Raw genomic sequence first — 141,017 nt, 5'->3', positions numbered from 1 at the left:
ATTTTTTGGATCAGAAGACAAGGGAAATTTTAACCGTACAATAAGAAATTCTTTGGATACAGTAATTCACGACAAGTCAAGAGGCCGATGAGGAGTTACAAACTACCTGCCGACTAGGATTATGTGATCGAATTTTCATAATGTCTTGTCTTCTCATTCAATTAGGATCCCAAATCTTAAACAATAATACAAATATACATGCATCAATGCATGCTGTCGTTAAATTATTCGGTTGGGTATTTAACAATGTGGACCTCAAATGCCAAGGTATCAGATATCCTTACCCAACAAACACAGATAGGGAACTGCCAATCTAGCAAATCAAGCCGAGTTTTATTATGCTCAAGCTCGGCTCGTTTATTAAGCGAGGTTCGAAATAAGTTCAAGCTTGGCTCATATATTAAATGAACGAGCCTGAGCCGAGCTTTTAGCGAACCTAGTCTGAGCTGAGCCCGAATAGTTTGGTTATTTTACACTGTAAAGATGCTATTTGAGTTTATCAAGCCGAGCTTCATTAAACTCGTTTGTAACATGAGCTATAATATAGGCTCAAGCTTGGCTCATTTACCTAAATGAACAATCTCGAGCTGAGCTTAAACGAGCCCAAGCCACTCGGCTCAAATTATTAGAATCTAAATTTTAAGGATGACGATGTGCGTATATTTGCTCTAGGTTCGCCGTAACAGCATAGATATATCAAATAAAATAAAGTCAAGTAGAACAGTATCGGAATACAGAAACAAAAAACATCCTCTATATTCTAAGATTTCATTGGTAGAACCGAGCAATACCATCTTCTGACATACTATTTTTCGGACATATTAAAGATACTGATACAAGACATCATAAGTCTTGCCTGTGTCTGTTGATATATATCATTAAAAATTCATCAGGTGTCTTCCGTTCGACCGTTCTATTCGCAATGAAATAATAAATTTTCGGATTGAAGTACTTCAAATGTTAATTGCCATATTATACAAAAAGTTATAAAGACCAAATAGGGAGTCCGCTGGTTTCCTGGAAATGAAAACCAACTTCCAGCATCTGCGCTGGGGTGCAGTTATCAGAACCAGTGGAATTGTGGATCATGTCATAATATGGATTCTATCGATGTAGTGAAACTCTGTAGTATGAATTTTATTTATTATTTCGGAAAAAAAGGAACACACTTGAGATTAGTTCATGCAAGGCCCTAATCTTATAATACCTCTCTATGTAGGGAAACAATTAAACAACAAAACATATCTTCATAATTTAGTAGTCAAGTACCAACAGAGCGCGTATGTTATATTTAAGGCATGGACTGCACAATTTCTATCGTATATAGCACAAGCAGCTCAATCCTTGTATTTCAGTTGATATTTTCTTTAACTTATCATTTTAATATTTATATTTATATTTCTTTTTTTGTTTCATCGCTAAATTTATATTCTATAATTTATATTGTTATAATATTATACAAACATAGAAAAAGTATCACGAGCTATCCTCTCTATTTTTTTTTTTAAAGTTTAGAGGTTATAGCCAACCTCAACTTGTATTAAGATAATCTTTGAAGTACATAGTTCTTTTCCTGTCCTCTCTATTATCGTAAAGTCCAGAAGAGGGGAGAAGGAAATAAGTTGATCAATTGATGATCTATACAACTTCGAAAGGTTGGTAGTCAACTGCCTGATTACCCTCTCTATACACATGCTTAAAAATACAATCCACGAAAAGAACTTTTAAGGGATATTATCTAGGCCACTATATTGATGCAGTACCATGGACTTCGAGCAAAGCCATTGATGATGTTGATAGCACCTAGAGAGTCCGAATTTATTCCAAGTTTTGCTATACTTAAGAATTGGGCTTGTTTAAGGCCCACATCAATAGCAAAGAGTTCTTGGAAGATGACAGAAGGCTTAGATAAACTTCCCGCACATCCCAAAAGAACATTCATACTTACAATAGAAACACCGAAAAAGAAAAAATTACAAAATATGTACAAAAATTCTGAAACACAAAGGCCTCGAGTCAAAATGTCTTCCTATCTACACACAAGTGCTAAAAATAAGAATGCTACTAGTTTCCTCATGAACTTTGGCCGAGAAGGATAAGAGGCCTTTTCATTTGCTACCACCCTAGTCAGTCGGCTACATAAAGCTTAGCTTAGTCCCAAAGCCCATGGGAAAATCTAATACATCCAAGGTACAAAGCACACCATATCACTGAGCAGACCAATCAAAGTAGACAAACATATACCACACAAAACTTCCAACCAGTGGCATAATAATCGAACAAAAACAGAATAGAGCAGACCATGAAATATGGGTTTAATCTACGGCGTGAAAACTAAATTAATTGATTTTAAAAATAAAGCGTATTCATGATATTTGGTGCAAGCGTGACTACTGGTAAACAAGACTCAAGAAGAACTTACCAATTTGAAGATACTGTTTCTTTCTCTTTTGCTCTTGAGAATAGTTCCAATTTGTAGAGAACCTCTGTGATGTTTTAGCTAGTGGAAATACATTCCAACATATGAATAGCATCAACCTGATTGGAGACTGTAACACACTGAAAATCTAACAGGAATCAAGAACACTAAACGCATCTCCAAAACATTAGCCACAAAACCATATAAATTTCAAGTTCACATAAAACCTAGCTGGGACAATAAATTACATATAAAAAAGACATCTGTTTCCATTGACATCACAAGGTAAAAGAGAAATTTGCCCAAAAAAAGGAAAATTAAGATCATAAGAAACATGAACTAGTATACAAAACAAGGAAATCAATAGTAAAAGTCTTTAACCTAGATTTTTGAGGAACTAAATGACCTACCCTAAATATAGCTCTGCATCCATTCACAACATCATGATTGAAAGGAAATATAAGATTAAAACCTCCACTAGTAGCCCCCTTGCAGCCGTGTGTTAAACTGAATGAGAGAGTACACATCAGCCATCTACCAAGTGGAACCGTGTCAATCCCTGAAAATGATTCATATGGTTTTTCCTTGCTCTAGATTTTGAAGGCAAAAGAATATCTACAGGATAAGAACAGTCTATCATCTTCATAATCTACTGTCATTAACTTGACATGTGCATCTAATGTTTGGAATAACTTTTTCTAAAGGATGTGCTCAACACTTAAGATACCTGAAATTCCCCACAATGAACTCTGCTTATGAGCTTATCTACTTGGTCAACCTCACTAACGGAAGGGGAAATCTGAAGTACCGTGTGCAAAAAGTTCACAAGTCAACAACATTTTTTGAAATTCTATGATATATATTACAAGCTCAGGGTACAATAATTGTACAAAAGGCATATAACATCGTGTGGAATAAGTCTTATATCCTGTTGATTATTCATAACTGGAAGGACTACCTCCGGATTCAAAGGGTAGATTGTCTAACCATGAATCGTCCAAAAGATAGGATGGAGATTCCAACTCTGTGGGCCATTCAGAACTAACATCTATATCATCAAAATTAACCGGTTTACATTTCCCATCAATACTTTGACTGACCGCCTGTAATCGGAGATTGCAATGCACATAAACCAAATCATTGAATTTTTCATTCTCCATTTTGTTGCGCTTCTTGGTATGTATGTTCTCAAAGGTTCTCCAGTTCCATCTACACCAATATGAACTACTAGGCTGGCTCAGTATTCTTATTGCAGCCCTCTGCAATGTAGGGATTTCATAACCATATGCTGCCCACCAGTCACCTATGCTTGCACAGTTATGAAATCAATAAGATAGAGAATTCCATCAAGTATATATATTATACAAGTAAGACTATTGATAGATTCGAAGTCAGAGATGGATTATGGAGAAGAGCCATCAGCCTGCACCTTCATAGTATGCAGAAAATTCAAGAAGGGTTATGAACCCTCAACTGATGGATTTCATCAAGGAGATCATCAACGTCCAAGGTGACCAACCAATTGAACAGATACAGCAATCACCATAAACTTCTTCAAAGAGCCACTAAGGGAAGGTGCTTTAGAAGAACTGAAGAAGACAGTATATCCTAATGTCAGCTAATATGTAAAATCTCGCCTTCGTACATCGTCAGACTATTTTTAGTACTAATAATGCCCTAGGCCAATAGATGATAAGCATCTGATTGCTTTGGTTGGTTGACTAGGACTTCATTTAAGGAATCAGGTTTGTGCATACTAAACCTGTTGTGCACTATCATGCCATCAGCAATGACTATGGCCTTTTCCCATGTGAACTCTCATAAACGTATATGAGGCAACACAGCAAATATGACAGAACTGGACAAATACATACATGTGCAAAACATACCTGGGGAGTTCAATGTCCTTCCCAAGATTGCAAACTCACTGCCAAGAGCACCATGGGCATTTATATACATGGGATGCTCCTTAGTGAACTCAATCTTATCCTTATCCTCTGTAACCATCTTCACCATGGCTTCTTGAAACCCATTCCTCATTTTCAAATCTATCTTATAGTTTTGGTTGTAGAAAATAGAAGGATTTAGAAAAGCTGCAGCAGCATGCAATGGTGACTGTAGTTGCAAGTTCCATCTCCTGTCAATTATATCCCATAATGGCATATATTTCCCTTCAACTCCTTTATAGTATGCCTTAATTTCAACTTTTGCCTTCTCGATGCCCTCATATATATAGCCCATGGCAGGCATGTCCCCATCTACCATACGCAAAACTTTAACAAGTGGCTCTGACACACTCACAGCTTCATGTGCCAACTTCCAGAACTTGTCCAAATATAACAAGGAATTGATCGCCTGGGCATCAGGACATCTACTATAAACAGAAGACAACCATTCTGTATGGGAAAACATGTGCTTCAAGTTTTCCTCTTGAATTATAATGGACCTCAAAGATAAGAAGCTAGTTACAAATCTTGTGATTTTGGGTCGAATAAATTCCCTTCCACCTGTGAACTTTCTCATCAGATTTACAATCCACGTGTTACTGTATATATACCTTGTGATGCTCTTTGCGTCCTCCAAGACCTCACTGACCCATTCCAGCTTACTAAAATCCTCCAACATTTTATCAATACAATATGAAGCACAAGGGGACCAAAATAATGAAGTGTATTTCGACATCAAGAGCCTTCCAGCATAAACATAACTAGCTGCACTATCTGTTATAACTTGAACAACATTTTCCACACCAACCTCTAATACAACTGACTCAAGCAACTCAAATAAATAATGAGCATCATCAGCATGAGTAGATACATCCACGGACTTCAGAAACAGAGTCCCTTTAAAAGAAGTAACAGAAAATACAACAAGTGATGTGGTCCTATTATCGGACCAGCAATCTGACAAAATAGTACAACCAGTCCCTTTCCATTCCTCTCTAAACCTCCTGTAGTTATCATTGATGTCTCCTTTTATCTTTTCCAGGAGAGAGGATCTTAACTTCTCATAACTTGGGGCTTTATAGCCTAGACCACACTCTGCTACTGCATCAAACATTTCCTGATAATATATGGACCTAGAAGCACTAAATGGTATGGGGTTGTGAAAGAAAAACAATGCAACCTTCTTATCAGCGTCATCATGCTTTTTCTTCTGAGCATCATCCACAATAGGTTGTGCGATAGGTGAAGGTGGTGGGAATAACAAAGCTTGGCATGTGCTACCATTTTGCCCACTGGATCCAGGATTCGGACGGAAGCCATCACTTGTAGAAGAGCTATGCTGGGGACCATTTGGTACCAGATCTAGCTTTGGTCTCTTAGGGTTCTTCTGCTTCTTGGGAGTAGTTAATATGCTTTGTATCCAGTCCCTCACCTCATTTGGAACCTCAGTGCAGGGAACTATATCTTTGTTCTTTATTTGCGCCAAATGAAATTTCATCCGGTAAACCCCTCCACTGAACTCTCTTTGGCAATAATTACACCTGACTTTCTGTTTCGTTGCATCAACTAGAACGCAGTGCTCCCAACAGGCATCTCTTCCTCTGACCATGGTCCTGTAATAAACAAAAAAAAATTATACAACCCAAGCATGGCCTACGAATTGCCTTCTCAGACAGGGCATTGCATACATGAGGATTACGCTGGCTCAAGACAAGATAATCAACAGAAAAGGCATATCATACTCCTGGAAGTAATACTCAACAAAACACTAGAAACTTCCTTTGGAACTATTGAAGCTTGAGTGGAACGAACCAAAGTGTAATGGTCATCATCAAAATTTATTGATGAGGAAATATTTTTGCATGCAGAGTAATGCTTGAGGAAAATGTAGCAGTATAGCAACTCCATAATCAAATGAAGTAGTAGATATTATTAGGAGGAAAGTTACAGGCATGAAAAAGGATTTAGTCCTCTTCAATTACTATCAACATTGTAACAACTGTTGTTATACATTGTCATAACCTTGACATTTTCATCTTATAACACCAAACAACTCACCAACCATTATTAAATCCAGTATCTCTATAGATTTAATAAGTGTAAATTTGTAGTTAAACATACTGTTCTACTGAATCATTTATCTTAATCCTTAAACCCTAGATGCATACAGAGTTCTGCTTACCTGCTTTAAAGAGGGATAATTATCTGCTGCTCTTCTTTTTAAAAAAACTCACTTTGTTCGAATCGGATGAGAGGTGGACGAGGAATTCATTTACAACGGCGATGCCGGTTTCTGATTTGCCGAGGATTTTAAACGTATAAATGTAGAACAATAAATCGTCCTCATCCAATCTGAACCCGGCCCGTAAAAAGGCCCAAGACTTTAAAAAACCCAGTCCACCACCCGAGACCCATTCCCTCTCCTCCACAAATTTATTTTCACTCGCACTCCCAAAACCATAAAATAAAAATATTGAGACCTCACAGTCCATGGAACGTCCTCTTAATTCCACTCCCCACCAATGGCACTTCTCATGCATTCTCACTTCAGTTTCACTTCCTTCCGTTCTAGAACACAACTACACCAACAACCTCTTCTTCTTAGAGCAAAATCAAAAAACAATGACGTGGCATTATTATGGTTCAAACATGATCTTAGAATCGATGATCACCCAGCCCTCGTGTCCACGGCTTCACACTACAAATCACTTCTCCCTCTCTACATCTTCGACCACCGTATCATTTCCCGTAAGTAACCAACCTTATAAATCTCAAAAATAAACTTTTCAGCAACTAAAACTTATTTTTAGTTTTTCAGGTTTCTCAGATGAAAAACTAGAGCTAGTTTTATTAGCTTTACAGGATTTGAAAACATGTTTACAAAATCAAGGCTCTAATCTTATGATTAGATTCGGTGCTGCCGAGAGTATTGTATCACAAATTGTTAGTGAAATTGTTGATAGTTGTGATAAATTTGGATTGGAAAATGTAGCAAGTATTAATGTATTTGCTGAAGAGGAAGTTGAGTATAATCTTCGTTCTATGATGGAGTCCGTAAAGGACTGTTTGCTTAATTTATCCTTGTCACAAGGAAGTGCTCAACTGGTACAGTGGTGGACCCCATTTTACGACATTAAGGTAATACTGATTTCTTATTATAATAACTTTTCATCCATTAGCACAATATGACTTTGTAATGTTGCATATAGGACTTGGAGAAGTTGCCTGCGTTTTACCCTGACTTCAAGAAATTGAAGTTATCACCGACTAGTCCCCTTGCATCCCCGGTGTTACCTCGTTTGGATATTGACTTAGACTGGGGTATGCTGTCAATGTCATTAAGGATTATTGTGTTTCCATATTCTTTATGGAGTTTATGGTTTGTACTGTAGATAGTTATTGTATTCTTCTCTATCAGGTAATGTGCCATCTTTTGATCAAGTACAGAGATATGTTTTGAGTGTCAATCCGTTGAAGTTAAATGACAAGTGGACTTCAGTCAAGAGAGTTTCTGCAAAGAGTGTTTTGAGTAATGGAAGCTTGAAAAAAGTTAAGGTGCCAAGTGATGTGGGCAAAGGTTCACAGATATTGTATTCCATTGAAGGGGACCAGAGTTACGTGAATTTGGAAGAAAGAAAGAAGGAAAAAGTTAAAAATTCAGTGTTTGTATCTACACAAGGAATTGTAGTGGGAGGTGGAACAAGTGTTGTCTTGAATGCACTGGCTGCATATTTGAGAGATTTGGAGGGCACACCCAGAGGCGACTGGCAAGAGTATGCATGCTTCTCTTTTTTGTTCTTGCATAACTTTGAATAATTAAAAGCGCATACTGGAAGTAACAATTTCCTAAGAATATATATGGGCATTTCTGTTCTATTTAAGTATGAAAGAAAGGTCCTTATGAACCTGAGCTAAAATGCTAATGTATTGAAATTTCTCATAACTCAATCACATAGTTATGTTACATGACAGGGTGCATGAGAAATTACGTAGTGCTGAAAGCAGGAATGGAGCTTCATTTGGTGCCCTGTTTAGTTCTGTCCTTTCTTTAGGTATCATATCCAGAAGAAAAGTATATTATGAGGCAATCAAGTACGAGAAGGAACGTAACGCTGGCTTTCTATCTCCTTTTGGGTACTCGGCAGCTACCGTTGCTGCTGCAGCTGACACAGTTTGCTTAATGGAGGTAAAGCAAACATTTACAGTGGTGGTCCTTTTACACTGGTACATCTCAGACTTAAACAACAGTGGTTCAGGGAACAATTTCAACTTCTAATTGTTGATCCATTATTGCCTTCAAATATTAACTAACATCATCATTCAATTTTGTCGCAGTGGTACTGGCTTTTGGGTTTAAAAAGCCAAACTTACAGTGAAGGAATACATTCTGTTCGAATATGGAGATGGAATGACTATTTAATCCAGGTCTTTACTGGAAACTTCTTAATGATATTGTGAACCGTTTCTCAACATTCTGCTCTATATATCCTAAAGAATGATCAGATTTCTCTTTTTTCTGAAATGGTCTCTGAGACGTCTCTTGTGCTTTTGTTTTCCCAAGTTTAACGTGTTCAGGAATTAGGTTTCTCCAGTTCTAGTCTTTCTATTTGTTACCTGAGTTAGCTCTTTTCACTATATACGATGAACCGTGCATCCTTTATAGTGAGGTACCTTTATTTTTATGTTAAGTGGAGGTATGCTACAAGCACGCTCTTATATATTTATGTTAAGTGGAGGTACCTTTATTTTGACTCTATTTATTGCTCGATTTTCTTTTGTTCCGTTTTTATCACACAGCTTAATATATACGTTATTCTTTCTCATCATGAAGGATATTCTCTGATTTCAGTACACAGTGCTTGGTGACGAAGGTCCAGCTAGTCTGCTTGTACATGGGTTTGGTGCTTTTTTGGAACACTACCGTGATAACGTGAATCCAATAGCTGATGCTGGGAATAGGGTTTGGGCACTTACGCTTTTAGGATTTGGAAAATCAGAAAAGCCAAACATTGTGTACACAGAACTCATGTGGGCAGAATTGATTAGAGATTTCATTGTTGATGTGGTGGGTGAACCAGTCCATCTTGTTGGCAACTCAATTGGTGGTATGCCCAAACTCCGATCTTGTCTATAAGACTATTAAGTTTTTCTTTTAAATTCTTCAGACTTACTTTCCCATGGCGCACCTGATGCTTTATATTTCTTTCATACTTTTATCCCAGGTTACTTTGCTGCTATTGTTGCTGGGCTTTGGCCTACCCTGGCCAAATCCGTTATCCTCATCAATGCAGCTGGTTCAGTCATTACAGGCAATCCTTCTTCTCCAGTCAATGAAGTAAGCAAAACTTTAGTTATACATTCCTCAGTCGGTTACATTCTTCATGATATGTCAAGCTGCTAGTATTCTTATTCCAAATTGAAAGTTGAAAGTATATCCTGATTTCGAATATGTTGTTTGCTTCCCTGTTATTCATAAATACAATCATCCATAACAAAGACTTCTTTTATGCAGATGTTTGTATATGTAAAACTAGGAAAATATCACTGTCTTTTGTTTCCGTATCATGTAAGCTTCATTAATCTTGTATTTAGGAAATGACAATGATCAATGCCTTGACATGGACTGTCAACATAGTTGGCTCTATGTTCCCTTCATTATTGCAATTTGATATCTGCAGAAGGTTTTCTTGTCGGTCACCAGGCTTTCTCTGTCGTGAGAATGGGTCTCTTCTTGTACATGAAGTGCAAAGATTGGTTTATCTGAAGGAGGATCCTTGGGGTTTGCTTTGCCAATTGCATGCTTATTTAGCAAATGAGTGCACCCTTATGGATTCCACTCCTCTACCAAGTAGTTGAATTTATTTATAAAAACGTAATCAAAATCTGACAGCCCTTGAGATGAGATTATATTGTGATTTGGTGGATAGCTTTCCGACTGAACTTTCTGAGGTAGGAAGAAAATTTCTTAGAAGACTAAACGAGTGAGACATTTGGCCTAAGCCGGATTGCAATGTATGGAAAACATGCAGACATTGGGATGAGCCTTTTTCTCCCTTAAAAACATAGTTTGATTGCAAGTTTCTGCGTCTTGGACCACTTGATTTGACTTGTATAAAATTTCAATTCCGTTCCCTATTGTTACTTTCACTTCTTTGATATGAGTCAGTCTGAAACTAATCTTAAATTGTTTGACAATTGATTAGGAAAGGCGGGTCTCTAGTGCTGCGTGGTTGGGGAGTCGAATCCTATTACTCTACTTGAGATCAAATGTGGGGAACATTGTTAAAAATTGCTACCCTACTGTAAGTTTGCTTCTAACTTTGCTGCCGTTTATTATCTTTGATGCTATACTGTATAGGGTTTTAATAGAAATTGTGTCTGTTTGCAGAACAGAGAACGAGCTGATGATTGGCTTATCAGTGAAATGCTTCGGGCAGTATCCTTACTTTTTGCTCCCTTGCCAAGGTCCTGATATTTCAAGATGGTGCCATAATATATCTGATGCTTAAACTTACTGGACTGATCCATTTCGTGTTGTTGTGTCCTGGTGACATAGCTGGTTTGGATTTATGTTTCACTCCAGTATGTGTCTGGTTACCATCTACACCTTTCTTCTTGTTCTTTTCTACTTCATGTCTTTTCCATAACAGCGTAAGTCGCAAGATCCTGGCGTGCTGATGGTTCTTGAAAGTGTCTTCAGCTTTGATCTCTCAATTCCTGTAAATTATCTATTTGAATCATTTGGAGGGAAGGTCTTAATTATACAGGTAAATTGTGACCCAAACATATTTTGGTATTATTTGACAGCCGTCAGCTCTTGATGCTTCTGTCTTGTTTATTGACAACTAGGGAATGAAAGATCCACTTTCAAATTCCGAGTCAAAACTGTCAGAACTTAGGGAGTGTTGCATTGGGATTGAGATCAGAGAATTGGACGCAGGTAATCTTGATGCTTACACTTAAACAATAAACCAGTTAATTACTACATCATTATGTCTCATTGTTACTAAACTAACCAGTAATTGTATCCCTACCACTTCTTCCGAAGATCTATTTACGATGACTGCTGTTTCCCCCTTCTGAGATCTCAATTTTCTTGTACAATCTGATAATTGCAGGTCATTGTCCACATGATGAAAGGCCAGAGGAAGTGAATTCCTTTATATGTGAATGGATTGTTAACATGGAAAGAAGCTTACTACCCTGTTGATTTTCCAGATCATTATATTGTCTTTGTGTACCATAGTTTACCGGTTTAAACTTTTTAGTAGTGTAATCACTATTGTATTCCTATGTTCATATTGAAGACCGACTTGAACAAAATGAAAGTTTCGTGTTAGGCTCCGTTATGAAGGCATTTTTGGTCCTTTTCTAGAATATAGTGATGTCTAATTTCAGTTGTTAACTAGAGTTTTCCAAACTTCTAATCTGTGTTGTAACAGTTAGTTTTAGATTAAGTAAAAAATTAACGAAGATACTCAAATATCAGCCATGTAATGTTCTCTTCCAGAATCAAGCATCAGAGGGGTTGTCAGGTGACTGTTTCAAGCATGGGGCATCTTAACTGTGCTGTTTGGATGTTATTCTTTAATTTCTGCATCTTTTGAAGAACCTCTGTGCTGTATCTACCTATTTTTCGTAATTTCTGTATTAACCAACCTAATGGTTCTACTGTATGTAGAGAGTATTGTGACGTTTCAAGAGAAACCATAATATATTTTGACTTTAGCCGAATTCTTTCTTTCCTTCAGGTATATCTAGATAAAGTTCTAGCCCAATCTGCCAATTAACAGTACAGTAGAAAAGAATAAGATGTCAGGGCTCCTTCGCTTGTATCAATGACCCCATGAGAGATTGTTACACTTCTTTTCCGATATTTAGCCATTTTCAACTAAGCATTCATCTAGGCATTTTTTTTTCCAGAGACTACCTATGGATGGTTTCGGTAGTTGTGAGACTTGTGAGTGAACTGCATAAAGCCAAATCTGAGCAATTGAACCTGTGATACAATTGGTTGATGCATCAACCAGCAACTGTCAGATCATGGCTTTTACATTACTGACAATACGAAATAACAATGAATCCTACTAAGAATGGTACTGACATTCTGCAGAGCTACAAGGAAAGGTTCAGTAATTTAAATTCATTATGACGCAGCAAAAGTAAGTACAATGGCCATCCAGAAAATCTGCTGTAAACCAAGGGAAATATCTGCAATAACCATTTCCAAGAAAACTATAAGTTCAACAGCCATTTGCAATGTGGTGAGAGAATACAACATGAATCCAGACCTGGCAAAAAGGAATAATGAATTTATTTTATTTTCGCAGCAAAAAATCTCAAGCAACTCTCAAGCCGAATACGTTGCACTCTAATACACAACTGTTCAAAATTACCAGCATATCTAGAGCGTCCAACAGCCAATTTATCAACTAAGTGAACTTGCCAACTGTCTAGCTTTACGAGCACAATCTGCAAAAGTTTTAACCACACTGGCACATTTCAGGGAGTCCTTAGCGTATTCCTTGTAACATTCCAAGCAAGCATTTCTTTCAGCTAAACAGGGAAAAGGCTTCTGGTACGGAAGCTTGAATTCCTTATCATGAAGTTGTTTTGCTTTCAGTGTCACTTCCTGTGCCATGTTTTCCTGATGCTTTTGCAACTTGTCCACAACCTTCTCGCTCTCTTGAAGGACAGATCGGATTGCATCCAACTCAGCATTTGAGACTTGAGCTGGGCTAGGGGATACTGGCAAGAGCATAGGAGCATGAATGGGCCAATCAGAAGGAGGCTTATGATGATCCACCTTCGTGGCCTGCGTCTCTTGAGGTTTCTTATGTACCTTTGGTTTGGTTTTCTTTGTCCTCTTTTTCAACTTGTCCCCATCTTCAGCAAGCCGATTGACAAGTTTTGTGGTGATTTGAACTGTAAATGAATCCCCCATATTGACGTTTTTACCTACAATATTTCTAATAAAGCTCTACTTATCAGCGAAAAACATAAGCAGCATTTCAAGAGAATGAAAACGATTCCATTTAATACGCACAATTCGATTACATACTATAAAGTTTTGAATGGATACAATAATAATAAATTGAAACTAACAAATCGACTACGAAATAAGGGTGAAAAGTACTTACACTGGGTGAGTTTTGCTATGGGCCAAACGGGGACTGAACTCGTTCGTTCAGCTAGAATAATCCAGTGACCAAAAATTTGTTTCTCCAATTTCTTCAGGTTTTCTCTTTTTGTAATTAGGGCTTGTTTGCCATTGTATTTCCCTTCATTTGAATTTTCTTTTGCTTTGACAGAAAGACATAAAGTGGTTTCTAGTTGGATCCAAGCCCAAGTCTAACCCAAGTTAAGTAATTTCCTCAACCAAAGCCCAAAACTGCTTATTTGGGTTAGGAGTTGGGCTTGGTTTACGTATGTTGGAGTGTTGGACTTAAATAGTAGGCCCACTTCTACACTCAAAAAAAGACGTTAAGATTATTTTTGTGGCGTCTTTTTTAAAATCTTTAAGGGCCTGTTTGTTAAATTTTAACTAATGGAAAATAAAGGAAATAAGTTGTCCACTGTGGAAAGGAAAGGAATGAAATCGAAACAGTTTTAAAATTATGTCTGTTTGGTAAACTGTAAAAAGGAAAGTAAATTGCGCCTATTTTTATTTTTTCCTTTCCTTTCCTTTCCCTAAAATTTTTAGGTCTGGACCATGGACTCAAAACCATTTCCATTTTCCTAGTTTTGTTTCCGTACGGAAAGCAGCCTTTCCTTTCTATGGGCAAACAAACAACAAAAAAACTATAAAAAAAGCGGACCACACATCTTTTCCTTTTCTTTTCCTAGCATTTCCTCCAGAACAAACAGACCCTAAAAAATTTTGTTGGGGACTCGGGTTTAGCAAACAAACACTATCTAATAAACTATAGTACCTCTTTCCAAGACCAGTCATTTTTCCTCCCTTCTCCTCCATAAAGATTAATATAATTTGATTTATTTGTGGTTCTCTTTCTTTGCTCTGTTTTCTCTCATTGAATTCCGACTATTAAGGTTTTTTTTCTATCGCAATTTTTGATAAATAATATATTAATTACAATTTAGATTTATTATTATTACTCCCCTCCTCCTCATTTTATTTACAAGGAGGATTAACAAGACTAGATGTTGCAACTGTTGGTTTAACTACGGAAGTTGCTCAACATCTCGATATTTTTGTATTATTATATTAACTGTTTGACATCAATATATACACGCTCATTTTCTTTGTGATTGCAAAATTAATGGAAGCATCTTCGTCTCTTTAATACTCTGCGTGTCTTATCTCATTTAGATGTATGTGTTGTTCTTCAAGTCGATCACTTTAGCTAGACTAGGCAAGGCTGCCTCAGGCCCTAATAGTTAAAGGCTCACACCTCAAGGATTTTATCAATACATGCACAAAAAAAAAAAAAAAAAATATGGCACTATGGGTTTTGAGTTGTTCAACTTTTCTTCTTTAGACGCATAACTGGATAAGTATACACTTGAAGGGCTGATACTGGGTTCTTACATTTATACTATATATATGCTTCTCTAATGGATAGTTTTCTGTCAACGTTTGGGTTCCACTTGACATGCTTGGGAAATTAGAGATAAGCTATGATAGTCGATCATTAAGCCAACAACAAATGGTGTTAGCTATTTTGCCAACTATATATGATTGCACTTTAGTGGTTTGAATTATTGTACTATTGTATTGGCCAGAAGGCTTATGATTTAGTTGGTGGGTCTACAATTTTATGACTATTACGTTATTACCGAAAATTAATATATATAGTAAAACCTCAATATCAAAATAATTTTGATGAATCATTTAAAACCTCAATATTAACATATATACCTAATGCGGATATTTATAATCATTGTCGTTTATTAATATAATTTTCTTCTTTCTTTAGATGATATTTTTTAAGTAGCAATTTTTTGTAAGGTTCTACGTCAGAATAATTAATGATTGTGCTTATAAGAAGTCTAAGAGGATGAAGTGGTGAAGAAGTCCTGAACCAAGCACCACAGCAAGTAAGTTTTTGGACATGATAACATGTCATGTTGGTTCATCACGTGTAGAGTTCTCTGTGAGATACGCTTTAAATTTTAAATCTTATAAAATATTAACTGTTAGCACAAGGTTATATATTTGATTCGAAAATTTTATATAGTATTAATCTCAAGTACGTTCTTCGTATGGTGTTGCATTTCCGGCCAACTTTTACGATTTTGCATTGTAGATGGTAAGATTATAGGATTATGCTTAAAAGATTTCATTTAATTCTATTGGGCCTGTTACCTTACATAAGTTTATTCTTGTTAGGAATATACAACTTAATTGTACTTACTCTTTACTAATTACCAAACTATACAAACTTTTTGTCTTGTAAGTGTCTTGTACTTCTTAGTTAAATCCGAGCCTAGTGTAGATACACTATGTCCTTAAGACATATTTTTTCCCTTACGGTGCTTGAAAGTTGATGGGAAACTGTCTCTCAAGATAGAACGGATTTCCTTCTATAAAAGTTAGCACTTCAATTCTATAGAATCGGCGAACACAACATAGTATTTGACTAAGAATAGAGAGAAGAGAAAGATTAGAACTCTGTGTGATCTGATGTGTTTTTCTCTCCAAATTCCTCCAATATTTATAGGTGAGTAATGCCTCTTTGAAACAACACAGTGACTCTTGGGAAAAAGTAAGCAACTCTTTGAAAAGTCACATATTTCGAAAAGACACACCATTTCGACATAAAACATTGTTTCGAACCAGTGCCTATTTCGAAAGGTCACACCTTTTCGCCATGATGCACTGTTTCGAACCAGTGCACATTTCGAAAGGTTGCACCTTTTTGACATAATGCATTGTTTCTAACCAATGCACCCTTTCGAAAAAGTTTATCTCACTTTATGTACTGTTTCAAGAGAAACCAATTTCATCAAAGTGGGGTAACTTGGAAAACAAATTACTCATTCATATCTCAATGGATTTGTGCAAATCCATTTTTCTAACAATTCTTTGGGGTAGCTAGCTTTCTCTGCCAATATATATATATATCAATTTTCCATACAATTTATGACCAATAATATGGAATGTTCTATCTTCTTAAATTAGGAACACAAAAATATATGAAATATTGAAACTGAAGTAAATGCTCTTAGATCGTCTCAAAGCTGCATATTTTACATAATGAGATTATGTCAATTTTGCATAACTCGTTGTACAAGAGATATCTTTGAATTTTTTTAATTTTTTTTAATTTAAACTATTTTTTGCAATTTCTAACTTCAAGTATTTCTAAATCATAGACTTGGTGGCAATGGTGAAAAAATGGCTTGGAGTTTCTTGGTAATTCAGAGGAAAGGAGGAGCTCACAGGTGAAGTGGATGATGTTGAACTGAGGCACACCAAGTTGGTACAAACCGTTTTTGCTATTTTTTTTTTATAAAGACGGTGAAACATTAAAGTCAAAAGAGTATTGGAGTGCTTAGGTTTAGCTAAAACATTTTCTTTTGCTTGAGGTAAATATAAGTGCACTATTGCTATGATAAATGATATGTTTTCTATATCTATTTTGAATGAGCTTTGTGTGTTAGAATGTTAGATTAAACTGTCAATTTGACTTTATATAAGCTTCATTGATTGATTTATTTGTATCACCAGGGGTTTATTAGATAAGAAAGGATGTTCAACATGCCGATGTGAGTTTTTTCAACCACCCATGAATTAAGACACCAGTCTACTAGCTTCTCTCAACACACTCAATCTCAAATTTAGACACAGACCATGATTCTTAGTGAGCATCAGAATCTGCCAATAGGACTCTCTTTTGGCCATTGAACTACTTATGAGCTTTTCCATGACACCGAGTTGGTTAACTGCTCCTGAATTTACGAAATTATTTAGTCCCTTATGCCCTTTCCAGATGCAAATATGGTGCATGACTAGCTTTTTTAGAATTTTGTTTATCATTGTATTTTTTGTTTGTTTTGGTAAAAAATAATTTTATACATTTTGATGCTAGCATTTTTTTTTCCCTATTGAAACAATAATATAAAATAAGTTCATGGGCAAGGTTGTAGGATCAAATTCACGACTGCAAGGATCCTTTTATTTGTTTATTTTGTTTAGTACCATCTATCCACAATCTCTGTTTTCCTGCTTTAGGGTCTCTAGTCGATTGGTTTGATCTGTTGTTAGTGGCTGCTTTTACAATGGTCCATGTTTGGTGTATGATAGGAAGATAGCTATATGATAGCCAAGATGTCGTTTTTTGTATTGCATTATTTGTAACACATTAGATTGTGTGGCTCACGACTCACCTAATTCCAGTCTACGTTTGGTATAACTTAACCTGTTACTTCATTTTGTTTCAATTATGTAGCCTTAGGAGCATGTTAGCCTTTTATATTTGTTGAGAACCCATCGTTTTATTGTGTACTCAATTTGTGCCATAGACAATGAGGTAGACTGATTGATGAATCCAATTATATATACCGCGAAGTTGTACGTGATTAATATGAAATAGAAGGCACCCCTATTAGTTTTTAAACATTATGAGTCTCCCTTATATAATTTATTAACGGGCTAGATTGTCAGGCCATGTCAAAGGTAGGTTCTAGTTGTTATGCTGCTCAATGATTTTAAAAGTATTTCTTACAGGTAGAACTACTTGACCATAAAAGGGGTGATGAGGATTTGTCTTAACAAGGGATATGAATTTAGACTCATTACAAAGCCGTCTAGGTTATAAACAAGAAATAAGATGGAGGTGCCAGGTACAATCAGAGATATATATAGAATGAACCAGTGGGCCTCATAATCATGTTGTGAATCTTTTATTCCACCACTTGATACAAGTTTCTTCTTTATTCAAAGGAAAGACAAAGAAATTGTAACATAACATACTATATATGTTTTACATAACATACTATATCCTCATTTACAAAATTCTGTAAAACATTATCTAAAGGAGGAATAAAATGTACTATAGAACAACTAATATCATGATCTAGACTAGTAAGATAGTCTGCTACTCTATTCACTTCTCGAAAACCATGAGAGAAAGAAATGAAATTGAATTCTGCCTTCTTCGATTCAATTGCAGTTAGCACTTCCAAGCAATACCAAAGTGGTTTCTCAATCTTATTGATTGTATTGATGGCTCTCATGGAATTAGATTCCACTTCAACTAGTTTGTATCCTTCATCGATGCATCGGCCAAGACAAATTATCTATGGCTTTAAGAGTTTAAGCTCTTGAAAAATCACTGATTGTAGACCCCCACATCCACTGAATCTAGTAAGTACCCGCCCTTCATCGTTTCTGATAACTCCTCCATGTCCTGGCCCCTTGTTTGCTTAGTGCACCATCTGTGTTGGCTTTGACTCTGCCGCACATTAGTGGACTCCAAACATATTGGTTTTGACTCTGCCGCACATGGGTGGACTCCAAACATAGTCAATGCAAACTTGTTGCTTGACTGAGTTTCGATATTAAGATGGAGAAAACAATTTCTGGCAGGGCCTGAGTCTTTCACCTTAGGCTTTAGTACCTACAAATAATTTTTTGTGTCTCTTACTAGTTTATTAAAAATCACCGACGCTGGTTTGGAAGTTTGTGGGAATCTGTGAGCATTTCGTTCCTTCCATATGCAATCCACAGAGGCACAGATAAAGACATTGAATATATCCCCCAAATTCTCTGTGTTACATAATCTAATGAGTGATGACCATTCCTTGTTTGCATTTTCAATTCCTAACACTCCTTTCACTCTAGATAATACATCTTTCGAGTAAACACACCCGAAAAATAGATGTTGAGAGTACTCTCTGCTGTTATTACACAAACAACAAGAGGATTGGTTAATAATTTTCTTATGCACTAGTCTTGCGTTGGAATGTTATTTGAGAAGAGTTGTCATGAGGTGAAGGAGTGACGTGGTCGAACCCATTTTCCCCAGACCATGCTATGCCAGTGTGTATGTGACCAGAACTAAGTTTAGGTGCAACTGTGCAAGTGATGTTGGTCTTGCCATTCAAAAGTTACATCATGTGTGGAAAATATTCAGCAAACTCAATCTTGACAATCCTATTAATATTAATAGTATGATGCTAAAGAACTTTTATATCATGTGTGAAAAGAAAATTATTATGTAAAGGCACCCGTTCTTAGGACAGGTTCGGAAGCTAGTTGAATTTCAACTGGTCTAATTCTTTATTCATCCTAAAATCTTCATTATGAGCAACCTTTTTAATCATTTTTATTCATCAGATGATTTTGATCCCTGACCGAGTAACAGAGCAGTACATAGGAATGTTGCCTTCTACAATATTTGTTGGCTGTGTCAATTGCCTTGGTGAAGACAACGTATATGGTATGTTGGAAGAGTACTACTGCTGGGTGTTCATTGACTTGTATATATGTTATTGTTTTCTTTGATGTTCCTTTTTAGGTGCCTGTTTTCTTTGGACCTCAAACTCTAGGAATAAATTGAGGATTTGAAGCTGTATATGGAATTCAATGTTGATTGCTTCAAAATTTAAATGGTTTGAAAATTTACTATTCATGTCCAACATTGTCAATGGCTCCAAAAGTTTTTACATTTGATTTATTGATGCAGTCAATTCAAAGGACTAGTTTCTCCAAGGAGTCATATATGAAGCAATGGTATGGTTTTAAGTTCAATTGTTATATATCTACTATCTATATACTAAAGTAGAGACCTCTAAGAGAGATTTTTTCTCTCTCCTAAGTGACACTATAATATGAAAGATATATTTTTCTCTCTCCTAGACGGCTCTCTAATATTAAAAAATTTGAATTCATTATGCCACGTGTAATTAAAGTTTTTGAGTCTAATTAAACTCTTCCTACTATTTGAGTGCAAGTGTGAGTAAGTGCGAGTTAAGTAGTTTCAATTCCTATTACAATTACGACTCAATTAGAAATAGTTTCCTCTATTATGATACCTCTATATAGTAAACATGTTATTGAATTCTAAGGCATACAAATAAAATATATTGAGTTCTTATTTTGGACAAATTAATGATCTTCTATAGAATGTTGTTTTGATAATTTTATTTCAGGGCATATTGCGTATAAATTAGGCATTACCTCAATACATATCTCTACTGCTGTAGTGTGAAGAAACTATGAATTTATCATCTTTGCCCACCTATAGATAGTAGAAACTAGATAGTTTAGAGTTAGAAAATATAGTCTGCCTTGGGATTTTCTTACAGATGCTCATTCAAATGGCTTTTGTTGTTATATGTTTTTCATATAAGCTTTATAGCTTTAAAGGCACAGGGTGCTTTGAGCTAGCTTTGACTCATGTTTTAGCTCTCCCGAAAAGCTTCAATTATAGTAATTTACTGTTCTACATTGATAGAAGATCAACTACAAAATTATTATTGTAGTTTTGGAGAAAAATTGATCTGGAGTGGATTTAAGGGAGTAGCGACCACGGGTCGTGTCGCCTGAGCATGGTAGGAAAGTGATTAACGAACAATTGTTCATGATGAGAGGTCATTTGAAGATTTTTGTTTAGATCGCTTAGACCAATTTGTTGAATTGAAGTGATAGGGATTCAAACCCAATGAAAAAATAGATGATTCAGAGTACGTGGAGCGGAAAAAAGTGTATCAAAAGATAAACAATGAGAAGTTTGTTGCTATATATTGATGTGTCCTAGAGGCGTATGCATGGTATTTAGGTATTGGGACGGGGAGGTTATTGATTTGGTGTATCCTCGATTGTCTAAACACTATGTTCTCTGTCTAGGTTCCATCTCTACATAGAATCATATCCATTAACTAATTTTCGTTTAATATGTTATTATTCTACCCAGTCTAATATTGCATGAATCAATCACATTATCAAAGTGATACTTGAGGATATATCACCCAAAGTGCTCTAGACAAAGAGATCATTCTGATGGAGCAAATGCTTCTTCATTTACAAACAATATAATTTTAAAAGATGGAAAAAAAAAAAAAAAAAAAAAAAAAAAAAAATTGTTATGCTATGAACTTACGCAAAGTGATGTTAGTAGAAGAGTTAGTAGATTTTCAAGTGATGTTAGTAAATTTAGTAGTGGTTCATTGGCCAGGTTAGTAGCTTATACTCAAAAGAGCCGTATAACTTACATCTTCTCCATGAAACCCCACAAAAATTGATTTATCCAAGTGATTAATTAGTAATGGTTTCTCAGCGACAAGACATGAGCTATAATCAAATTGGCTTGATTTGATTGATTTAATGAAAATGCAACAAGAATTTGATCTAGGTGAAGTGCTGGACCAAAACCTTAAGTGGAAATGGGGTTTTTGCTTGAACGACACCTGAACTTCAGAAGGGATTGGGAATGAGACGCATGGGAATATGGGGGATAGGCTGATAGATGATAAAGTACACAATCAAGTTGAATATTAAGGTAGAGTCAAAAGGAAATAGATTTAATGCTTCAAATTATATTGCTTGCTACAATTTGTGCTTTCATAGATTATTTGTGATGTAGTTGACGTGTTCATGTGTGGGTGTTCGGAATTTTGCTACCAAATGTGTATGTAGTTAAGACCTTTTGTACCTCCAAGGAAGGATTTTCTCTCTCATATGTGGCATCTTCTAATTGATTTGTGGTGACACGGATATCTACTTGATTGGCAAGCTCTAATGAGACTATGAGAGTCCATCAATTGCAAACGTCTATATTAACAACTTATGATACACAAAAATTGAATGAACAGGGGTCTTGAAAATATTGAAAGACAACAATAATATACGAGAAGTCACGACATTCCTGTGTGAAGTTCTCATAATAGGTTTGTGAAGTCGTGACATTATCAAAGCGATATACTGGAACACCCAAACAAGTGCTCTAAACATTGTGCAAGATGAACTTCTACTCTTAGGAGTATTACATGAAAGAGCCATATAACTTACATATTCTCCATCAAACCACACAAAAATTGATTTATCCAAGTGAGTAGTGTTGGTGTCTCAGCGTCAAGACATGAACTATAACCAAGTTGGTGTTATTTGATTGAATTAATGATCATTCACCAAGAATTCTATCATGTGAAAGTGCTAGCTTGAATGACAACTCAACTTCAAAAGTGCTTCGGAAGGGAACACGTGCTAGATTGCTAGAGTACGCATTGAAGCATAGAACACACTTGATCTTAATAAATACATAAATGCGTGGTTTTCTAATAGAAGAAAGTTCAATCTGCTCTGTGTTTCCCACGTGGCACATGAGAAGAAAACATGGTTTTGGAGTCTAACTATATAACTATAAGAGAAAACTTTATTTTTTTCAAAGAGTTGTACGTATATTGTTTTATTTAATAGAAGTATTATTTTAGTACATAAACAATGTTCGGATATTGGAATTTTAATATGCAAAATACCTAAAAGATCTCGGGCGTATGCCCGGGTCCAAAATCTAGTGCACTACTATTAAAAAAATTAAATCAGCAAATACTCTCTTTAGATATCATCCACTTTAGTACCCTTAGAGGTCTAGCTGGAGCCTGGAGGTTTAGCTTAATTTTGCCGCAGTCGGCAAACAGAGGAAAGCTAGCCAACTATGCTAAAAGGTTTACATACATATACACTAGCGAAACCTACTGCACCATTCAAAATGTCAGAAAGAACTCAGCTAAGAAGATGTATAATTATTTGATCGACATACATTCCTTTCAACTGTGACAGGTATAGTACTTACAAACGAACAAGTACTAATTAAATAGAATATAGATCTTCAGGCTAGTGCAGCCTTTGTCTATTTACTTAATGGATGTATACTTTAGGAAGCTGATTTGAGGAAATGGCAGATGCATCCACGTCGTCCCATCCATAGATGGAAGTGATCCCAGATTTAAATCTTTTGTGACACGGAATAGGGAATCTATATCTCATGGTACATTTGGCATTTGTTTCCTAAATTAACACCGACGACATTAACTGCAAAATTTTATCATTATTGCATGAGAGATAATATCAAGGCATGCAAAAAAGTTTCAGAGGTAGAGACTAGAATGCAATGTGGACATCTCTAAATGGTATTTCTGGATACAAAGGGAAGACAATTTGCAATTTTGTTAAGACAATAAATCTCTTAATTACCACCTCGTAATCACTATATCTAGCCTCTCTTCAATTCCCAGGTCCCTTCCTTCCTCAGAGTTAGCTGTGGTAGCAGATGGATGCTATAGAGTCTGTCCATGAGACACAGTCTTTGAATAGAAATGGAACGATGGTATAGGACATACGTCTCTCTATCTCACTCTCTCAGCAATTTCTTTTCAGTTTTCTTTTTTTCTTGATGCTTTTTAGCTCTAGAGACTTGAGATGCAGGTCTTTGATTGTCTGTGGCAGTTTCTTCCTCTCTTTCAACCCTTTTAGGAAGACTTGCAGAGGAAACCCAAGAACCTGGCCTACCCATTGCTTCCTTCCATGCAGATGTTCAAATCTAGTAGCTACCCTGCTGACTGACACAAAAATGAATCTGTGAAGTCATCAATCCAAAACTGAGGAGGAGGGGAGGTTATGATATATTGAATTAAATTGTTTCCATATCTTAGTGAACTGAGAGGACTAATTCCAATGAATGAAAATACAAAAATATCAAATTTCATATTAGATGAAGAAGTTTATTGTGAAGTAGTTTTGTTTACCTATTGAAAAAAAAAATGACTAGGTATAAAAACTTATACTTCCAGACTGGATGACTTAGATGAAAAATCCCTTTCTGTTTAGTCGATACATTGTGTTACTTCTTTTATTGCCTATTGTTTAATTTTTTTTTTCATTCAATTGAGATTTGAGAGCAATTAAGTACATATAAATAATTTCGTTGTTGCAGACTTACTATCCAGAAATTAAATTTCGCACCAAAATACCATAAAAGTGTGTTTGATCGATTGCTAGAAAATTTATTTGCTAGTAAAAATTTCTAGTAGCTGTATTTTTTCAGGAAAGAGCTCGGTCTTCCAACAAGAATCATCCCCCCCTCCCCCCCCTGCATAGAATGTATTTTCAGCATTTTTTTTTTTTTTTGCCATATTTTGGTAAACATTACTAAAATGATCTTAATAAGCTTGCAGTATGTGTAATACTATAGTTGCATGAAACTTGTTCAGTTAAAGGATGGAAATGAAAGAAACAACTCGGAGCACACAAAAGATGGTTCTACTGATTGTCTTGGAAGGCCTGCAGCTAGAGCAAAAACTGGAGGATGGACATCTGGGATGCTTTTACTAGGTATCTTTCGATGAGCTAATTTATGTATCCCCATTATCAAAGTTCTGTAGTGCATGCTTCTCTCCGCTAATGTCTTTTCCTTGTGTATTTGTGTGGGTGTGTAACTCTTGTAAGTTCCATGTATAGGTTATTAAGTCAATGACATTCTCTCATACTTTATGTAATGCATTTTTTTCCAAGGAAAAAAAACCCACAAACTAGTATCTAATTCCTTATTATCATCATCATCACATATATTTTTGCAGTGAATCAAGGATTAGGTGCTCTGGCATTTGTTGGAGTGGAGGTAAACTTGGTTCTTTTCTCAACAAGGGTATTAAAGCAAACCAATGCAGAGGCAGCAAACACCTTTAGTAGGTGGATGGGGACAGTTAGTTTATTCTCCCTGATAGGTGCCTTTCTTAGTGACTCTTACTTGGGGAGATACACGACTTGTGTTATATTCCAGGTCATCTTTTTATTGGTAAGCACTATATATATCACATTCTGATGCCTGGTACATTCATTTTAATCATAAACGAAATTAAAGCAGTTATAAGTTAACTTATTTATGTCTGTTACTGCGCACCCTTTTGAAAATGATGCTAATGTATGATTCCACTTGATGAAAAATGCATTCTGTAAATGATTCTTCCTTTAAAACCTACGTTAGGCGATGACTGTTGCATCCGTATTGGCATGCATATATGATTGTGTTACATCAGATTGTAAATATACATTTAATCTTGGTCATCCATGCATATTGTCGAGACTATATACTGATTAGAAGTTTCCGTTAGTTTACTCCTTCGCTCAGTTCTTTGATTCTAAATAGAAGGATAATTTTCTTCATTCTACATATTATTAGTACTAGACTCAATTAGATCACCTAATCTGATGTTCATAACCACAAATCTAAACCAAAAGCACAGCTCTTATACGCGAGTAATCACAGTATGATTGTTCAGTCAAATTTAGTAACATCATTATGTTGATTAAAGAATATCAGAGGAATGTAAATTGGTAGGATATTGTAGGGTGTTCATTTAAATGTATGTTGAGAACATGCCCTGTTTGATCTTTGCAGGGCATGGTATTGCTGACGGTGTCAACGCATTTCTCCCTACTAACACCACATGGTTGTGGGAAAGTAGATTTCGTGTGTGATTCGCAGTCATCATTAGATATGGCAGTATTCTATATGTCAATTTACTTGATCGCTCTAGGAAACGGAGGATATGAACCATCTCTAGCCACACTTGGAGCAGATCAATTTGACGAGGAGGATGAAACAGAGAAGAGATCTAAAGCTTCATTCTTCAGTTATTTTTATGTGGCACTGAATCTTGGTTCAATGTTTTCAGAGACAGCACTGGCATACTTTCAGAATTTAGGAAAATGGGTTATGGGGTTCTGGATATCTACAGGTTGTGGTCTTATTGGTCTTACTGTTTTTCTAAGTGGATCCTTGAGGTATAGGCACTTTAAGCCCTGTGGTAATCCTATCTCTAGGTTCTCTCAGGTGATGTGTGCTTGTTTTAGAAAACTGAAACTTGAGGTTCCTCCGGATGGAGAAGGACTCTATGAAGTACAAGGAAACATAGGTGCAGCCAGTGGTGCAAGGAAGATAAACCACACTAATGACTTCAGGTATGTATGTAACAATTCTCAGATATGATATTGCTACTGTGTTGCCTTATTTAATGTTTTTGAGGATTTCGATCTTCCTTTTCTTTATTTAATTTTATAAAGTTCTTGCCTACTATATATATATGGTTCAAGTGTACTGTATACACATTACGCAACAGTATACGATGTTTATCCATAGTTAGAATTACCTATGTTTCTTGTGGATTTATGTGTTTTTTCTTTATCCACTAATGAAAGAATGATCAAACTACAATCATTGTCACTTAATTATTACAACTCTTTGTGTTTTGGATATTGGTCGATTTTTTTTTATTATATAGTTATTATAACTCTTTTAAGCAGGTTCCTTGATCGGGCGGCTATTCTATCACCTAAAGACACGGTCGTGATGACAAATAGTACCAATATTTTCGATCCATGGTCGCTTTGCACAGTCACACAGGTTGAAGAAGTGAAATGCGTGCTGAGATTGATACCTATATGGATCTGTTCCATCTTCTACTTTCTGGGTTTCATACAAATGATTTCTCTCTTTGTTGAACAAGGAGCAGCAATGCATACAAGAATAAATTCCTTCCACATTCCTCCAGCTAGCATGACTGTCTTTGACATCGTTAGCATATCAACATTCATCGTTTTCTATGACCAGATCATTCGCCCATACTACAGGAAAGTAACCAGAAATAATAATCCCAAGGGACTAAGTGAGCTGCAGAGAATGGGGATTGGACTTGTGTTTGCAATTGTGGCTATGATAGCAGCAGGTGTAGTAGAGCAACAAAGGCGGAAATATGCTATTGAAGGTGGCGAAGAACTTAGTTCCCTCAGTATCTTTTGGCAAGTTCCTCAATATATAATTCTTGGAGTATCAGAAGCATTCATGTATGTTGCACAGTTAGAATTCTTTGCTGCACAAATACCAGATGCATTAAAAAGCTTGGGAGTTGGTTTGAGCATGTCATCAACCGCCATAGGGAGTTATCTGACAAGCATGCTTCTATCAGCGGTAATGGAGATCACGACCAAAAATGGGAGTCCAGGGTGGATACCTCCAAATCTAAATGATGGTTGCATGGAAAGGTTTTTCTTTCTCTTAGCTGGCATAATGGCGATTAATCTTTTGGCATTCACCTACTATGCTAAGCGTTTTAAGTCTACAACCTTCGAGAAGAGAGAGGATCATACCAAAGAAGCAGAGACAACATTGGCTTGATATTCATCTGAAGCTTTTAATTTAGTTATTTAGTATTCTGTTTTTTTTCTCTTTTAATTTCCATGAACTTAGATTCAGCTCACTTGTAGGAGACATCAATTGTACTGGTATAAATTAAATAAGCTACAGACATATGTCACGACACTCTAGTTAGTCGTCCATGAAAAGTTTTTTATCCCATACATCTCTTCGATCTTCTCTTTTTGTTTTTCAGTTTCGTTCAGATTTTACAGTAAGTTCTAGGTACACCTACATGTATATTCAGTGAAGTAATATATAAGAAGAGTATATAACCATCTTCTTCTTCTTCTAATTAGCATTTAAAAAAAAAAGAAAGATACTTTGATAAAGCAGTAATAAATATTACCTGCATCTGCATTAGCCATTTAGCCTACGCCAACTCCAGACCTCCAGTATGTTGATCGAAGACTTGAATCTGATATTTTTTTTCTGCCGCCTATGCATCAATATTTTTTCTCCATCATAGGCGGGTGCAAAATAAAAAAATATTGGTATAGAAATATATATCCATACGTAGGTTTATTTTGTTCCTAGTTTATCCCCATTTTGCCCACACTCATTTTGACACCTTATAAAAACAGTTAATTCACCTTGCGTGTCAACCAACCAACGCTCGAATTTCCCGCGAAAAACTTGACCATCTCATTCTCTCTTTCTTGACTCTGAATGGCAAGAAGAAGAAGAAAGACCAATTAAACACCACCATCCTCGTTTCTCATTTCAATGTCTTCACAAAACCCTATTTCTAATTCTAATCCCAACAACACAGATCACAATGCAAATCTCAACGGTCAAAACTCGAACTCACCCAAAAAACCACCTGATATTCCAAAAGCACCAACAAATAAATCCAAGCTCAGAAAAATCCCACCAATCCCACACCGTCGAACCAACACTGGAGAAGAAGGAGAATACGAAGACGAAGACGATGACGATGACGTGGACGAAGACGAAGAAGAAGAAGAAGAGTCTTCGATACTTGTGGCTTCGTCTCTTGGTCTTAATAATATCCGAACTAAAAACGGAGAATTTGCGCCAACCCGGTCGAGATTTTATACTCCTATTAATGCAGTTGTGGTTAAAGAGAATGATAAGATTGATGATCGGCCCAAACCAAGTCATAATCGCCCCGAACCAGAACGTAAGTCTTTCCTTAAATTTTAGATAACTTATTACTCTCGAGTATATTGATTTATGTGATATTCTATTTAGGGAAAAAGCATCAGTGGGCTCAAACGAAATCTTTAAGAACGTATTCTACACAAATTCCAGAGTTTCAGGTTTCATTTTATTTTATGTTTTGGCTTGTTATTGAGATTGATCAAGTTTTAAATCTTTGTTATGTTTTGTGTTTCTAGGGGCATAATTTAAATTTTGATCCTACAAAGGAAATGCAGTCACCACGTTTCCAAGCTATTTTACGGGTTACTAGTGGTAGAAGGAAGAGATCTCCAGCTGGTGTGAAGAGTTTCTCTCATGAATTGAATTCTAAAGGAGTTAAGCCTTTTCCATATTGGAAGTCTCGGGCATTAGGGCATCCGGGGGTATGTCTTTGTTTTCTTTGTTAGGTACATTAATGATTTGTAGTTTGTTATGGTTGATATTGTTCTTCAACACTTGAACCTTTTTAGGAAATTACGACAGCTATTAGGGAAAGATTTGAACGGTTAAAGGAAGACGTTAATTCGGATTTAACTACTTTTGCGGGGGATTTAGTGAGTATGCTGGAAAAGAGTGTAGAAGAACACCCCGATTGGAAAGAAACTTTGGAGGATTTGTTGGTTGTTTCTAGGCAGTGTGCTGTTATGTCACCTAGTGAGTTTTGGACAAAGTGTGAAGGCATTGTTCAGAATCTAGATGATCGTCGTCAAGAGCTTCCGACCGGAACACTAAAACAATCTCATACGCGGGTACTTTTTATCCTCACCCGCTGCACTCGTCTTCTGCAGTTTCAAAAGGAGGGTCTTTTTGAGGATGAGAACATACTTGGACATCATCAACTTAGTGACCTTGGGGTCTATAATGAACAAGTGTTGAAAGGTGCGCGTCTGAGTCTCAAAAACACGAGTGGGAAGGAACTGATTGAGAAGCACACTATTAAGCCTATTGTTGTGGGAAAAAGCAGTTCAGACCAAATTGACTTCCATGATCAATCTCCAAATAGCAGTTCTGAATCTGCGGATACTGGCACTGGAAAAAGTGCTGATTCAAGCAGGGATCGGATATCATCTTGGAAGAAACTCCCTCCTCCTGAAAAAAACCAGAAGAAAGACTCGGATGAGAATGACACCCCATCTAAAGAAAAATTGGATTCTTTGCGGCTTGAAGAAATGAATAGAGATAGCAAAGAGAATAACGAGGGACTTGTTGAAAGCTCAGATGCTCCCTCAAATGCAAAAAGAGTTACCTGGGGCTTCTGGGGAGATCAGCAAACTGTAAGCCATGAGGATTCAATGATATGTCGGATATGTGAGTTTGAAATACCGACGGTGCATATGGAAGATCACTCTAGAATCTGTACCATTGCTGATAGATGTGATTTGAAAGGGTTAACGGTAAACGAACGGCTAGAAAGAGTTTCTGAAACTCTAGTTAAGATATTGGAAGCTTGCACAACCAAAGGTTCATATACTCCAAAAGGAAGTCCCTTAGTTACTAGAGTATGTACTTCAAGTCTGACTGAAGATCCCGATCTATCTCCTATGCAAAATAGTTTATTTTGTGGATGTCTTCAAGACGTGGTCGGGGGTGTTCCAGAACCTGATAATGCTTCTATTATGGATGATCTAAAGAATTCAACCGACATATCATCCCATACTCATTCTGTTATGATGTCCGATCAAGGTTTGACAACGTCATCAGCTGGAAACTCAACCCAATCTCCACCTATGACCCCAAGGACCAGCAATATTGAGTTGTTACTAAATGGAAATAATACAATTTCAGAGCTTGAAAATACTCAACAGGTATGGTCCTATCTCAGAGCATTCTTCTGTTTTTCTATTCTTACAAAAACCTTTCATATGAACCTAAATATAATTCTTCAATCAAGCTTGGTTTAAACTTTTCATGGAAACACAAATATTTTAAGCCTGTCAATCTGTTTATTTCTATTGGATGGGTCTCATATCAGAAAGTTAGAGTTTTAGAACAATGAGGATCCGTAGGAAGCAGTCCAATGTAAGCCCCCTATCTTAACTTCACCATAATAGTACTCATTTACTCAATAATTTAATAAAAAAGGACTACCTCTTCTATTAAACTGACTAACTCAACAAGGTTTTTTATGTTAGTGAGGAATAAAGGAACACACACACAGGGGAGCGATAGAGTCACTCTCTTTAGTACACTCTACACCCCCATACAACAGTATTCCCCCTCTGCGCCCATTAATTCTCCAGTGTTGTTTGAGAATCTATCTTTTGCTGCAGTATGGTTTCTCACATTTTAAGCTGTTGATTCATACAAGGTCATAAGAGAGAAGATACGGAGAAAGGGTGTGGTGAGGCAACATTTCTAAATTTAAATAAAGAATATACACCTCAGTTTATTAGGATACTATAGTAGAATGAGAATTCTTATTTCTTATAGTTTTTTATATAACCGAATACAACTAGTCTTAGGGCTCAAGGAATGGAGCAGAAATCATGCAAACCACCTTTTATAGAAGTCTCAATTAATTAGCCTGAAGATTAACAAGAATCATAAGAATCCCTTTACAGGTCAACCTTTCTTATGCAGTGTCAACCGAAAAGAGGAGAAAATTCATTATAGTATCATTGATAATATAAGCATCTATTGTAAAAAGTTACAGTTGGTTCAAAGCAAGTGATACCAAAAGACATGAGTCAATGACAGTTTTGAATGAGGGAAACAAATTGTATAAGGAATGAAATCTGATACTTCTAAGAAGAAAAGGAATCACTACTAAATTCCTAAACTTTTATGCTTGTACTTGTCAAACTTCCTGTTTCCTCATTCAGTATTCTTGTCTAAATATAAATCTAGTTTCTCTTTCTTGTTTGGTTGCTTTCGTTTATAAGGTTTTGTAGGAAATTATTCTTCCATTTCAATGCTTTTCTTGTGCTTAAAGATTTGCATATTTACTTATTAGTTTGTCCTTTCTCTTATCTTGTACCTGCTTTCGCAATTTCTATGTGCTTTTTTCTTCTATTTATACTATCTTGGAGTCTGTTTTTTGATAGATTCTTTTAATGACAGATACAAAAATTAGTAGATATTGCACGTTGTGTTTCAAATATAAACACAAGTGATTACAGTACCTTGGAGCAATTGGTTGATCGTCTAGAAGACTTGAACAATGCTATCCAAGATAGGAAGCTGGACGCCCTTATTGTCGAGACATTTGGAAAACGGATAGAAAAATTATTGCAGTAAGTATAAAACTGAATCCTTAACCATTTTACCTTGACCATAAAACATTTGAATCATATTGGTTATATTCCCCGTGAAATCGTGAATCTGCTGAACAAGTGTCATTACTTGTTTTACCTAGACATGATTTTCAGTATGTCGAATACTTTTCTGCAACTTCTGTTTCAATTCTTGGGAGTCATTTTGTAAGTTCTTAAATGCTACAGGGAAAAATATGTACATCTCTGTGGGCAGATAGACGATGAAAAGTTAGATTCATCAAATTGCATGGTGGATGGTGATAGTTCGAATGAAGATGACACGGTTCGAAGCCTGCGAGCAAGTCCAATCAATGCTAATGGAAAGGACCGTACATCCATAGAAGACTTTGAAATAATAAAACCAATCAGCCGAGGAGCATTTGGACGTGTTTTCCTTGCAAGGAAAAGAGCAACTGGTGATCTATTTGCTATAAAGGTACGATCTGCATGCATTGAAGGTGATGGTATCTTACAAGTTGAAATTTACAAACTTTTGTGGCATTGATCTCATTACGGATTTTAGGCAAACGTGTGGGGATCTTAACCATCTTTAACCTGGTTACTAGTTCTTGCAACTTATGATCAAGTCCTTGTTTCTATGTTGTAGCTGAAATTTTACATCTACATCTTATGATTTTCTTGGTTTCACAACAAATTTCATATTTACATGATAATGGATTTTTTATATATTCTGTTATAAAAAAATTATTGGGAGTATCTTCTTGATCATTATAAGGATTAATGTCAAGGATGGAAACTTTTATAAATGAACACAAGAATGAATGAACAAGAGTGAAGAGATAATCATAAAATGAGTAGATAAAAAAACTCGCATGGAGTTTGTACAAGAAGGTCAGAATCATTACACTACATGGCAATGAGAACATTTGAGGTTCAGTCAATAAATACATGGTACATTATGCATGGAAACAATCAATTTCACATTGTATTATCTCTTTTAAGCTAAAATACAGTTCAAATGAATTGTGTTATGCGGCATTTATGCATCAGTATGTTATTGGTATATTATACTTTACATTTTTAGGTATGGATTTATTAGTGGTACGTCCCCTGAATAGAGACGAGTACTGCTTATTTGATTTTATGGTTAGAATACATATATTAATCCATATATGGTGTTGCATGGCTTTCCTCTTTGAGTATTAGTAGTGAACCTTTTGCTAACTAAATGTACAATATTGTGAAAAAGTGCAGGTTCTGAAAAAGGCTGACATGATTCGTAAAAATGCAGTTGAGAGCATTTTGGCTGAGCGAAACATTTTGATAACACTTCGAAATCCTTTTGTAGTGAGCAGGGCTCTCAACTTGTGTCTTTTTCCAGGACAGATCAGATGTGTAACTTCTGTCTAACGTTCTTCTGATTCCCACTTGAACAGGTCCGATTTTTCTACTCGTTCACATGCAGGGACAATCTTTATTTGGTTATGGAGTATTTAAATGGGGGAGATCTTTATTCCCTGTTGAGAAACTTAGGTTGCTTGGATGAAGATATGGCACGTGTATATATAGCAGAAGTTGTAAGGACATATTACTTCCCCATTTTAGCCTCAATAACTAAATGCTTGGTTCTATTAATGTTTTATAGATAAATATCAGCTAATATACATGTTTGTTGATTTTATTGTCAGGTTCTTGCTTTAGAATATTTACATTCCTTGAATGTGATTCATAGAGACCTAAAGCCAGACAACTTGTTGATTGCTCATAATGGTCATCTCAAGGTCAACTTCTTGCTAACCAGTACTAATATGCCTATTAATTTCCCTACTTTACTGCAGTCATAATTTTGGGAACAAACTGAAGTTGCTTCAGAGCTTCTTGTTACCTTTATTTTCTTTCTATTGATACTTATTATTTCAGTTTTTGGTGATGAGAGAAAGAAGGTCATTCTGCCATTGAAATTTTTAGTTGATGCACTAAGTTATTGTTTAATATGAACTTTTTTTGAACTTTTATGAGATAAATCTATGGTAGTAATGTAGTATCTCTACGTTTTCAAATATTTCTTGAACACTTGGAACTTCAACTTGTTCCAGACGCATGGAAAAATTTCTAATCCATCCAAACTTGGTTGTATTGAATTTTGATGTGTCTTATTCTTATATGCGTATGTTACATATGGTCTTCTTGCTCTCTGTTTTTTTCTGAGTTTTTCCAAATTATATGATTCCCAATATTTTAAATATCAAATATTCAGGCTAAAGAAAGAAGTATCCAGAAACTTTCAGCATCTAATGACAAGGTTTAACATGAGTATTAGAAAGTTCGTAACAGTAAAAAAATTATATATATTTATTTGAACAGAAACTCTGGAACAGAAATGCTTCACATGCCTCGGCACTTCAGAAATTCTGTACACCAGCTCCTTAAATTTGATGACCAGAAGTAGCGTGCTGCATGTACTAGTATACCGGACTCAATGATATATATAAAAAGATTTCCTAAGGAAATTCCTAGTCTTATTTCTTCGATACTGGTATAGAACTGTTTTGTAGTTTCTGATTCTTGTCTATAGTTGCTCATTTTTGTCACTGCTCACAATTTTTCTAATCCTTTTTGTTACAGTTGACAGATTTCGGGCTTTCAAAGGTGGGCCTCATTGACAGCACCGATGATCTATCGGGTCCATCAGTCAGCAGCACTGGTTTTGTAGGAGACGAAGGACTAAAAAATGCAGAACAACAAACACAGAAACGGGAACAGCGCCAGAAGCAATCAGCTGTTGGTACACCAGATTATTTGGCACCTGAGATACTTCTAGGAATGGGACACGGTATTTACTCATCAATGTTGATAGGAAATCACAAAGTTTTCTCATGTATTCTTTTCTTATAGACTCTTTCTGCTTCTTCTACTGTCCATTTTTGTAGGTGCAACTGCTGATTGGTGGTCTGTAGGTGTAATTCTTTTTGAGCTGCTTGTGGGTATTCCACCATTCAATGCAGAGCATCCACAGGCAGGTCATCTAATCCCACTTTTTATAGCAAAGGGACTTCTAGAGAACAACTTAAAATTTTACTTATTTTAGATTTCCACATTCACAGTTTACAGTTTACAGTTCAAATTATTTTCTTTTTTGTTTTTATTCGGTTTTTCGTTTCGTTTTTTGTTTTTCCGTGTTATGAGCCTTTTATATTGATCAATGAGATAATAACAATTGGTTCAAGGAAATAGATTCAAACTCTCAAAGTTATGGATATACGGCTCTGTACCATGTTGAGATTCCCATCGGTCTAAAAGCCGGAATTGATGGAGAGAGGCACAAATGCACAATAGTGTAGAATAAAGGGACTGTTGGTAAAAACACACAACACCACATATACAGGTGCAAACACACACCATAAAAATTGGATATACTTGTTGGCCAGCAATGACTAGTAACTGGGGTGTCCATTGTCCAAGCGTTTCCGCCGAGCGAGCTTGCTATTAAAGTTTTTCCATACAAGCTAGACACAAATGTGGAGCGGGCTAAGCTGATACGTTGACTTATATCTTTTGCTCCAATACTTACTTTTTTTGCTACATTTTCTTTCAAGGTCTGCATAGTATTGTTCTTGTTTTATTTGTTTGTCTGTTCATTTATTTATTTTTTAAAACACCTAACTGGGAGGCTTTACTGTAGTATCCCTAGATAACTTACTAAAAATGATTTACTCCACAGTATGATATGTGTTATATGATTGCATTAAGACTCTAATAGTGGTTCTGTCATAGTAATAACTATGAGATCTATTCTGTTTTGCAGCAAATTTTTGATAATATAATGAATAGGGATATACCATGGCCACGGGTACCGGAGGAGATGAGCTGTGAATCGTATGACTTGATTAACAAGTAAGGCATGAGGTATATCATGTATCATATTAAATAGATGAATTTGATTTACGAAAAACAATGAAGAGGGCAAATATAGATCTCAAAAGATCGTGTATCACTGCACTTCTGAATGATTTTGTAGAGGCTTCAGAGTAGCATGTAATTTGCATTGTTACGATTTACTCTATCACTTGAGATTCAACGTTTTTCGTACTAAATTCATGAAAGATAACACCGAGATGAAAGAAACAGAACACAGATATTTCTGAGGAGAACCTTGGCATAAGGAACCATGGAGTGATAATTTTCTAAAGTGAATAATCTACATTGCAATTATTTCATTACTTAATTATGTTTTTTCTGCTACTTAAGCTCATATCGAATCCGGCATTTTATGGACACACAGCAAACATGTATATGTAAGATCATGATGATTAGACTCATAACAGTATCTCTCACATATTATACAGGTTGTTGGACCAGATATATTCAGAATGGACTTATTTTTACCAGTTAAAAAGGGGTTGGTTTTTCGTGAGAATGATCCCTCTCTGTCTAGAAAATTATTACAAATATGAGCCCATTTGACTTCCATTAAACATTGTCATCATAGTTGATGGTGAAATTGGGTCTATACTGGGCCATTTTTCTTTACTCCAGCATTATAGTAAGGTAGTCATTTTCTTCTCCTTTTGGGGATGGTGTTCGTGGTGAAGAGATCATCTTCAGTGGAGTAGCTCATCCTGAAATTTTTGTCTGGGTGAAATGGTCTATCTAACGGCGTGATTCAATTTTACGACTATAATAAACTGAAAAGCATGTTGGATTTTTTTCGTTTATACGGAAAATACTCAAATCATTATATCTGAACATATCCTTTCTACTGCTTATTTCTTTTGTGACATTTTGTTCTTTGGTATTCAACCATTCTGCATTTCTAACATATAACTGGCATTCTTACTGCTTCTTTTTGTTACATAAATGCGTAATGTTTATCTTCAGAGCATTTCAACTCTTTCGTGACTAGCTACGTTGTCCCTCTCTGATATGATATGATATGATATTGCAGTTTGTTATAAATTTCTATTTTCTGCATTCCTTGCAGGTTGCTGAATCAAAATCCACTTCAAAGACTTGGCGCAACAGGGACAAAAGAGGTGACTTTTGGTTACTTTTGAGTTCTGATGTCATCATAAAAAATGATTTTTTTCAAAAAAACTGTTATATTGGCAGGTAAGGAACCACATATTCTTCAAGGATATCAACTGGGATACACTTGCAAGGCAAAAGGTAATCTGGTTGAGTACTGTCACTATTTTAAATGCATAATTTTAAACTGGAACCAGATCTTGATGGTTTGTTGATGTAACATGAAATCGAATGCATACCATACAAATCGAGGATAACAGTTGAAGGTTCATTAAGAAACTTATAGGTATAGGAGACAGAGCCACTCATTTATACCTTGTTCTAAAAGTTAATTATGTGCAATGCTGATGATCCTTTCAGCTTACCGGATTGACGGATTCCTTATAGTTTTATGTTCCATATAACTGCATATCAATCTCAAAACTTTATCCACACTGAAACTTGAAGATATGTTTTAACATTTCTTATCTCCTACAGGCTGCATTCATTCCAGCAGCGGAATGTGCATATGATACCAGTTACTTTACGAGTCGGTACATATGGAATCCAGAGGAGGGGCACCTTAATGCATCAGCTGGCAACTTTGATGACCTAACAGAAACATATAGTGTATCCTGCAGCAGCTCATGCAGCAACCAACTTGATGAAGATGTATGCAGATGGTTTTGTCAGTCCTCTTATATAAATACTTTAAGTCTTGGTATATCTCTTAATGTCTAATCATTAAAGGCCAATGAAGCAGGGAGATGAATGTGGTAATCTGGCAGAATTTGGAGGTCCCAACCTAGCAGTGAAGTACTCGTTTAGTAACTTCTCGTTCAAGGTAAACCATGCTGTGAATTGAAGTTTCCTTGTAATTTTGTTAATCATGACTAGTAATACATTCCCTAAACCATTTGTCATGTTCACAGAACTTGTCTCAACTGGCTTTGATCAATTATGATTTGCTGGTAAAGACTAATATGGAACCACATAATGCTTCCAAGCCTTCTGATACATGACATTTTGAATAAAGCACACGGTTGCTCAAGCAAGGTAAAGTGTTTTGTGATGGATTTCCATTCCCAACATTCATCACTGAGGTGATGGCCTGAAAGGGGATCCACAAAGAGCCGAAGGCTGGACAAGGAACCCACAGTGAGGCTCTGCTGTGTAAATGCAAGTTATAGTCAAATCCAGTTCCAGCATACCTTGGAAGGCTCTCCAAATTCACAGAGAGACAGAACGCAATACAAATCAGAAAAACAAATATCAACATCAACAACACGTTCTTTTGTTCTTTGTTTACAAAATATCATTTAAATGAAAGCATTTTTCAACTTTAGCCATGTTTTGTATATATGCTATTACGTCAATAGTAAAAAGGAAAAAAAGTTATCCTTCTTCACAAACAATAACGTCATGTAGCCATGCAGTGAGGATTTCCCTTAACATTTATAAGGGCCATGTAATTTGTGGAGGATTCTTAGATTTGAATGAAATATCCTATACTGTCCAACCCATATGTCAAGATAAAGCTCAGATAATTCATCTGACCAAGGTTACTGTTTTCATTGTGAAGGCTATAGGCCAGTCGATAGCCTTCTTTCCTTCATACTAACTCTGTATACTGAATTCGTTTCTCTATCTAACTATTTCTGTTAAATGGTCCAGTGAAGTAGAAAATGCTTTTTCAGAGAGAGTTGTACCTGGCATATATGTATTCTTTTATTCAGATTAACCATTCTTTAACAGATGTGCCTAACCCAGCAGCGCCGTTGCATTCCATTGGTAACATTGTTGAAGGAACGTCCGTTCAGTGGAGACCCGAACATCTCCGGCTGTGGGGAGAGACCACCCACATTTTGAGATGGTGATAGTGCGGTACAATCAGGTAGCAAGGGTCACATTATCCATCCGGACGCAAGTGATCTGGTCTGCGCCATTTGTAGACATATACTGATAATTCCAATGATACTCCAACTGGTTCAATTCAACAAATATTGGTACGTACATATCTCTGGCCTATGGACATTGTAGAGCATATACGAATTAAAGAATAGAAGTGCTAGAACAAATGTGGTAAGAATAAATACAAGCTTGCAAAACACTTTAGAAAAGTAATAGTCCCACATGGAGTTAGGATTTCCACAACTTAGTCGGTTAGTCCTTCTATATTCAGAAGCTATGTACTAAATAAGCTAGATCAAGATACGCAACAAGCCCAAACGTTTATTTACTTAACCATTCCCAGTTTCCCACAAATAAGTGGAGAATTGAAGCCAAGTTTTTGGTTTATCGTTCTCTCTCTCTCATCACACAGGAGACTTGTGTAATTAATGGGTGAAAGGAGTGACCTCCCAAGCAAGAAACGGAAACTTTCTAAGGAAGTTGGTCGTGGAAAACCTACCACTATCTGCACCCTAGACACCAGTGTCGTTGAAGGAAAAAATAGTGATTTCACTAAGCTAGAGTTCAAACCTGATCACGTTAATCATCCATTATGGGTTTGTCCTGATGGTAGAATCATGCTTGAGACTAGCTCTCCGTTGTACAAGCAAGCATCTGATTTCCTACTCACAATCGCAGAACCCGTTTGCAAACAGGGAGCAATGCCCGAGTACAACTTAACTCCTCATTCGCTCTTTGCTGTAATGTCCGTTGGTATTGAAAGTGAAACCATTATCAGTGGTTTGAACAAATTGTGTAAGACAATGTTACCCAAGAAGATTATTGACTTCATCCATGCTTCTACTTCTAATTACGGTAAGGTGAAGCTAGTGTTCAAGAAGAATCGGTATTTTGTACAATCCACTTTTCCAGAGCTGTTGAAGACATTGCTTGGGGACGAAGTCATACTTGGCGCAGTGCTGGGTGTTCCTCATGAGGTGCATAACGGAATTGAGTTGGCAGCTGTAGAGAAAGAAGTGCATTCTTTTGAAATTGATCCCTCTCGGGTCGACACTGTGAAGGAACGTTGTTTACCAAGTAATCTGAACTTTCCAATGTTGGAAGAATACGACTTTAGAAATGATACAGTTAATCCAGATCTCAAAATTGAACTTAAGCCTCAAGTACAGGCACGACCATACCAAGAAGAGAGTCTTAGTAAAATGTTTGGTACTGGGAGAGCGAGATCTGGCATTATTGTACTGCCTTGTGGAGCAGGAAAGTCGCTAGTTGGTGTCTCTGCGGCATGTCGAATACGTAAAAGCTGCCTTTGCCTAGCTACAAGTGCTGTTTCTGTGGACCAATGGACCGAACAGTTCAAGCTTTGGTCTACCATTCGAGAAGATGAAGTATGTCGTTTTACGGCTGATGATAAAGAAGATCTTCACCGTAATGCAGGCATTGTTGTGACCACTTATAACATGGTTGCTTTTGGTGGTATACGATCTAAAGAGTCTGAGAAGCTCATTGAAGAGATAAGAAATAGAGAATGGGGGTTGCTTATCATGGACGAGGTGCATGTGGTTCCTGCACAAGTGTTCCGAAAAGTCATCAGCATAACCAAATCTCATTGCAAACTCGGCCTCACTGCTACACTTGTGAGAGAAGATGATCGTATAAGTGATCTCAACTTCCTTATTGGTCCCAAATTATATGAAACAAATTGGTTGGATCTGGTTAAGTGTGGGTTCATTGCTAATGTTCAATGCACCGAAGTACGGTGTCCACTGACAAAGGAGTTCATGGAGAAGTACTTGAAGAAAGAAAATTCAAAGAAAAAGCATGCACTTTGTGCGATGAATCCGAATAAGTTCAGGGCTTGTGAGTTTCTGATACGGTATCACGAACAACAGCGTGGGCATAAGATTATTGTTTTCTCTGATAATCTTTTTGCATTGACCGAGTATGCGATAAAGCTTCATAAACCTATGATATATGGTGCTACCTGCCACGATGAGAGAAAAATAGTTCTGGATAAATTCAAGAACAGTTCAGATGTTAACACCGTCTTCCTTTCAAAGGTGGGGGATAATTCCATAGATATTCCTGAAGCAAATGTTATAATCCAGATTTCTTCTCATGGTGGTTCAAGACGACAGGAAGCCCAAAGACTGGGACGTATTTTGAGAGCAAAGGGTCGGCCTCAGGGGCAGGTGGCTATAGGGAAAGAAGAGTACAATGCTTTTTTCTACTCCCTTGTATCTACAGATACAGAGGAGATGTACTACTCTACCAAAAGGCAACAATTCTTGGTGGAGCAAGGGTATAGTTTTAAGATCATCACAAACTTACCTCCAGCTGATTCAGGGCCAGATTTGAGCTATAGCAGGCATGACGAGCAAATGGCACTTCTCCGTAAGGTGATGACTGCACGTGATGATAAGGTTGGTTCCGAGCTATTAGAAGATGCAGACGATATAACCAACAGTCAACGCCGGGAAAAAGTCAGAAGTAAGGCTAAGGGTCCATCCAAGCGACATGCTTTGTTCAAAAAGCGATTTACCTAGGGCCTGTACTATGTATGCATTGTATCAACAATTATATCACTAGAAGGAACTTCAGTCCCTGTATTACCTATGTACATAATGTTCTACAAATTTTCTCACTAGAGGAACTTTCATGATGTTGGACCCCAACATTCTCTCTTCAAAGTTGAAGTCAAACTTTATTTATCGTACCTCAGACTCACTATGTTATTCCAGCTGAAATCTCCAAGGACATAACATCATTGCAACTAATGCTACTGTTACTGTGCTGCTTTAATGTGGTAAGGGAAAGCTAAACTATAAAATCTGGCGAGATTTTTGAGAGACAGATCCAGAAGAATAGAAATGTCAGTGACTTGTCCCACAATAGTTCAAAATTAAGATATTAAGAGATTCATGGTTGTGAATGTCTACTAATCCTTCGGAGAAGCTTGAAAAACAATTTAATCTAAACCAGATGTAGGCTGCCGAACTGTCTATCCACCAGAAGAAATAGATGCAGGCAACAACTGAAGTTCATGTAGTCTGACAGCACGGATCATCTTGATATTTTGCAAGTCAATTCTCTGACAAGCTTTGCAGCAACCATTGCAGTCATTCCATCAACTGTGTCTCGTTGTGGGTTGAACTCAACAACATCTGCACCTACAACATCACCTTGAAGGTTGTGGATGATGTTGAGGACATCACGGAAAGAGAGACCTCCTGGCTCAATATGTGACACCCCAGGAGCAAATGCAGGATCGAGACAATCAATATCCAAAGAAATGTATACACCTTTTACGCCTTCCCCTAGTTTCTGTCCAGCAGTGCATAATCATGTGAGACTACATTACATATAAGACATTGTCTTCTTAGGAATACATATATTCATTTCACATATCTATTTGTCAATTAGACACCTATATTTTTGTGTTCTGCTAATTAACAATGTTACCCAGTACAATCTCATAATCGCATCAAATCAACTCCTTTTCCAAACATCATATTTAAGTTAAGAGATATAGATACAGAGGTTTGATCAATCAATCAGAAATTAAGAATGTATATATTTAACATTAAGAAACTAAAAGAGTCAGATACATACAACATACATTCATTTCTTAATCTTTTTGTCACTTAAACACGTACATTTCTGTGTTCTGATGTTTAATGATGTTATCCACTAAAGATCTCATCGTCACATTAACTCAACTCGTTTTCCAAAATTATAATTAAGAGGGGGAGAGAGATAAAGTACAACATATTAGACTGATCGTTCAATACAATATATTAGGCAATGCAATAGTATTTTGTTCAAATATAATCCTCGTAATTAGAAATATAAAAAACTTAAACGGCATACATAATATTAACCGATTTTTTTTTTTTCTTTCAATTGAAGCTCATGTAGGACACACTTGATTCAGTATTAAACAAATACCAGATTCTCCAAAGCATGACGGTCCCTCGAAAAAGTCCGCATTTCATATTGCTCCACACCAAATCTTTTCCCTTGTTCACGTCCTTCACTAGTTATTGACCTGATACCAACCTAGAAAACAAAAATAGAAGTTGAAAGGTTCATACAATCATCAGGTGGTCTGCCCCTAATACAGTAAGCCAAAAAGCTCATGTTGTGTACACAATGACCAAAATCAAATCATAAGTTCTTATCAGCATCCCTACTTCGGCAATCTATCAAAAGAAATTCAAATATGAAAGTATGTAATAGGATGTGCTCAGCGAAGGTCCTCAAACAATTCATTCACAGGGCCCACTACGTTCTGCAAAACAAATATCTAAATTTTCACAAAAACTCAATCCAAACAGACTTCGCTGAGCTGTAATAGATTGTGACTTGACAAAAACAAAACCTCTCACATTTCAATCAACACTTAGTTTTTGGAGCTCTTAGTATCGAGGCAAAAAAAATTGTTACAGGAAGTATTTACCCACTGCATAGAAGATTTGTAAGGACAAAATGTTCTTCAGCAGTACGACGAACTTACTGAATCTCTAAAAGCATAATATATTTACAAATCGAAATTTCTGTGCTCCATGAGGAAAACAAATGTAATGCCAAGCTAATTTAAGAGAGACGTAGTGTGGACTGCAATGAAATACAAGTAAGAAATATAAATCTACAACTAACCCCTGCTTTTGATAAAGTTGCAGTATTAGACATGTAATTAATAGTTGTTATAGATTCTATAGGTTGCAGTAGAAATATATATGTCAATAGCTACAGGCCTACAGATATTGAAAGAGTGAATTTTGAATGTAAGGATTTACTTGTAGGAGCCGTCTTGCATAGCCACCCTCCATTATTCGGGCAAAAGAAGAAGCGTGTGAATATTTGTTTCCTTCAAAGCTATGATAAATATCAGGGTGAGCATCTAAGTGAAGAATATCGACAGGTCCACCAAGCTTCTCAGATACAGCTCTTACAACAGGATAAGATATTGAGTGGTCGCCACCCAAAACTAATGGGCGCAATGGATCCTAAAGAAGAACCAAAACAAGTTAAAAACCATGACTGTTCCATATTTTCCATTTCAGCTTTAAAAATCTTATTTTCAGAACATTCACAATCGGATGAAGAGCGTGTCAAAATCTAAAGCAAAACTGATGCTATACTAACAGAGAGAGATGACACCTATCATAAGGGTAAGAAAAAGTGAAGGAAGTCAGAAAGGAACTGCTCCCAGTACATAAGGGACTCATACCCATAATACTAACAAGACAGTCTACTGTGAATCCTGATGTGGTTGATATGCACTACATGGGATCACTAATATAAAAAATTGTTAAAAGAGACAACTCAAAAGAATGATAAATCATGCATCACCATATTAACTTTCTAGGGGAGTAGGAGAAGGAAGGATACTGCATTACTTCAGTTTCAGAGCGATCAAGATTTCTTATCACCTTTATAGCTTGATTCCCTTTTTCTCAAATTGCAAGAAATGTGTTGAAAGAATATTCAACAAGATTGACCACCCAAATACAAAAACTGAAACGAACAAAATCCTCCAATTATCTTTCATAACCATATATTTAAGAAAGCGCACACTTTTAGAACCACTATCACAAATCAATTTCTTGCTCTAACCATAAGTATAATACATGTACTTGAATTGTACATTTTAATTTTTAAAGGATTCCTAAGATTCATCTATATTAGGATATGTTAGGGCCAGGCCCAGATATATATATAGCTAAGGATACTCACTTTTGTGAGACCAACTTTTGTAACCCTATTTGTACTATTCAGTAAGATAACATGGTATCGGAGCATGATCCATGGGGTCCAAATGTTTCTCGTCCATATTTTTGCTAATTCTTAATGGGTCGAGACGTCGAGTTGATCTTCTGAGTAGTGATCTCTGAGACTTTGACAGCATAAAGGATGTTTATTTGGTGGAGCATTATGATATATTTTCCTTAGCTTTGCTTTTGAGTTCAATAAATCTCGGTCATTTTGAGTGTCTTGTGTCTTGTTTTATTATTATTTTTTGTGGGAATGTCTGATTCACTCAAAATCTTTGGAAGCAATGCACAATTTGTTTAAATGGAGTGATAGTTAAAAGAAAGTTTTCACCTTTATCTTCATTGGCGATGGATCTGGTTCGATTGTGACGTCTTTATTCTCAGATTTGATTATGTTAAGTTACTTTTTTGTTTGTAGTGGATTGATGATTTTAGCAACTGTTGGTTGGATTTGAATGGGAATTTGATTAGTGTTCTTGGTGCTTCCTTAAGTATTTCTCATACGTGTTTATGTTATGGCGAACAATGGTGATTCTTTACGTGGTATTGGTCAAATTCTGGATGGCACAAACTATCCAGTTTGGGCCAAGATGATGAAGTTTTTCTTGATAAGTAGAAAAGTGTGGGACATTATCACTGGCACATTTCTTGAACCCTTTGATGACAAACAACCTGACTATGTCAAAAATAAGGCTAAGTGGGAGAGGAACAATGCTCAGATCATTACGTGGATTAACAACTCTGTTCACAAGACCATTCAAATAGAGTTGTCTAAGTTTGACACTGCTAAGGAATGTTGGGATCATTTGCAAACGATTTTCAGTAAGTCAAGCTATGCTAAAGAGTTTCAACTAGAGATTGACATTAGGGCGACACGTCAAGAAGACCGAAGTATTCAGCAGTTGTATAATCAGATTTTACAACCCTTAAAATCAGAATGTAATCTCTTTTCTGGCTTTTTTCTCTTTCTTCTTATATCCTCTAACCGCTAACTGCTTCTTGGTTCCATGATCTCCACCTCTCTCTCCCCACGATCGCTAACCGCCCACCTACCATCTTAGGTATCGCGGCCTGGATCCCCTACTCATGACGTCTCTTCTACTAACTTGCATCCACTCTAGCTCATGAACCCTCCTTTTCTTCACGTATCTCTTGAGTCCACGTCCTTCTAATATTTCGCGAACTCGATCCTGTGCTCTCCCTCTCTCCTGCCCTATACTACCTCGATCCATGAGACGTGTCATCCTGTTGGTCCTGAATTTGGCTGATACAGCAGTTCTATCACGAGATGACAGCAATTTGGGATCAACTCAACATGATAAACTCGTCTGAATTGTTAGCTTTCAAGCCTTATGCCGATAAAAGGAAGCGGCAAAAGCTCTTCCAGTTTTTTCTTGCTTTTCGAGATGAATTCAAATCGATCAGGGGCGCTATTTTACATAGGAGTCCTGGGAGTCCTTTGCCTAATCTTGACACTGTTATAAGTGAATTACTAGCTATAAGTGAATTACTAGCTGAGGAGGAATGACTGAAAACTCAAGCTGGTCGGTTGTCTACTTAGCTAACTCCAACAGTTTTTGCAACTCCTCATCGTCAATTTAATCATTCTCGCCAGTGGAAGCCTCGTGGACCTCAACCTAGTGATGAGTGTTGATATTGTCATGAACCGGGGCATTAATCCACCCATTCCACCCACTCCGAGTCCGTCACTTCACTTGTCTCACTCTCAACCTACTACTTCAGCATCAGATAATGAAGTCGCAGCTTTGACTTCACAGTTGTAGGCAATGCAACAACTTTTGGACAAGCATGTTGCAGGATCAGCATTTGTTTCTGTGCCCGCTACTTCTTCTGCCCCTAGTTCCTCTGTTATGGAAGCGGACTGGGATCACCCTTGAATAGCTTGGTTTATTGTTTTTGGTGCCTTTTTGTGGTGTTTTCATGGTCATGGTGATTTGTGGTCGTGGGTTTATATTCGTGTTCTCATGCTGATTTGTGGTCGTGGGTATTTGTTCGTGTTCTCATGGCGATTCGTGTTTTCGTGCGATTCATGTTCCTGTTCTCGGGGGAATTCTAGTTACACTTTTTCCAGTATGTATGCAAACTCATGATTGTACTTACTCCTATCATGAGTTTGAGAGGGGGTAGTAGGATATGTTAGGGCCTGGCCCAGATGTATATATAGCTAAGGATACTGACTTTTGTGAGACCAACTTTTGTAACCCTTTTTGTACTATTAAGTAAGATAACAATCTAAACCGTACAATATCTTTAAGTAAAGCTTTGATTCAAGTTGCTGAATTAAAATATAGGATTTTGACAGCCACAACTGCTAACTCTTACTTTTTGGCTAAATTTATTTGGGGAAATACCATAACCAAAATAAAGGAACAAATCAAGAGACGGCTTACTTGTTCCATCACTAGCTTCACAGAATCAGAAATGATTTTCATCAATCTGTCGTCATCTACACCACAGTCTCGAATCTCTTGAACAGGGACATCACCAACATCAGTTAGCACCCTTGGATCCTTCAACTCTTTCCCTGCATTTCACCAAACAGATGCACATAACTATCACTTCAACAGTATGCATTACTGACAAAACAAACAACGATAAGTTTTTTAAGGTGGTAACAACTTTTAATACGTACCTACTTCAGTAGTAGAATTTGTGCTGCCACACCAAATGGCTTCCCTTATTCGAGGAGGAGCAAAAGCTGGGCCTTGAAGGAAAGATGAATTGTGGCCTAAAGGAACTCCAAGGAGTGATGTTGATGCTACTGCACCACCTAATGCCCGAACAAGCTCCCCCTGATGTCAATAATAAATCAGTTTCAAGAAAATATATTCGAAATAAAAGAAACAGAAGATATACATACCTTAAGTTTAGCTCTTTCACGTATAAGTGTAAGTGAAGCATCTATAACACGTTTCTGACCGTTTTCTATTATCGATGCTGGAACATTCGCTGCTGTGTTTAGTTTATGCAAATGATGAACTCCCCTCTTTCCTATTATTTTCCACATAATAATAATGTCTACAAAACAGAACACATTATTTTCATGTATCAGAAAAACTTAGCCCCTGTTTGGTCACTCAAATATAATGAACACGACTGAAAATGGACACAGAACACTGAGACATACGGAAGCAGTGAAGTGATAGGAAAAACATACCTGGTGAAGTTAGAGAGAGATTGGGTGCAATCAAGAAAGAAAGATGTGAGCGTTTTTTGTATTTGGTGGTGATGGTTTTGTTGGTGGTAGAGTGGTTTGCTTTGTCAGCATCTTTTCTATCTTTTCTTTCTGTTTTAATCGATTACTAACAACTCCACTGTCCCGAAATGGATAAACATTGGTTCGATGTATTTACATGCAATTGCACCTATTTCCATGTAACGTAGTATCGCCCTCTCAAATTTTTTAAATTTGCTTCTAAAATTCGGAATATTACATAAATCTAACTATAGGTGCAAACAAATTTGTTCGCATCACCTGTCTAGCCGCAATAAATTAGTAGCAAATTCGGTTAAATTTTCAGTCACAAGTTACAATTTGTACCATATATGTATTTACATGACATCTACTTGCAGCCAAAAGAGTTGTGTAAATAGATGGCAAACACAAAAAAGTGATTTCTCTTATATAAGATGTGGAAAAAAAAAAGTGGGATGATAATGCAACCAATTTTACATCCTTTTGTCTTGGGTTTACCAAGCAAAAGTAAGTTGGATGCAATGCAATCAGATGCAATTCAATCACATGCCATTTGCATCCATTTGTCATTTGCAACTCGGTGCACTGAACCAAACAGAGCATAGAATGTGTAACAGAATCTCCAAGACCAACTTTTTGGCATTGGGTTAATCGGGTGTGGGTTAGATAGATTGCAGATCCAGGATAACCAGGATTCTTTGCTCCAAACCCGATCCATAAGTGTAAGATCGGATGACGGAAGATCAATCTGTAGTTGGAGACATTAATATTTCTGCTCTAGTATTTCCTTAAAACTTTAATGAAAATTTCAATGTTTCAGTGCTTGAAATTTTTAACAATATGGGACAAATCCACAAAAATGTTATTCATTTGAAATGTAAAGGAGAATCGCAAGCTAGGGGTGCCAACGGGTCAGTTTTGGGTCGGGTTTTAGCGGTTTGGGTTTGAGTTTTATTATTTGCGGTTTTATTGGTTTCGGTTCTCAACGGTTTTAGTATGAGGATTATAGAACCCAACCCAAACTCATAAAAACCCACGGATTTTTATCGGTTTCCGTTCTAATTTGGGTATTTATTATTTATTATGATTATTAAACAATTTCAATCATTTAAACACTATTTTTTTTTCTATATGATAATATTTTATATATAATTAGTGATGTATCAACAATCATATTTACATCAATTTATGAATACATATAAATCATACACGTTAAAACATTTACTATTCATGTGATAATTTAAACATTTGATATAGAAATTAAAATAATCAAATATCTAACCTTATAATTTTGATTTTTTTTTATGTGCATACACATATATTTGTTTCCTTGTATTAACTCGATCGTATACACGTGCAATCACATATATTTGTTGTCTTGATATATTTTACGTGCGTACACATATATTTATGCATGTGTATTAATTCGCATTTTAAATTGAACATGCGAGTACATGCGTCTTACAATTACATCTCATCACTAATTTTTAACATGAACATTATATATTGGTTTATAATAAATTCGTGTACTACAATATATCAAGCATGTATATCCTATTTAAATATACACGTGCATAAGTTAATAAATATAAAATGTATTAGTTAATTCATAATAATTAATATACACATTGACATTATTATTAACATCTATGATACACTTGTTTAATGTATAGTTATAAAATATACATTTAACAACACACATTCCCTATTATTCTATATATATTTAATAGACTTTTACACATAAAAAATATATTTTATATTATAATGTATGAGTTTGATTATCTTAAATGTAATATAATACTAAATTTTATAAATCAAAATCATAATAATCGGTTCTGGTTTCAGCTCGGGTACCCACGGGTTTTTTACTATTCGGTTCAATGGTTTCAGTTCTTTATCGGTTCGGTTTTTAATGACCCATTTTAAATGGATCTAAATTTTTAAGACTTAAAACCAAAACATTCGGTTTCGTTTCGGTTCTGGGTAATCGGGTACCCATTGGCACCCCTATCGCAAGCACACAAACGAGTATTAATTTTAACAAGGACTTGTTCAGAAGACTTAACAACTAATTCATCTTGGTCGTCGTTACTCAGTAACTTCGTCATAGAAAAAACTTTAACAATATTTCTGCCCTAGTATTTCCTTAAAACTTTAACAATATTCGTCATCGTCCGTCTCACAAACCTTAACGAACGATTATCTAAAAAAAATAATAAAAACAAACAAAACCAGACTTTTGGACTTCAAACAATATTATATGGAATAACCAAATTGATTTTAATACACATTACTTGTACGTCGGTCTGGAATGTTCAGATACAGTGAGGTATAGCCGAATAGGTCGGTCAGACTCAAGAATCCTTATTTGCCTTGAAAAAAAATTAGAAATCTAATTGCACTGTACTAGAAAGCAGGTCAGAGCCTCAGAGGCCTCTAATTCAATAAGGAGAAATTCAAGTGAACACTGCAAATGGATATCCAATGCAGAATGATTCTTCCAAATTTGCATGTGCTAAATTCGAAATCTGAATATGACAAGGTGCAAAATCAATATTCTAACAACAAATCTAGCGTATGGCATTCATGTTCCTTTTTTTTTTTTTTCGATATTATATGGCATTCATGTTCAAACGAACCTATTCATATGGGGAATTGGGGATACAAGATAATTCTCAGTAGTTCTATGATTCTATCTAAGTGTGGTTGTCAACTATTAAGTATTAACTAATGTGATATCCACTGGACTTGAGTCCACATGGCAATAAGCAGGTGCAATAATGATTGAGTGTTTTTTTGTTATACATCCAAAAAGAAGATGAACAGGGATTTTAGCTAGGAAGATGATCCGTGTTACTGATGGAGGTAGTCCACTGCTTAACCATTTGGAGTAGGCACTTGAACCATTTACTAAATGGTGTCTAATGAAATGGACACACCACCATTTTTGCCTGCCAGTTTCCTCTACGGACTTGAGGTGTTCATGTTTGCTCTGTTGCTAAAATGATAGTATAGCTGCATAGTTTTAGTAATTATTTACCAATTTAAACGGGGTGTTTGTGAGGGATTAATATACACAATCAACGTATATTATACACGTGTCCAACACAACTCATCACTATATCAAGACCGGCCAAGTTGCTCATACCAATACCTACCAGGTCGCTCATATCATGACCGCTACCAGGTCGTTTATACCAAGACCACATCCAGGTCTTGTAATGCTCAAAAATGAAAAGATAGACGTTATAACAATTATGTAACAACACTATGCACTTTATTGCATCCGCATTAAGGCTCATTCAAGACCACATTAAGTGGAGGGGCTATAAAATCAGAAGGAGACATCATCGAAAGGGGACCTGCTCCACTCTCGAAGAGCATGACTTCTTCTCCACGATCAATCCATTTTCCTATTCAAAGGACCAATCAAGAGGAACTATGTCAGACTTGATTCCAGTTCACCAGAGAGCTGGATACGTAGGCAGCTTGCATCTATCGCGAGCTCAGTCAAATTTACAACTCAATCTCGTTATCCTAAGTTGTAAGACTAATTACGAAATCTAGTCTTTACAATGTTCATTTTTGTTCTTTTCCTAAACTGAGAACACAGTTCTACCAAATATCTCTCATCTTAGGAAATTGTGTTATGCTTCTCATTTTAGGAACACACCATAGTACCAGAGGACAGAAAATAAGAGAGAAATTTGAGAAACCAAAGTACAAAAAATTATGTCTTCAGCATTCCATCTACACATATAATGGCCTCAAGATATTGTGATACAGGCTAAGAGCATTTCTAGGTGGTGGAGGCATCAAGTGTCATGTTTGAAGCTAAAATTGAGGCAAATATCTACAAACAATGACCAACTCTAGGTGGTAGAAGTAAATCTAGTTAATAGTGGGACCTATTTTTATTTTAAATGTCTTTTTTTGTCAAAATTAGGTCTCAAGTTAGTTTTTTTAATTATTAAAACTTTGTTTTGCTTAAAAAAGTGGTGAAAGTTGCCCACAAAAAAACCCCCACGCGACACTCCCAATGTTGCCCCAAGTTGAAAAAAAAAAAAAACCACTCCCACGTGCACTATCATGCGACAGTAGGAGTGCCACATCGCATCCGCATATGAAACAACAAATTTGCCTCTAGGGATGCGGCTAGACACCTGATGCCTCCACCTAGAGAGATGATTTTTGTCGAAATTCCGAATAGTGGACACAAATTGACACTTGATGCCTCCACCTAGAAATGCTCTAAGATATTTGGTTTTTGACTCATGTCAGTGCCAGTTTTTTTTTATTGTGATAGAAATTAGAAAGTAGTGCTAACCTGACAAAACACAATATATGGATGTTCTATTTGTTCCTTTTAATAGCAGTATATTCCTTCAAACTGTTCAAAGTATCTTCCTTCCCACTAGTTAGATATTCTCTTTACAAAGACAATTTTGAGGGCTAAACGATGGAAATTTGGAATTGAAATTAGTCTATTGGAAGCGTCTCATCTTTGGTGGGCATTGGAGACATTCTACTACTTGCAAAGGAGACATACTGTACAAGACAACAACAAGATTACAATGCATGCGGAAAAGTATAATTGTTGGAATTAGTAATTTTAGACTTAGTAAATTTGATTAAATAGAGTTTGAGGTTAATTAATTAGAAAGTGGTGTGATTAGTAAGTATGAGTTGTTATTAGGAAACCAAGTTAATATTGGCAATACAAGCTAGTAAGATTAGAATTGGGTTGGTATTAGAAGTTTCTAATTAGTGGCTTAGTAGAAATTAGTAATTGGATAAACTAAGACCCCCACTTTGTGGCTCACTAAGCCCACGAATCCAACCCAATACTAGGCCTAGTCTACTAGTTAAGCCCACGTCTTTAATCCTAGCCCATCCAATAATTGGTTTATTATTTAATATGTCTAGATTCATTATTCAATTAGATAAAGACAAATCTATAAGAAATCAAATCTTGAATCATTCAAAAGGACAAGTCCTTGACAAACTCTACTTGCTCTACCAATTAATGAAAAAATATTCTCTCACAACAAGGAACTACGTTGGAACTTGATCCCTAGATAACAAATCTTGGGTACGTAGGCAGCCATTATCTTGGTTCAATTTCATCTCTCCCAACCATCAATTCTCATTTTGTTTCTTTGTGTATATTTCATCATATTTCTCTCGTAGTGTTAAAGCAGATTATTGCCGAAACATAATTGGCGTCGTCTGTGGTTTTTTTTATTAGAATCCATTATCATGTGAAGCAATCAAGATCAACCCTCGAAATTCAAGTCGGTTAATCCAAGAACCGTTGAACAATCGAGTTGCGCCTAGTGGTAGGATCAATTCTCAACATCCAACTGCAACAGCACCGCCGCCACCGCCACCGCCACCACAAATGTCAGTACAAACGCCGCCGCCACCAGCCCTAACAGTCTTGCAACAAAAAAACCTACAAGTCGGTAATCCTCCATGTGGTCCGTCGTCCGTCCATGTCAATCCTTCAGTTGGCATGGATATGGACGTGGACATTACTCTCACACCAACTAACGGCAAAGGTGATAGTAACAACGGCAACAACCAATACACCCCTAATACGGTTGAATGTGAGTTACGACAAGTCAAAAATTTAAATAGGAACTTGATAAGGAAGTTGGCAAAGAGACAAAGGCCGGCGGACGATGTTGCTAATTCCACTACATCAAGGCGACCACGCAGGGAAGTTGTTCTAGTGTATGGGACCATCTTGAAAATCCACTTCATCGTCCTCAACAACGAACTACTTCTCAAGCATAATCAAACAGTGCACACTCTAAGAGGAAGATTTATCTCTGAGAAGCAATTTCAGTGAAGATCACCATTCGAGATATGTACGACATGATGGGGAAGGTGGACATCATATACAGGAGCGACACAACATGGAGGAGCGGTATATTAATACTGACCATCCTGCCAAAGGTGACTACCGGTCTAGACATGCTGGACAATCACTGGTCGGACCTAATCGTGCTTACTGCCAAAGATCTCTATCTCCTATAAGAGACAATGGAAAAGTCAAGCCAGGACATGACCGACTTGATAGGGAAAACCTACCTCGCATATTTGAGGAAAATGCCATCCCAGACAGGTCCAACCTGGTAGGGAAGAAGCCATCTCATATGGGATTGACCTGACAGGGAAGGCTAACTTCGCAAATTTGAGGAAAATTGCCATCCCAGACAGGTCCGACCTGACATGGAAAGAAGGCGTCACAGAATAAACTATAAAGAATACCACCATCTAAGACGGGACGACATGACAGGGAAGATCGACCTCGCATATTTGAGAAAAATTGTCATCCCAAACAAGTCCAACCTGACATTAGTGAGACAAATCTTTTTTTCTTTCGATGTTCTTTCATTTTTTTTTTCTATATTCACTTCTTTTCCACATGGGCTTTACCCATCCACCAAAGAGGGGGTGATGTATAGACCCCCACTTTATGGCTCACTAAGCCCATGAATCCAACCCAATACTAGGCCTAGTCTACCAGTTAAGCGTGCCCACATCCTTAACCCTAGCCCATCCAATAATTGGTTTATTATTTAATATGTCAAGATTCATTATTCAATTAGATAAAGACAAATTTATAAGAAATCAAATCTTCAATCATTCAAAAGGACAAGTCCTTCATGGACTCTACTTGCTCTACCAATTGATAAAAAAATATTCTCTCTCACAACAAGGAACTACGTTGGAACTGGATCCCTAGATAACATATCTTGGATACGTAGGCAACCATTATCTTGGTTCAGTTTCATCTCTCCCAACCATCAATTCTCATCTTGTTTCTTTGTGTATATTTCATCATATTGCTCACATTTTGTTGAAGCAGATTATTACCGAAACACTATATATATGTATGAGTGTCTAGACGTTAGCTTAATAAAAAGTAAGAGAATAATAAGAGAGATACATTGAAGAAAAGAGATGCATTGATATGAAGTGGTAAATTCTTTTGTTAAAGAAGTTTATATATAAGTAATTAAATTGATATAATAAAGTTTATTTAGTTCAAGTTTGTCTTCTGCGCATACTATTCAATTTTGAGTGCTTGAATTAAGTATCAGATTCTACATATGGTATTAGAGTTTTATGGTTAAAGATCCAAAATTAATCAATGGAAGATGATATATGGATGGTTCCAAAGTGGGAAAATGATGTAGGATAAGAAACATATACTCTATATGGTTGTAGAAGAGTTTTAATTAGTAGTTAAGTTATTTATTAATTTATGTCAAATTAGAATTAGTGTTAGTTTCTATTTTGTATTGCTTTGAGCTCAAGAAACCATATCTATAAATATGGCTTCTCTAGTATTTTGTGAACCAACCCATTATGATTATTATGAATTGAATTACAATAAAAAATTCTCTTAATTAAGTCATCTTTGTTTATTATCTGTTTTTCTACTCTAAAGCTTCATCTTTTTCTTACTTTTTGTTCTAATTCGTCTATATTTCTTATATTTCTTCTTCACTTATCTACTAATTAAGATTTATGTATTATATCTCTTTCTTCTAAATCTCTACTTGTTCTATATTAATTAGTATTCAAAGCCACACTTTTTAGATCCCTATCTAGAAAGCAATCTACCGCCCCCATATATATATATCCCCATCCCCCCACCATCATATATATATATATATCATCCCCACCTTATCTATTTTTGAAAAATTCGCATGCATATATAAGCAATCTATCTAAAAATATTGTTGACATTGCATAAAAGGTATGTTATGGTGTGTTTTTCTTCCTAGAGTTGAAAAAAAACAAGTGTATCTAGTTCTTCTCTCCCAATCTTATCTTACCCCCCTTAAACCTAATTTCCACCACTATTTTTACCTACTCAACCTCGTCTACATAACTCAATGCAAACTTCAACACCAATATCAACACCCATATTATTGGATTCCACACTTCCTAAACCACCAAATAAATCAAAACTGAACTCTTGTTGGAAAAGCATATTACCTACATGAACCACCATATAATTTTAATTGTTGACACATAAAAGGTATGTTATGTGCCTACACCACCACCCAAAATTTCCAACCCAACACCAATAACCCCAACCTACACCACCCAATTCCTCCACCCACAAAAAATATTGCCTTGTAAAATTTCCAACCCTGTTAAATTCCTCCTAAAGAAGATGTCCATAATTGTTTTATTGAAAATCAAAACTTTGTTGAGAAGAAACTTTTTGAAGTGGATATTAATAGAAAAGGAGATTCACCTCATGAAGACAATTCGAAGACGAGTTCTTTTAAAGAAAATGAGACTACACAATGATTGAAGTTGTACCAAAACATCTTGACTTTGAAGACCCGCCATTTGTTAAATACTACAACAAGTTGGTTGTTACTAGTGGTGATATCAAGAACTTGCTTGGAAGATCAAAATTTCAAATTCAAAACTTCAGAATTCTACTTCCACGTGTTCCTGAACTTTGTGGAAGACCGTCCAAGAAAGAAAAGAAAAGAATATGCCAGAAAAGATGGAAAGCTCAAGGAGACATAATATAATTTTTAAGCATCTTGGGAATGAAGCTCTCATAATTCCCATGCATAACTCAAGGGCGAGTTCTTTCAAAGAAAAATATCCTGAGAACCTAATTTCAAAACGCACGGGTTGTTTTCTCCAATTTAATTTCAACTTGAGGACGCGCTGTTTCAAAGAAGAGGAGAATGATGTACGATAGGATAGGATACCGATACTCTAGATGGTTCGATCTAGAAGAGTTCTAATTAGTAGTTAAGTTATTTATTCATTTGTGTCAAATTATAATTAGTATTAGTTTCTATTTTGTATTGCTTAGAGTTCAAGAAACCATATCTATAAATATGGCTTCTCTAGTATTTTGTGAACCAACCCATTATGATTATTATGAATTGAATTACAATCAAGAATTCTCTCAATTGAGTCATATTTATTTATTATCTATCTTCCTACTTTAAAGTTTTATCTTCTTCTTACTTATTGTTCTAATTCGTCTATATTTCTTATCTTTCTTCTTCACTTCTCTACTACTGAGATTTCCGTATCTCTTTCTTCAATTCTAAATCTCTACTTGTTTTACATTATAAGACATCATGAATTTTGGGCATTAGAGTTTTCAGATAGAGATCGTGTTTAAGTATCTGAATATATCGAAGTCGTTGATCAAGGAATTGAAGAACTTGAAGATGAAACATTGTTGATCGAAGAAGAAAAAGGTACACTTAAAGAAAACAAAACAAAAGATGAGAAGGTATAACATTATGTTGTATTTATAGATGACTAGGTATTTCTAATTATAATTATGAAAATTATTTTCGCTCAAACTTCAAAAGATTCATGGGAGATTTTGCATATTTGTTTTGATGATAATGGTAATTAAAAATACAAGGATTGACAAATCAAAAGTTTGGTGTTACAAATGTAAAGAACTTGGTCATTGCAGATATAAGTGCAAATGCAAAAAGATATAGTTGTTGAAAAACAATACATTATAATAATTGAGAATAGAGACGGAGTTCAAAGTTTGTCAATGAATTATTACAATATATCTGGTGAAGATCAAGACAAGTTGTGCCTAGAAATTGGGTGTAGTAGCCAAAAGTGTGAAGAAGAAGATTTGGTTTTGGAAAAAGAAATTGATAAAAACATAGAAGTGTTAAACTCAGAAGAAGTGATTGTTAGTCTTGATTTTGATGTTGAAGAGCATGAAGTATGTACGTGATAAACACTACACCAGAACAACCATTTTGTAACAATTAGTAACAGTTATAACCGTTACTAATGGAGTAACAGATATATCCGTTACATATGGAAACAACTGTTATCAAATATTCAAAATAATAATTAGATAATTGAGTCAAATGATTAGATAATTGGGTCACGATTAATTGAGGCTGTAGAAATTACTAAATTGTGATTTAGTACTCGTTGCTAGATCTCAAATTAAAAGATCTGTTGGAATTAGTAATTTTAGATCTAGCAAATTTGGTTAAATAGAGTTGGAGGTTAATTAATTAGAAAGTGGTGTGATTAGTAAGTAGGGGTGGCTACAGATCGGATAAAGGGCTTTCGGAAAATTTTCAAAAAAAATTCGGATGACAATATCTTTTCCAAATCCGATCCAATTATTTTTCGGGTGACAATTTCTTTTCGAATTCGGAAAGTTCGGAAAATCGGAAAATTTTCGAAAATTTTAGAAGTAAATCGAGAGATTTGAATTATATAATCGGATTCTCTTTTAGGATAACTATTTTTTATCCAATTAATACATTCATTTATCAATCAAATGTATTAATTCAGTAAACAACTTAGATCTTTTAACACGTTTATTCAGCAAACTTTTTCTTCATGTTAATACATTAATTTAGTAAATATGAAGATGAGAGAAAGAGAAATATATACTAGAATTACAATATTGATTTTTTGAAGTTGGGAGAGACAATGTTCTACTTCTCTAGGGTTTTTATTTTGTTTGTAAACTATCCATAGTTTTAATTTAGTAACTATATGAAATAAACGGCTATATGTTAAATATTTGATCATAAATTAATCGGAAATCGGATCGGATCGGATTTTGAAAACACATCCAATTCTAATCCAATTATTTTTCAGGAAAAATTGAGTTTTCGGGAAAAAAAATGGCACCCCTATTAGCATGTATGAGTTGCTATTAGGAAACCAAGTTGATATATATTGGCAATTAATGCAAGTAAAATTAGAATTGGGTTGGTATTAGAAGTTTCTATTTAGTGGCTTAGTAGGAATTAGTAATTGGATAAGCTATATATGTGTGAGTGTCTAAACGTTAGCTTAATAAGAAATGAGAGAATAATAAGAGAGATGCATTGAAGAAAAGAGATGCATCGATATGAAGTGGTAAGTTGTTTTGTTCAAGAAATTTATATATAAGTAGTTGAATTGATATAATAAAGTTTATTTAATTCAAATTTGTCTTCTATGCTTATTATTTAATTTTGAGTGTTTGAATCAAGTATTAGATTCTACAATAATGGATGTTCAATCTATTTTTTTTTTTTTTGTTGTTTTAGATTCCTATAATTATAACGAGTTATTATTTACATTTTGTCCAAATATTTCTTGCAGTTTTTAGAGACGAATTATGTACTTTTGATTTCTTTTCATACGATAGGAACACTGTAGTCATTACCATTTTGTTATGTATTTTTTTCATTTCTCTTCATACTATAGGAACAATGTAGTCGTTATCATAGTACAAAATATTGCGATATCTATCGAAATTTCATCAAGGGATATAGAAATATTGTGATATGTTTAGAGATATTAGATATATAAGACTGCAAATATTAGCGATATTTCGATAATATTGGTGATATTTTGTTTAGGTAATAATTTTATTTAATATTTATTATTATATTTCAAATAAATATAAATAATATATCAAAAAATATCAACAATATCTACGAATATCTACAATATTTACATATGAAACAATGTAAAATATTTCCAAAAGAGAGGATATAATCCACCATACATGTCAAAAAAATTGATTATTAATAAATACCCATATGATGATATTTTATATTATGGCCGTTGTTATCATGGCAAGGAATATCGCGCCCATTTTTTCCATGGATACAACGATATATATACAGGATAATTCTAATTACTTTTTTGATGCTGCGGTAGTGAAGTAACCTGTGCCCACATGTAACCCCTACATGGATGGAATTCACTCGGGTCACTTAGCCCCCCACTTGCGATCGCTTAAAGACAAACATTGCTAAAAAGATTATAATCAGCTTTCCAAAAATCGCAAAAAGCAGATATTCCAATCCATCCTATAAAAGTAGCAACTACTTCTCGCTTCTTGTTCATATTGTAGTTTATTGTAGTCTTATCTTTCTTTATACTCGTAACTATCTAAGTGAGATATGAAGGAAGAGGTGGTGGTAGTAGTAGGTGCAGGTCCATCAGGAATAGCTACTTCTGCATGTCTAAACCGTCTTTCAATTCCAAACATAATTCTTGAAAGGGAAAAATGTATGGCTTCCCTATGGAGAAATAAGTCTTATGATCGCGTTCACCTTCACCTCGCTAAACAATTTTGCCAACTACCATACATGGGATTCCCTGCTACGTGTCCAACTTACATGTCAAAGAAACAATTCATCCAATATCTGGATGATTATGCTTCAAATTTTGATGTGAGCCCTTCATATGATCGAGTGGTTGAATCTGCAACATATGATCGAGTTGCTGCAAAATGGTGCATTCAAGTGAGGAACACTAAACTAAATGATTATGAAGAGTACCTTGCTAAGTTTCTTGTGGTAGCGACTGGTGAGACTTGTGACTCATATGTTCCAAGTGTTGAAGGTTTAGAAACATTTCCTGGCGAGGTTATGCACTCTACTCAATACAAGTCCGGTCAAGTTTATAGAAACAAGAATGTTTTAGTTGTTGGGTGTGGGAACTCTGGCATGGAAATTGCTCTTGATTTAGCAGAGTACGGTGCAAAGACATCCATTGTTGTTCGAGGTCCGGTATGAAATTAACCATTATGCTACTTGGTTCATGAATGTTAGTTAGTGTTGCATCGTCATATTATCTATTATCAAATCGCTTCTCATGTCGCCTCTAACCATACTGAACGAAAGTGAAACTATAATATAAAATTATAGAGGGTGAACATTGTAGTGATCTTCCAATTAAGCTCTAATGAAAGAGGGTGTAATTGTGTAAACTAATTAGAAAACTGAAGTACAACTTTGTAGAGGGTATTGATAATTCTTACGAACTATCTAAATCATTTTTGGCCTATTATTCCCGCCTTCTTTAGGACAACACGCCTCATACACAAAATGATTGATTAGCTGGAAAAAAGAAATCCAAAATGACCTATCAAATAGTCCTAATCCGTTTTATTCATCAAGTCCTTTCTGCTAAAAATTAAAATTCATTGATTGATAATGTTGTCCACAGATTCACATGATGAGCAGGGATATGATGTACATGGGGTTCTTGTTGAGGAAGTGATTTTGCTTTAAACGTTGTGGACTTTTTAATCTTATTGCTGAGCAAGTTGATTTATGGTGATATGACCAAGTATGGAATAAGCAGGCCCAAAGAGGGTCCGTTCATAATGAAACAGAAATATGGTACTTACCCAGTTATCGATGTTGGCACCTTGACGAAGATCAACTCTGGCGAGATTCAGGTACTATTGATGACCTTCTCTTTTTCTCTATTGAATCTCAACATCTGTTTGCCACTACTACTTTGCCCAGTGAAGATTGAAGAATATTTTGTTCTGGTTAGACAATTGGGCCTGGCCAAGGAAATTAGGGGAACACTAAATTGATAGCTATAAGCCCGCCCGCTTACAGGAGTTAGCCCTTGAAGCTGAATGCCTCACAATTTTATGTATAACGCACGTCTTTGATGTTCGGTTCTTTTGAGTTTAATCCTCTTTTTGCCGAGATTAGACCTATCCAATTTCCATAATTCGTGTATTCCTTGTTATCGATCTGATACAGTTTTGGGAGAAGAGGACTAAAAAATAAGAAAAAAGAAAATGAAACTGTTGGTGTAAATGACGAGTGTAGAAAATGAATGTAATTTACTTTTGGAGTGAAAGATTATATGATGTTTTTTTATTGCTAATAGGTACTACCTTCGATAAAACGACTAAGGGATAATGAGGTGGAGTTTGCAAATGGGAAGTCATATCCATTCGATGCCCTTGTTTTCGCAACTGGCTTTAAGAGGTCAATAAAAAAGTGGCTTAAGGTAAAGAAAAATAGCTTTAATCACTATTTTTAATATTGTAAAATACTAGTATAACTGCAGTGGGGAGTAAGTGGAGAGGGAGAACGAGAAGGAAAGTGATGGAGAGGGAGAGGGAAGGTGAGTTTGAGCGAAGGGGAATAACATTTTTGCGCCCCCAGGCTAATGTTCGCTCTGCTCACTGGATGAATGAACCATGATATTTTGTAATGGAGTCCCTCCTATATTGCCTATTACTTAATTCGACCAGTTTGAACTTTGAACATTGATTTTTATACGTTAAGCATTTTGATTACTGTTGTTTGTTGTTTTAATTTACTTTGAATTATAACTTATATATGCATGCGTTAATATTTTTGTTTCAGGATGATGAATCTCTCCTTGACGAAAATGGTGTCCCGAAACTCAGTTTTCCTGATCATAACTGGAAAGGACAAAATGGTCTTTACTGTGCAGGATTGGCTAAGAAAGGGTTGATCGGAGTTGCATTGGATGCTCAGAAAATAGCTACTGATATTAAAATACTTGTCTAAAGTCTAAACTCTTTGTGTTCTATACTTTTATCGAAAAAAAAGTCTGAACTCTGTGTTAACCGAAATGTGGTTTGGTTCTCCTATGTCCTATTCAGTCCAAGTTTATCTATGCTGGCGTGTGTAGCACTGAAGGGACGATACATATAACGCAATGGATAAAAATTAAACAGCTAGGTAAACAATCCATAAGCTAAAACATATCTTTTTGCACATATAAAGTATATTTTCAACATGTATACATGTAATAGAATATAAAATCATAAATAAGAAAACTTACTTTTGAAGCGTGTTTTATCAAATAATTTCTTTGTTAAGCGTGCCTTTTGATTAATCCTTGCAAAATTTATTGACAATGTTTCTCCAAGCCAACAATATCTTCCAGTAATCAAGAACTCAAGAGTATCTCTTTCTAATGCATTATTGCTCTCATTTTCACTTTTGTATTTCAATATTGAATTTAATTAGTTCCATGTTCACCAAATTGTTCCCCTATTTGTAGACTTGTAGTACAAGAACAAAAACCCCCACGTTTCTCTTTCCATTTCTTTCTCATAAACAATCCACGTAGTTACATGGAGAAGTTATAAAACCTCCCACTTCTTTTAAGAGAAAATAAGAACAAAACTTCTATACAAAACTAGTTTTTGAGCCCGTTCAATAAACGGGGACCGTTTTCATCTAATTGATTTAATTTATTTATAATATTTTATAAATTTAATTTTTAAATTATTATATACTAAAAAAATTTAACTATAGAATATTATAATAATTTAAATTTTGATAAAAACACAAATTTCTAAAAATATTCAATCTACTACCTTGATAGTTAACCATTTGATAGTCTAAACATTTTGTAAAAACAAACTGACGTCAACTTTAGATTGCCTATGGAACTCCCACATGTAACAATTTTATTGGTGGTGCGCACAAAACATGACAGTAAAATATAAAGTGAATCCACCAAGATAAACATCGAAAAAGAAAAGTTTATATCATATGCAGTTCATATGCATGTTGCATTGATAAGTTAAATCACAACATTAGGAACTATATGAAGCTCTGCAGGCTCACTAACAATTATATCTAATAAACCTATGACATTAATAACTTCTTTATGAACTCTATTGTAAGTCGTCATAGTTATTCAATTCCATGAAATCCATCATCTTTTCATTAAAGAACTTGACAGTAAATACACCATCATATAAGTTAGGGTGGCTAAGTTAGTGCATGAAATTTCTCTAAATATTTCACTATTACACTATTACAAACGAATTAGAAAGGCAATAGAACGGTTTACTTGAAATAGTACTCGTAAAAAGAGTTTTTATGAACCAAGATTTGTAACACTTCGGTTGCTAGGTGTCCTTTCGGATCTTTTATACATTCTTTTATCTTTTAGCCTTTATCCAACATATTACACCAAAATTCCTTTCATGAATGCTAAAGACTTGTTGAATAATCGAGTAGTTTTACTCTTCGATGTCACATTAAATTCGATAAAAGCAGCATCAAAACTCATTGGTCTAACAGAATTATCAAAACCCTGTGATCTACATGTAATTTAGACTCGTTTGATCATGTTGTACTAATCATGTTGGTAAGAGTTTACAACGTATACACCTAGACAATCCTTTCCCGAAAAGGACTGCCAAATCTATTAGTGTTTCAACTTATAATGGTGAGTTTTCTATAGTTCATTTTTTTCCTTAAATTGGACCATACTGGTGAAGCTAATCAAATCCTAATTATCAAAATCTTCATATCTCTTTGTGTAAAATAACATAAGCCTCTTAATTTTAAGCTTTGCCAACTTATCAATGTTGAAAATGTGATGTAAGATGTTGCATTCAATACGACAATGTAACTCTAGGCTACCAATTGAGAGTAATGTTCTACTGAGATAAAATGCAAAAATAGCAACTTAGTTACATAAAGTAGGGAATACCAAAGTATGTATTCTCAATCGTCAGTGCTCAAGACACTGTACCATCAATTAATTGGTCATTATACCAATACTTTGGAAAAAAAGTAAATGAACAGACTCATCTCATGCATACGAAATAACTTACTTCCAACACGAATGCCACTGTCTTCTAATTGGAAATTCTTTGGTTCTACCCACACGTGATTAATATACTAAAATTTTGGTATTAAAGTACTAATCTTCATGGTTTTCTTTTCTTTATTATGGAACTCTCCATGTCCTTTATTCCTTTAATTTTTTCTTTGAGATAATATATTTTTTCTTTGTTGTGTTTATCATCAACCAAATAATCTAGCATAATATTTTTGATGATGTCAAGTTGATTCTGTTTCTCTTCAACTTCTATTCTTTTCTTCATAAGTTCTTTGAAATTGAAGTCTTCAATTTCCATATCACGTTCATCCTTTATAAACTGTATTGGGTTAGAAGCTGCTGAATCCTCTGCTTTTGCAACAGAATATAATATGTTGGGCTTCCATCAATTTATTTAACTATGACGTCTTCACTGTTAAAGAATAAGTCTTTTGGTACCTTTAATGTCACAGTGCTTTTGAATCGTCTGCTCTCTAATTCTGTGTTGTAGACCGGATATTGTTGAATGTTAAGCTGTAATTTTTTACATAAACTGTAATTTTCATACGCCATTATCTGCAATATACATAATAGAATGAAGTCAATAAATAATTGTAAATAATGGTGAAGAGGAAGAAAATAGGCTACCTGGTTTTTCGATATGTGTAGTGAAATTGTTTTTTTTTAGGTTAATAGATTATGTTTTACTAAGTGATTGGAAGTTCACTTTTCCTAGTTTTTAGTTTTGTATATCTCTTAAATTTTGATATTTTGGAACAGTGAGCTTATATTTTTTTGCAGCCACCACTCTATTAGGAGCATGGATTATAACACGTGTCGGGTAATTTGAAATTTGGATTTTGAGTTTTATGGTGTTGGCACGTGCAAAATGTGTGAGGGGTAGTTGTTGCATTTTGAAAGGGCATAACACCAGACACACCACAATAGACGGTCAAACTTGGTAAATGAATCGTTAACTAATGATAGAGTTACCTAAAGCTAAGAAATGTAAAACTTTGGGTTCAACGCAAATACCTATATTTTATTTTAAATTAGATTTTTTTATTTTTTTTAATTAGGTAGAAGCTATTGGGTTTAGAAACCTCTAAGTATACTATTACTGTTGGGCTTGGGCCCAACAAATTATAACATATGTTTTAAGCGGGTATTGTATCTCAAATTTAAGTTGCTACCTCTTTTTCCCACGCAGATTACTTTCAAAATGGTTTAAAATCTTCATGGTATGGTAAGATATGTATCTGATTATGTGGATGTGTTATGGAGATATTGAAATGTCTTACACCTAGGTACTCATGCTGATTCATAGCAATATATTGAGAGCTGGCAAAGAACAGATGGTTTCTCAACTTCAGAGTTGAGGAAGTGCAAAATACGATACCAACTTATTGAAGTGGTCTGCGACCGTTTATATATATATATTATTATGTATCAAAAATCTTATTTCCAAACTATATTAAAACTCGAAAAGTAAATTAATTTATCGAAGTTTCCAGCGCCAATAATTTGTTAGACTAAATGACTTTTTTTTTTATCAATAGGCCTTATAGTGTATTAAGATATCCAAATTTTGGACTGCCTTTTAATTTTCATTTTTTTTAATGGGTTTTATGATAAATGTTGGCTTACTTCTTAGCCCATTAGTATACTTAATTAGCACGTGGTCTCGCTTTCACTACTTGTATGTCTAATTTCCACACGTGTATTCTTACTCTCATTTTTTTTAAGAAATGAAATGGGTTAACCTACCTCTCGAGTATCTATCTTCAGTTGACTTTAGCGATGAAGTAAATTCAGTCGCTCTTAAATGTACTTTTATTTTTCCCAATATCCTTTGAACTCGCTCTCGTTTTTTATAGTTTCATAATTTTCTATCGTTAGTTTGTTGCCAAGTTCATGATAAGGTTACTGATGTACACGTAATGTGTAAAGTAAGGTTTTTCATCTGTCACGGAAAAGAAATCCAATGCTAAAATTTATAAGTTGTTGGTGGGTAAATTTATAAGTTTTTTTTATCTCTTGATTGATTTCTAAAGCATTTGCGCTGGAAATGGCTATGCGAAGAGTTAAATCTATCAAAGTATTGACGTATTATGAGGTGGTTTATCTGCTGTTGTCCTTAAGTAGTTGTTTATTTTTCTACTATTAATTAATGTTGTGTTCTCATACTTGGTATGTAACAAAATTTGCTCATTTCTGTCAATTGAAAATTCCATGTCTTTTGTGCTCAAGGCTTGATCATGTTTTTGGAAATGAAAACCCTGGATTTTATAGACATTTGTGGTGCTCATAAAACGAAGATCTTATCATTAGTTATTCGTTGCCAAGTTCATGATAAACTTTGCTCTTTGTACATAGAATGTGTATGTGAAGCTTTCCTTTTTTTATCATCACGAAAAAGAAATCCAATCTTTGAAACTTATAGGTTGTTGGTGGGTAAATTGGGAATTGATCATGAAGGTTTTGTAGATAAGAAACGGCTACTTAAACATCCTATGCTTTCTTCATTGAGTGAAAGTTTGTATACCATATAGCTGTAGTGTACTTGGATATTTAAATCATATCATATTCTTAGTGTTTTTGATATACTAATTGTTTCTAGTTATTAGAGATATCTTTACATTTGAAGAATGTTTTATTTGAAGGTCTTTTTGTCAAATTTTAGTAAAGTTTTTTCCCATGTCTTATATGTATTTTTATTTATTTATTGTTTTATAGGTTCTCTTGGAATTTACTGAACGGGTGCCATTAAGTAACTCTGTAAATCTCCTGGAAGTGATGAAATAATGTATGAGTTGATTTCATCAATTGTTTCATTCTTGGGGGCCAAGATGCTTCTTTCCTTGAGGTACTTTACAGAAACGTGATTGTTTGCAAAATCTGGATAAATATTTGAAACAATATCTTTAATTGAGTCTTCTGATTCAGGAATAAGAAGATCATCTGGAATCTGTATCCATGTTGGCTCAATACCGTTCTCCATAGAAATTGCTGGCAACTTTCCGTTTCCAAGATCTAGAACCCATTTGCTGAAATCTTCTATAGAGCTAGTTGTTTCTGGATCAACATTGTCACTTTTTAATCTCATGTTTTGAGTCAGATGAAAAACTTTACATTCTCCCCAGATTTTAGATCAGTCAAATAGAATTAAAGATGGCAAAATTAAAATTGCTCAAGGTTACTAAATAAATTATTTGATAAAATTAAGATTGTTTGATATATTCAAAATGGTACCTGTTTATTGAAGCATCAACAATGTCACCTCTTTTACCCCTTGGAATAACTGGCAAAATATGTCTGAAGTCTCCACCCATTAAAAATGTTTTGCCGCCAAAATATTTGTTATTTTCATCCATTATGTCTTTTAAAGTTCTGTCGACAGCTTCGAATCCGTGCCTATGAGTCATTGGAGCTTCATCCCATGAAATAAGATATGCTTTTTGTATTAGTTTCGCCAGTTCTTCATGTTTTGAGATTTTGCATGTCGACTCTTCACTGGTAGGAATTTCAATATTGAACCTAGAATGTGCTGTTCGCTCACCTGGTAGGAGTAGTGATGTTATTCCAAAAGAGGCAACTGCAAGAACAATTTTAGCTTCAGATCTTAGCTTTGAGATGGTAGTTTTGTACAAATACGTCTTTCTAGTTCCTCCACTGCCGTAAACAAAAAATACACCTCCATTCTGTGAATATACCGCTTGGGTGACTGACTGGAATACTTCACGCTGCTCAGTATTAAGGACTTCATGCATTCTAACGTATTCATCACGTAGTGAACGACAATCATAGTCAAGTTCTCCTGCGATCAGTCTATTACCAGTTGGCATCTGGTCTTTCATATTTGGAAATGGGAAGTCATTGACCTTTGCCAAAGTTTTACCTTTTCTGAGCATGATTTTTTCAATCTCGCATAGAGTGTAGTTCTTTATTTTCTCCTCTGATGAAATCAATGTCTGATTTCCATTGATTCTTCTATACTTAAATAACATGTCATCTCCTAGTGCGTGGTGATGTTTTTCCCATAGTTTTTCAGGAAATGATATCTCGCACATCAACATTAGCGTCATAAACAGCTCACGCAATGCTTTAGGACATAACCATCCGCTAGCTTCTTTTAGTGCATCGTCCCACTCTTTGTCATCATCGAGCAAACCTAGTGTCTGGCAGGTAAATTTAATTGAACAATTAAATATGCATAGTTTAAAATTAAAATTCAGCATATATTAACTTCAGGAGTTTTTCAAAAATAGACAACAGGAAAAAATAAATCTAAGTGTGTATGTGTTTCCTAAGTTTATTTGTAAAAGATTTAGGAGAGTCCCTTTTCTTTATTGTCGGATTAAGTATGGCCCTCCAAAAGTGCTTCCACCGTCTCTGCCAACCTATCCACACTCTTGAGACGAAATCTTGGCACGAAAGTCTCTTAGCAGATGTTTTGTAATCGTTACCCTACTCCCTCCAATAACTGCTGCCAGTTTAATTTAAACTTCCTATTTTAATAGTAATCTATATATATTTAAAATTTTCCTTCTAGTTATCTAGCGTCTAAAGCAGCTTAAGCTTGGAAATGTGACTTGTAGGGATAGGGAAGACATCATGTGCTCGGGTTATCGCTAATCAAGCAGTAAGTAATCAAACACTATTTCCTTAGGGAAAACATGATGTGCTCGGGTTATTGCTAATCAAGCAATAAGTAATGAAATACTATTTCCCTTTTTCCCCATTAATACACACATTTGTCAGTTTCCTCCTATAAATAGACTTACATTTGTGACCCGTTCTACTTGAATTTTTTTTGCTAGCAAGAAATCCTGTTTTCTGTTACTAAATTATTATAAAATCATTCCATTTCCATTTCCAATTCAGTTGATTTAAACTTAAAACTTTCATACCGGAAAACTAAATAAAAATAAAATAAAACAATCTAATAGTTTATACTGAAAAAATAGCAAGCACTGTCTTTCTGACATTTACTTTCATAATATATTATCAATTGTGATTATTATTGTTATTATCAGTGTATGTGCTTATCCAGCACTTCAAGGTTTTTCGCGGACTCAAAAGGCAACAACATGTTAAATTCTAGGCATGTTTGTGCTTGAAATACCTTACAGCTGCATACCTTTCCCCACAGAGTGAATATAGATATTAAGATTGAATCAATACCTATTTTTTCCTTTGATTTTATTCTTGTCCTTCTTGCTGCTCTAGGTTTTGCTCTATTTTTTTATGTTCTACCACTGGTTGAAGCACGCTTTGATGTTCCTTTTGATACCATTGAAGCTATACAGTTGAGAGTTTTTAAAAAGTTGAGTTTGATATAAGAAGTTGAGTTTTTGGTTTAGTAGGTTTTAGGAATTCAAAATCTAACTTTCTACCGCTAGGTTTGGATTTTAAGAAATAAGAAGTGGAGTTTTTGGTTTATTAGGTTTTAGAAATTTTGTTTTATTAGGATTCTTAGAGTTTTAAGAAATCAGAAGTTGAGTTTGTACGTGTGTTTTGATATTTGAGGAGCCCCAAATAAATACCAAATAAATGAAGGAGTCTATGAGAATACCTGGTTAAGAAAACAAATGTTTTGATATTTGAGTGATCTAATCATTAATAATTTTTTGTGAAAATCGTTTTGATACAATACTAATTTCATGGATGTATTAAATTAGTACACCCTCACCCTGACAAACCATGCGTTATTTGCATGAGAGCATTCTTTTTTTGGACAACTGTACAAAGTTTCAATCAAAGACCATTAATACTGAGTAGTTGAGAATGCTCCCAGTGACCCACGTTAGCCCCCCTTTTTTCTCTCACACTGACACATCAGATTTTATCTAAAAAAATGAATTCTACGCTCTTTTTTGGCAATTTCAATTGTTCGTAACTCAAAATACATAAAAATCCAAAATAGATAAGTAGATAAAAATCTCTTTCTTAAATCTTATCTCCATTCTTAAATCTTATCTCCTCTCTTCAAACTTCTCTCATTCTTCTTTTCTTCCAAAATTAAACTGAAAATGATAGAGTGATGTCAAAATTTAAAAACTTTTTCCTCTCTCCCCACTTTCACTCACTTCTCTTCTCATCAAGGTATCCTTCATTATTTTTTTTCTTTTCTTGATTTTATGTATTTGTTAATTAGGCTAATAATAATCAACTAAATCCGTGTTTTTTTTGTTTAATTTTTTAATTTTAATTACACAGAATTCAGAATGAGTCTTCTAAGGTTATGAAAAAAGTTAGGTTTTGTGTGGAAGAAGAAAATGTTGTTGACACACCGGTTCGAATGACGAGGTCTAGAAAGGGTATTGACTTAGTTGTGTTTTCGCCGTTGCCGAATGCCAAGAAGAAAACAAAAAGAGGACGGAAAAAGGATGGGAATGATGATTCTACTGCTGTAGTTTTGTCAGAGAGTATTAGTGAGGCACCAGTTCGAATGACGAGGTCTAGAAGGGGACTGACTTAGTTGATCTGTCGCCTTCTCCTGTTGCGAGGAAGAAAACAAAAGGAGGACGGAAATTGATTTCAAGAAGTTGAAGTTAAGAAAATGGGACTTGCTTGAATCACTTTTGAGAATAAGTGCCTTGCAATTGTTCTTCTGTGCCGGTGTTCCAAACAGTGATGCTATTGTTGCCTTAGTACCAGAGAGAGTGTTTGTGTTCGAACTGTCTTTCTTCAGTAGTTGTGAAAGTGTGTAGGAGCTGCTCTTTTTCGTCCTCACTGATGTCATTTTTGCACTGATACAAATTTTTTGTTCTTCATGTACAAGGATAGAAAGCTATGTGTAGTTATTTTGTTGCTGGCCTTGAGGTAGTTATTGTTTCATCCAACCAAACTTCCAAAAACAACCTTCTTCATCTGTTGAAATTCTGTATTGGGGCGTTGTAACAGATTAATACTCATCGGCATGATAGACATTTGATGTTTTGGAATTTAGGAAAGTGATGCACGTTCGGAGACAAGTTTTCTAAAATTTATTTTTCTCTCTTATCTCTTTTGAAGATAACCTCTGTTTCATTTATATTTTCTGTCTCACGTGAGGTTGTTTCTGGATACGATATAGTTTTGTCAGAGAGTGTTAGTGAGGGACCAGAACCTTCTTCTGTTTGAAATACAATTTGGATTAAATTTGAGTGACTGCAGAACTCTTCTTTTGATACACTTTACACATCAATAAACAGAAAGACAAAAGTTAGTAAATCTGTAACAACTCCTTTTACAGAGTGAAATTCTTATTACACCTGTTCAAACTTGAACACAACTGATTGGTCAGACAAGCTCGCTTATGATGCGTTCGGCTAACGGTAATTCACTTCTTTTCATTTCAGCAAGATAAGTCTCACTTTTCTATTAAAACTGACTAGCAATGGATGACACAAATATAGTTTCAATGTTTGTGGTAAATGGTGGTTAATGCATTAGATTGTAATGGCTACTACTGGACTGGATACAACGTGGTTATGTTGATCCACCCACTTGAGGTTAGAGTTTTTTTTTTTTAAAGTTGCTAACAGAATTTATTTTTTAGAGAAATCAATAGTTGACATGGATACTATATCGTGCATTCAAGCACCGCCTGTTAGAAAAGGGAAGAAAAAGCAAGCGAAGGATGAGGTAGATCATCTCAAACAAGCTGAGAAGAAGAAGAGACGCTTGGAGGAAGCACTTGCTACTTATGTTGCTATTCGATCAGAGCTGGAAAAGAAAAAGCAGAAGAAGTAGCCATGCATTTCCTCTTTGGAGAAGACTCTTGACCGCAATAGGATGAAGGTTTCAATCCTTGGAACCGTGCCAGTAATATAGGCTTTTTTATGGGAGGGCGAAAAGCAGTCCCTGGTAATCAGGGCTATACAAGGTATTCACTTGAAGGACTCGGGCGGGTGTCAGATTTCTTTCTGCCACAGAGATACTATCTGCATCAATTATTAGAGATTGCATCCCTTCTGGCATATTCTTGGCAGTTGTATTTTATATTGTTGGCAAAGGGTAATAGGTGAAGTCTTACTACGGAGTGAAAATTAGCAAGTTGTTTTGAGATCTTTGGGTCTTTCAAGTCACAACAGCTCTGCTTTGGCGCCCGAAAACGGTTCTGTTCTTTGATACCGGTTAGACATGCTGACTGATGCTGAGGTCAATTAGATGGGGTTTAGGAAACATATGCTCCACATTCTTTAGTACAGCTATTAATATAGTAAGCCCGGCGAATGCCGGGCAAATTATCTAGCCATATATTGGACTCAGATCTTTTTGGTTTATCTCTACACTCACGATGAACCCTTGCTTTTGGCCGTTGAACAGGGAAGAGATATCTCCACCACCTTCATCTTCAAGTCCAGAAACACTAGAAACATTAATTGAAGCTGATAAACAACGTTCCATCATCGTATCTCGAGGAAACGAAGAATTAGATCGAACGGTTTGCTCATCCTATTAAGGTACTTTCCTCAAAAGTCCAGATCTCTATTGTAGATATTTTTGGATTTGTGTGCTTTACAATAACTAATGATTGCATACAAGAAGTAAGTATAGACTTTCCAACGGGTCTTTGAGAATTTTTTTGATACAATAATGACAAGGGGAAGAGCTGATGGAGTTCAAAAGAAGCGCTTAATCTCTGCTTTGTGTGTTGTGGCAATATTTCTTTTCTTCACTTCCCCTTTAGGATAAGCAGTAATCTGAATTTCAAACGATGTTAAGGTGACCATGATATGCCGATGGGAATGTTTCCAGAGTATTGCCAGTGAGAATTCTCAGCGAGTCGTCCTCTTCTTTGGGCCTTTCTTTTTGTGTCTTTTCTTCTGCAGCCTCGACACTGATCTGTGTTCTGTAATCGCATTCGGCAGGGCACTCCTCATGAATAGAGCTTCTTCTAGGCCAATATCTTCCTATATCTTGACCGTTCACTGATGTTTTTGTGTATTAAAACTATTAATTTAAAAATGGAATCAGAACTTAGAAGCAACTAAGTAAAGTTACAGGTAAAAGATGTCCAATTCACAACCTATAGCACAAACCCATTCTGGTAAGATTGCAGTGGAGCAGGAATGTTAACAAATAACATGTCCAAAACACATGTTCTGCTGCTCACAGGCACTAACACAAAGAGCTTTATACTACGAGACTAACCGTGTCCTGCTGCTCTAATAAGTTACTTTTACGTATAAATGACATGTTGTATAGTTATACAGACATACTGAGTTACAGCAAAAGGTTAAACATGTCTACAGGCTCCACTTTGCCAAATGACCAACAGGTCATAACCCCCCAACAACATTCAAACACCTAAATGAGCAGGTATGTGGAACCATTATCCTTTTCCTATCAGGCACACACACGAACTGCAATACTATGTAAAATGATATGACATTTTATAGTCGTGCAGACAAAGCAAATAGAAGTGTGCAAAGAGAAAGTACAAAAACTCACTTTCACAACACATATAACTACATGTGAATGGTCAAATATCGACCACAAGTTTACAAACTGGCTGATTGAAGATCACAATATCAAGATATTTATTTATTTAGTCATAATATAACTGGGAGTCAAGATGTCAAATCATTCAAGGCCATCTGATAAGGTGAGGGACACAGGTCTCCGGAGCCATGGAACAAGGTATCCAGCATATCACAGCTGACACTGCCGACCAGCACCTCACCACATAATGATCATTTGGGCACATGAGAAACAAGCAAAGCCACTTGGCTACACCCCACATGCTGCTTGACCCAGTCAGTAACTGGAACAAAACAGGCTTATCCTACACACAGTTCGGTAAATTGAACAAAATTAGGCTTATCCTACACGTAGTTCAGTAAATGGTCTATGTTCTAAACTGCATTTATAGATATCTAATTTGGATAGACATTCTCGATAGATCCAACAAAGCAAGTGTGAGTAGGGACGTTTCCTGTTGGTGTTTAATATGACCTAACAGAACACTTCTGAAAATAGGAACATCGCATTGATTTCAAAGAGCCCAAAAACTTAAATGCCGAGACACATGAGGTCATTGTTCATACTTACCAGTGTTTGTGTAGAGACACATGAGGTCATTGTAGCAGAGAGGAGTTGAAGCAAAACCATTTTCTTTCATTTTCTGCAGATGGGACACGGATTTATCAGTTAGGCCTGCTCTGACATAACAATTCAAGAGCGCGCCATAAGTTTTATCAATTTTGTCTTCGTCGCTCAAACTATTGAAGTAGCTCTCAGCAGAATCCAAACCTCGGACTCTTCCAATCAGATCTAACTGCACAGCACGTTCCCCTGATGAAAATGTGCACTCAACTTTCTTTTCCATCCATTCAGAAACCTGAGGAACAATGTAACCATGCGAAAAGGTCATGTTAAAAGTAACTTAAAATATATCAAATGAATAATTAAACAAGAAAACAATAGTATAGCTACTAACATGAATACGCGTTCTAACTTATCTCACACTCTCATATGGATGACTCTCTTTTTCTGACCATAGAATAACAGTCTTGAGCACTTTTATCAATTTTGTTTGTCAGCACCTTACGTAGGACCACTTAAAACAATACTGTGAAAGACTCTGAGACTTCTGTTTTTACCCATTAACACACATATAACATTGCGCATCTGAAGACTTGGAATGTCTTTCCCTTACCCGACTTGCCTCATATTGATGCTATACCTATTGGTAGTTGGAGAGGGTGTTTTGGCAATTGAATTTGACCAGAGCAGAAGAAGCATGTATGTGGCCATACTCTCCCTCCATGTTGCAGGACATGAATGAATACTTATATATAAGTGATGTACGAACCAAATGGAATAGCATAGACCTACGCTGAGTAAGTACTTTATTTTGATTATTACCAGGGGAGGACATTTTTGTCATGCTTTCTAACAATGAGCTCCTTTTATTTTGCAGGGTCCTTTGTGAAGATGAAAAACAAGCGGTTGCTGTGAAGAGTCAATTGCAACAGCTTGCCAGACCTATGTACAGCAACCCGCCTGTCCATGGTGCTCTTATTGTGTCAACCATCCTTAGTAGTCCGGACTTAAAGAGCCTGTGGCTGCAGGAAGTCAAGGTAACCCCTAAGTTCTAAGCGGTTCACAATATTATCTTAAATTCTTAATTGTTAACTATAATATTTTTTTCTCAAGTGCAGGGGAGGAGATTTTTGTCATGCTTTCTAACAATGAGCTCCTTTTATTTTGCAGTGTCCTTTGTGAAGATGAAAAACAAGCGGTTGCTGTGAATAGTCAATTGCAAGAGCTTGCCAGACCTATGTATAACAACCAAAGCCTGTCCATGGTGCTCTTATTGTGTCAACCATCCTTAGTAGTCCAGACTTAAAGAGCCACGTGGTGAAGGAAGTCAAGGTAACCCCTAAGTTCTAAGCGGTTCACAATATTATCTTAAATTCTTAATTGTTAACTATGATATTTTTTCTCAAGTGCAGTGAACATAAGGTACATTTCTATTCACCTTTTAAGGATTTAATTTGGAATTTGGTCTAACGTGTTTGAAGGAAGTCAAGGTAACCCCTAAGTTCTAAGCGGTTCACAATATTATCTTAAATTCTTAATTGTTAACTATGATATTTTTTTTTCTCAAGTGCAGTGAACATAAGTCGTTCTATTCACCTTTTAAGGATTTAATTTGGAATTTGGTCTAACGTGTCTCTTGACAATGAGCTCATAGATGTTTTTATATTTGGAAATATAAATTGCTTTTGTCATGTTATTACCTACTTGATATCAAATTCGGGTTAAGTTCTTAATTCGACATTCAAAATAAAAACAACCTTTTCTCTACAAAAAAAAATGTGACATTAAAGGATTTAAATCCACGTGTTGAAATTCACTATAGTAACCCATCCATTGTGATCAATTCTTGCTTTTGATCCTTTTCAAATGACTCTTGGCTATTGGGACCTTTGTAAGTTTTTTTTTTTTTTTTTTTTAAATATTGTGTGTATGAAATGTTTTACTTATTAGGCTATTACTAACTATTATTAAGTTAAGTATGCATATCCATAAAATATATGACATATCCGGCCATCATCTTCTTACGTGTGCATTGAGTCGGCTCTCTTGCATCCATGACCTGCCAGACCGTCGGGTTCTTTTTATACGTTTAAATTTTAAACTTGGATATTACATGTTTGTTCATTTGATGCTTTTGCTTCTTTACATTTCTTAGTTTCAATATGTTACAAGATTTCATGGCTTTTATGTAATGATAGATGATGCAAAAGGATCGAGATATCATGTTGGAAGCAAGATACTAGAAGCGAGAGGTAGCACAAAATGCGAAAACAGGTTTCTTGCGAGTCTTCTTAATTAGTTCTTATTTTCCTGCATATCTTTAAGCCTCTTCGTTGTTGAATTGGTCGTAGTCTCATTGAAAATGTGGATCCGATCCCACCGTGAATCTGGGGTATAAGGATTTGTTCGACGAAGAAACATTGGATTTGTATTATAATTTATGTATTCTCGTAACAACGATTGCCATAAGCGGGTAAACATTCTAAAGGTAGAATCATGGACTGTAAGGAAACCAGTTCAATTATTTATGTTTGTCCACTTTAAACTATATTATTTTCAACTATGTCGGCCTGGACATAGACATGGCCGACTCATATTGTTTGCAAAATAAGGAACAAATTCTTTTGATACCTTAACCTTAGGTTCATCAAAGCCATTGCTCCTTTAGAGGGTGTTTTACAAGGTTTTGTGTAGCTCTAACAAGAAAAATTATCTATAAAAGAAAATTGAAAGTAAGGATGGTATATGTCACAGATTGTTCTAAGGCATTTGTTATCTCGCTTCATATTGCGTAATGCGACATCATTTTTGCCTTTGATTTTAGGTGGATTCTTTGCTTTGTATTTTTGACCCTCGCATACTTATGTCGCAGTGACTACATTTGCTAGAGGGTATGGATTCTTTTCAAATTAAACTAAGCGCATGCAGAGACAGATTTGGGATTTGATTCCCTTTTTAGTTAGGAAATGCTTTTGCGCCACGGGATGGTGTGCATGTTTACCTGAGGATGGTGTGCATGTTTATTTGTTTGTGGGTGGGTGGGTGGTTGCAGTTAATTTGTCTACCCTTTAAAAAAATTATATAGTTCCATGGCCACTTTACACTCCAACACAGGCAAACAAGAAACAACACCCCCAATTTCCCATTTCCATAGTCGTAAACAAATTCAATAGGACAATAGAGGCAGGGTGTGTTCTCTATAAAATTTTAAATTTTATTTTTATATCAACAAAATTAAAAATAAAAAAATGTTCTGCCAAAACAGAAGTAGGGTCTTTCCTACTCTATCAACCTTTTAAAGTCCACCCTTCAATTCAAAGCCCATAGACAACTTTTTGAAATACTTTTAGCCCAAATTACAAAGCCTAGATCAAGCCCATACTTTAATCATTTTACAATAATTCTACAGCAAAATCTCCCCTCTTCTCTTTGGAAGCTCGATCAACCGTATGCGGTATTAAACCTCTTTCTCCTTTCAAGTCATCGTCTCTTTCTTGCATTTATATTTATATTTAAGGAAAAAGTACAAATATTTGATAGTCGTAGTACTGTTTGTTTATACCATGCATAGGTTGAAACCCCATTATAATACATCTATTGTTATACTCATGATTGACCATGAATACTGAGTAGTTGAGAATGCTCTCAGTGAAACACGTCAGCCCCCTTTTTATTCAAATCCATGCCATTTTCAATTGTTCGTAAAAAAACCAAAAAAACAGAAAGTACAAAAGAAAAATCTCTCTCTTCCTCTTATCTCCATTTTTAAACAAAAAGAAACCTGAAAAGTGAGAGCTCTCCAAAGTAGTAACTCAGGAACCCTAACTATCTTGCAAAGGATAGCAAGGTTTGAGAGCTTGCAATCTCTTTAAAAAAAATAGAAAAACATAAACTCTTTAAACAAAGTATGCAATTAATCATTAGCTATCAATATACATATATTATTTATTCAAGTGGACTTTAGGCTTTTGAGTCATTAGCTATTTATGTAGCAAGTCCGGCCATAGGCCGAGCCAAATGGCTAGTTAGTAAATAAGTATGGGGTCATTTTTAGATTTGCTTAGGCCACAGCCAAGTTACTACATCAAGAAAAGTATCAGGCAGATAAAACTTTGCACATCTTGTTCATCGACATCGACATTTCATTTCCTTCCTGTTTTCAGCAATCATCAGTACATTATATGTTTCCATGATGTCAAGCATCTCAATGGTTTCCTTTGATTTGATTTCTTGGAATACCATCTTCAATATGCCTTTCATTGGAGAGCATGTTCATATCTGCGATGTCCAACACCCGTATCCAGAGATGTAATGCATTAATTTGTCTACCACTGATTTGGATAAGCTTCTCTATACTTTGTGTCTTCTCCCATCAGAAATCGGGTCGCATGCGGCATTGCTTTGCGCACTGCTGTTAACCCTCTTCATTTGGTGTTTCTTTCTACCGCTGACATGGAAGCCGATACGCTTCTTCTCTTTTCGAAATGAACCACTCTCGATTCTTTGCTCCTAATGTTTGAGAATATGAGGTTGATGTTATAGCGGCTTCGGCGCTTTGTTGAACCCTCTTCATTTTTGGTGTTTCTTTCTACCGCGAACATGGAAGCTAGAGTACGCTTCTTCTCTTTCGAAAAGAACCACTCTCGATTCTTTGCTCATAATGTTTGAGAATATGAGGTTGATGTTATAGTAGCTTCAACAATAGAGGGAACATTAACTTGCCCTTCTAGGATTGTATCTTTTGTGATCTCGATTAAAGAGGTTGTGTCATCTTTAACATTTTCCTCTTTCTTCTCATCGGGGACCACATCAACATCTTTAAATGCCTTTTCTCCATCAAAAGACTTCAAAGAACTTCGCAGAGAATTTGAGTCATTTCCATCTTCGATATTTAGACCGGGCTCAGTATCTTTTTAATCTCAACGGATGCAAATTCACTTTTAATATCTTCCTGTATTTTCTCTTGATCCACTTGAATAGCCTCAAAGGTTTTTCCCCTTCAAAAGATTTTCCAAAGAAGTATAGCGAACCTGGAATCAGCCCCTCTTCGGTTTTGATCCGATCCGGGCTCTGTACCATTGGCGGTGTCAATCAAGGCACTATACCATCTTTAATTTAACAAATTCTTCTTTCTTTTTTCTTGGGGATCACTTCCGCCTCCCTGGATAGTACCGGTTCTCCAGCAAGTATAGCAGAATTGGCATCAACCCCAACTTCTTGCTTTGTAGTCTTAGGTTCAGCTGATGCCCCGTCTTTAATTTTTTCTAACTTCTCTTCTTCAGCTTTTCCTACTTCAAGCGCCAACTCTTCTAAAGAATTCTCAACCTCATCAAGCGAAGTTTCATCTTTCTGTGCACTGTCCACATTAGTCTTATCCAAAACATCAGGAATAGCAACTACTTCTTTGTATGCGAGAACTGATGGAGTTTTGAATGCAAACGTATCAACTTCTTGCTTTGTAGTCTTAGGTTCAGCTGATGCCCCGTCTTTAATTTTTTCTAACTTCTCTTATTCAGCTTTTCCTACTTCAAGCGCCAACTCTTCTGAAGAATTCTCAAACCTCATCAAGTTTAAGTTTCATCTTTTTCATTAATCATGTCCACATTAGTCTTATCCAAAACATCGGGAATAGCAACTACTTCTTTGTATTCGGAGAACCTGATGGAGTTTTGAATGCAAGCGTATCGGTTGAGGACTCGGTAACCTCTGGCGCTTTATCGACATATACTCCATCTTTCACAACTTCACTCTCAAAGACTTTCCTTAGGCTCAATATCCTCGATTTTTTATCAACATCTTCAACGGTTTCAAGTTAGTTTTCTTGGTTTGTCCGCCACGCCCACAACCGATTAAGGGGTTTTCAACTACTTTAGTACCTCCATCGCTTTTATCGACATACACTCCATCTTTCCGACTTCACTCTCAGCACTTTCCTTAGGGTCAATATCCTCAGATTTTTTATCAACATCTTCAATTCACCATCAATGTTTACCTCACTAATACAGTCAAATCGAGGCATGTCATACGTGCATAAAGGTCGCATGGGCTGTGAATAGATCTTGCGTACTCCTTTTATAGCAATCATCAACAAACAGGTACACATCTTTGTTTAACTTTCGAAGTCTTTGCACATGCATGTATACCTGGAAGGCGAGAAACATTCCAATCATTACACGAACATGTCCTATTCTGAAGATGCACACAATGGTAAACCCTCCTGCCTCAAATCTCATACTCATATGTTGAAGATTGATGTGCCTCAAGTCTTTCACTCATAACAATATTTTTCTTCAGAACAATAGAAGTACAGGAATGGTCTTCCTTAGGAATATTTGTTGGACTTGAAACCCCCCCATCAACTGCAAGTTCTCTGAGTATCCATGGTGCATATAATTTCTTTCATCTTCGGGGACTCAAGATCATTAGGATCAATGTCTTTCTCAGCTAGGATTTGATCAAGTAGGGAAGAACGATGGGTTTTATTGGATATGATGGTGGAGGGGGTAACTGGGACAACCTTGTCCAGAGAACTGCTCTCGTGGTTAAGCCAATGCCTTCAAACTGTTTACCTAGGTTTAAAATGGTTTCTTGACACTCTGCCGGCTTTTACGAAGTCTCTTTGAGATCTCCAACCCGCAAGGTCAATCATTATAAAAATTTAAGCAAGAATTGCAATTTACAATACCTAAATCGGGGAGATGTTGAAATCTTTGAAATTCAGTCCTCCTCGAGAAAGTTAATTCACGATATGAATAATAACCACCGGTGGATACGCAAATTCAAGATTCTGAATTTGGAAGCGAGATGTGATGGATTTACTCGATAAGCCAAAAGAAAAGTAGTCTGAGACAATCTTTCAGCCTTTTGAGTCTAGCACGGAGAGAACAAATTTATTTAGCTTCTTCTAAATTATTGAGTCAAAACAAATCTAGAAAGGATGTCATACAACAATTGTCTCTGGTTCCTTATTTTCATAAACTATCATGCATTATTTTAAAATAATGTTTAGCTCCTTCTGAACTTCTTTCAGTATTCATCTGTTAATGCATTGTACTTCTAAATCTTCATTGAGGATAAACTTATGTCAACCACTTTCTGTTATGACATAGGTTAGTGTTGAGATACACGAAAACCTAAGGAATATCATATCAACATTATAAAATTATTACCTTGACCTTTTCTATGTATTTCATTCTCTACAATATATTATAAGAACAATATCCTTCATTAAACTTCCACTTAATTTATACAAACCTCCCCGTGGTTCTGGTGTGTCATTGTGACTGTGTAGTATGAAATTGAGTTTCAACTTGGATGTCCCAAAGAACATTAACATTATCGTGCCTCTGTAGCTAACATATCTGGCACATGCAACAACAGAGAATTCACCTATAAAACACCATCAGTAATGCATTTGTCTACCACTCGACCAAAAAGAGCAGCCCCCAAGCAAGAAGTGGAGAAACTTCGATGTATGTCACTACATATCCTATACCTTTGTCACAAATTTATAGAGGGTTATCCATCGAGCGTGGAAGCGCCTTGATGGCGAACACCTCACGACAATCGATCCTCAAGTCCTTCGGACCAAGAGCTCTGCTCGTAAGCTTCTCTCTATCATTTCTCTTTCGGTTGACCATCTAAAAGACGAAAATGAATTGTATACCCCTTCAAGTTCAATAATCCGTTTATTATTGTCTCATCATGGGTGCGTAGATGACTCGTTTCGACCTCATTGGGCGCAAAGAACGAATTTATCTAAGTTGTTTCTTTGACTACCTACGGCTTCTTAAATTGCAGGTTGCAGATGTTTGGTCCTGTGGCGTGACTCTATATGTGATGTTGATAGGAGTTTACCCATTTGAGGATACCTTGGATCCTATAAATCTCCGGAAGACTATAGGGGTGAGTTCACTTGACTCTAAGCTTCTAATGAAAAAATCTATTGATCATAAATAAAATATGTACAATTGGAATACGACCATCGGTTTGTATTTTCTTCTGAAAAAGGATGGAAACTAATGGCGCTTCTAACTTGGTATTACATCTAATGGTGTGAAAACCATAATCCTTAGGCCACATAATCAATATTAGAGCTATATAAAATCCTTATATGACCTACTTGGCGACTCAATAAAAAAATAAAAATAAAAATACTAACCTTGGAAGTATCAAGAAGAACTACGTCTGAAGAAGCGGTCGGTGATACTGGATCTAATCACAGTCCTTTGGAAGAAAAAGCCTACCTTGATTGGCCGAAAAAATGGAAATGAAGACAGGGAGTTAGAAGGGAGCTGATTCAATGGGATCTCCTCTTTCTATTCCTTTCTCTTCTAGTAATCAATCATAAAGAAGCAGTTGCAGATCAAGCAGATCCTTGTATGATTCTTATCGCAAGCTGGTCTACCTCTATTGTTTCGGGTATTTCCTTTAGAAACTTGCTTACTGGTCTTACCGCAACCAGAAGGCAAGAAGACTATCTTACGATCTGACCATAGGTTCAGGTTCTATCGTTGCTATTATCTCATCTCTAAAAATATATCGGAAATTCGACCATAGGTTAATTTTAAATCAAGGGTTCTCGATTTACTAAAGAGGGTTTTTTTTTCTTAGTTCAAGCTAAATTGGTTTTGGAGAAAAAAGGTCAAGAGAGGGTTGGGCAAGTTGAGAGGACCGGACTTTGATCTTAAGAACATATGCATGAATAAAAGAGATTAGGAGAACCAAATAAATAAAGAATAAAAGAAGGAGAAAGTAGCAAATCTAGGGAGGTCAAACTAATTTATAAAGTTGCCTTTTTTTTAGGAGTGTATGAGAATGCACGGTTTAGAAAATAGAGTGATATGGTGAGGAGAGAGATAAGGTGCAAGCTTTTATATATATATATAGATATGTGCTTGCTGTTCGGCATGTTGTTTTGACTACTTTCATGCTTTATCTCACGACAAATGGATGAGATTCAGATTGTTAGTTATGTTTTGAGACGTGTAACAACATAAACGTAGCAATATTATTTGCTTCCATGTATAAACTTTCATTATCTAACATGGAGACTGGCTCTGGCGTTTTTGTATATTTAGTCTCCGGATTTGTCAATTGATTTCTCGTGAGTAAAGAGGCTACTTAAAATCATAAAAATAATAATAATTGATTACCTTCACTTCCTCATAAAGCTTCTTCTCCCAAGCTAAAAGCCTTTCCAGTGTTGAACAGTGACTCTTTAACCCTCCCAATTCATCAATCGACGCTGCATCGAGCCGATACTTAATTGCCAATGGTGGCTTTCATGTCTAACTTGAAATCAAATTACTCAGCACACTACTTGAATGATACACAGTTTCTGACCAAACCAAAATAAGAAATATAAATTAACTAAAAATTTGGACTAATTAAAAATTTAAACTAAAATTATCTTACTCTTTAATTGTCGAAAACTTCGATCAAGCTGAGCACGCCCCGTTCGGGTTTCCATTCTAAGTGGGAGACATAATCGACGCTGCGTCGAGCCGATACTTAATTGCCAATGGTGAGCATAAGAACTGTCTTTTGAGTTCGATTTTTTTTTCTTTTTTGAGTTTGAGAGAGTTTGGGGTTTAGCTTTTCTCGTAATATTCAGTTTTATCTCAATTCTCGGCACTTAGACGTTGAGCTGACTGTCTCACCCATGACTTGCCTTAGTTAGCCGGCTTTCATATGTCTCTTTGCTACAAAGCAAAGGATAGACCCCCTTCCCGCGAACTCTTATTCGTAGATCACTCCTTCAGCTACACTTCAGTCTGACTTCACCGGGAAAGAAGACTTCAACTCTCTTACTTAATTGCCAATGGTGGCTTTCATGTCCAACTTGAACTCAAATTACTCAACACACTACTTGAATGATAAACAGTTTCTACCCAAACCAAAATAAGAAATATAAATTAACTAAAAATTTGGACTAATTAAAAATTTAAACTAAAATTATCTTACTCTTTAACTGTCGAAAACTTCGATCAAGCTGAGCACGCCCCGTTCGGGTTTCCATTCTAAGTGGGAGACATAATCGACGCTGCGTCGAGCCAATACTTAATTGCCAATGGTAAGCATAAGAACTGTTACAGTCAGAGTGGGGAATCAATTTGCATAGGTCTTTTGAGTTCGATGACTTTTTTTTTTCTTTTTTGAGTTTGAGAGAGTTTGGGGTTTAGCTTTTCTCATAATATTCAGTTTTATCTCAATTCTCGGCACTTAGACGTTGAGCTGACTGTCTCACCCATGACTTGCCTTAGTTAGCCGGCTTTCATATGTCTCTTTGCTACAAAGCAAAGGATAGACCCCCTCCCCGCGAACTCCTATTAGTAGATCACTCCTTCAGCTACACTTGGTCGACTTCACGGGGAAAGAAGACTTCAACTCGCTTGCCGATGGGCCCTTCATAATGATTTTGTGGACCATAAGGATGCCTTCCGATTGGATCAGCCGGATGCCCCCACTTTCCTGCTGACAATGCTTAAGAATATGGCCAAGATGGCCACACTTTATATGAAGGGCGGCAAGTGTTCATATCGGTATGGTACCCATCAATCCCTTCCATGTATCAACAACATAACTCCCTTCAGTAATGGTTGGAGAAGGTCCATCATCACCGAATCCGTAGAAACCGTCCACCATCAAATCCATGCTCTCGATCTCAATCTTTTTCATATTTTGGAAAGCTCTTCGCCACTTTCAATCCCATCTGCTCGGTGATACAATCCATAGGGATATTTTCAAGATGGAGCCAAAAAGCGGTTGAAGTAAACAGCGATGCCGATACTTCCATGGGTTCATGGAATCAACACCAAAAGTTATTACCAAAGCTCCATGGTCCGTAGATTTTCAACGAAGAGCCGCGACCCCAAAGCTTCCCCATAATCTTTACGAATCCGCCAATGTTAGTCACTTTGTCGGAGAAAACTTTGCTTGAGAGACTATTACCAGCGAACTCCTTCTTGAGTGTCGTCTTCAGTGATCTCTATACGGGAGTTCTCCTCTGTCGTAAGTGAGAACTTAGAAAGCGGATTCGCCAAGAACTCATCCATGTCGGTGGAACAATAAAAACAAAACAAAAGACCCTAGCTTCCACACCCTAGCTTCCACACTCCATTCACCGAAAAAAAAATCAATGAACTTGGAAAAGATTCACCGAAAAAAAAATCAATGAACTTGGAAAAGAAAAGTCATACCTTAAGACTGAAGTAGAAGAAAATTGGAGATTTGCTAGAGCATAAGAACTATTCAGGTTAGAGTGGGGAATCAAATTGGGAATTTGCTAGAACATAAGAACTGTTACAGTCAGAGTGGGGAATCAAATTGAGTTCGATGACTTTTTTTATTCTTTTTTGAGTTTGAGAGAGTTTGGGGTTTAGCTTTTTGAAAAGAGGCAGAAATTTCTTTTGAGTTCGATGATTTTTTTTTTTTCCTTTTTGAGTTTGAGAGAGTTTGGGGTTTGGCCAAACTCTCACAAACTCGTCCTGATTTCTCGTGAGTAAAAAGGGTACTTAAAAGTTGACTACGTGGACACCCTCACAGCACTCCAAAAGGGACTGCTATTATATATATACTAGCCATGCAGCCCGACCTGTGGCCGGGCCTGTTATTCTTAAACCTATCATGTCTGGGCCTATATTTAAGGGAAGCACTTGGAAGTTTAACATATTCATATCCAATAAGTAATCCATATCCATATCTATTAACTAATACATATCCATATCTATTAACTAATACATATCCATATCCATATCCAATAACTAATACATATCAATTAACTAATTCATTGTTTTTTAGAATTTGTTTTTTTTATCCCATGCGTACATTTGAAATAATGAAATAATGCGTAGCTTTGTTTTTTGTTTTAGCATAACACATGAAAGGACAATTTTAATTTACATTAAATTAGATAGCAGGCCAAATTTAGGGTTAGTTTGGTAAGAAGGCAAGTAATTATTTTTCAAATAGGGACTATTTTAAAAACTTTGCTGATGTGGCTCACTATCTATGAGCATCTTGGGAGAAACGGATATTAATATAGGTAGGATAAAGATAATAGGGATAGATATATAGTGTAGGTACATATTCTTTATACTAAATAACATCATATGTCATTTTATTGGGTGAGCCACAACCTATAATAAAAAATAACATCATATGCCATCTATAAGATTGTTTATAAGAGAATATACTAGAATTGTAACTAGTGGAGCACATCGTCAGATTGCGTAGGGATACTTAATTATGGGCTAATCTTAGGCTAACCGATTGACTAATTAATTAGTAAGCTTAGAGCTAGAGTGATGTGAGATAGTCATATCACAATTGAATTCCCAAATTAAGTATTATCTATAGCATATAGTCCCTTCCACAAAATATTTCTATTACGAGAATAAATTCCTACCAACCTCAATATCTCTTGTAGACCTTTCGTGATTCAAGTTATTGTCGAATTGAACCCATAGTCTATAGAATGTCATTCGGATTCTCAAAATAATGTTATCAAATGAGAAACCCTTTCTCATAAAAGATTTACCCTATAAGCAAAGTAAAAAACATTTTGATACTTGTAATATTACGTATAATAGTTTTAGAAAACTATAGAAAAACATTTAACCTACAGGACTATTTGATAATTGATAACATCTATTCATTTATGAATCGTAGATATTCTCCCATTTAATATGGGCATGGATATCTTGTTGGAGTTTCATTATTACTCAAATAGCTCATCTACTATCTAATATAAATCATTTAATGAATCCCATGTTTGGATTCAATATGATTTAATTAAGACAATAGACTACTATTTAGAAAGTGATTAATAAAATCCTCAGGTCTAAAGACTTATTGACTAATACTTTGTGTGTGAAAGATATCTCTCCTTGACAGTAAGTTTCACAAAGACATCTTTCACTTGCAATCGGTCAGTGTACATTTAAGCACCCGCGTGTTGATGAGTATAGTAGTACTCTTACTACATATGTTGAGATATAATAACCATTTTTCAATAATGAGAATCATCTAAATATCTAATACTATAGCAGCCATATAAATAAAGTGTCTAACACTATCCAAAACTGTAACACTTTTAGGCATAAGAATCCGGTAGGCTAAATTTTCCGTGTTAGCTTAATGCTAACTACTTAGCCATCTTTTAATATAACTGTGCTAACTACTTAGCTATCCTTTAATAAACCTAGGGACCTTAATGGTATCATATATCTCATTGATCATCTCATGGGACGTTCAAAAGAAATTGTCATTATCCTTTAAGAATGATCTAATCAAACAATAACTATTTTATTTAATTATTATAAAACAATTACAAACTAAAATAACTTTTCAGGGCATAAACTCTAACAGTGGGTCTGTAATTAAAATGTCCATTTGTAGCTAAGGTTGGCGGGTGTGTTTTCTACTTATATTCCCCACTATTTTGATCAAGAATTTGTTTGAAATAATGGCTCTCCAAATGATATATAATTAATTCTACGTTTTTAGCTTATATTGAGAGCATCTCAAGCCATTTACATCCCCATCTTTTTTTTTTCTGGTTAATTAAGCATTCACTAATACATGCATTCATGTAACTCAGGGTTTTACGTTTTGTCAATGAGGGTGCAATCTTTTTCTTCTTCCAACCAGTAAGAAACCAGTGTCAGCAGCCTCTTAATATTTGGCCAGTTGGCCCTATATAGTTAACAAAGAAAAAATAACACAAATACACGAAACGGTTTTATTTCTGAACTTTTCGCCTGCATAGTAAGTAACTGACGCCAACCAAACAAAAGTGGGGAGGGGAGAAAGTGGAAACGTCTGAGCCATTTTCACTTTTGTTTTTAGGATTCTCCACCCATGGAGTCAATAGTCATGACTCATGACCTTCTTCTGCGGATCGTTTTGGGATTTCTTAAGTTGGGCATGCAAACGTGCAGCGAAATTGGACGAGTACATAGTCGGAGCTCCATTTTTGGCCTAATAATACTTCGACTACGCATCTCGGCATGTGTATACTTCTCCTTCCATCTGGGCTGAAGAAACTTTGACTCTTGCCAATCAATTTTGTAATAAGGAAGTGAATCAAGTGATACGCAAGGCGTCATTGGATTTTGAAGTTGAACCCAGAATCCAACTCACATTGAGATCCAGTCTAACCAACTAGCCCAGCCCATGGACTTCAAATCCAGTTAAAAGTCCCATAGTTTTGTATAAAAATTAGAGAATGGCTAGCTTCAGCGTTCTACCTAGCTAGGAAAATCCGAATCCGATTTGTATTTGAAAAATCAGATATTATCCAAAAATTGCAGATATCGGATTCAGATAAAATTTTCCAGCCGAACAGGTTTTGGATACAGATGTAGATGTTGGTAATCCATCGGATAATATCCGATCCGATTTAATTAGTATTATTATAGGGTGATTTTGGACATATCCAACAAAATACTCCCATACCCCAATTTTAAAATAAATAAATAAAACGATTTTAGACATATTTAGCTTCTTAAATTACCATTCTTTTTTATTAAGTATACCCAATACATTTATTGACTAAAACAAATCATTTACTCTACGTGAGTAGAAGAAAAAGACTGCGGGTTTTTTTTTCCTTCTCATATAACCTCTTATTCTTTTATCTCATCAATAAATTGCAAACACCCACTTTTGATTTGAATCAATCATACCAAAGTAATGAGGATGAATACTAACCGAATGAGGATGAAGAAAAAAAATTCAAAATCAAATTTTGACGAATGGGATAACGCAGAAGACTATTCTACTTTGGATTACTACAATGAACAGATATGAAGATGCTGATGCAATAAAGCGGAGAAAGTGGTATGCTCAACCTCTTATTGATATTCAAATCAAAATATAATAATATACCGATACAAGGGAATGGAACCATGGAGTCCGAGTAAAAGGACAATCAGCGGTATGAAAAATTAAACTCCCCACTCTTGTATTACATTATTTTACTCTCAATATTTTATCTCACTAAGAGCTGTGTTTTCAAGTTTCTCTAGGGATTTGTTAGAGATGCAAGAAAATTGGGATTTTAATGTTGAACCTAAAATAATGAGGTGGTGAACCACAGAGTCTATCAATAGTGCAGATGATGATTTAATTATTCTGTTTAGAGTTAACCTTTTACAATCTCCATTTTCTATACACATGCGATGTTGAACAAACTTTCATTTGATGGATTATTCTCTCATTAGGAACTCGTCTATTATGTATGGTCATAGTGCATATTATCAATTGTTACTTCATCTTACATACCCTGTATTTTGAATTGTTTCTATGTTTTTCTTACCCGATTTTTCATTTTAATAACATAATTGATAAAATGCAGATGTGCCAGAGGGGGCTGTTATCATACGGGAGCACACTGCCTTGAATAACTTGTTTAGCTGTCTGTGGTTCAATGAGGTTACACCAAGAGACCAATTGAGCTTTGGATATGCTCTCTACAGATTAGGAGATTCATTCAAGCTCTTTATGTTTCCAAATTGCGAGTACAATTCTATCTTTTTGTTGCATAATTATACTAGGGAGCATTCTTCCAAGGTTGAATGGGTGAAAGATTTGAAAGAATTTAAAAAGAATAGCACCGGATTGATAGAGACAAGGGGTGGATTCGGCTTATTTACTTACCCTGTAAATGTTACCTCAGTCGATTTCCCGCCTGTAACAAGAACATCCCAAGCAGGCTGACTTATAGTCCTATCAACTTTAGTTGTCTTTGGATTCGTGGTCTCGTGTCAATTTTCAACTGCTTGGGACAAGTAAGAAATGCAGTATTCGATCAGGAGAACATTCACCACCAAGGATTGAGTTTATGGACATGAGCAGATGGGCAGGATCTTATAGCGCACAGCTGAGGTTTTGTTTGCTATATGAGATGTCAAATATTTATAATCTAGCCAGTGAGGCTGGTCCCCAAGTTGATGCTAGGATTCGCCTCATGATTTGGAATGTTGCTGAACTGTTTCAAATTTCCCAATGGATCAAATGGACCTTATTTGTTGGGGTGGAGGCTGGCTTGCTTACAAAGTCTAATTGTAGATTTTTAATAACTAGTGTTTGACTGTCCTTAGTCACCCTTTGTTAGCAAGACGCCAGTATGTGTAACATTTTGGTATGTTGTCAATTTTCGTTTTTGCTTTTATGAATGAGAAGTCTCTGTCACTGATGGACTTGAATTGTATTGTCCTTGTGTATGCTAAAATCATGCTGGCATGTAACTACAAATTTGTAGCTTGGTTCATAAAGTTTATCATAATTTAGTGATGCTTTACGTTTATAGGCTAATTTAGTGATAGCTTGGTTCTCAATGGATGTTGCTATCTATTGAAAATGTGTAGACATAGTAGATGTCATTGTACTATCTTGCCAAATGAAACACATTATAGAAAATGAAAATGTCACAACGATATAGCAAAAGCAAGTAACAAAAATGGAATAATATCACAAGTTAACTAAGAGTGCCACAAGTAAAGGGTTGCTGCTTTAATTGAAACAGTATCGGACCGAAATACTACAAGTCTACAAAAAATTTCTTACTACTGACAAATACAGCCAATTTGCTAAATAACTTCATGGTTCTCCTTGCCAATAGCACCATAGCAACTTCTGAATGGAGAGTGGTCTGTGTGAAGCAAGAATTCTTTATAAGTCTAAATTCTTCCTAATCTTACTTTCTGCTGATTCTGAATTCAAAGTCTTGATTCCACCAGGAGATTGCAAACATCTCGGCCTGCCATTACGCATGCCAACAGCGTGTAGTTTTAGAACACATCAATATGAACTCCAGCAGCTCCCCTTTCTACGAAAAGCTTGCAGAGCTTAACTGTCGCTCAATGCGGCATTTCATCAAACAACTATGGTGGTGAAAGCCAAACAGACAACCAATTAAGGCTCGACAAACCCAATTCCGAATTCATTACAGAGTTGCTACAAGACAAAGGTTAGAAACACTGAAGGAGATGACTTCGTAATTATGAGCAAATTCAAGTTTAATACGAATGGGACTAAACCTGTGTTTGCTAGACTAGTTTTTTTTTTTTTTTTTTTTTTTTTTTTTTTTTTTTTTTAAGTGGAAATTTTATTGATACTGATAACGAATTTTACAAAAAATTTAAGACAAACGTGCAACAAGTTGCGTCGCAAGTCCTTTATGAATAGCAAATCCTATCATTCTAAAAACAAACTCGTTAGAACCAAATTTGTCGTAATGTTAATTGCTATCGCTAACTTTCTTCAAGTCTATTGAAAACTTCAGCATTATTATTCCGAAAAACGGAAAGTGTCAAAATTAAACGGAATGAAACAATGCTGGTTAGCCCTGCAAGCTTCCTCATGCTTCTCCATTTTTCCTGTCGCTGCTCTCTTAGTTGCTTCTCCTACCTTAAAGTCATTATTCTCCAACCCTACCAACGGAGAGACTCCAGTTACACCAACACATGCATGTTTTCCCTCAGACTAACTATAAATCTAGACATTCGTAGGCCGAAAAGTCGATTTTCCCTCATTCGGATCAGTGAGAAAGTTAACAGGAGTTTTTTTTTTTTTTTTTTTTTTTAAGATACAGCGAGAGGGATAAGAAGAGTACGAAAGAAACTTTTACTAAAAAACGGGTACCAAATAGACGTGTCATTATTTTGTGTGTTTTTTTTTAATTCTTTTGCCCCTACTCTTATTGGAAACTAGTCATTTGGCTCGACCTATGGCCGGACTTGCTACATAGATAGCTAATGACTCAAAAGCCTAAAGTCCACTTGAATAAATAATATATGTATATTGATAACTAATAATTAATTGCATACTTTGTTTGAAGAGTTTATGTTTTTTTATTTTTTTTAAGAGATTGCAAACTCTCAAACCTTGATCTAGTAAGTATAATGCATACATTTTTTCTGGCTTCAGCGGTAGCGAAAGACAAATCGATGTGAATTTCAAATCTAGATGAATATCATGATATAGGTGACAATGAATGTTTGTTTGTACACCATATTGCACCATTTGCAATATTAAAGTATTGAGACAAATAATAGTTATCACAACAAAAATGTAATTTCTTTAGATTCCCAAGTCAATTTGATCATTCAGGTTACCTGCTTTGGAGATTGACATTTGCTCTATCAATTCCTTGTACTTAGGACTACTTCAGGAAACTGTTATACATGTGCAACTTTATATGTATTTGTGGATCATAGCAAGAGTTTTTAGTTTTATCAAATTGTGTGCAAATTTGAAGAATATAAATGGAATCTTAAGTCAGTTTGGCCTTCTCAAAATACATACACAGTTCGAATGAACAACTAATGCGGCATCACAACAAAGAAAAGATGGAGTTTAAGGAAACTACATTTTTAGAAAGTCATGATGTTAAAAGTACGAAAAAGCATCGAGTGTCTTACAACAAAGAAAAAAGATTACAATAATGGAACATGCATATTATACACTGTTTGTTTACTTACCAGAACAAACATTGTTCGTTTACTTACTCATCATTCTGAAGAACAGCATCTTCTGTAATTTTGACATCACTCTATCATCCTTTTTAACCTCGTCCAAGTACAGAATTCGCTGGCGGTGAAGTGAACATCGGATTAGCCAGCAGTCTAGAAGCATTTTCTTGCAGTGTCGCCGAGATATGGCGGTTATGTTGGCCTTCATATGTGGTTATCATAATTGATGGATTCTGAAATGATCTCTCTACATGTTTCCTCATAGTGCCCTTCGGGCTAGTGCATCTGTAATAGCTACTGCAAATGCCAAAAAAGGTTCTGTTAGACAGTTAAATGAACAACAAAAAAGAAATAAGCAAGAGAGAAATTGTAGGGGTACATTCTTAGTGAATCAAGTCATTTAACTGAAGTTTCATTAACTTGTTGAAGAATCTATGATATGATGTAATGCAATTCTAGCTAGCATCAGACTATCAATCATAGTGTTTGCATTCACATTAAAGCATATACAGAAGTATATATATTCAAATTAGATAAGGATTGAAGTTTATTGATGGATGATCTTACATCCATTTTAGAAACCGCAAACACTACATATATATCATTTGAAATATTTTATTAATAACTATAACAGTTTTAAACGGGCGCGTGGTTTCACTATATGGATCAAATCCATCCTTCTTTTCGAAGAAAAAAAAAAAATGCTGATTCGCGGAGATGGAAATCATACCTTTGATCATGTTAACTTTATCGGAATTGCTTAATGCTTTTGACATCTTGGCGGCATCTTCATCGGATGGTATATTGGTAGTCACCGTCTTGGAAACTGAAGAGCTTCAAATGGGCGTTCGAAACGAGAAATCTTGAAGATGTGGATCCAAGTTCTTTGTGCTATCGACTTGACATCAATAAGTCTTTGAAGACAAATTCGCGGCCTTCCTCTCGGGTTGATCCTCATTTCCATCGATCCTCACTTTAGTGTCATGTTGCAAAGAGCATGGTGGAGTGCTATTATCTGAATCTTGAAGAAAGCGACTGTTGTGCCGGTGGCATCATCACTTAAATCTACAACGAGGAGGCTTTAACTTAAGTGACTCGACTTAAATATTGAAAGAACGCTTATATGAGTCTCCCGGATCACATTTGTAATTGAGATGATTGAAACCATCAACAGGTGTGTTAAGATCCTGATTTTGAGCACATACCATAAATGGATTCAGAACTAAAATTTCCAACTTAACAACAATAGAAAAAAGAGACAGCAGGAGAAAGAAAACAACAAAATAAATATAAAATGTGTAAACCAGTAACAAATGATAGTAGATGTAAAATGCATCAACATAGGGTGTAGATGGCCTCTTTCAACAACACCCTATTCATGTTGAAAGGCTTCTTAATTCTATTTATATATATTTTAAAACTTCTTGTGGCTGGATGTGATGTTGATAGATAGTGTAATCTAAGGTCATTATACTAAGGGGTTTGAGGATTTCTAGAGCTTTGGAAAGAAAGGTTATGGCTGCTGCCTGATTTTTATTGTTATCTTAGGTTTCTCCAAGCCATAGAAAATGGTCCATTTCAACGCGATGGACAACCTGTTGAGGAAGGCTCAATATCCTTCGTTAGCTACCTAGGTTGATGACGAAAAAACAACATCCAATTTCAAGACTTTGGAAGGATGTCCCGACCAAATCAAGGTTATGATATGGACGCTTTGTTATGGTGCGTTTCGGGCTTCTTTCATTGTGACCTCTTACCATTCCAATTACCATATATTTTTTTGATCCAGTGTTTTGAAAGCGGGATGATTATCACTGTCTCTTCGACCTACAAAACTCAAATCCTTCAAAGAATTAATAAACAGTGGAGAGAGTTCAAGAGCAAGCGGTCTAAGCATTATGATAAATATGATATAGTCTTGGAAAGAAACTGTCCGGAGGTGTTTGGCACAAAATCTGGGTTATATTTGTCGGCAACGATCAACACCAAATGCAATTTCGTCGCAAGTAAGGGCAAGTCTGCAAAAGAGGCTTTAACGACTCCACACACATATGGTAGGCGAGGAGCAGCAAGAACAAATAAGGCCATGGCAATTCTCTAGTTTTATATTGATTTGTTTAAATGTCTATAGATATTGTCTTGATTATATTTGTGGGGGGAACATTCTAGGCTGAAAGAAGTGCGAGCTTAAGCCATCAGAATCAAAGTGCCTCACCAAAGGTCTCAAGGCCTAGTGCAGCCATATCTGAAGATCTTGGTACAAAACATATTTTAGTATGTCAGAATGAAGTTCTAGTAGCATACAACAAAAATGGCAGCAACAATATAGTCTTGTATAGACTTTAAGTACGTCCTGATCTTATAGACTGACAACAAAGACACGGAGCAGCATACTATGAGGTACTTCAATTTCGAATAAGAATGGGTGTCCATCTTATACAATAGACTCCTGATCTTATAGAGGACAAAGAAAGACAAAGACGGAGGCAAACATACTATGAATTAGTAGTTTGGTAAGACCTTGTGTTTGGTGTACAGTAAGGGCAAAGCTTAGTTTGTTGGGAAATCGCTTGATTGTAAAATAGAAGGTAAGCGTGATCGGACTAAAAAAAAAAAGGTAATCAGCACTTGTTAATACAAAGAAAAAAAGAAACAGCCATTGGAACTTGCAACTGTGCGAGTATCCAAATTCTGCTTCCAACACGTAAATCTAGTCTAATAGTTGGTATATGATCACGATATTTGGGTATATAACTTTCTTGCATTTATTTGCTCATACATCACAACTCTTGCACAACACACTTATCAAACAAATCATGAACCAAAGCAACAAACCTAGGAAAATACAGTATCAAAGATTTAAAAAGAAGCATAAATCCCAAGTTTACCTCTGTCGTTCCCTTGCCCTCATCTCAGCAGGTTTCTTTCTTGTCTCCTCTGCAAACACAACTGTTTGCTCCCGGCCATGAAGAACTTGTCCATCCATTTGATAGTTTGTTTCTGCAGCATCATCAGGATCCACATATGGAACAAAACCAAAGCCACGTGGCTCCCTGCCGCAAAGTATAATTTAGCAACAATAGACACTATTGAATCAACAATACATATGATCACCAAGTAACTTCTCATGCTAAGTTAAACAGAATAAGCCTGGAATATGGGAGAGTCCAGAGATGCACAGTGAAGCTATTGGTATTTTATTATAAGTTCAAAAGTAAAAGCAATCATCTACCGCTGTCCTTGCAAATGTAGTGTTTTAAGATAACTTCAAGTTCTTCATGACATGAACATCTAAAGATTTTTAAAAATGCATCCTTGTAACAAAACAAAAGCGATAATTTATTTCTCGCACTCCAATTTTCTTTCGTAGCAATTGACAGATAAGCGGGCATAATAACGTGCAAGAATGTGCACCAATTTTCTGCAAAAAATGGTCATCGAAATAAGAGAGTTAAAGTGAGCGGAGACATCGTGGATTTGCGTGCATCTTTGAAGTGTGATAGGGTTACACTCAACTACTCTTCACAAACAGGTAAGGGTCAGATAATCACCTAGCTAATCATCTGAGAAGAAGAGATGTCGATCCGAAACCAGAAGAAGAGTAATCAGAGGGGCGACCACATCCAGCCTTTGCTGGGAATAGGGATGAATTCTAATCCAAACAGTCAAATAGTTTCCCGAAATCTATTGAGGGATACTTTTTTTTATCTGTTTATCTTTTTGTGTCCTTCAGTTGAATCGAATTCGCCGGAACATTCAAATTATTCAATGTTGAACTCTTTAAAAGAAAAAGACAATTTAAATCTTGCTATGGCTTTGAAATCAAAAGTTTGTAACACCATCTAGCACTCCCGATGATTTTGAGCATATTTATGCCACCTCCCTCTAAAGCTAATCAATCGACACACAACAAATAATCAAGAAAACTCATAATTAAACCAAAAAAAATTATATATATATGATTGAAGCTAACCTCAGTTAAGAGCCGGCCTAGAAGTTGAGATTGTCGAGAAATATTTCAAAATAGAAACTTTGAATAAAGTGTCCATGCTTGATGCTTCCACTAATGGTGCAATTATTGTTGATATTAGACTGTATCAAAGCACGCAATCTTCAGTTTCTGATGAAGGATTTGAAGAAGAAAAAAAACTATTTAGCACCAAACCTAGGCATGTCAGATCATATCAAGATACCAAACAGTTAAATCATGTAGAACACCTACATAAAATTTGTGTGTATTAATAAAAAGGTCTCTATTTAGTTTCTTTGTACGAATGATTTCAACATAAATTTTACCTCCAATTAACTCATTAGAATTATATTGAAAAGTCATGCTTCACGCAATCTTCAGTTTCTGATAAAGGATTTGAAGAAAAAAAAAACTATTTAATACCAAGCCTAGGCATGTCAGATCATATCAAGATACCAAACAGTTAAATGCATGTAGAACACCTACATAAAATACGTGTGTATTAATAAAAAGGTCTCTATTTAGTTTCTAAAGCTTCGTTGTATGAATGATTTCAACATAAATTTTACCTCCAATTAACTCATTAGAATTATATTGAAAAGTCATGCTTGAGTAAATAGAACCATAACTTACCCATCCCGGTGTTAGAATTGGTTTGCAAGCAAGAAGCTCTTAACACTTTGAACTATTCAAATTGTTTCTTCATCAAAATCACATCCTAAAAAAATGATGAAATCAATGAAACATTTTGAATTAAATGCAAATGTGAAAACATTGAAAATAATTGGTCTAGGGCAAAAGCTTACAGATGAAAATATGAAGAACAATTTAATTGTCATGTGCAGTGTGTGATTTTTTTTTCAAAGCACTACTGCAGCTACCTGGTTCGAGCTAGCATGCAGAACCGTACCCCATACAAATGTCAATGAAGATGCTTACACGACCTTGTGGACCAATTAAAAGTGTAGCTCAATTAAGAGAGTTGTCGATATATATTTAAATGAAGCACCAAAAAAAAGGGTGAACCTACGATTTAGTATGAATAATAGCCTAATATCTTAGCTACATCATTGGGTTGACCGTGTTTTTTTGTGTGTATTTGGGGTGAGACCCTAATTGCCCATCTAGTGGTGGTGGGGCTGGATGGGTAATACTCGTTAACCCTTGACTACCCATATTTATATCATCTTGTAATTCTGTGTACTGTGTGATTAATTAAAGGAAAACTGAAGTTATCTATGATTTTTCAGTTATCAGTAAAAACCTTTCTCCTTGTCAACACAAACGAAGTGTTCATTTCCAATCTAGCTAATAGAGTTTCAAAATTAAATCTTATGAGGGATTTAGGAAAAATTCTTCATTATTAGTAAATGATATGGCTATTCAAATCCGAAAACAAAGAAGTAAAAATTGCACCATGCCAAATCTAAAGCATTAGCACAATAACCTTAATAAACCAATTCTATAGCCAATTCATAAGTGCAGATCGATCGAGATTACTAAAGGAGATAGTTATATTTGGAAACCCTATCGACTGTAAACAAAACTCTTTACTTGAAGAGAATCCCGCTTGTATGTAAGCAATATGCAGAACAGGTATAGGCCGCATTTACTCTAGCAATCTTCCAAAGGGAAAGAAACACAAAGAAAAGGACAGAGAGAGGTGTGAGTCAATAACAACAATACTACACTTTGTTTCTAGATTTCCATGTATGAAACCATTGAGGAAGAAAATTAAACATATATCAAGGAAGACGAAGTTACATGATTAAAGGATAGATAAAGAGGGAAGGGGCCGGGTACCTTGGATGCTGGGTGTTTTTTACCACTTTCTGGTCATACTTTCTCCATTTATATCCATCATCCAAAACATCGACATCACTTAAGAGTCTTGAAACAAAACCTTGGCTCTCTAAGTTTCCTCCTTGTCTTCACTTTCTTCATCTTCATTGCACCAACCCCAAGTTGATTATCTCCTTCATATCTATTTTTTCCTATGCTACCATCCATATATTCATGTTTGAAGCCGTGAGATATTCGTTTACTAATAAGCCGAGAAGCAACCTCTGAATGTTCTTCAGGAACGTTAAACGATAAGAATCATTTGTTGTTGGCAAAGCAGGACAGAGACTCCTTGCCATTGTCTTCATATCAAAGTCAATTCTTCTTGACGATTGTGCTTCAGACCAATTGGTTGAAAACTCTAGTATTCTATTGGTATGAAAATCAATAATTCGTTTTCTTAACCTCAAAATATCCTTGAGTACGTGCTTCCAAGAGCCACCCCACATGCTTCTCAAGTGCCTGCACTGCAGCAGAAGTATCTAATGGTTCCCATGTTTTGTCCACTATGGCTGAAACCCATTAACTATATATGTTATGTTGGAAGTTCATGCAAGTGAGATGTCAAAACATGTTGCAGATGCGATTCAAGATCAGAAAATTTCTCACCACACTGACAACACTTCCACAATGACCATTCTGGGTTATTTTTATCTTTAGCGAACAACAACGCTTCTTCTGACATAACCTCTCCAGCCAGTTCATGTTCTAATGGACTGAAATGAATCTTTAAATCCTGAATCGACACTTGTAAAAATGTATTCCTTTCATTAACATTCAAACCATTCTAGTAATTTTGAACATTAAGTTTCTTTCTAGCTAAAGATGAAAGGAAACTTTTCATTGAGTAAGCACACAAACTTTCCTGCCTCAATTACTTCTCTTTGATCTTCGACTTCAAGACTTGACAGCTTTTGCACTTTCATGATCAATAATAACTATTTTATTCAAATTATTATCTCTTACCTGAATCGACACTTTTAAAAATGTATTCCTTTCATTAACATTCAAACCATTCCATTAATTTTGAACCTTAAGTTTCTTTCTAGCTAAAGATGAAAAGGTACTCGGATTCACCTTTTGGACTTTGTTCTAGCATTCCTGAAGACCAAACTTTTCGTTGAGTAAGCACACAAACTTTCCTGCCTCAATTACTTCTCTTCGATCTTCGACTTACATCAGGGACTTAATAAGATGATGAGTCAATGACCTAGAATGTCATCTCCTGTGAGCTAAGAAGAAAAGAATAAAAGAGAGGGTTTGAAGAGATGAATTTTTTTTTGGAGAGTTTTGGGAGTGTTTTGTAGAATTGAAAAAAGAGTATAGAAAGATGTTTTTATCTATTTTGGGCTACGAACAATTGAAAAATGGCATAGAATTCTTTTTTTTATGTAAAATCTGATGTGTCGATCACCGAGGAAAAAAAAATTTGGCGTGGGTGCACAGGAGCATTCTCAACTACTCAGTATTAATGGTCTTTGATACCCCAAATTATTTGAGAGATATTATTGGATTTAGGCAGTTATTAGGGTATGACAAAAACTTATATTAATTATGGGGTACAGGAGTGCTTTTATGGGTATGTCCAAAATCACCCATATTATATACTACTTATAATAGTTTATTCATAGTTAAGTGGGAGACAATTATTAAGGGTGACGGACCCTATTTTGTGTTGGGCATACTCCAGCCCAATTTGGGGTCTGTAATTATGTTGGGCACATAGAGTGTTGGGCAGACCCTATCACTGCACCAAAGCCCAAAAAAATATAAACCAGAAATAACCAGTTACAACAAATTACCAGGACCAAAGAAACCAGTTACCAACATTCACCTTCGTCCCTTCAATTAGAATTGGAATTTGGATAGCAGACCTTCAATTCGTCCCCTTCAATTCAAAGAGCAGACTCCACCAGATCCAAAGCGAAAACCAACTTTATTTCACCTATTTCTCCCACAAAACCCAAGCCAGAAATGAAAAATTCTATGTGTGCATCGTCGACTGAATCCCAAAATCATAATCTCTCTTCTCCAACTTCAGTTCTTCAGTTTGAAAAACAAAAGGAACCTCTGCAATAACCCCTCCAAAACCCTGTTAAGAAAGAGATAAAAGAGGAGCTAAATTGCTGCGAATTTTCAGCCTCTTTAGATGCTCCATTTAGTGATATATGGAACGTTGAAGCTCCATCAATGCCAAAGTTCTTCTTTGAAGATTCCATAAACTTTTTTGGAAATTTAATCAAGACTGAGTTGTTTGCAGATGAGTTTGGAGCAAACACCTGTGTTGGTTCAACTGATAATTTCATATTCGATTCTTGGTCGATGTGACACAAAGATTATTTTCAGGAAATAGGCGATTTACTTAATTGTTGACTCCTTAATGGCTTGAAATTTTGGTTAGTCGTCATTGTTATCTGAGTGTGAACAGGTTACATAGGTTAAATTGATGTAGTTGGGGTGCCAAACAAAATATGAGATCAATGGTAAATTTATAATAATTTTTTTTTAGGGTCCGCCCAACACAAAATGGAAAATGCCCATACCACTCTTCCTCTTCTTCAAAATGGAAAGTGCCCATACCACTCTTCTTCTTCCTCAAATCTTGAACACACCACCAATTTCTCCATTAAACCATCTCATTTATTTCCACCCCATTTCCAGAACGGCCTATATATACCACTCAAATCTCTAACTACCACTCAAAAACAAAAAAAAAAAAAAAAAAATGCAAAGAAGCACTTAATCCCACTCCTCATTTTTATTGTCCATGAAAATGGCGTGTTTGTTAGATTAGCAGAAGGTGGCAAGGAAAAAGTTCACATTCCAGACAAAGTCGATGATGTAGAAGATGAAGATTGGAAAAAATGCGCCAAACAAAACTAATTAAAATACATTATGAACCTTCTTTTGGGTTTGTTAAGCTTTTAATCGAGTGTTGGGTATGAGTTAGATTTGTAGAACTTTGACTTGGAGAATTTGTTTGCGATTTTGTGAGAACAATGAGAGTTGGAAGTATTAGGGAGTTGTGATTTTGTGTTTGGATCGGATATTATCCGATATTCGATTCGGACATTGAATTCGGATTTGAGTACTACTGTAATACATCCGCCCGTCGGATTTGGATTCGGATTTGGATGTGAGTGTACAACTTCGGATTCGGATACAGCCATATGCAAATCCAAACTTGTCCATTTGCACCTCTAGTTCTACCCCTTTATGGGTACGACCATTCTAACCAGGTAGAGACAAGAAATTGTTACTTGTTGACCTATTTCATAAGTTTCATTTTATTCACAAAAAAAATTATAGTTTAGTGATTTGACTCACTTTCTTCTCCAACTCATCTTTTGCCCCTCCCCTACCGCCACCATCATTGCCTCCATACTACCACTAATATGCTCTAAACTCATTTGAGCAAATCATTTCCGTGTATTAACGTTAATAATTCTTTTCTATCATGTTAAATTAGTGATTCAATGTTTTAACAAAAAAATAAAAATAAAAATCAGTGATTCATTGTCTATTTAAAGATCCCAACAGTTTCACCTTAAAATGTTTGGGGTGAGAGAACACAACATGAGATGCCCCCAACACAAAGAAGATGTACTTCTAGATTCGCGTTCAAAACAAGAACCCATGAATTTGAACTTGGAAAAAAAAAAACAACAACAAAACAACAACAACAACTAAAGCACTATGCTTTTGTGACTTTGCAACATGATTCTAACTAAACATATTCATAATAGTTGAAAACTACAGTAGTCTAAAAGAAATTCAATTGATTGTAGCTCCTTAAGTTCAATTAAGTATGTGGAGGTGGTGGTATTTTTAGAGAGTAAAAAGAATGGGAAGGAGTACAGAGGAAGAAGAGAGAAAATGTGTGTGGGTGGGAGAAAATGAGAGTAACCATTTCTAATGATAAAAACCCAAAACTATAGTTTAAACTCCTTAATAGTATTTCAATTATATCAATTATGTTATTAATAATGTGAATTTATCACAATTTATATGTTTTTGTGTCCTACAAACCTTGAAGATGAATATGTGCATTAAATCATCAATTTTTCATGGAAAATGAGTTAATACGATTAAAGCCCAAGTTTCAAAGAGAAAAAACCTTTAAAATCATAGTCAACTCGGACAGAAAAAGAACATAAAATCAACAGAATTTCAATAGGCAGTATTTTTGTTCTCAGATCTTAGAATTGGACTTATTTTATATATCGATATGACCGGCTCATATAGAGCTTTCTAGGTTGTGTTTGATAGCTCTATTTGCCATGGCAAATGCAAGTAAATATCACTATTTATTTGTTTCTCACTGTTTGATGTGTTTTTTTGATGAATTGCAAATAACTTTTGGATTTGCCATTATTTTGATGGCAAATTTGACTCTGGGGGAGGTAGGTAAATTTTGCCACGACAAATTAACATACAAATTTTGCCACCAACCAAAAAACAAAAAACAAAAGCCAGAGAACATCTCATCGTCTCTCCCTTGGCTCTTTCATATCTTGGTGAAGAACAACAATGGAGTCGCCCCCAACCTGGTTTGCCGGTCTCTCTCTCTCTTCTTCTCATTCTCCCACACTGATTTGGAGTTGGTAATTATCCAATCAGTGAAACTTGATAATTTGAAGAGTTCTTTCGAGTTTTCTTACTTGAGTTGTTTCTAACGATATTTCTTTGTTGGTAATATAACAGCATAGCCCTTTGATTGAATTTCATCATATTAGTATTGGTAATTTTGGTAAGAATGGAGTTTCTGTTTTCTTGGTATCGAATTATTTCTTTTGGATTAAATTACAGAACATAGGTTTTTAGCTTCTTTGTAGGTTGTGGGTATATCTGTTGCCGTATTGAATGGGTAATTAATCTAGTATAGTGCGCTTCTTAGATCAGAATAAGGATATATGAACAATGTCACCACTTGTGGTTTTCTTTGATTTTTTATTATTATTATTAGATGAGCTGTAAGAGTTCAACAAGTGAAATAATACACCCACGAATGTAGATATGTGATCTCTTCATTCAGATTAAACTAGGAATTGTAGTGATTATTGCTTGTTAGTTTTCTATTTGTGTAATGGCATCTCTTCTGTTGAATGTCAATGTCTAGTTAAATATGGGTATAAGAATTGTCTCTTTTATATTTACGAGACTTTTGTTGAGTTTGCTTTGAAATTGGGTTCATAACTGTGATAGGGGAAACATTCTTTGTGGGTGATTGTTACCTGTAAAATTTCTTTGTTATTGATGGAAATTTGGTTGTGTGTGAGTGTGGTGGTGCTGCTGGTAGTGTGCTGTGGTAGTGTGGACTGGTGCTGCAGGTAGTGCTGCTGCTGGTGGTGGCTTCTGCTGCTACTGCCTCTGCCTGCTGCTGCTGTCATGTATACGATTTTGCTTTTGTGCTTCTTAGTAATTTACTCGCAATTTGCTTTACATGTCACATCATATCTTGCATTTTGAATCCCCAAGTATGGATTTTCAAATTTTATTTTTGCTCCATCACTTAAAGTTGGTTCCCTTAAAAGTTTGTCAGAACTTAAAACCAAAACTTAATTAGCACTAAAATCAGATAGTGTAGTTTTGACCTCCCAATAGCTGGTCGTCTTATTATGGGCCATTGTTTAACTGGAGCAGCAGCACTTCATTCAAAGAGCAGAGTGCTCATGTGACTTCTGTTAAGAACATTCTTGAAAGCCATGCTAGCTATTTGATGTCGGGGAAAGAACTTTCCAACCTAGTTGCATTCGTGAAGGGAACCCAATTTGATCTGGTGGTGAGCCCCCTTTTTCTCTAATTGGGTTATTTTTGTTTTTATCTGTTTTGTTACTAAATTATCATTCCAACTTATTGTAGGAATACCTTCAGCGAGAAAGAAATGGATGTGCTCACTTGGAGAATTTTGCTTCTGGACTAGAACTAATTGGGCAGAAGGTATCCACAAGAAAGTGACTTTATTTTGTGCATGAACATTGTTAAGTGTTTATCATTTGTAAGATTCTACAAGTTACTGAAGATCAAGCTAGAGGAAATCAAAGTCCTATGTCTAAAGACCAGCTGATTGTAATTAGTCAATTTGCAAAAAGAACATGTAGTTGTGAGTGAGCAGGATGTTATAATTGTGGAGGAACAAAAACTGCTTGCACTAATTGTAGTTGAGGAGGTGGTTCCTTGCTCCTTAGATGGAGTACAAACCCTTTTAAACCAGATATTTGCTCCTAAGATAAGTGGACCACAGTAGAGAAGCATAATAGAATGACCAATATAGTAAGAAGATACTAGAGCTCTCTCACGGTAAGTTCATTCTACCACATGATGTAGTATGATAAAGGAAGCAATAGACAAGTGTACAAACAAAAATGGCAGACATCTTTATTTCGAAGAAGCTGGCAAAAGTACGAGACACTGCTAGTAGAAACTAGGAGCTCCAGGAGCAGAAGATAGAAGCTAAAAGCAAAACTAGTTTAACTCCTCGGTGGCAGTCTTTTGTGATTTTATCTAATTGTAAGGCTGTGTTACTATCGTTACCAGCGCCTTGTGTCAAATAGAGTATGGTGTCTGAGGGAGAGTGTTCTTAGAATTATCTTATCGATGAAACTGATTGGGGTCTGCGTAACCCCAGTTTACCTTTCATCAAAAAGAAAAAGAAGAAAAAAAAAAAGGAAAAAGTAAAACATTTTTACGAGCAAAAAATGTTGACAGTCGTAAAGCTCTTCATGATTGAAGATTTTGTATGGCTTGCTAGTAATTAAACTTTTCTGTGTTTGCAGCTTCAAATGGATACTTTGCAGAGCTGACTTGACGGAGTTGACGCTGAATTTCTTCTGTCTCATATGTGCTCTGTCAAATTCAAAGAGTGGATAGTTGTTCTCGCAACTTTGTTAAGACGTTCAGAGGTACTACTGACTTCCTTAACCCAAATGTGTTTCATTTTTCTTTTGCTTCCTATATACCTTCTTTTGGACATGTAAGTTGGTGATTATTGTAGAATTTTTAGATATTCTTTTGATTAGAGATTCAGAATTGAACACCTTTCAATTTGCGTTGGTCTATAAACATGAAATTGTACACAACAACAAATGTCCATCAAAAAGAAAATGCATCAAACCTAAAGATTTGTATGTGGCAGTTATACTAGCAAACACATCAAACAAAGGAAACCAAATATCTTACTAGACACCCATTCTATTGACCAGAGCATTTTGAGAAAATGGTTTATTTCTCGCAGGTTCTTTTTGATTTTTTCGACATGATATGCGACTTTGGAAAGCATATAGCATGACTCTGCAGGTGCTTCTTTACTTCAGAACTATCATGATAATTTTACTACTACTGCTTTAAGAATCATTTCTCATTCTTTTGTGTTATTTTTAGTCGCAACCTGCATTTTCTGAGTACAGTGATTTGTTAAAAGTGTTGGAAGAGCAACTTCCAACGGTAGGAAGTTCGGAAGAGAGATGAGCCAAGTTGAAAAAATAGAGGGCGGGCTCAGAACCTCATCTTCTGTCAATGAATCCCAAGTTCAGGTTGCACATTGGATTCTCCAACACCAGATTGGATTCACCAACACCAGAGCACATTGGAATATACATCTACAGATTTACTTCCAATAGATGTGATCGTACATTTCCAGATCCACCATAACAGATGATGTTATACATTCCATGGATGCAGTGCTCGCCCTGATTTTGCAATTATTGGTGATGATAGGATCCTTGGACGTCCTACACGATATTGTAGGTCCTAGTCTGCCTTGTAAATAGCCACCTGAACATGTACCTTCACCAAATCTTGTAAAGGCATGAGAGTAAATTATCAAGGAGAGGTCTTTGTTTGATTATTTTTGTTCTCACTGTAGATTGAGGTCAGAATGAGGGTTAATTATTGGTTGCTTGTCACATGTCCATTGTAAGATTTGATGACCCGACTCCCAGTCATTTGTAATGCTATTTCTTAACTTAGATGCACTCCGAAGTCCTAAAACTGTGTGGTGGTGAAAGATTGCTTAGCAATATATGGTCTGAAAGTTGTACAGTGAGTTTGGTTGTTTGTCCATATGTTGTAAAATTGCCTAAGCTACCCGACAGTGGCAGGAGAAGAAGGGCTGATAGAAAACTTTTCAATAACAATAATGTTGGCTATACTTGTTTTAGTTGTAGTCTGGAAGCTTTTCGATTGAGAAATTTAACTAATGGAAACAGATTTAACTAATGAATTTGAGGCAGTTACAATGGAAACAAATAATCCATATGTTAGTACAGCCTCTTTTTGATTGTTTTGTCGCTGGTTTGGTAAGAGGAAACTCTATATCTATTTGTTTTGATATGCAAGATATATTTTGAACTTTCACTCGTCATTGTTTTAAGTATATTAACTTAATTTGTATACTTATATTAATTAGATATGACAATGGCGATGGACAATGTTCTTATTGATATATTCCATAGCGAGCTACTTCTAGGTAGGGGTGTCTCTTTTTGCCGAATTTCCGATTTTTCCGAAATCCGACCCGAAATTGGTCTGGCTTTGGGTGTAGTTTTCATGGGCCGATTTTCCGATTTCGAAAATTCGAAAAAAAATTGGATCGGATTTGGATATAATTCTAAAATCCGATCCGATCCAAAAATTCGAAATTTCGATATTATTGCCAATTTATTACGAAAATATATACTTCTCTCACTATCCACTTGATTAGATCTCGACCGTTCATTCATTTTCTAGTTTTTACTTCCAAAACAAAACAAAAACATAACCTAGCCGCTACTTCCCTACTTGAATTGGACCACTCTACTTTGTCATTACACCGCCCCCGCCATAACAACAATGATATGAAAAAAAATGTCATTGAGTCATACAATGACTTCGGACTAATCCAAAAGCCAAATTCAATAGATAGAATATTATGTAAAGCTACTTTTGAGTCCAAGACCATAATCCATTATTTATCGCAGACACTTCACGCTTCAATTTCCACACACGAAAAAAAGATTGAAACATTACAAATACCCGGACCTCAACGAATGCAATGCTTGCTATTGGTGGTGCAGTTTCTTTTCTCGCTTTTTTCTTGGATCACTTGTTTGAATGAAAATGGGTTTTCTCAATAAACAAGTGTGTATTGTTGTTGGTACATTGGTGTTGTGGACATGGTTTTCTCTCCCTACAATGAACATTGGCGTATGATATTCCAAAAATAATTGAAAGTAAAGAGATCTTTGAAAATTTACCAAGTATTCGAAATTTCCGAAGTTATTCGAAATTTCGAAATTGGAAATATATTTTGAATCCGAAAAAAAATTGGATCGGATTTGGCTAGCATATTAGGTTCCGAAATTTTTTTGGAAAAATTCCGAAGGAGGTTAATCCGATCCGATCCGATCCGAAGTCACCCCTACTTCTAGGTCATAAGAATGAGAACGGGTTCCTTCCAATATCAAAAGAGCGTGCAAGAGAAACACTCCAAAACAAATTTACATGTGGTATCGACTTGACTATTAGTCATGTAATTCAGCGAGTGAAGATCTTACGATGGATAGCACGCGATATTGCTATGCAACAAGGGTTTGAATGAAGTTTTAAATAACAAAAAATCATAGCTAGCAACAAGATTTGGGATAAAGCCATAACACGTGATCCGAGTATGGGAAAATATAGAAATAGAATTTATCCAAAGTACAATGACATTTTATATGTGTTTGGATAACAATGGTTGTTAATGTCTATTGCACTTTGACTTTATTTTATGGTTGTTTCAAAAGACATGCTATTACTATTAATGTTGAATTGTATTGTTTTTAATTTTTTTTATTTTGTATTTTGTATTTTGTATTTTGTATTTTGTTTTTTTATATTTCATTACTATTACTATTTTTTGCTTTTTTTTTTATACTCTTTTTTAGTGTGATATAGGTGAAACCATATACAAATAAAATAAATTTACAAATAAGAATAGCTATAATTTTTAAATCTTAAATATTTTAAAAGCACAAAAATGAAAAAATGAAATATTTGTCGCGGCAAATTTGGACAATCAAACAGCAGCAAATGGTTGCAAATCAGGGCAAATGATATTTACCACAGTATCATCAAACAATGGTAAATTTAAATTTGCCACAAGTTATTTGCAATTGTCACATAGCAAATTTGCCAGTTGCAAATTGTGACAAAATTTGTTTTTGCCACAGCTCCTATCAAACACAGCCTAATGGTTCAGGCCTCGACCCAATCATAGTAGTAAAAGTGGACGAAAAGGGCATTGCAATAAATTCCAACAATTTTGATCTTTTTGGATTTAATTCTTTGGGCTTTAAACTTGATTTAGCAGCCCAAAACTTAGTTCCCATTAGGGCAGGGATCGGGTCGGGTTCGGGTCGGATATGGCTATATCTGAATCCGAATCCGAATAATTTCACAGTATCCAAATCCGAATCCGAACCCGATTATATCCGAAATTTAATATCCGAATCCGAATCCGACCCGAACCAGACCGAATCCGACTAAGCCGATCGGATAACACTAAAAAAAAAAAAAAACCCAAAAATTATATCCGAATCCGAACCCGAACCCAAATCCGACCCGAATACATAAACGGATATGAAAATCGACCCGAACCCGATGTATTCGGTAATCGGGTCGGGTCGGATTCAGGTCTACCCAACCCGATTTCCTGCCCTAGTTCCCATGCCTATGCACGAAAATTGTAACATAAACCTCTAGTATATAAATAGTATTAAGGTAAAATCTTATTATCTTCTTCTCCCTCATTAGTTGTAGTTAATTTTAGGGTTTGTAGTCACTATTACTCAACCATTAATAAAACTTCCACATTTATTCTTCCATATAGCCTAATGTCTTTTTTTTAATCATATTATTGTTATTCTTCCAATGACAATAAGTTAATTCTCCCATTAGAGGGAGTGATTATGAAGCCTAATGAAGAATATATTACTTTAGTATAATTATTTCATTGTGTATGTTTTTCAATGAGTTTGATGTATTGTGTGATTTACAAAATAAACACATAGTAAATTGAACTAGGGATTTTGATAAACCGTAAAATACAACTAGATTTCTCTAACCTATTCTTAGGTTATCAATTATTTATTTCCTACTCTCACATGTATATTCATGCAATATATAGAGTACGAAATCGTTGCACTCTTAACTCTCTAGACTTAAACGATTTCAACTAATCAAACACAAAGAAACAATGGTGAGAGCAATATTTATGAATGTGAATTTATACTACGAAACTAAATATATGAATCTAACTTATACTAATTTAATTAAAGTAATTGAATATGACTTGAATAAAATATAGAGAATAATAGAGAGAAATTGAAATCCATGGGACTATCATGAACAAAAGAATGAGAAGAATACATAATAGAAAGAGAAGCAATTGAATTTAATAATAGTAACTTAAAGGTATTTTAATGGAGGTTTTATAAAAGCTATAATTATAAACCCTAATTACTTAAACTATATTAAACTAAAGAAAATGGAAGAGAAAGAACCCTAATTTATAACTAAACTAAAGAGAGGAGTAGCTAAGTTTTGTTTAGCCTTAACTCTCTTTATATAGGAGAGGGTTAGGTTTACAATTTCGTGTATGGGCTTTGGAGCTAAGTTTTAGGCCACTAAATCAAACCCAAAACCTAATTACTTAAGTCCAAAAAGGGTTTTCTGCGAGAATTTACTACAACACTATTTTCGTCCACTTTTACTACTTTGATTGGATCAAATCTTAAACCATTAGAAAGCTATTTTCGAGCCGGTCGTTTTAATATATAATAAAGCCAATTCCGAGATTTGAGTCCAAAGATACGGCCTGCAGAAAATCTATTGATTTTTTTGCTCTTTTTCTACATGCGTTAACTTTGACTTTTCAGTTTTGACTAGGCTTTAAAAATATTTTTTCTCCTTGAAACTTGGGCTTTAATCATCTAATTTCTCTAGCAAGCAATTTGACTTCTTTCTCTTGCAAAAGTGACGTATTTCTTCACATAATTGATTCAAAGACCTGAAATATACAAAAACACGTAAACATTACTAACTCTTATTTATTATAAACATAATTGACCTAAATATAATATTATTAAGGGGTTGAAACTACAGTTTTGGGCTCTTATCAAACCACCCCCAAACAACATTTTGCTTATTCTCAAACAAATATGTGAAATTAAAATAAGTGGCCAAAAATATATTGCTAACTACTCTTGTTTCGCTGAGTACGATTGCATTGACTATATGCAATAAGGCCTTAAACCACTAAGAATTCGAATTCCCTAGTGGACGAGTTATAGCCTCGTGAGAGTTTTCTAGATAAGGTACTCAAAAACTTCATTTATACTACAACGACTAAGAAATAAAAGTAATTGTCCCCTAATTTATCTCAGATATCTATACATCTAACTAGCATTTAAACAAGGATCATCAATCTAACTCTTAAATTAATACATGCATAATAATCAAATCATTTTAAGATAAACAACTATACAATGAATTATGATATGAAATGCAGTGGCAGGTCTTTTTCTAATTTTTTTGGGTAGCGTGCCTAAGTAGGTTCTCACAAGAAATGTGTCAAGACACATAACACTATGATTTTTCCACTCAAGTTTGCTAACTCCAGTGTGTAGTGAGCACACGTTTTCTCACAATCTCAATGACAATCCAAGAAAGTCAAGGTCGATCAAACACATCTACCACTTACTATCACACCAACCTATTCCTAATTGAGCTAGAGGTCTTTATTAGGTGATACGGGGCGTAAGTATTGGTTAAAGGATGAAGGAAATGGATATTCAAACAGACAAATCTGAAAAAATAGGGTCTTCATATTATGTAACTAGAGAAAACATCGTTCTTATTTTTCTTCTACACTTTGTTTCCATCCTTAGCCTTTTTATTTTGGCTTTTTGACTCCTTTTTTTTTTTGGAGTTTTTATTTTATTTTTATTTCTATTTTTCTTTTCTTTTCTTTGGATAGAAACTTTCTTTTCTTTTTCTTTTATGAAGCAACTAACTAATTTTTATTTACACAGGTTTTTCTATTCTCTTTTCTTCACTCATCCTATTTCTCAGACTTATCCAGATAGGTAGGATGATTTTATTTTTTATTTTGTTTTATTGGGTAAAGGATTTGTGGTTTGTGGAAAGGCTAATGAAAGACTCAGTGGGGTGACTAGCAGATAATAAATTTCATATAGGTGTGAATTTCTGGCTATATCGATACAAAGAGGACCTAAATTCTTACTTAGGATATGGTATGGTGATCAAGCAAGTGGATGTGTGATTTCTCTACTCGGAATTGACTTCTCCCTTGTGTCATCACTCAAATATTAATTCATATGGGCTTTTTGGCTAAACGCTTACAGGATATGTATTAAGTACTCTAACCTAGGTCTCAGAAAAATATTACCAAGTACAATCATAGATGCTCATGCAAGATGTTCATGAAAAAATGCAATGACTATTACCTACATAAATTAATCTAAGTTTCAAAAATTAAATCCTAATTCAAGTACTACGTAAGATTTCTAGACTAATATCATCATGGAGAATGGGACAATACCATTATCACTAAGTGCATAACATAAACTAAATTTTTATATATATATTTTTAAATTTTTTATAAGACAAATAATACGTAATATACAACCTAATATGTGCTTAAACATTTACAATGTGTTTCTATCCCACCCCCAAACAGAATCATGCTTTATCCCCAAAGTATGGAATGAAAATAAAGGATAGAGAGTGCCATAGAAACGTGCTTAAAAATGGGAGCACCTGAAAAAAAAGGTTAATCTATACTAATATAAAGAAATAAAAACATACACAACTCCTATATGAGTTCCTCCCGTTATGGGGATAATATGAAATAATAAATAGCGCTTGGGACATAAGCGGACTCTAACGTAAATAAAATAATACCATACGTTCACAAATCTGCGCCTATCATGGCTCCTATTGGATTAGCTTCTGAAATTTCATGAAATAGTGAATTTCACGAAATTAAGGTACCTAATTACATTATGCATCCCAATAAAATCAACAAGGCCTATGGATTCTATATTTTGATATTTATACATGTAATTTTAATACGTGAACGTACAATGTGCTAAAATTAAATATACCACCCCCAAACAATTTGGGAAAAGGGGGTTCATAAAACAATTCAATAGCATAATTAAATTATATAACTAACTAATTTTTTTAACATTTTATAAAGAAAAGAGCATAATTTACATCCTAAATTAAAAGTGCCTAATTTTTACAAATGTTTCTATCCCACTCCCAAACAATCGAACGTTTTGTCCTCAAAGTGTAAAGAGATAAGGAAATAATTTACCATATAAACATGGTAAAAATTGGCAGTAACTGTAACAGAAATATTATAAAGAAAATATGATAACATGAAACACAATTAAACTGTTATGTACTAACTAACATGGACTCTACTAGAGTAAACATGACAGGCAAAGGGTGACAAAAAGATTTGAAATAAAATACCAAAATACACCATCCCCAAACAAAATTTAAAAACTATTTTTAAGTTTGAAAATTTTTGTGGCCTATACTCCAAAAAGGTGGTATCTTACAAAAACTTGGGTATTTTTAAGTTGTTTATGTGTGTGTGTGTGTGTGTGTGTCGCTTACCATTTATCAACAACCGAAAAAATTGGTGGTCTTTCCATAAACAACTATCACAAAAAGCACCCCTAAACAGAATCAAGCACCAAGATGTCCTATGACGTGGCTTAGTGAAATTGGAGTGAATTCTGATGGATCTAGAACCTAATCGAGCATACAATTTTTTCTTTTTTCTCCTACGAATGGGATGGCAAGTGAATGACCATGAGAAAATAGATGGTTTTGGAAAATACTTGGGATGTGGATAACACTACAAAAAAACAGGTTTTACGCCACGGTCCAAAACCGTGGGAAAAGGGCTTTTCCTTTTCCCACGGCTTTGGACTGTCAGAGGACCGTGGGCTTTTTGTGCGTCGGGAATGGTCTGCCGACAGCCATGACCGTCGGTAAAGCTCACCAATAGCGACGGTCTTTGCGACGGTCATTGCCGTCGGTATAGCCACGGTTTTAACCCGTCAGAAAAGCCATCGGAAAAGGTCAGTATTTCCCACGGTTTGAGTCCGTAGGTAAAGATTATTTGTACCGACAGTTATAGGCCGTGGGTAAAGATATTTCCTACGGTCTTAGTTCGTGGGATTTGGTGTTTGCGTCGTGAATTTTGGTTTTTGGCTGGTTGTTATTTGACCGTGGGTAAAGTGGACGACCGTGGGAAAAAGTACTTTTGCGACGGCTATGGGCCGTGGCAGAGTTATTTATTGTTTTAAAAAAAATATTGATATTTTAATTCCTGTTGGGTCATTTTACCTGCAATCATCAACAAAGACCTAGCAAAACTCCCCTAACCATCCTACACCTCAAAATCACCATTTCCATTCATCCTCATCATCTTGAAAGAATTGCGGTTGAGCTATAAAAAATATATATAATTACAAGGTACGGAGAAAGCAACAAAGGAAATAGAGGACATCTCAAGTAACTAGCCAAATTAACTAATCACCGAGAGGCAAGAAGCCATAAATAGCATAAATTACACTACTAGCACAAATTTCAATATAAAGTAAGATAAAAAAAATGCACTTTGATTCGTTGCTTATTTTATTTCAAGCTGCAAATACATCTCTAATTATTACACATGAGAGGATAACTTACTTGTAATGGAGTGCCAACAAGAAGTAAACGTGTTGGCAGGGATATCTATCGAGATCTCGCGCTAGAACTGATTCCCTGTCTTTCATTCGTTGTGCTTCGTCGATTATGATATACTTCCAATCAATTCTTGATAGCTTCGACCGGTCGTACATAATAAATTCATATGTGGTCACAAGCACATTAAATTTCAACACACAGACCTCATATAGGACAAGTATCAGCATTAGAAACATTACTCCACCAGATTCCATATCAGGTCATAAAAAAGAAAAATAGAAAGTATCAGTCTCTACATGAGAAAATAACTTTTAGAGCACTAAACACTCAGCTGCGAATGAATAAATCTTCAACGGCTTCACAATCAGATGAATTGTAGAACCATATCCCATTAACTTCTTGGGCAGCATTCTTATATAGCAAATATGGGATCGTCATCTCGTATTCAAATTCTCCCAAAAGATCCTCCACCAAATTATCTGAAAGAACATTACAATTTCAATTAGAAATAAAGAACTCTTTTCATATAGAGAAAATATTTCCTGTTACTTTATTGCATAACTTGACACAATTATTTAGAAGTTGAAGTTACCATATCGTGCTCCAACCCCTTGGCATCCTCATATGAGAATTCAAGTGCCCCTCTGTAATTAGCCTCATTTAAACACCCTGCAGTGATAGTATTCCAAGTGACGGTAATCACACCTTCCTTTTTCAGTAATCCGATAGATTCCCTACACATACCAAAGGGGGAAAACGTTTGCTTAAATGCCTGTGTCAAATGATTGAATACCAAAATCAGAAATGCAAGGTGTCCTAAACCAAAAACTGTATGTATTGTCTAGTCTTGGATAGTATCGATGAAGATGTTGAATTTTGACAGCTTAAGGACTAAAAAGCATAAATTGTGTGTGTGTGTGGGGGAAGAGATACCTGATTTTCTGTAATGGTACTTTAAGATGCTGGGCAAGTTCATTTATATGTACCCCCACATCGCCATCACTGAAATTAAGGCAAAGAGATGCAAACGGACCAAAATTCATTAGTAAGACACTTCAGAGAAATCTAGAAAAGCACTACATATACAATCTGCACTATCAAAGACCATTCACACCAGGTGATTAGAAAGGAACCAGACACATCTAGTGCACCATGATCATTATAATTGTCCGCAGGAAAAGAAAAATAAAAGGGGTAGTTTTGTCGCCTAACTTACAGGTTTGCAGGGAGCTGCAAATAATCAAGCACCATCTTAGATGTCCCACTGATTCCGTTGCAACTATATTGTTGCTCAGAAACCTACAAATTGGAAAACATTCCATTAAATACATTTGAAAAAGAAAAGGAAATTGGAAGGAAACGTAAGACCCAATTCGTTTCGTGTCTTGCTTGATTTGGAACAGCTCCTTGATATCCTGTTGACCCAGCTCCTTGATATCCCGTTGACAAGTTTCACTGTGGCGAATTGGTCGCATGGGGTTGAGTCTGTGCACTACCTTTCATCTGGTTTAAACGGAAACACACCACATTAATAAAAAAATGTAGATGTGAGGCGTCAAAAGCATACAAAATTATGTTAAAGATAGACATATTTATCGAGATAAGTGACAATTACCTGTAATTTAGAGTTGTAGAGGTGCACATATATGCACTCAATGAAGTGGTAAGCGATTTCATTAAAGTTTGTGACAAGCTTGAAAAAGAATGTTCAATCTCAAGATTTTCCTTTAAACAAACTAGCAGCATATCGATAGTAAGTCCCTCCCCCAATAGGATGCATCCTCCCTATAGAATCTAAAATGTTGAAAGTATGAGACGTTTTCAGAAGCTGATCATACCTAACACGTTGGAGAGTAACCATTCATGTTAACAGACTGATGGAAGTATAAATCTAGAAATAGCAAGAAGAACGATCAACAAATTTCAGATTAAAAAATCGTACGCAGGGATTGCAAGACCCAGTGATAGCAAGGACCGAGCTTCTTGATCAAAAAATTCAAAGTGCTTTTGTAGATGATCAACACTGGCATGTTCCAAATAATAAGCACTCATTTCTTTCCTGCAATGAATTTGGTTATCAGAATTAGTTGCACCTTTCAAAGTTGACAAGTATTATCCATGTGCAAGTATGAGAAAACTAAAACCCTTCTACAGAAATAGGTAGCTCTGTAAAACAGAGGAATAAGATTACAGAATTATTAAATAAAAGAAAAAATAACAAAAAAATTATACATACATACATATATACATGCAGGCACCAAAAATGAATGACATGAGAAAATTTAGTACCGAACACGATTATGCAAAGATAGAGGATTACATAAAGATATCATTAGAAAATTCCAACAGGATTAAACATATTACATCCAACCAAATAATAACTACTAGCTTTACTAGACCAAAAAGTTGCATATCATAGACAAAGAAGTAAGCAGATTGCAGCAACTATTGATAGATCTTTAGTCATTAATTAGTTTGCTTACTCGTTCTCCATAAAAAGCTCTCCATATGTAATTCCATCAGCATACTGAATTTTCTTAAAATGATTGACCCCCTGAAAATTAATTTTTAAATAAAATGTATCAGAGTACCGAACAGAAAATAATGTCTTAGGATACAACAATATTTTCTTATAGAAGGTGCATAAGCAGGGTAGTGATATTAATCAAAGCTCGCCTGAAGCAGCATAAGCATACGTTCAAGGCCATAAGTTATTTCCATAGAAATTGGCAACAACTGAAGACTGATGTAATGGTCTCTTCTCAACCCATTTCCAGCGACACAACAACCGAAAGTCTGGCTATCTTGACCTTCATGCTCGATATCATCATCTGCTATTACCGAAGCTGAAGTGCTAAAACAAAGGCATTCTGTAAAAAGCCTCCCAGGGCTAGCTCCGCATGGAAAAGTGACATTTTCTGGATGAAGGAAGGGATCAGACTTCTCGTGGTGTCGGCCAGTCGGCAGTGTCCCCTTTCTCTCTCTGCTGGAATTTCGCCATTGGTCCTGAATTATAAGCCTTGGACCTGCTAGAAGCTAAGCGATGTAATGGTCACGAAGCCATTTGACAATTCCGTCGGACATCTATAGGACGTAAAGCGGTCCGCTTCATTACGAACAAAAGAAGACCTTACTGTCGAATAAAACTCCGACAAACACCCAGCAGACTCGACCCGTACGACAGAATCCCCAAATAGAGTACATAACCGAGCAAAGATCGTACAAATTGTCCTAGCCAACAACCCAACAATCTTATCATAAGTCTGATTCCACAACGAAACATCTTTAAGATGCCTAACATCCTGCTTATGCCACGTCAATTTCTGCTAAAACACTCTCCGACTCTCCTCATGTTGATTCTGTTGAAGCTTCCTCGACGTCTGTTCCAACTCATTCAAAACTTGACATCGCTTGCCGTAGTTTCTTGACCTGTCCATTAAGTTTTTCCTTCCCATGATCTCGCCACCAGTTTGGGTTGTAAATGAGGTCTCTCCAAGAGCTCTCCACAGACTCTATCTTTCACCCCATTCACTGAAAAAAAAAAGAACTTCCGCTTCGTGCAATAGCGCATCCAGTAATCCCCAATACTGTTGTAATCCACCACCTCGATGCCAACCAAACTTTACTTAGTGAACTTGAAATTTTAAAAAGAGTGAGATGTAAATATTTCAAAGTAGAATAGCACATACCTAAGTTTCAACATTCCTTCAAGTCGCCACCCTTTTCCCTCCTCCTTTATTCAGGCTTGGGACCGACAATGCAAATAAATTTGCATTGGCAGAGTTAAAAGGGGGTTAGTACAATTGAGTAGAGTCCACTACCTAAATATCAAACACATAGACATACATACATATGCAAGTTCCACAATGAAAAAAATAAAACTAAATAGATAAATAAGATAAACTATTCCATCTAACAAAATTATCCATAGAAAGACAAAGTCTGCACAAAATGAAGCTTACATGTCTAATAAAGTACCTTAAGCTTACATGGAACTCAAAATGAACCTTACATGTCTAATAAAGTACTTAAGCTTACATGGAACTCAAAATGAAGCTTACTAGTTCAAGTTTGCTTCCTAACAACGAGGAGGGAGAAAATTGAGAAACGCGCTTTAGGCCATATAACATTTCGCCCAATTTGTCTAAGGGTTGAAAGTGGTTATATGGTTTCGATTATCTCACATGAGCTTTTCGATAATCGCTTCAATGCAGACTAGGAAATTGCCCTCCCCTACGGTTCTTCTACCAATTTTATGTCCTGGATCAACATTTATCACCCTCCCAGATGCAACTTTTCTCAAAGGCCAATGAGCTCTAACATCCACTTCAACATCAATGTAATTGCTTTCCTGAAAAACAGTGCAAGAAACATTACTAGTCGAGTATACATGTTTCATTAAGAACATAAAAAAAATTAAATAGATTACATACATTGGAAATTGTGTTACGTGAAGAGAATCCAGAAGAAGAAGATGGTCCATTAGGGGTAGTAGGCGTGATTGGTATCATATACGGGAGAGAATCTGCACTATTTGAGTCAGCTGATCTACTTGCCCTTGAAATTTGTTAGTCACCTGATCAAGTTTATTTTCAAACAAGGCGGCTAAGTCCGAAGTCGCCTTCACTTGTTTCTGATTCCTCTTGACATAAGGAGACGAGTTCTTAAATTTTGATTTGGAGCAACCCGATCCCATCAACCGCATGCGACCTCTACCATCCTTGCCAAGAACCTATTTAATTGGAAAATTTTAATTTATGCTTATAACTAATATTCTAGACTAATAATTTACCTTTTGAAAAAAAAAACAATTAAATTTCAAACCTCTGCCACAGCATCACAAGTCGGGTCTAATTGAGGATTGGAGGCAGAATGTTCACCAATCTTATCCTATTGATAGATAAACATACCAACTCCGGTTATCAATACCATATATGTATGCAAATTGAAAAATCACAAAAGGTACCATATAAAGACTTACCGCCAAATCTTGTCTTTGCGGAATTTTGTTTTTCCCATGGCTATGCATGCCTAGGTATAGGTCACCACGGAAAATTTCTACATCTGGCACACCTCTTTCCTTTGCAATCTCATGGCGAACAAGTTGTGCCGGTGTCCTTCCTGAGCAATTGGGTTTGCATTTTGTTTCAGCGATTAATTTTATTTTTCGCGACTTTTGCCTACACGTCATTGATAAAAATCAAACCGGTATACAAAGAGAAATCACAATTTATCGGACAACATACTATCAAATAGGTAATGTAAAATGATTGGGTATGGTTTACAAACCTTAAAGTCGTCTGAATTACAAAGCTCCACAAAAGCTCTCCAATCCTCCAAAGGAATGTCTTCTGGGGCTTCCATTGTTCTCACTTCTTCTAGATCCTTACCATCAAGGTATGTCTTCTTTAAGTCATACTTGCGACTCCTCCAAGCAGCCGTTATCTTGTCTCGAACATAATCACAAGCAACCCCCTCATCATCATCATCACCCTCAAATTGAAACATATTATTCAAACTATCAATTATGGTTTTATAAGGGAAGATATCATTCTCAGCACAACCTATGATCATATCTGGAAAAGATTTATAGTAAATCGGGATCTCGCGCTTAACAAGTGTAGCAATTTCACTAGACAAGTGATGTACACCCTTTTTAGGGGAGCAAGGCTGCAAGGTGTCTTGATTAATCGAAGAACAATTTTTTCACCCGGTTTCAACCTTTTCGAAAAGCGGTATAGTTGGGCCTCTAGTATTACCCGACCTTCGCGTGAAGTGGCGGACATACGATCATAAAATGGGTGGAAGTCGAGAAGCAAAATGTTATGTAGCCTAATGTCGTAAAATGTTATGTACCCTACAGGAACTCCGAAGTGGAACTGAACTATGTGATGTCTTTGCCGCTAACCATTGTAAATTACGATATTAAAAAAATGCATTATCAAACAAATAATCACGTGGGGACGTACACTAGACAATGCCACAATAGCTAATAATATTTTCAGCAGGTCAAGTGTTTTATGCGGGCTACAAGTCAAGATGTTTAAAATTGAATAGATGTCCTTACAGAGTTAAAATAGACATGCAATACGTCAAACAAAAAAAACGCATATGTAAAGGAAAAAGTTTTAAAAAAAAACATACACTTATTTTAAGTTCCAATATATAGATACATACATTCACTTCTTTCTAAGTATTTTTCTTCGCCTAGGAACTTCAACAGCCTCAACCATGTCTTCTTGGTCATTAAATATCACTTCGTCTTCCATTCTAATTGGTTCTTGATTCACTAGCCCCGCAAAGGATTCATCCACAACTACATCTTCCGACACCAATCTTGTTGCATCTAGATCAGAGTATACCCTTCTTGGAACCTCAATCACCGCATGCCAATCAGGATTCACTGGGTCTTGAGAGTAAAAGACTTGTGATACGTGCTCAACAAGAATAAATGGCCCGTCACTCCTTTGGGATGACCCATATATATTGGACAAATTGACCAACAACAACTTTGATTCATTATCAACCTTCACACCATGTTGGAGCTTAACCCAATCACACTTGAATATAACTGGTTCATAGTCAATACTCCGGTACTCCAATTGAATGATTTTTCTAATAACACCATAGTATTCAGCAGACCCATCAATTGGATTCTTATCCTTAGCACTCGAGCGAAAGGTAGTTGGGCACACGGTAGAAACTCCACTGTTCTGATTTCGTTTAGTCATCTCGTAATCCTTGGTGACAAATAAAAACCCATTCACTTTGTGTACTTATCATAACCCGCCTCTCGTGTTGGTCCCCTTGCTATTTGTATGAGCTCATCATCTTTCGGGTTTTGAGCGTCAAGTTGTCTCCTTAATCATGGCATGAACTCATCCTTTTCAGGTACTTTATACTGCCCTGCCCTTCTCCCCATGGTCCTCCTACATGTTTCGAGGAAGCTATCGTACTCCCTAAAGTGAGCAAATTTCTCATGTAAAACACATACAATACAAAAATAAAATATGGAATTGAAAAGCACATCCACAATGTAACAACACGAAAAAAATGTACTTTTTCCACATATCATACTTGGGGTGGCTTTTAAATATCCATTGTCGTGCTTGTTCCCACTCAACACCTTCTAGAAGATAACGTTTATGAGGACCAAGAGGACCAACTTCATCTTCCTCACTAACACTAAGAATCGAACCTGGAGGTATTGTTACCGTAGAATCCTCGGCATCTTCATCTAGTTTTTGAAGGATGCCACCCCCTCCTTCATATCCTCCACAATATGTCATTGTTTCCTCCTTCAAATATCTCTCTGCAATGCAACCTGCTGGACGTGCTTTGTTCGTGATAGAGTCCTTGTAGGTTTTCATTAACCTTCGAGTGCTAGAATGAATTAGGAAGATTCTGTAAAATAAATTCTAACTATTTATAAAAAATAAAAATTATTGTACCTTTCGAAAACATACATCCACCGGTAGAACACGGGTCCCAAAACATGGGCCTCATATGCCAAATGAATAGGCAGATGCATCATTATGACAAACAATGAAGGGGGCACATTTTCTCAAGCTCACATAAGGTTCGTACCATACCCATCTTAAGTATAGTCAGCGACTCAACATCAATTCTCCTCGAGCATAGAGCACGGAAAAAGGTACAAAAACTTAGTAGAACATTTCGAGCCTCTTTCCTATCTTTATACGCATGTTGGATTAATACCGGGAGCAAATGTTGCATTAAAATGTGATAATCATGAGACTTCATCCCTTTCAGCTCCATAGACGATCCTTCATTGGCGATAATCCTCCAATTACTACTAAAACCAACCGGAACACGCATATTCCTTAAAGTAGTAAAAAACAACTTCTTCTCCTCAGGTAATAGACACAAAACCCCACGTTTCTTCTTACGAGCATTTTCAGTCAACCAATACTTCTTTTTAATCCTTAAGAGCTCCAAGTCTTTGCGTGCATTAATGTCATCTTTGGTTTTTACTGTGTCCAACATCATAGCAAGAAGTATTTCATGATGTTCTTCTCAATGTGCATTACATCAAGGTTATGAAAGATGGGAAGCTCCTCCACATAGTCTAGCTCCTTCAAAAATATTGACTGCTTGTAGAAACAAGAGTCACTGGTATCATATTCCTCCTCAGAATCACCACCCTTCCCTTTCTTTCGTTTTCCCCATTTCACTTTAAGATGCTCGGTCAACTCTTTAACCTTCTCACCAGACAATCTGTACAATCTGTCTGGTGGTGCCCGATGTTCTTCTTTCTTGTTGAAAGTCGATTCTCTCACATCAAATCTGCTTGGATCCAATTGCCCTAGAAATCGCCTCGTGTCAAGATAAACATTTTTCCTCCCATGAACGAGTCTCAAAGTGGAAGTATTAGGACCACAAGGGAGGCAAGCAAATCTCCCCTTAGTCCTACAACCAAAGAGGTTTCCATATGCAGGGAGGTCATGAATTGTCCACAATAACACCGCACGTATGGTGAACACATCTCCCTTATTAGCATCTGTAAAGTCCTAAATTATTATTAAGGGTATTTTTGTAAATTTCATATCAAATCTAGGGTCGTTATGTAGATTGGTCATCGGGTTTATATTTCAAATGTACGTAACTTAAGGAAACTAAACTCCGACTCCTAAGCCACGTTAGATAAGCAAATCTTATACGAAAATTTGACCAAAAATGTCGGTTAGCGGTTTTCTGCGTTCAAAGCTGGCACGAGTTAACAGCTTACACACATGAGTGGGTTATTGTTATAGCCTGCGGTGAGATAGAATATAGAAGATTAAATTTAGCGGGATGGGTCGGAAAAATAATTACGACGCGACGTCAAATGAGTTAGTGGTTAGGAGTATTAGGACCTTAAGCCTAATTGGAATATATTGGGCTTGGGCCTTAATATATCGGCCCAAATAGAATGAAATCGCGAAACAGAAAAAACGCACCAAACAAAAACCAAATCGCACCCAATTTTCCCCAATTTCGCAACCCTTAAACCCTAGGAGAGAGAAGCCTCAAATTCTCCCAAATTCAGTGATCCAAACCCAAAATTCAAACACCCAATCCTTAGTAGCACTCAAATCAAGTGTGAAGCTTCGAAAATTCTTGGAGTTGCGTCGTGTTTTCGCGAAAGGTTAGTGAATTTCGCCTACAGTAAATAGTTTGAACTCGATTTCGATGTAGTTGGTTGTATTGATGAAGGATAATTGAAATGGGGTGGGTTTTAATGTCGGCAGTAGCTTGTTTGGAGAAGGAGAGCTTGCGAAATTGGTGGAGGAGAAGCTAGAGTGAGCGAAAATTGGTGGAACCGAAAGCTAAGGAGCTATTCTATCGACTTGGTAAGGATTTTTGTATATTCAATCTATTTTGGAGAATTGATGTTGATTCTAGGCTTGTTTAAGATCATGTCGATTATTGAGTGAATGAGAAGGAACACACACCTAGTTTGTGAATAGATTAATATGAATCGAAGGGGTGTAGAAGTAGTCGTAGTTGGGAAATTGGAATAGATAGGAGTGGTGTGGGCATAAGGTCCTACAGTGGCTGTAAATGACTACTGAGCCCTGTCAGAGTAACAGTGCTAGAAATGGCATGTAGCTCTGTTAACGGTAGTTAGAGGAAAATTTCCTGAAACCAAATTATTAACGTCGAGATTCTTCTCGACTTTTGTAGATAAGAATTTCCTCGTTAGTTTGATAAACTCTAACGGCCGACGTATACATCTGATGTTATAGGAGTGATCTCGAGTGGATTTGGTTAAGTGGCTTGATTCGGTTAAGTGGGCTTGAGGAGAACAGAGTTTGCTAAGGTAGGAACTTACATACCAATATATAGCATGCTTATTGTCATGCATGATTTGATTGTTTTAAATTGAGAAAAATAGTTTGCGTATCAACCATGCATGTATATGTGATATCCATGTTTTGCATTGTATTCCTCGATATAAACTATATATATGGATAGCTTTCGTGTGAAAGGGTTTTTGTGAAATTGGGGTAGCGGGGATTTATTTTCTTGTTAAAAGAGCAAAACTGGTTTTGGGAAGGGTTCTAAATCTCTTGTCTCGATGAAGGAGACAGAAAGATGGATTTTGTAATGCGGGTAAGGATTACCCGGTTGTTTGTAACTAGGTGTGAGGTTCTGGATTGTTCCCGGAATGGTTATTGTTATTTACGATGATTCGCCGTTTGGGAATCATCGGTTGTTATTTATTATGACTGGCCCGTTTGGGAGTCATAGGTTGCTTTTATTTGATTGTGGGAAATCCAGGAACTCGCACCTACATAATCAACAGTTTAAAAGGAAAACTAAATATGTAATTATAGTATTTTGAAATAACCGGTATATATATATATATATATATATATATATATATATATATATATATATATATATATTACTATGCTTATCACGAGGGGATTTGGAAAAGAATTGGTGAATTCCTATAAAGAAGGAACTGTTGTCGCATTCGAGAGAGGCGGTTAAGCTCTAGGATTCAACTGTGGTGTACACCTTTTCGAGGTGGTGGGCCACCTTTAAAGGGATGCATCACGGGATGTAGTCGGGAATTCCTTTTCTACTTTTCTAGATAACCATGTTTATGCGTGTGTCTTATTTGTATGGTGATTAGCTTGTGTGAGGTTACATGCTACCTCGATGAGGTTTAGGCGAGGAGTGAGAGTTTAGTCCTCTTGGATGTGTGTCGGGGATCGAAGCGGTCTGCGGTCGTCAAACGGTTGACCACCGTAAGTTAGGTGACAGCCCGTATGGGGTTGTGGTCACGGGGGCCCCACGAGCCCTAAAAGCTTTGGGGATTTTGTGTGTCTGAACACAACAACGGCATTTCAGCTCCCTACCGGTAAAATCGGAAAACAACGGTGCATGGTTTACCTTTGGAAAGAAATCTTGAACCGAGATTTTACTTTGTGGTAGGCTGAGTACCCGGTCGTACCCTCACCATTCTAATAGGATGCAGCGGCCACAATAGTTGTATGATGATTGTGAAAAACTCTATTTTGTATATCAATGAAGCATGTCGAGATGATTTCTGCTAGTTAGTGATGTATATATATATAGTCACGATATTTGAATACTTTTATAGAAACCCTGCATGTTTTAAATGTTTTCTATAAGTAGACTATTTATTGGTTATGTGCGTTTCTACTGGGCATAGTTGTTGCTCATCCTACTTAACATTTTAGACGAGCCAATTACGGATGAGGCTTTTCCTAACCCTAGCGATGATGGTTATGGGGATTTGGGAGGATTCCCTTATGCTTGACGAGGACATAGTCAAGTTCATATTTTGGGTTGTATAGAGATAGTCTAGTCATTTTGGTTGTATATATAGAGAGAACTTCGCTCATTTTGATGTAATACTTGATATATTTGAGTAGCAGTTACACTTAAACAGTTGGTGGATGTATATAATGTTGTTTAGAAAGTTGGTTTGTATATATATGGTTGTTGGAAGGTTGTAGTTTAGGATTTCCAGGTTATGACAGGTTTTAAGGTTTACAAATGTCGATTAAACAAAGGAAACTCTCCCAAAATTTCGGTAGAATCGGGATAGTGACCGCCTCGAGATTCATTCCACGTCCTCGGGATGTGTGTTGGGTCTCGGGGCGTGACAACATCTTTAACTAACACTCCGGTATCCCACAAAGACCGCAACTCAGCAACCAATGGCTGCAAGTAAACATCAATATCTTTTCCAGGCTGTTTTGGACCCTCAATAAGCAATGCAAGCATAGTGAATTGCTGTTTCATACACAGCCAAGGGGGGAGGTTGTATGTGACACACATTACCGGCCATGAACTATCGCGAAGTGCTTTGCATTCCAAACGGATTGAACCCGTGATTAGAAAGACCCAATCGAGCGTTACGAGGCTCTCGACGAAACTTGGGTATGTTTTATCAATATGTTTCCAAGATGAGGAGTCAACTGGGTGACCCAACTCACCACCCTTCAATCGGTTTGTAGAGTGCCAACACATTGCTTTTGCTACCCAATCAACACTGTACATTCTCTTCAACCTATCTGCTATAGGAAAGTACCGCAATTGCTTTGCAGCTTGCCTAACACGTTTTTTTTTTCTATCTTGAATTGTTGCAAACTTGTATCTGTATGAGTTACAAGTAGGACATTGTTCCAGAAATTCGTTATCTCCCCAATACAAGATGCAGTCATTCGGGCAAGCATCAATCTTCTGGTAATTCAGTCCCAAATCCTTAACAAACTTTTTTGCTCGATATGTATCTTTCAGGATCTTATTACCATGCGGTAGTACAACTTTAAATGCTTGAAGCAACTCTGTGAAACCTATGTCGGACCACCCACGCTTGACCTTAATTCGAATAGCTTAATTACAAACTTCAAGGCGGTGAAGTCTTTGATCGAGGGTATAAAGCACTTGTGGCCTCTTCAAAAATTTTATCCGACACCAATGGCTTTGCTTCATCATCATCGACTAGTCCCTCTTCAAAGACCACTTCCCAAACCCCAAGAAATGTATCCAAGTCTTCACCACCACCAAATTCTTCTACCCACGTGGCAAATGCATCATTCATATTCTCGAACACATTAGAATTCATATTGGACTCTACATGTGCATCTTATCTTTTCACCATGAAAAATCCAACGTAAATATGTTGGATCAAACCTCCATTTATAAACATGAAATTTCACGGTTTTAGGTGTGTCAATGCCTTCCCCATTTCTACATATGCGACGCAGACGCGGTATCAGTACCTTATTATGATGGTATTTTTTTGCAAACTCTAGAAACTCATCAACACCCTTTAGAAAGCATTCGTCATGGTGATCTAATTCAATCCAACTTCTATCGATTGGAGTAGAACCCTCCATGGTGTATCTAGGAATAAATAAAATATACACACAACATTCAAAAATGTTAGACATAATAATATATCACCATGCATATATACCACATTAATTCAATCTTGTTCGTATCTACAATACCAAAATGCCTAGAAGAATGCGTCGTACAAATGAATCTAATGAATGTGCAAATGGCGTCTGATTTCATGAGCGCTATTCTAGCTACAAATTTCAAACTTCCACAAGTGAAACTAATCAACTAGAGATTATTTCATGGACATGTCCAGACTAGTAAAACTAATCAACTAAAGATTAACTCATAGCACATGCCCAGACTCTAGACTAGTCAAACAAATCAAATATTCATAACAACTGTCCAGACTAGTAAAACTAATCAAACTTTAAAAAGCAAGTAAAGTGACTAGTAATGACTAATCACCAATATCTCCAATTTGACCTTCTAAAATCCATATGCTATCTCACAGATTTATAGACAATCAGAACATTATATCATAAGTGAATGTATCGAGACTTGTCCCCGAAATTACAGCAACCATTTTTTAAATTGACACGAGCAGTTCTATACGGGGGATGGTTGGTAGCTCTAATGTTCCAACAACAAGCACTACAAGTAGTTCTATATAGGGAATTTGGTATTACATAAATACAAAACATAAATAGAAATTATTTACCTTGAATAAAGGTTGCACTTTGAGGACAATTGAACAATCTGAGGTGTTTGGTCGAGAGATAGATTAGGTCTTGATTAAAAACATCCCTTTCAAGTAGCAGGTCGAATTACCAGTAGTTTAACATTTCAGAAATAGCATACGTAACGGCACAGAGAATAATAAAAAAAGAAAAGAAACACACAATCCAAAACAAGTCATGATTTCAATACAAAGTAAAAACAGTAAAAACAGATTCATAAAATAAAACCCAACAAAAGATATAAAACCCTAAAAAAAATGGTTACAGAAACATGACATGGCGATCAGTTAATATAAATTTAGAGAGACAGAGAGAATAGGGAATGAATACTACTTTGATAACAACAACATCTAATATTAGATTAAAAACGAAAAAAAAAATCAAATAAAAAATCAATGTTTAATAGCATAATAAGTCACCTTCAATTTGTAATGGAGGAATCACGTTCGGAGAAGAGAAACGAAGCTTGTAATCCCTTTCCCACTTAGTAAATCCTAAGAAAATTTAAATTGAAAAATTAGTTCTCCCAGTTTTGGCAAAAAAAAATCGGTGCTTGAAAAAAAAATCGGTGCTTGAAATACCTTCTTGAGATGAGAGAAGAAGGAACAGAAAAGAAAAATGGGGTTGAGTGGCGGTGGGGGATGAAGTGTTTTAACTGTTGGCGGTGGGAGATGAGAGAAGAACGAACAGTCCGGTCTTTTCTTTTCTTTTTTTTTTTAGAAGTGTTTTAATTGTTGGGAGGGAAGCAAGTGGTCAGCCCGCCCAAACTTTTCAGCTCTAAGCCCACGGTCGAAACGCGTAGAACAAGTGTCATGGTTAAAAAAACTTGTACCCGACGGTTTTGGCCGTAGCTCCACCCACGGCCCAATTAAAGAGATAAACCGTGGCTAAAGGTATCAAAGGCATGAAACGAGCAAAAATGTATTTGCTACGGTCAAAATGCGTAGGAAACTATGCAAGGGTTTATGACCGTGGCTAAAAATACCGGGAATCCGTGGGGAAAAATCGATTTTCTTGTAGTGTAAGTTTTAGAAGGAAGGAATGGAAAAAATGAGAATGTAGGTTTAGCACAAAACTCATTCATGGTGTAAGTATGAACTATCTCAAATCTGAAAATGAAGGTGTCAGGTGGCTTGTCCTTGGGTATTATTTCCATATTAGGAGGGTTTAGAAAATCATGAAGCACAAGAGAAGTAAGAAGGTCAAGTACAAACTCAAGGTTCCTTTTAAAAAGTGAAAGGTGGGGAACATTGGTGATGGAAGGTAAATGAGTGACATGAGAATGTGAGGTGGGTGAATGGTGCTCAACTAGTGTTCTCAGTTCTAGATCATCAGAAGCCTTGAGATATGCAAGACATTCTTCAATAGGTGGGTCAGAAGAATCAGTGGGATAAAGGTTGAAAAATTCTTCTTCTGTCATGGCGTCGAGGGATAAATGGATATCAATAGGAGGGGACTCGTGAGGTGGCAAAGAAGGGTTGCAAAAGAGTCGAAGGAAATCTCCCTTGATTTCATCTACATCTAGGGAGTCGAAATTGTGATCTTTGTCTTCTTCCATAAGAGGGGTATCTACTAGTGTGGGGACGAAAGCGTCGGCCGCACTAATGTGAGATACAAAACTCTCAATGGACTTCACTTCTCCTTCTATAGGCAAACCTAGTTGTCCCTACTTTTGTCTAAACATGTTAACTTCTACAGAAAAATTTCCAAAAGAAAGAGTCATTAAGCCATCCCTGACAATTGATTTGGGCATTGGCGGTTACCAAAAGGTCCCTCTAAGATGATGGGAATGGAATCATGAGCAACTTCTGTGTCTAGAATAACGAAGTCGGCTGGATAGTAAAAGTCTTGAACTTTAACGAGAATGTTTTCAACTACGCCCTTGGGGTACTTAATAGAATGATCGACTAACTGCAAACTCATTTTGGTTGGTTGAAGTTTTGTTAGACCTAGTTGTTTATATAAATAAAAATAGAGTAAGTTAACACTCGCCCCCAGGTCTAATAGAGCAGTTGTTATGAGGTAATCTCCCAAGGTGCATTATACAGTAGGACAACCAAGGTCCTTGTACTTAATAATTCCGTTATGTTCAGATAAAGAGGGATATTGTTCAGTTAAGAAGGCTTCATTAGGTATGTTGGTTTTCCTCTTCTTGGTGCACAACTCTTTTAGAAATTTAGCGTGTCCATATAGACTTTTTATAGCATCTAGAAAATGTAGGTTTATAGTCAAATTTTTAAACACTTCCCTAATCTCATCAAAATTCTTGTCCTTTTTAGACACAACTAGTCTCTGGGTATACGGTGGTTTATCTCTACATTTAGTATAAGGGTCAAAAGTATTATTAGTCTTTGCTTTATTTTTAGCCGTTTTCATCTAGGTGTCTATATTGGAACCTCTACAGGTGTTGGATCATCAATTTATATGGTGGTATTGAGTAAGGTTGTACCTTTTGGTTGTGGTTGGACTGGAACTTCTACAGTTGTAGGGTCTTCAGTTTCTATAACAGTGTTTAGTATGGTTTCATTTTCAGCTTTCGTTTGCGGGCGATCTGTAAGCATAGTCACTTTGTTATCAACTACTCTACCTGAACGAAGGGTAGTGACTGCCTGTAAGTCCCCTTGGTTTATATCACCATTAAAGTGAATACTGTTCACTTCGAAAGTGGTGTTTGTTGATGTAGGATTAGGCACTGCTTGACCTGAAAGCATGCTGGCCTGTTTGGTTATTATTTTGGTTAGGAGACATGTCAATAATCTTTTACCACAAAGTTGTCAATAATCTTTTATCACAAAGACTACATCATTTGAAATGTTTGTTGCATAATTTGATTCTGATTTTACAGCAAGGTTACTACTACTTCGTCTATATTGTAGATGGTTTGACGGGTTGAGTGGCCATAGGAGGAGTGACCGGAACTAAGGCTTGTTAGGTGGTCATGTCTTGATGTTGATAGTTCTGGGTCATAGGCACTAAACCTCTATTTTGGTCACCTAAGTTTTCTTGTCCTTGATGCGGAATAAACTGGTTGAAGTTTGTAGTGGGCCTAACGTTTTGATTATTAAAACCTGGAGGTGTAGCTTGTTGTTGTGGATTATAATTAGTGTTTTGCCACCATTGTGTATTAGGTTTGTCATTAAAAGCGTAGACATTTTCTAGCTGTGGTGGTGGTTGTTCATAGACAAGAAGACAATAGAAATCGAAATGTTCAAGACTAAAACAGACATTACAGTAGAGTTTATATTCATTACTGAAGTGGGTTGTTATTGAACAGAGATGGCATCTACCTTTTTAGTGAGGGCATCGATAAGAGTTCTAAGCTCGGGATTAGGTTTAACCTCAAACATACTGGCAGCCTTAACTGTTGAAGAAGAAGGAGTGGAGTGGAAAGAGTTGTTACCTCCCAAATTGTTGTTTCTCTTAGATTGATCTTCTAAGAATTTATAAGCCTCCAAGGTTCCTTTACTAAGAACTAGAACCTCCTTATGATGATGTGAAAAGCCTTTGAAAAATGCGCAGACAAGCGTGTCTTTCACAAGGTTATGATGCGGGCATTCAATTAGAAGATCAGTGAAACGATTCTCGGCCTCTGAAAAGGATTCATGAGGGTTTTGGTGGAAAAAATGAATCTTTTGAAGGATTTCATCTGTCTTCAATGGTGGATAAAACTGTTCCATGAACAATTGAACAAGTTTAGCCCATAAGTCCACGGAGTTTGGCGTTTGGGCAGTTAACCAAGACACCGCCTTGTCAGCTAGGGTGAATGGAAACACCCTAAGTTTAACTTGATCCGGACTTACGCTAGGATGATGGAATGTAGTGAGAACTTGTTCTATCCTACGCATGTGTTGATAAGGTTTCTCGTGGTCTAAACCATGGAAAACTGGTAACAAGTTAAATATATTCGGGGGAATTCAAAAATCCCCCACTAGGTCTGCAAGAACGATGCATGACTTAGGTCCATCAATTAGGGCTTTGTAAAAATCAGAGAGAGGAGTCTCTGGTTCTTTAGCCATTGTTGCAGGTGTGGTGTGTGATATTCTAGATAGGCGTGTGCGTTGACGTTTATGATAGATAACATTAGATGATTTTTTTCATACCAGACCTTAATCTCATGCAAGGCTAAGTCTAATATGAAAGAACAATAACAGCAGTCAAACAAGCCTGATTATATTAGAATTAAACTCCTCTGATAGAAGAGACGAGGAGTGAAAGAAGAAGAACCTGAATGCCTCCTTGTTACGCTTATGAATAACGTCTTCAATACGAATCTAAATGTCCTGTAGAAGCGTGGAATACTGAACCAGCAATTATTTCCAACGAAAATATGAATTGTAACTAACCTCTGTAAATCAGGCTTTCTTCAGAGGGGCGCGGGCGCGCTCAATTATAAAGTAACAAGGGCGCATGCGCGCATTGTTAAATATTTTTTAGAAACAGGCTTTCGCGTGATTTTCTGATGGGTTGGGCCTTGAAACTGAAAAGAAAATGCAAAATAAGGTTACTGGAAGGTAGGGAGCGTGTGTGCTCAAATATAGGTATAATAGGGCGCGTTCGCACTCCAAAAAATTTGAAATTTTTACAGTAGTTCGCTAAGACGTCCAGTAAGTAGCCTGTAAAATTTCAGAATAATCGGAGTTATGAAAATCCTTCTACTACCCTGCAAAGTTTGTGAAACAGTTTTCGAATACAATACAAACAACCGAATGGTTAACCAATTAAAACAGAGCCAAAAATCGCCAAAATTTTACTAGAGACTCCTGACAGATCATGCGTGTTCCTGTAAAAAAAATTTAGAGCAATTGGAGTTCTACAAACCCTCCTTATTGGATGTTGTTCCAGAAATTAAGTGTTGCAAAACTGCAGAAACACACTTGACTGCAGTATTCTTCACTGTGATTCCACAATCTTAAGTGGCCTGCAAAGGCAAAGGGGAGGGGTAGCTCTTAGTTTAAAACAGTGAATATCAAGATTGAACAGTAACGAAAATATGAGAAACAAGAATGAAAAATTAAAAGGGGATTGCCCATTAGATTCAACCAATTGAATTCTTGTCCTGAATGAGTTTAAGATGGCAGCGGCGCCATTTGATAAACCGTAAAAACAGTACTAAACTTCTCAAACCTATTCTTACGTTATCAATTATTTATGTCCTACTCTCACATGTATATTCATGCAATATATAGAGTACGGAATCGTTCCACTCTTAACTCTCTAGACTTAAACGAATTTAACTAATCAAACACAAGGAAACAATGGTGAGAGCAATATTTATGGATGTGAATTTATACTACGAAACTAAATATATGAATTTAACTTGTACTAATTTAATTAAAGCAATTGAATATGACTTCAATAAAATATGGAGAAGAATAAAAAGAGATTGAAATCCATGGGACTATCATGAACAAAAGAATGAGAAAAATACATAATAGAAAGATAAGCAATTGAATTGAATAATAATAATAACTTGAAGGTATTTTAATAGAGGTTTTATGGAGGCTATAATTATAAACCCTAATTACTTAAACTATATTAAACTAAATAAAAGGGGAGAGAGAGAACCATAATTTACAACTAAACTAAAGAGGGGAGTAGCCAAGTTTTGTTTAGCCTTAACTCTCTTTATATAGGAGAGGGTTAGGTTTACAATTTCGTGCATGGGCTTTGGAGCTATGTTTTGAGCCACTAAATCAAACCCAAAACCTAATTACTTAAGTTCAAAAAGGGTTTCTCTGTGAGAATTTAATACAACACACGTTTCATCCACTTTTATTGCTCTGATTGGGTCAAAGCTTAGACCATTAGAAATCTCTTCAGGAGCCGGTCGTTTTGACATATAATAGGCCCAATTCCGAGGTCTGAGTCCAAAAATACGGCCTGTGGAAGTTCTATTGACTTTTCTGTTATTTTTCTACCCGCATTGACTTTGACTTTTCAGCTTTGCCTAGGCTTTAAAAAGACTTTTTCTCCTTGAAACTTGGGCTTTAATCATCTAATTTCTCTAGCAAGCAATTTGACTCCTTTCTCTTGCAAAAATGACGTATTTATTTACATAATTGATTCCAATACCTGAAATACACAAAAACACGTAAATATTACTAACTTTTATTTATTATAAACATAATTGGCCTAAATATAATATTATTAAGAAGTTGAAACTACAATTTTAGGCTCTTATCAGATTGTTACATTTAAATTGAGAGATTTAGTTATAATTATCATACATGCTAATAATAATGACTATAGAGATATAGGTTGTTACTAGGGATAATAAAGTTTGAGGTTTTAGGTTGGATCATTGTGGGAAAATTTTTAAAAAATTATTTTTCAATGAATAATTTGATTTTTGCATGAAATAAATCATTCGGTGGATTATTATTTTCTATATTTTCTTTTCATTCATTCTCATATCATATTTTATTGCCTTATTTAAATTAGATTAAAGTTGAATCCGTAATATAATCATAGAATAAAAATTCTTAAAATAATTATTACTCTCATCATTTTTTTTCTTGATTTAATTAGTTGAATTTTATTTAGTCTTGGTAGTTGCATCATTATTATTAGAGAGTAAGCTAGGAAATTGATCTAAATACGTGTTTGTAAGATTATGTATTAGTGTTTAATTATTTCATTAATATTGTGTTCAATAAATTCGTGTTTATCACCTAACATTATGTGATTACTTATTTTTGTTGTTTAAGAGGTAGAATGGTCCTACCCCTATAAAGGGGCAGGACGCTAGCAATTCTCTAAAAGTTAAGTTAAATTAGGATTTCTAGCTAGAGTTTTTATTAAGGTCCGGATTGCGAGCTGAAATAGTAAGTGTCAGCTAGTTTAGTTGGCAAAACCTTTGGGTGATGATACCAGAGGTCTGGGATTCGAACCCCGCTTGCGCACTACTGAGTTACTAGTCTATTTAAAAACAGGTTTACTTACACATTTTAATAAAAGTTTCTTTAACCTATCAAAAAAAATTGTGAACTGAAATTATTTCTAAGGACAGTCGATGATTATTTCCAAGTTGCACATGGTCACTAATCAAGTTTTTTTGTCATTGCACAGGCCCAGAGTAAAACATCTTTCTGGATCCAACCCAACATCTTTTTGAATTCTGGCCCAACACATTTCTAAATCTAGCCCAACATGTTTTTGGACTTGGTCCAGATCCAAATTTTTACATGTGCATCTGGCACAGATTTAATTAAACATGCACGTTCTAGTCAACAGGGATAACAAATAAGTAAGAAAGAATATCTCAGTCAGGAGATAAACATGAATCAAGTCTTCAGAGATTTAGGGGTTAGAGTGGAATCCAAATCTTTCCCATAAGAGAGTGTTCTCACTTTCATAACTACGCTAGCTAGCAACAATGCTGAGACTTGATCCCTATTTTTGGACTTGGGTATGTAGGCAGCCTTCAAAGGTTTAGTCTCACCTTCTCCATCTACTCTTCATAACCCTAACTATGTTTGGGAATGTCTAGTCCAAACAACAAGTTTTTCAACCATAGAATCGTCAGGAACGTTGTTCTGATAACAGAAAAAACCTTTAGCAGAAACAAATTATTCATGCTTTGACGACATGGAATGAGCCTGGTGGGATGTTTCATCTCTTGGAGTCTATTATAGAGCATCCTTCAATCCAGCTAACCAGGGAAATCCGTCCTCACTCAGAATGTGTGTCAATGCTTACAGAAAGTTGATGATGGACATGTTGCTACAATGATAAAAGTGTTGTCATTGTCAGGGGTTGCCACCAATACTGTGGAGAATGTACATGCATTAGAGGATAATCATACAATGCGACAACCACCTGTGAGACCAGTTGTTCCTTTTGCTAAACCCCCTTTACATGTAAAGAGAGACGTACACCTTATTGTCATGCATTAGGTCGTTCCCCAAAGGCACTTCTTGTAGCTATGATGGTCTCTGTGTTTAACACTTGTTGGATGCCATGAGTATGTGGTGCTGCAGTAGCTATATCATCTGACTTGTTAGATGCATTGATTCCGGTGGTGAATATTTGATTATAGGGATGATGTCCACAGCCGTTAGCAGAATTTGTAGTGAGTGTTTTGTTTACTCCACTTCTCAAGCCGTACTAAAGATGTGGTAGGGTACTTACAGGATTTATAGTATGGGGTCGGTGTCCCTGGCAGAATATAAGCGATTGTGCATGTTGTCAATCGTATGGTATATGCTAACAATGATAGTACATCTCTATATATGCTTCTAGTATCTTTCAAGAATGCTTTTAACATGGTTGATCATATTTCCATGTTGAGAAAGGTTCGCATCCGGTGCCCAGCTATTGCTCCTTGGGTCGAGTATATGTATTGTCAACCTGCGAGGCTATAATTAGGAGATGATTACATATGGTCTGTAACTGGGGTTCAGCAAGGCGATCCTTTGGGTCCCCTTCTCTTTGCATTGGTGTTGCACCCTCTGATTCTACAAATCCAGTCCAACTATCAGTTGTTGCTCCAGGCTTGACACTTAGACGATAGGACTCTGATTCGGAAAAATGATTCAGGTGGCGACAGCTTTGCATATGATTCAGGAAAAATGACCTTTTTACGAGCTGGTTCTTAATATGGCAAAAACTGAGATATTTTGGCCATCATTGGATCCACGTCGCTCCATTCCCAGTCTCTTTCTTTCAGATTTATCACGTCCTCAGCAGGGGGTCAGGTTGTTTGGATATGATGTCAATATTGATCCATCTTTCTCCATGGGCCTTGGAAGTGTGTTGAAAAGGCTATGACTTTGATGGCCAGTTTAGCTATATTGGAGGATCCACATGCAGTGTGAGTTAGCGTTCTTACGAGCTTGTGTTGGCCTTTCTAAGCTGGTCTTTGCAATTCATATTTGTCCACCATCGTATATTGTTTAGGGAGGTAGCTAAGATTTTTTACCAGCACCTTTGCAGTGTTCTTTAGGGTATCATAGTTTATGATGGTCCTGGGTTTGGTGATTTGAATGGTGTTTAACGACACTTCTATTACGTCTTGGTGGGCTAGGTATCTATTGTGCCACTGATGTCTCTACATTTGCTTTTGTGGCCTCCCACTTTCAAACTCTTGAGCTCTAGAATCACATTCTTAGGAGTTGTGGTCTAGTGCCTATGGGTGAGATGCTTGATGATGCTAACAATGCATTGTGTTTCTGTCTACCTGATTTTGACATTAATTCTCTGGCTGTGAATGCTACTGTCCTCTCAAAACCACAAAAAGTTTTGGCGGAAGCTTTCTACGGTAAGATTGTTGCTGGTCTTGAGAGGGAGTTTGAGTTATCTGCTTGCCAAAAAACAGTCATTGGATGTTTGCAGTCGGAACATGCAAAAAGATTTTCTACTTGCTATTCCGATGGAGGGAATTGGACAACGTGCGTATGTCGCCAGTGGAGTATCATGTTGTTCTCTAGTACCGTCTCATGATCTTTATACTCTGATGGAGGTCTCTTCCCTGTATGCAAAAATAGTAGATTGGATGTTTTCAGGGACTATGCAACACATTGTAGATATTTTTTTGGATTCAAATACCGACATGATCATGTTAGAGACATTTTATGTGATGTTTTTTAGAGGGCTCGGGTACAAGTGAAGAAGGAGGCTCCCGTCAATTTTCATTCTCACTGATCCGAATGAGGGCAGATCGACACTTCGGCCTGCGGATGTCTTGATCTACAGTTGGTCGGAGGGAAAATATGTTTGTGTTGATGTAACTGGAGCCTCTTTGCTAGTAGGGCTGGTCATCGTGCGAGTCAATGCAAGTCGAGCTTTAGCGAGTTCGAGTCAAGCTCGAGTTGGCTCATCAAGTATTCGAGTAGCTCTCGAGTCTGGATCTTGACAGTTGAGAGCTATATATCTGAACTTCATCACAAGTTTCCAATATTGATTTGACTTGTTTTGTGTATAAGTTTGAATTCGAGCATAATCTAGATAGAAGTGAGCAAAAATAGATATATAATACTTACTAAATACCAAAATAACATGTAGAGACAATCTCTCGATATACAAAAGTGTGATTACAATTCACTAAAAGAACAATGGACCTCTATCTAACAAGTACTATAAGGTGAACACACTATTGCTACATTAAATATGTGATAAACTATTACAATTCAACATACTATTATAACAATTATCCTATGTTTTAACAAAATTATGTAAAATACGAATAGCTCGCAAGCTACTTGATTTTGAGCTCGAGCTTTAAAACGTGCTCATATTTTTAAATGAGCAAGCTCGAGCCAAGCCCAAAATGAGCCGAACACCGAGTTGCTCACAAACATTGAGCCTAATTATCAACCCTACCGTTAGTAGGGTTTGGGAATGGGGTCTTTGAGGTGAGAGAAACAACTAATAGAGCAACTGCATGGAAGATTAAGAAGCACGAGGAAGTTTGCAAGGCTAGCCAACATTGTTTTACTCCATGTAGTTTTGACACTTTCGGTTTCTTAGCACAGCAATCTGTTAAACTCTTTAAGAGATTGCATAAAGTTATAGACAATACGTAATGACAGCTGGTTCTAACCAAGGCCCAAAATTTCGATATCGGTTAATATATCGGTGTACCCAAAAACCGAGATATATCAGATATATCGGATATCTCGGTTTTTTTGGTGACCAGTCCAAAGTTTCTAAAATATCAGATATCTCACCGATATATCTCGGATATCTCGCTGATATATCTCGGATATATCGGATATTTCGGAAATTTCAATATTAAGTTATTAACAATTGGTCAAAAAGTCAACTAATATATATCGATTATCTCGGAAATATCGATTATATCGGCGATATAAACTTTCATATCGGAAATTCCGATATATCTCAGAAAAAAAGGGTTCAATATTCGGTGGATATATGTCGAAAATATCGATATCGGTGTACCAATTTACCGATATATATCGGCGAGATATCGAATATCTCGGCGATATTTTGGGCCATGGTTCTAACGAGTTTGTATTTAGGAAAATAGGATTTGTTATTCAGAAAGAACTTGCGGCGCAACTTGTTGCACATTTGTCTTAATTATTTGTAAAACTCATTATCAATCTAAACACATTTTTTGTAATCCTTTGGTTTTACGAATGCGATTAATTGTTTTATGGGTTAACCAATACCAACCCCAAATAGATGGGTTAATTAGATTTTCTCATTTAGATGGAAAATTAGGGTCTCTCCTCTAAATACACAAAAAAAAAAAGTCAAATTGAATTGACCGAATTTTTTATGTGTGTATTGGGGGGAACCCTAATTTCCCATCTAGTAGGGAGAAATCTTAATTGGCTCATCTAGTGGGGATAACACTAGTTCACCCTTGTTTTATCTTGTTTCGCAAAGTATCATCCACATAACCACATTTCATTATCGACCTCCCATTGTAAAAGACTATAAGTCAACATACGCACAAAAAAAAAGGATAATTCGATGTTTATGGCATATATATCTCCAGAGTCCAGTTGTACGTTTTTCGAACAACATAAAATGCAGGTCTAGGACACAATAAATAAATAAATAGGACTAAATTTAGTGCTTTATTTTCTTGAGTGATCATCATATGCATAGTGGGAAGATCAAACCGTGTGAATGTATGAAACAATTTCAGGTGGATGGACCAGGGCACCAGCCGGCCAAAACAGTGTATGCACGCGTTGGTCCTGCCCTTTAGGCCTTATCCCTTTGTTATGAGAGTCAGAGTACTTTTAGTAAGAATTGAGACACCAAGGGAATGCACAGATACTCTCGTGAAGATATGGACTTTTTCCTTGAGTGGAAAGCCTCTCATGACAGAGAATCTCTCTTCCTGCTGCCACATATCTCTATCTTCATCTTAGTTATGTACATATGTGCACTAAAGTATAGCCGTGTATCAGTGTATGCTCCATTGAGTATGATGAATACTTAATCAAAAGACAGAATGTTGGACACTATATAAACATATAGTACTTTTCCAATTTTTAATAAAATTATGTTCACAATTTTTGCTTGCTTTTCATTTTCTATACTTGGTTGTGGGTTTGGTTGGTAGAATTCTAGTTTATTCCAGACCTCCGCAATGATTGCGCTTCCTTTTCCCCTCTCTCTCAACTTCGAATTGGACTCATTGAGCTTGAGATATGATACTGTGTACATGTAAAGTGTAATAAGCTAGCCAGGGAACTTTTATCTTGTTACTATTCAAATACATATATTCTCCTACCAAATTTATATGTCAGATTTGGTTATGTAAAATAACACAGGCAATCCAAAACCACCATAAACTGGTGATTCAACATCCCACTTTCTCAAATACATCAAAAGGCCGCATGAAGAAACCACTAACCGGCCATGTGACCATTATTGATGCTTGATGTCATTTGCTAGCTAGAGATTTGTAGATATTTCACTTGCTCACTTTTAAGATTATTCGCCTCCAAAGTGCGAAACATTAGAACTTGTTAGCTATTAAGTCAGAATGAACTCTTTAAAGATTCATTGGGGCTGGTAGCCACATCCCACAGTGTACGTCTCAATATGGATTTGTTCCTTGATATATATGGATTTGTTTCATACATATAACACTCTCATCTCTATTACTTCTTCTGTTATAAACTTACAGTGAACGAGTGCGCACCGTTGTTTTCGCCTGTGTTTTTTTCTCCCACGTTTACCTTTTTTTAAACAAAAAAAATAAATTGTTATATAAAATATAGAATAGAGCTTTACATTAAATTTTACAAATATATTTATTAATTTTAATATACATGTCAATGCACAGGGGGTGTATATTTGCTAGCTAGTGGGCATGTTTGTTTCTAGCTCAATTGGTTATGTACCCTTCTCCTCATGGGAGAGGTTGCAAGTTCAAATCCCATCAAGGTGTTGATTGAGATTTCTTTCTTGTATAATTATGTGATGGGCCTTTGGGTTTACCCGGGCTAGAGACAGGGTGCTTCTATGATAGGTAGACTAAGGATGCGAAAACAAGTCTTCATAGACAAGGTGGAGGGGGTCAACTCAAAATGGCGTATCGGCGAGAGCCTTCAAGCTAGATTCCCTTCAGGGTTGATGAGCATTCGGGCAATGTAAGCCTTCGGGATTGGGTGAGTCTGCTTTAACCTTCTAAATATTTCAAAATATATATATGTATATATATTTGCTAGCTATTG

General features: G+C 36.0%; 10 protein-coding genes, 7 long non-coding RNA genes and 2 pseudogenes across 52 annotated transcripts; 9 read left to right on the top strand and 10 right to left on the bottom strand.

Moving 5' to 3' along the window:
* Positions 1 to 1,928: 1,928 nt before the first annotated feature.
* On the bottom strand, positions 1,929 to 6,681 carry LOC147513181 (uncharacterized). 4 transcript variants are annotated; one of them, XR_015215259.1, is made up of 4 exons: positions 6,548 to 6,681; positions 4,309 to 5,978; positions 3,147 to 3,218; positions 2,616 to 3,034 (listed from the first exon to the last, which is right to left on the bottom strand). XR_015215259.1 is itself a non-coding variant. In XM_086596193.1 (3 exons), exons 2-3 carry the CDS (start codon positions 5,972 to 5,974, stop codon positions 3,355 to 3,357), a joined length of 2,034 nt encoding a protein of 677 aa, XP_086452319.1. In that variant the 5' UTR covers positions 5,975 to 5,978; positions 6,548 to 6,681; the 3' UTR covers positions 1,929 to 3,354. The 4 variants fall into 4 exon arrangements, 2 of the variants coding, with proteins under 2 accessions (XP_086452319.1, XP_086452320.1); XR_015215258.1 differs by lacking the exons at positions 2,616 to 3,034; positions 3,147 to 3,218 and adding exons at positions 3,330 to 3,722; positions 3,849 to 4,008; XM_086596193.1 differs by having other exon boundaries at positions 1,929 to 3,722.
* Positions 6,682 to 6,790: 109 nt separating this feature from the next.
* Positions 6,791 to 11,742, top strand: LOC147513180 (DNA photolyase). 5 transcript variants are annotated; one of them, XR_015215257.1, is made up of 13 exons: positions 6,791 to 7,113; positions 7,184 to 7,503; positions 7,575 to 7,686; positions 7,784 to 8,138; positions 8,338 to 8,551; positions 8,701 to 8,790; positions 9,215 to 9,470; positions 9,588 to 9,700; positions 10,569 to 10,667; positions 10,759 to 10,801; positions 11,029 to 11,132; positions 11,215 to 11,305; positions 11,484 to 11,742. XR_015215257.1 is itself a non-coding variant. In XM_086596191.1 (13 exons), the coding sequence occupies exons 1-13, from the start codon at positions 6,888 to 6,890 to the stop codon at positions 11,573 to 11,575; spliced, it is 2,127 nt and encodes a 708-aa protein (XP_086452317.1). In that variant the 5' UTR covers positions 6,791 to 6,887; the 3' UTR covers positions 11,576 to 11,742. The 5 variants fall into 5 exon arrangements, 2 of the variants coding, with proteins under 2 accessions (XP_086452317.1, XP_086452318.1); XR_015215256.1 differs by having other exon boundaries at positions 11,022 to 11,132; XR_015215255.1 differs by having other exon boundaries at positions 10,754 to 10,801.
* Positions 11,743 to 12,491: 749 nt separating this feature from the next.
* Positions 12,492 to 13,668, bottom strand: LOC147513179 (copper ion binding protein). Of its 4 annotated transcripts, none has more exons than XM_086596199.1 (3): positions 13,506 to 13,646; positions 12,762 to 13,334; positions 12,492 to 12,576 (listed from the first exon to the last, which is right to left on the bottom strand). In XM_086596199.1, the coding sequence occupies exon 2, from the start codon at positions 13,307 to 13,309 to the stop codon at positions 12,794 to 12,796; it is 516 nt and encodes a 171-aa protein (XP_086452325.1). In that variant the 5' UTR covers positions 13,310 to 13,334; positions 13,506 to 13,646; the 3' UTR covers positions 12,492 to 12,576; positions 12,762 to 12,793. The 4 variants fall into 4 exon arrangements, with proteins under 4 accessions (XP_086452325.1, XP_086452324.1, XP_086452326.1 ...); XM_086596198.1 differs by having other exon boundaries at positions 12,560 to 12,656; XM_086596200.1 differs by having other exon boundaries at positions 12,560 to 13,323; positions 13,506 to 13,668.
* Positions 13,669 to 23,358: 9,690 nt separating this feature from the next.
* LOC147513177 (uncharacterized) lies at positions 23,359 to 28,047 on the bottom strand. The gene is made up of 2 exons (XR_015215254.1): positions 27,871 to 28,047; positions 23,359 to 23,889 (listed from the first exon to the last, which is right to left on the bottom strand). It is a non-coding gene; the product is annotated as an uncharacterized LOC147513177 (long non-coding RNA).
* LOC147513178 (protein NRT1/ PTR FAMILY 7.2-like) lies at positions 23,543 to 27,669 on the top strand. Its single transcript, XM_086596190.1, has 5 exons — positions 23,543 to 23,657; positions 24,541 to 24,661; positions 24,907 to 25,124; positions 25,728 to 26,290; positions 26,633 to 27,669. The coding sequence occupies exons 1-5, from the start codon at positions 23,601 to 23,603 to the stop codon at positions 27,501 to 27,503; spliced, it is 1,830 nt and encodes a 609-aa protein (XP_086452316.1). The 5' UTR covers positions 23,543 to 23,600; the 3' UTR covers positions 27,504 to 27,669.
* Positions 28,048 to 28,054: 7 nt separating the features above from the next.
* IRE (AGC (cAMP-dependent, cGMP-dependent and protein kinase C) kinase family protein) lies at positions 28,055 to 38,423 on the top strand. 2 transcript variants are annotated; one of them, XM_086596189.1, is made up of 17 exons: positions 28,055 to 28,665; positions 28,737 to 28,804; positions 28,883 to 29,068; positions 29,156 to 30,490; positions 31,746 to 31,918; positions 32,126 to 32,375; positions 33,155 to 33,247; positions 33,337 to 33,477; positions 33,589 to 33,681; positions 34,526 to 34,733; positions 34,831 to 34,916; positions 35,706 to 35,794; positions 36,882 to 36,933; positions 37,010 to 37,066; positions 37,403 to 37,576; positions 37,668 to 37,748; positions 37,837 to 38,423. In XM_086596189.1, exons 1-17 carry the CDS (start codon positions 28,248 to 28,250, stop codon positions 37,924 to 37,926), a joined length of 3,594 nt encoding a protein of 1,197 aa, XP_086452315.1. In that variant the 5' UTR covers positions 28,055 to 28,247; the 3' UTR covers positions 37,927 to 38,423. The 2 variants fall into 2 exon arrangements, with proteins under 2 accessions (XP_086452315.1, XP_086452314.1); XM_086596188.1 differs by having other exon boundaries at positions 37,665 to 37,748.
* Positions 38,424 to 39,181: 758 nt separating this feature from the next.
* LOC147513175 (general transcription and DNA repair factor IIH helicase/translocase subunit XPB1 pseudogene) lies at positions 39,182 to 41,451 on the top strand (annotated as a pseudogene).
* A 204-nt stretch (positions 41,452 to 41,655) lies between these two features.
* LOC147513174 (arginase 1, mitochondrial) lies at positions 41,656 to 48,266 on the bottom strand. The gene is made up of 7 exons (XM_086596187.1): positions 47,771 to 48,266; positions 47,474 to 47,631; positions 47,246 to 47,405; positions 47,004 to 47,137; positions 43,615 to 43,824; positions 42,764 to 42,874; positions 41,656 to 42,139 (listed from the first exon to the last, which is right to left on the bottom strand). Exons 2-7 carry the CDS (start codon positions 47,618 to 47,620, stop codon positions 41,879 to 41,881), a joined length of 1,023 nt encoding a protein of 340 aa, XP_086452313.1. The 5' UTR covers positions 47,621 to 47,631; positions 47,771 to 48,266; the 3' UTR covers positions 41,656 to 41,878.
* An 11,416-nt stretch (positions 48,267 to 59,682) lies between these two features.
* On the top strand, positions 59,683 to 62,456 carry LOC147513173 (putative indole-3-pyruvate monooxygenase YUCCA10; annotated as a pseudogene). Its single transcript, XR_015215252.1, has 4 exons — positions 59,683 to 60,378; positions 60,818 to 61,052; positions 61,502 to 61,624; positions 61,987 to 62,456. The product of XR_015215252.1 is annotated as a putative indole-3-pyruvate monooxygenase YUCCA10 (transcript).
* Positions 62,457 to 67,409: 4,953 nt separating this feature from the next.
* Positions 67,410 to 68,451, bottom strand: LOC147513172 (uncharacterized). The gene is made up of 2 exons (XM_086599521.1): positions 68,112 to 68,451; positions 67,410 to 68,030 (listed from the first exon to the last, which is right to left on the bottom strand). Exons 1-2 carry the CDS (start codon positions 68,449 to 68,451, stop codon positions 67,435 to 67,437), a joined length of 936 nt encoding a protein of 311 aa, XP_086455647.1. The 3' UTR covers positions 67,410 to 67,434.
* Positions 68,452 to 69,975: 1,524 nt separating this feature from the next.
* Positions 69,976 to 71,063, top strand: LOC147513171 (uncharacterized). Its single transcript, XR_015215250.1, has 2 exons — positions 69,976 to 70,318; positions 70,433 to 71,063. It is a non-coding gene; the product is annotated as an uncharacterized LOC147513171 (long non-coding RNA).
* Positions 71,064 to 71,350: 287 nt separating this feature from the next.
* On the top strand, positions 71,351 to 73,106 carry LOC147513170 (uncharacterized). Its single transcript, XR_015215251.1, has 3 exons — positions 71,351 to 71,532; positions 71,757 to 72,663; positions 72,805 to 73,106. It is a non-coding gene; the product is annotated as an uncharacterized LOC147513170 (long non-coding RNA).
* Positions 72,668 to 74,758, bottom strand: LOC147513169 (uncharacterized). Of its 4 annotated transcripts, none has more exons than XR_015215247.1 (3): positions 74,643 to 74,758; positions 74,255 to 74,543; positions 72,668 to 73,153 (listed from the first exon to the last, which is right to left on the bottom strand). It is a non-coding gene; the product is annotated as an uncharacterized LOC147513169 (long non-coding RNA). The 4 variants fall into 4 exon arrangements; XR_015215248.1 differs by having other exon boundaries at positions 72,668 to 73,131; XR_015215249.1 differs by lacking the exon at positions 72,668 to 73,153 and adding an exon at positions 73,542 to 73,988.
* Positions 73,163 to 76,776, top strand: LOC147513168 (aspartate aminotransferase, mitochondrial-like). 5 transcript variants are annotated; one of them, XR_015215244.1, is made up of 5 exons: positions 74,906 to 75,045; positions 75,126 to 75,285; positions 75,419 to 75,580; positions 75,661 to 75,738; positions 76,447 to 76,776. XR_015215244.1 is itself a non-coding variant. In XM_086596185.1 (3 exons), the coding sequence occupies exons 1-3, from the start codon at positions 74,501 to 74,503 to the stop codon at positions 75,428 to 75,430; spliced, it is 243 nt and encodes an 80-aa protein (XP_086452311.1). In that variant the 5' UTR covers positions 74,454 to 74,500; the 3' UTR covers positions 75,431 to 75,576. The 5 variants fall into 5 exon arrangements, 1 of the variants encoding a protein (XP_086452311.1); XR_015215242.1 differs by lacking the exon at positions 76,447 to 76,776 and having other exon boundaries at positions 75,661 to 76,001; XR_015215243.1 differs by lacking the exons at positions 75,661 to 75,738; positions 76,447 to 76,776 and adding an exon at positions 75,822 to 75,880.
* A 6,417-nt stretch (positions 76,777 to 83,193) lies between these two features.
* Positions 83,194 to 85,714, bottom strand: LOC147513167 (uncharacterized). Of its 2 annotated transcripts, XR_015215240.1 has the most exons (4): positions 85,634 to 85,714; positions 84,215 to 84,432; positions 83,666 to 84,137; positions 83,194 to 83,588 (listed from the first exon to the last, which is right to left on the bottom strand). It is a non-coding gene; the product is annotated as an uncharacterized LOC147513167 (long non-coding RNA). The 2 variants fall into 2 exon arrangements; XR_015215241.1 differs by lacking the exon at positions 85,634 to 85,714 and having other exon boundaries at positions 83,666 to 84,091; positions 84,148 to 84,432.
* An 8,093-nt stretch (positions 85,715 to 93,807) lies between these two features.
* On the bottom strand, positions 93,808 to 99,936 carry LOC147513166 (uncharacterized). The gene is made up of 5 exons (XR_015215239.1): positions 98,501 to 99,936; positions 97,331 to 97,415; positions 96,701 to 96,847; positions 95,616 to 95,780; positions 93,808 to 93,914 (listed from the first exon to the last, which is right to left on the bottom strand). It is a non-coding gene; the product is annotated as an uncharacterized LOC147513166 (long non-coding RNA).
* A 2,483-nt stretch (positions 99,937 to 102,419) lies between these two features.
* LOC147513165 (uncharacterized) lies at positions 102,420 to 106,686 on the top strand. Of its 16 annotated transcripts, none has more exons than XR_015215233.1 (8): positions 102,586 to 103,097; positions 103,244 to 103,289; positions 103,839 to 103,929; positions 104,183 to 104,321; positions 104,402 to 104,479; positions 105,316 to 105,441; positions 105,774 to 105,835; positions 105,920 to 106,583. XR_015215233.1 is itself a non-coding variant. In XM_086596184.1 (7 exons), the coding sequence occupies exons 1-5, from the start codon at positions 102,820 to 102,822 to the stop codon at positions 105,340 to 105,342; spliced, it is 684 nt and encodes a 227-aa protein (XP_086452310.1). In that variant the 5' UTR covers positions 102,420 to 102,819; the 3' UTR covers positions 105,343 to 105,441; positions 105,774 to 105,835; positions 105,920 to 106,686. The 16 variants fall into 16 exon arrangements, 3 of the variants coding, with proteins under 3 accessions (XP_086452310.1, XP_086452309.1, XP_086452308.1); XR_015215231.1 differs by having other exon boundaries at positions 102,586 to 103,143; XM_086596184.1 differs by lacking the exon at positions 103,244 to 103,289 and having other exon boundaries at positions 102,420 to 103,143; positions 103,839 to 103,957; positions 104,186 to 104,321; positions 105,920 to 106,686.
* A 7,550-nt stretch (positions 106,687 to 114,236) lies between these two features.
* On the bottom strand, positions 114,237 to 115,019 carry LOC147513164 (uncharacterized). The gene is made up of 3 exons (XR_015217349.1): positions 114,882 to 115,019; positions 114,586 to 114,768; positions 114,237 to 114,492 (listed from the first exon to the last, which is right to left on the bottom strand). It is a non-coding gene; the product is annotated as an uncharacterized LOC147513164 (long non-coding RNA).
* Positions 115,020 to 118,486: 3,467 nt separating this feature from the next.
* Positions 118,487 to 119,480, bottom strand: LOC147513163 (uncharacterized). Its single transcript, XM_086598868.1, has 4 exons — positions 119,271 to 119,480; positions 119,114 to 119,179; positions 118,723 to 119,021; positions 118,487 to 118,640 (listed from the first exon to the last, which is right to left on the bottom strand). Exons 1-3 carry the CDS (start codon positions 119,478 to 119,480, stop codon positions 118,797 to 118,799), a joined length of 501 nt encoding a protein of 166 aa, XP_086454994.1. The 3' UTR covers positions 118,487 to 118,640; positions 118,723 to 118,796.
* Between the last annotated feature and the right edge of the window lie 21,537 nt (positions 119,481 to 141,017).

Source organism: Coptis chinensis, chromosome 3 (genome assembly GCF_015680905.1).
Source record: "Coptis chinensis isolate HL-2020 chromosome 3, ASM1568090v1, whole genome shotgun sequence".
Classification (NCBI taxonomy): domain Eukaryota; kingdom Viridiplantae; phylum Streptophyta; class Magnoliopsida; order Ranunculales; family Ranunculaceae; genus Coptis; species Coptis chinensis.
This window is presented reverse-complemented; position numbering and strand designations above follow the sequence as displayed.

Coding starts and splice junctions, on each gene's coding strand:
- LOC147513181 (XM_086596193.1), bottom strand. CDS start 5,974: ATGGTCAGAGGAAGAGATGCCTGTTGGGAGCACTGCGTTCTAGTTGAT. Junction 3,723..4,308: donor AAGGACATTGAACTCCCCAG/GTATGTTTTGCA, acceptor GTGCAAGCATAG/GTGACTGGTGGGCAGCATAT.
- LOC147513180 (XM_086596191.1), top strand. CDS start 6,888: ATGGCACTTCTCATGCATTCTCACTTCAGTTTCACTTCCTTCCGTTCT. Junction 7,687..7,783: donor GGATATTGACTTAGACTGGG/GTATGCTGTCAA, acceptor CTTCTCTATCAG/GTAATGTGCCATCTTTTGAT. Junction 10,668..10,753: donor TTAAAAATTGCTACCCTACT/GTAAGTTTGCTT, acceptor GTCTGTTTGCAG/AACAGAGAACGAGCTGATGA.
- LOC147513179 (XM_086596200.1), bottom strand. CDS start 13,309: ATGGGGGATTCATTTACAGTTCAAATCACCACAAAACTTGTCAATCGG.
- LOC147513178 (XM_086596190.1), top strand. CDS start 23,601: ATGGATGCTATAGAGTCTGTCCATGAGACACAGTCTTTGAATAGAAAT. Junction 25,125..25,727: donor TCCAGGTCATCTTTTTATTG/GTAAGCACTATA, acceptor TGATCTTTGCAG/GGCATGGTATTGCTGACGGT. Junction 26,291..26,632: donor AACCACACTAATGACTTCAG/GTATGTATGTAA, acceptor TCTTTTAAGCAG/GTTCCTTGATCGGGCGGCTA.
- IRE (XM_086596188.1), top strand. CDS start 28,248: ATGTCTTCACAAAACCCTATTTCTAATTCTAATCCCAACAACACAGAT. Junction 33,682..34,525: donor CTCATAATGGTCATCTCAAG/GTCAACTTCTTG, acceptor TTTTTGTTACAG/TTGACAGATTTCGGGCTTTC. Junction 37,577..37,664: donor GCAACCAACTTGATGAAGAT/GTATGCAGATGG, acceptor AGGCCAATGAAG/CAGGGAGATGAATGTGGTAA.
- LOC147513174 (XM_086596187.1), bottom strand. CDS start 47,620: ATGTGGAAAATAATAGGAAAGAGGGGAGTTCATCATTTGCATAAACTA. Junction 47,138..47,245: donor AAATTCTACTACTGAAGTAG/GTACGTATTAAA, acceptor GGTGAAATGCAG/GGAAAGAGTTGAAGGATCCA. Junction 42,140..42,763: donor GTCATGCTTTGGAGAATCTG/GTATTTGTTTAA, acceptor ACTGCTGGACAG/AAACTAGGGGAAGGCGTAAA.
- LOC147513172 (XM_086599521.1), bottom strand. CDS start 68,451: ATGCTGAATTTTAATTTTAAACTATGCATATTTAATTGTTCAATTAAA. Junction 68,031..68,111: donor AAAAATCATGCTCAGAAAAG/GTAAAACTTTGG, acceptor GACTGATCGCAG/GAGAACTTGACTATGATTGT.
- LOC147513168 (XM_086596185.1), top strand. CDS start 74,501: ATGAAAATGTGCACTCAACTTTCTTTTCCATCCATTCAGAAACCTGAG. Junction 74,572..75,125: donor CAATGTAACCATGCGAAAAG/GTCATGTTAAAA, acceptor TTTATTTTGCAG/GGTCCTTTGTGAAGATGAAA.
- LOC147513165 (XM_086596183.1), top strand. CDS start 102,820: ATGGCAAATGCAAGTAAATATCACTATTTATTTGTTTCTCACTGTTTG. Junction 104,322..104,401: donor GAACCCAATTTGATCTGGTG/GTGAGCCCCCTT, acceptor AACTTATTGTAG/GAATACCTTCAGCGAGAAAG. Junction 104,480..105,315: donor TAGAACTAATTGGGCAGAAG/GTATCCACAAGA, acceptor CTGTGTTTGCAG/CTTCAAATGGATACTTTGCA.
- LOC147513163 (XM_086598868.1), bottom strand. CDS start 119,480: ATGACGTGTAGGCAAAAGTCGCGAAAAATAAAATTAATCGCTGAAACA. Junction 119,180..119,270: donor CGCAAAGACAAGATTTGGCG/GTAAGTCTTTAT, acceptor ATCTATCAATAG/GATAAGATTGGTGAACATTC. Junction 119,022..119,113: donor CTTGTGATGCTGTGGCAGAG/GTTTGAAATTTA, acceptor CCAATTAAATAG/GTTCTTGGCAAGGATGGTAG.